This window comes from Meriones unguiculatus, chromosome 17 (genome assembly GCF_030254825.1).
Source record: "Meriones unguiculatus strain TT.TT164.6M chromosome 17, Bangor_MerUng_6.1, whole genome shotgun sequence".
Lineage (NCBI taxonomy): Eukaryota > Metazoa > Chordata > Mammalia > Rodentia > Muridae > Meriones > Meriones unguiculatus.
The window spans coordinates 19,892,793-20,020,056 of NC_083364.1; the positions used below are offsets into that span (position 1 = coordinate 19,892,793).

Below are 127,264 nucleotides of genomic sequence, written 5' to 3' on the forward strand. Positions count from 1 at the left end.
GGAAGACAGATGCAGGAAGATCTCTGTGAGTTCAAGGCCAGCCTGGTCTATATATCAAGTTCCAGGATAGCTGAGACCTTCCCTCATTTTTTTTTTTTTTTTTTTGTAACTAAAGAAGCATGAATCATTTGGTACCCTCCTCTGAGAAGAACCTTTGAAGTTAAAGGGTAAATTAGCTGTCAGGATCCTGAGGCACCAGAATTGTTGCCAATTTGAAACAAGTCTGGGCTAAAGTGTGACAATTCTGTCTCAAAAAGAGAAACACAACTAAAGACAAAGGAGAATGTGGCACTGGGACCTGGTTAAAGAGAAAAGCGAGTCCTGTTAGGCCCCGTCTACGGTCCCCACCCCCCGAAGAAGGAGGGGCCTCCAAGAAAGGGCCCCACCCTGGCCACGCCCCCAGCCTCTCACTGGCGGGTTCTAGGCGGGGCTCCACCCTGGCCACGCCCCCAGCTTTCTTCAGTTTTTGAAAACTCTGCAGGCAGGACCCCAAGCACAGAAATAGTAAGGAGTGAGGATGACTTGGGTACAGGATCGCTAGGGCCACTGCGGCCGCTGCTAGGTCTTCAGGGGAAATCACAGGGAGGTCCTGTCTGTGGCCTTTGGCCTTCTGCTGAGTCCCTCATGCGCTCAACAATCCCAGCTACTGTCTGTGCGAGTCCAGTTGGGTCTCTAGAAAACGGCACAGTATCGTGCAAATGCTTGGTGGAGTGGGCCGGCTGCAAGGGAGCCCTGTCGGATCCTCACGCCTTGTCCCTGCTGCTGCTGACTGTCGGGCCCCAGCGTGGGTGGACCCCTCCCTGGATGCCACAGGCCTCAGTGAGACCGGAGAACTTGCCAAGTCTCACCCGAAACTTCCTGCCCCGGCCAGGGCTTGCTGGCTGGGTGGGGCCTGATGTCGGCCAGGCCCTGGAGGGAGAGTGGGCAGCAGGTGACAGAGTGGAAGTCACAGGGGAGGGCGGTACAGGAGAGAATGAAGCCGGGTCACAGCAGGCACTGTTTTATTTTCAGTCTTTTTATTTGATACACATTCAAAATGGCCCTCCGTACCTACAGCCCAGGCTGCATGACCTTGGGGCTCCTGAGCTGAGCTCACAACGATGGAATGAGCCTCCCACCACCTGCCTTCATGACTCAGGCCTAAGACAGGAGCACCGTGCTGGCATGGCGGGGGCCCAGAGGAACTGGAGGCTATTATTATCATCAGGAAGGGCTGTGTAAAAATTGGGCACTCAAGGTAGGCTTTTGTAGAATAAATAGGAGCTTGTAAAAAAAAAAAAAAAAAAAAAAAAAGCAGCAGAGGGGGCCTGTGCCCAGGATTCAGGAAAAACTCCAGACACAAAGAACAGGATGAGCTTGTGGGCAGCCCACGCTCAGCAGCCCGGGGCCTCCTCATCTGTGCCCTGTGCTCTGCCGGCCACAGGCTCTGTCTGCCTTGGCCTCTGATGACCGTGGGAGAGGGGGCACATGCCTTCCACACTGTGGCTTTGGGACCTAAGGCCTCTGTGGGCCTTGGCTCTCTGATCTGGAAAACAGGACGCAAGCAGCCAATTGGGTTGTTTACATCCACTTCAGGGCTAGGAGGCCTCGGATCAAAGATGGGAAGGGAAGGAGGAAAAGGGAGGGAGGGAGGTGGGCAGGGGGAGGGGAAGGCCGCCAGGACGGGCACCAGGGGACAGGCCCTACATTATTATTTCTGAACACGCCATGGCTGTCGGGCTTAAGGGATGAGTAGTGATTTGCATGCTATTTGCATGCTATTTGCATAGTGTTTGTTAAATGTCAAAATGCTTTCTCTCATCCCCCCCATGCCAACCCTTCCCCCCACCAGCTCTCCCACAGGGACAGCAGCATGCCTCACGGCTGAGCAACAGCCTGGTGGACCTGGGGAGGCAGAGCAGGACTCACCCGAGGGCCTGGTGCAGCCGAGCATGCTCCGCAGCCCGCTCCCAAAGGCCAGGGTTCAGTCCCCGCCTGCCCCGCTCTAACCCTGCAACCTGAACAGCTCTTAATTAAAGCGTTGTTTCCTTCTGGGCTCACTGTGCAGGTCCCAGCACAGGGGGCATGGGGGACATAGGGGTGACTGGGGACGGGACGGGGGTACAGACAGCGCCCAGCACTGGGGCTGTGGGGCAGAACACACACAGCCGCCTCATGTGCTGAAATACTGAGAGCATTGTGCACGCCCATGGGCTCACCAGGGCCGCCCTGGGTCAGTCTCCCAGGTCAGGGTTCCGGCAGGTCCTCCTGGATCCAGGGCTCTTCATAGCTAGAGCCCCGTAGGTCCCCAAAGAAGGAACTGTGTCTGTTGACTGGAGGGCTTCCTGGAAGAGGCTGTGCCCTGGGCGTTGATAGAGGATCCCAGAGAGAGGGAGGGTCCCAAAGCCACAGAGAAACCAGAAGGCTCCTTACTGGAGGGCTGGACAGAGTCTGAAGTCACCATCAGGAACACAGCAAGAGTGGGCATCAGCAGGGCTGGGATGTCGCGTCTCCCTGGGGACCCAGCACCTGGATTAGCGAGGGACATGTGACCCCCAAGTGAGGTGAAGCAGCACCTCGAAGGCCAGTGCCTTTCTCCCCTTTCCCAATAGCCTGAATCTGGGAGAGGATGGGGGTCCCGTGGTCACCATGCCCCTGGGGCCCTTCTCCAGAAGACAGCCACAGTGCTTGGAGCCCCTGGCGGACACCAGAAATTGCAGGCAAAGGTGCCTCAGCGCATCCTGGTGGCTGTTTGAGGAATTGCAGGCCGAGCACTTGTAGACCCATGCCCACCAGGGGCAATCGGCCTAGGCTCACACCGCAGTAGGTTAGAAGGGAGCAGAACATGTCTCAAGGTCACACAGCAAATTGGGGGCACCGGTGCTGAGCCAACATTAGGAGATGGGAGGATGAGTCGAGCATGTCCACCCCTTGGACCCTCGGTTTCCCCACCAGCTCTAAGGCCCCTGCCTGAGTGGCTTACCTGGAGAGGGCTGGGCCCCCAGGAAGAGTGAGGTGTGGCGTCTCCTGGCCCAGTCTGCTCCTTCAGCCAGTACCTTGTGTTCCTAAAACCACGGCTCCATCTCCTCCAGCCTTGACTACCTGAGGGGGTGGACAGAAAGATCCAGATGAGGACAGAAGCGGTCCTTGCCTGGCTTCCGGGCCTTTGCAGCTAGCCCAGGCTCCGGCGGAAGTGTCTTCCTACCCGTGGAGAGGCGCACTAGACACCCCGGCCCACTAGAGACAGTCTGAACCCAGTGTGGTGTGACGGGCTTGAGGAGGGCAGTGCAGCAGTGGCCCCTGGGCGGCTCGTCCTGCCCACTTCTGAGGTGAGCAGACAGAAACTGACGGAGAGATGGAATCAGGCAGACAGAGACAAGGAGAAACGGGGAGGGGGAAGCGCTGCATGCAGAGAGAGACAGGACACAGAGACATGTGCAGAGACAGGCAGGGACAGGGAGAGGAGGGCCGAGAGAGAGAGAGAGAGAGAGAGAGAGAGAGAAAGAGAGAGAGGGCCCGGCCACAGGGGCCTCCTTACCCTGTCCCAGAGCCAGCAGCATCCCACCAGGCTATCCTTCATAAGCCAGAGCCCATGATCCCATCACGTCCCAGGCTGGGACGGGTCCCCAGCCCAGGTCCCCGGTCACCTGGGGTCACTGAGCAGCAGCAGCACGGAGCCGTCCTGCAGGCGGGCCTCGCGCACCGTCTGATGGTCGGGCAGCGGCCTAGCGTTGTAGTAGAAGGTTCTGCGCCACGAGCTCACGCCCTGGCCCACCAGCTGCGCACGCAGGTCGCTTAGGGTGTCGCGGGGCCGCACGGTCAGTGGCAGTAGCAACGCCTCGTCGGCCAGGTGTACCTTGATGTGGTAGCGCTTCCAGCGGGACAGCCCGCGACGCAGCCCCTCCATGGCCGCCGCCAGCCTGAGACTGGCAGGCCAGCACCGGCAGGACCGGCTGGGCCACCCGCCTCCGCCCCTTCCAGGCACGCCCTGCCACAGGAGCAGCTCTCAGGGGTGGTGACGTCGGCTGGCCCAGCCTCCGCGGCAAACCTTCTTCCCCGCGACGGCACTCGCAAAGGCCCTGGGGCAAGATGGATTCTGGGGCGCTGGAGGAGCCGAGCTGGTCCCTGTTTTAAAGCAGAGGAAATGAGGGGCAAAGAGGAGGGGCAGGGAAGGCAGTGTAACCCCCCACACCCAGGGAACACTCTAGAACGTTCTCCCTAATCTATATCTGGTTTTTTCTGTGTTGGTGGGCTCCAGGGAAACCTCAATCTAGTTGGGGACGGGGCCAGATTCTCCAGCCTACGCGGTCGTGGCCTGCTTACGGGAGACGAACTTCTTCTGGGTTTGGCCACTGGAGCTAGGGCCACATTGCTATTTGCCCACAGTCACCACCCGCATAGTTCAGCAAGAGCCTGGTGGGGTCATAGGGATGCCCTGGCCTCCTGATCCTTACAGCCTTTGCCCTGTGCCAGCAGCAGCTCCAGCACACTTACAAAAACAAGGGCTTTCCCTCCCTGCTCTTCTCACCGCCAGACAGGACTGAGCAGCTTGGCCTCTGACACACAGGCTCTGGACGTTTGTTGTCACCAGCAAGAATGGAGAGGCCACCTTGTGGCCTCTAACCCAGGCTCCACCCCCTAGAGCCCCCTACTCCCTGCCTCAATGTCCCTGTCTATCCACTGGGGCCTTGTAGGATGATGCTGGCGACACAGGGCTCCTGACTCACACTCACCCAGGAATGGCTCTGGTGAGGGAACATTCTAGGTGTTAAACTGGACTCCACAGAGAAAAACAAACGCGACATTCTAAAGATTCAGCACAAAATGACACTTTGGTGGCTCAGCCTTTAATCCCAGCATTCGAGAGGCAGAGGGAGATGGATCCCTGTGAGTTTAAGGGCAGCCTGGGCTACCCTGACCGCCACCCCCTGAAAAGATATCAGGAGAATAGATAGGAAAAACATACATCTCAGTGTGCTGTGTAGGGTGACATTAAATCCATGAGCCTTTCATTAAAAGATTAATAACTGACAACACACAAATATAAAACACCTACATACAAACACTTCACACAGGAAAACAGCAACAGCTCCAATGAAAGCTCTCAATAGGGCTAGAGAGATGGTTCAGCGATTAGGAGGGCTGCAGAGATCTTCCAGAGCTCCAGAGTTCAATTCTCAGCAACCACTCGGTGGCAATTACCTATACCCTCTACTGCCCTCTTCTGGCATTCAGGTACATATGCAGATAGAGCAATCTTGTACATAAAAAATAAATAAAATACTTAATAAAAAAAGAAAAAGAAAAGAAAACTCCCAATGGTCAGTCAGCTATTGGGACTGACTGTCAGTCTCAAAAGACCGGCTTCCACACTATGTAAAAAGCTTCTGGAAACTAAGAAGAATCAACAGTAAATTAGAAAATGGATAGAAGACGTAACATGTTTATGAAAGGGCACCTCCTTCATATAAAACTACAAAGTATGGGCACATGACAGGAAAAGCCCCCCCCCCGACCTCAGCCCCAGCCCCAGCCCCTTCACTGGGGGATTCTAGGCAGGACTCTACCAGTGAGCTTCTACCCCTAGACCCATGAAGTTGTTTGTATGTTCTGTTTTTTGAGGCAAGGTTTCTCTAAGTAATCTTGGCTGTTCTAGAAATCCCTCTGTAGACCAGGCTGGCCTTGAACTCAGAGATCCACCTGCCTCTGCCTCCTGAGTGCTGGAATTAAAGGCGTGAGCCACCACCACCCTGCATGAAGCCCTTATAAATGTAAGAAGGAAAAGCTTGTTCTTCTATAAGCTGGGGCTAGAATTCTGTAAATTGGTGGCCAAAAGGTCAGTTTTCATTCTTCTGTGGGGGTAGGGGTGGGCAGGACCAGCCTGCAGAGGTGCCACCCATCTTTGCTCCCAGCACTCAGGAGGCTGAAGCAGGAGAACTGCAAGATTCAGGGCAGCCTGGGCTACACAGGGAGGCTTTGTCTCCTCCCCCTTCAAAGCAAACCAACAAACCCACCCATGCTAGTCTCCTTTGCTGTTCATTTGAGAACAACAATCAATCTTGACAACTGGGCTGCAGAGCGTGGACCAGCCTTCTTGCTCAGAACAGCCCTGTGGTCCGCACTCCAGACAGACCAGGGTATATTCTATCTGCTAAGCCATTAAGGTTCAACCTGAAGCACAGGGGGGAAACTGAGTCCTAGCAGAGATAGTGGGTGTCTGACTTCACTCTCAGGACCAGGTCCCCGTGCCCCAACCCATCACTCACAGATCAAGCTCTCACCCATCACATTCGTGGGCACCAAATGGTCACTGCGGGAGCCAGGGCCTTGGTGGCCACTGAGCTTCCGTCAGTGTCATCTTCGGTTGCTCCTGACCTCCTCATTAAGCAGGGACGATGCCAGGTGGTTGTGGACCTCAGGCTTTCTGCCCTGGCCCGTTGGAGAGATCATGGCTTTCGTGTCTGACTCAGTGGCATGATTTAGGCAACTGTGGAAGACCTGATGGCAGCAAGTTTGCTCCAAAAAGCCGGAGGCTCAGGCCACAGCACTGAAATGCCCAGCACTGAGCTGAAATGCCCAGCTCCCATCGCGTAGGGATATCTGCATTTGCTTTTCAGAATGTTAAACAGTTCACACACACACACACCCCTTTTTATTGTACTGTTGGTTCTTACTGATTCACAGGCACTTTTTACATGTGAAGAAAAGCAGTCTAGCATGTCTCACTTAGCCTTGGCTGACATTGTCTGAGCCCTGAGAATGTTCACTGCTCCTCTAGAATGTTCCGGCAGCCCAGGGTGCTCCATTGTGAGGATACAGACACTGTGTGGTCTGGGCTAGCCTCACACCTATTGCTACTTTCTGTTGTCAGTCTGTCAAGCACTGACAGACACGGCCTCACTTTTCTGTCTTTCCCCACATATGCATATTTAGATCATGGTTATGTAACTCCGGCTGTCCTGGAACTCGCAGAGATCTTTCTTCCTCTGCCTCCTGAGTGCCGTGAGGCGTCCCACTGTGCCTGGCGTGTACATGTGTGTTTGCAGTTTGGCTGTCAAAGGTCCCCCCCCCCTTTAATTTTGGAGGTAAGGTTTCTCTGTGTAGCCCTGGCTGTCCTAGAACTCACTCTGTAAACCAGGCTGGTCTCAAACTCAAGAGATCCACCTGGCTCTGCCCCTGCTGGGACGAAAGGCGTGCGCCGCCACCGCCACCTGGAGGTAGCCTATTGCCTCCCCTCATTTATTGTTATCATCACTATTGTTATTATTGAGAGAGACAAGATTTCATGTAACCCAGGCTGGCCTCAAACTTAAGATGCAGCTAAAGATGGGCACCAACTCCTGATTCTAAGACCGGTGCAGCCTAAACGTAGCCTGGACCTAGGAGCCTCTGGAGACCCTGGGTGCCAGTGAAGATTCCATGGCAGCTGCCACTGGGGTCCCAGGGGCAGGCGCTGGCGGTGGAAGCCACTGGGGGTGAGGCAGAGCTGAATCTGACTGAAGGACCTGTGGGGACCATTTGGCAGGATGGCTCTTGGGTGCCACCTGGTGGTGATGTGCAGAATCGGCCGACCTGGAAACTCAAGGGCTGTCCCAGCAACTCTGACTTGGCGGTGGTCCCTTTTGTATTTGATGTTGGGGATGGTTTTGGTGCCACGGAGCCTCAGCTCCGTTCCAGACCTTTATGTTGTTTTTTAAAGACAGGGTTTCCTTCTGGAGCCCAGGTGTCATCAGAGACCCTGAGATCTGAGGCTGCCCATCGAAGGGCCTGTGAACTCACCTTCCCTCCTTGCTGTTGGGTCCCTGATGTTAGGGATTTGGATCCCATTGAAAACCCTCCATTATCTCCCCTCCAGGGCTGAAGCTGTGGGTCCATGGAGCCCTCAGGCCAGAGTCTGCGCTCCAGTCCTCACATCTCTGCTTGCCCTGTCCCTCCAGTCTCCAGTCCTCCCTCCTAGGGGATCCTCTATATGCTGTTCCCTCTCTGGGAAACACTGTTCCTGCTGGTCACCTCCAGAATGCCAAGCAGCTTCTGACATGTCCCCAGTGTGCAAGAAGCATCTGGAAGTGAATGGCAAAGTGGAACCAGAGTGGAGCACAAGAACCTGGGTTTCCCTTTCTCAAGGAACCCCAAACAGCAGGCGGAGTTCTCTGCCTGCTCACACTGGTGACCGCAGGAACAAGACCCTGGAGACAGTGTGAAAGCCACTCTACCGGTTTTATTCCAGAGGCCTCTATATGCTCAGTCATGCTTGGGGAATGACCAGTGCCTCCTAGGAGTCTGCCATGAAGCCCTGTCATTTTCCTGGCAACCAATGGCTTCTTAGTCCCCAGCAGGTGGGTGTGATGAGTCTAGAAGATAAGACACCTTTGGTGGCTTTAACTCTTAATTCCCCTGACAGGGAGCAGTGCCCCAGGGGCCGGAGACAAGGGCCTTGTTTTAAAGACTGCAAACATGACATTACCAACAACAGCAGGAGCCACTGTTTCTTGACAGGGTGGAGCTACACACAGTCCAAGACGACCTAGAACCCACAATCTTCCTGCCCCAACTTCTCAAATGATGGTGTCATAGGGAGAGTGGCTTTGTGCTGACCTAAGGCCTCACTCAGCAATTGGGGAAGCTTTCTCCCACAGTGGACAGGAACTAACAGAAACCCACAGCTGGACACTACAGAAAGCGAGGCTTCAAGGCGCCCAGTCATAAACGGGATGTCTCCATCACACTCCAGGGCTCAGGGTACTGTGAGAGAGGAGGCGGGAAAATCTCCAAGGAAACAGACACAGCAGGACCAACACACATGAACTCAGCCCAACTGTGGTGGCAAGCCCAACTGTGGTGGCACGCACATGTTCGAGCCAGGCAGGTCCCACTGCCGGCACAGGGAAGAGGGCTCCCACCGGAGCTGCCACCCCTACCCAAAACCCACCTCCAGTTCACCTAGAGGTGAAGGAAAAATCCGTTTTCTCTAGTGGAGTGTCCCGAGTTTACTAACCACACTTCAGGGCAGGCCCTACGCCTAGTAATTAATCAACACAAAATGAAACCGATGGTATTTTTGTAGACATTTCCCTTTGCTTGGGAGCTTTTTCTTATTGGTTGTTTACTTGTTTATTTTATAGTATGTGCAAGCAAGCTCAAGGGGCAGGTCCCTGAATGCTTATCCCAAAGCAGGTGACATTAGCATGTACCCAGGGGTTCCAACTGTCTGAAGAGAAGCAGGGACTGGGCCATCTGACTTGCTGCCTAGGCGGTGACCACCCTTTGAGAAGCAATGTTAAGTGAGTCTGTGTTCCTGAAGGCTGTGGTCACACCTGCCTAGGTACCAGGATAGCGTTTCCATGAGTCATCAGCCACCGTGACTGATGGCATGACTGACCTGACCGGCGCTATCAGGTTTCTTTCTCTTCTACTGGAACTTTCTATGTAGCCCAGGCTGCCTTGAACTGAGGCCTACTCCAGCACACCTGGTGATGAGATTTCTTAAAGTGGACTGTGCAAGGTCACACAGGTCAACTGTCCCCTCTGCATCGTAATCCCTGCACCTGAGAGGATGCAGGCCATAGGGACAGGAGGTGGACAGGGCTTGGAACCTGGATAGAGGAGGTAGTCATAGGTCAACTGGCACTTCCAGCTCTTAGGACTTGCACTTGATAAAGCACTTGCTGCATGCTAGGTACTATAGGCCTTTTCTGCAGTGTAACAAGCCCTCCAGCAAGCAGGACAGGGTTTTGAGTTTGAAACCAGCCAGCCTACATGGAGTGAGGTCCCCTTAAACCACCACCCCAAAGACAAAAGTTTACCACCTAAGCTTGAGGGCAAGGTCGGCCATGCCCACCATCCACCTCCTGAAGAGTCCATCTCAGCTCTATAAAGCTACATCCACTTTCCACAGTAACTACGTCCTCTCCCAACTTCCTGCAGCACAATGCCTCTTCCTTTCTGTGGCTGAGAACTGCAGGGATGTCCTGGCAGTGGGCCCTGTGGGGTGTGTCCTATGTCTGGCTCATGCCATGGGCACTGTGTCCTCGAGGCCCGAGGCCCTGCCTGGTTTTAAGGCACAGCACATGCTGTCCTTGGTGCTGGGATGATGCGTGAACCACTAACACTGCCTAGCAGACATGCTGGGCTGCTGACACACTCAGTGGCCCTCAGCACGTACAATCTGCCTCCTCACTCCTTAAACCGAGCCAAGGCCAGCCTTACCATTCTGACTGACCAAATACAGCCTCAGGGACAGGCCTGGTCAGGCCTAGGCCAGGGGTAGGGCTGCAGGTGTCCACGTGACCAGGCACGAGTGCTGGTGGCAAGGAGAGCTCCGGCAGGCTGAGGGATGTAGAGGCAAGCTTAGTGTCACCCAGCACTGGTGGACAGACGGAGGACAGATGCGATCCTGGCCTCACAGATGGCCCAAGGCAGAGTAGGCACCAAAGTTTTGGCTCAGAGGACCTAGTGACCTTACAGCCAGCTCATGGTGGGGTCAACTGCTAAAAAAAGAAATCCTGAGGGTCCTCAGTCACCATGCATGGACCACAGAGGTTTGGGCGCTCTCAGAACTGAGCCTGTGCTCAGGGAGGATGGGATGGAGACATATCCAGAGGTGGGTCAACCTGCAGCCAGAGCCTGGCTGACACTGCCCAGGAGTGCACCTGCCTGCCTCCACCAGCCTGTCGCCTTTCAAGGAGGCCTCTAGGGAAAGCCAGCTCAGGCTCTAGACCAGTCTCAAGGAAAAGGCTCTGCAGCAGCCCTCCAACGACACAGCCTCTTGAGTCTCCGGCTTGATTCCAGCTCTGCCATGTCTCAGCTGAAGGGCAGAAGACTTGGACCCTGAGCACAGGCAAGTGCAGGTCACAGCTGCAGACACAACAGCTGAGCAAGTGGATGAGCATGTGAGGGATGCGGAATGCCTGACAACACAGACCTTGTCTTACAAATGGCAGAACAGGACTGTGTTTATTAAAAACACCAGGAGAGTGAGTGAGTTCACATGACACTTGGCAGAACCTGCGACTGCTGGCGGTGCCACAGTGGGAGGTGGCTTGGGCTGCAGCCTCTGCCTACTTGGAGCAGCAGGGTTTGGTCCAGAGCAGGGCTCAATAGCGGCGGGTGAAGTGGGGGTGAGGGTGGGGGTGGGGGACTCGGCCACCCTGGTCCTGACTGGTCACGCCACCACCTTCCAGTCCACCACTGGGCACCACATGGCCCTGGGAATGTCCGCCGTGTGCAAAGCTCCCTTGCCTAGAACAGAGGCGGATGGTTTGTAAGGGCCATGGCTGGTGACCACAAGGTTCCAACTCACACAGGACAGGGCACTGTAGAGTCCATGCAGGCCAGCTCAGCCAGGGGAGCAGACATGTAGAGGGAGGGAGAAAGGAGGAGGCAGTGGCAGACACTGAAGCCTTCTTACCCAGCCATGCCACCCCGGCCTGCTGCCACATGCCCATGCCCGGGTCCTGCAATGCCCCGCTCAGCACCTGCAGAAGAGAGACGGCTCTGTGGGCTCTGCGTGTAAACCTGATGCTCACCCACTCCTTGCAGCCCTTGGTACCTACCTCGCCACCGTAAGTGCTCATGGCCTGTCATGGTTGTGTCCACGGCACCGTGCCAGGCAGGAACCTGCTGCTCCTCCAGCCGTGAGTTGTGCTGCTCTGCCCATTCTCGGTTTACCCTTTGCCAAACAGAAGGTGACACATGGCTGCCCCCCATGCTCTTCCCATCATACCAAGACGTGAGCCCAACTCCAGACATCTTCAAAGATAGGACTGCAGGCAATGTGGACACTAGGCACCAGCAGGGAAAGGACCTTGGCCACCCAGCAAGGCAGCCACACAGTAGGGCCACAAGAAGCCACAGTGGTCCACACTTGGGCCTACCCCTACATGGAAAGGTGCCGACCCAAATACGTGGACAGCATGTGCTGGCAACGTGACCCACAGCTGAAAGGGAGCACGAATATCCTGCTTGAGCCCAATGGGTAGAAATGGGAGTGTCCAAGGTACGAAATTTGGTGGTGGCCAGGAGCGCCACTCAGAAACATACCACCGCATGGAGGGATCTGAGACCAAGCACATGTATAAAAGGGGCATGAGTGTGTGTGTGCACGCAGAGCCACGGTGCTGGATTTGTGGGTGAGATCGGATGGATGAGGTGCAGGCTGCTGGTGGTATGGGCTTTCCAAGACGAAAGCACTCTAACACAGGCTCCAGTTAGGGACAGTCAACAGACAGTGTGTGGCAGGGAAGCAGGGAAGTGCGGGGGAGGATGAGGTAGCAGGACTGTGTGGAAGTTGGCCTGTGCTCACCACAAACCACCCAACCCGGAGTGTTCCTGCTGGAGTGGAGACGCCCACCCTGCTGCCACCCAAGGGGCAGGGACAAATGCACCCCTGCCATCATGATCCCTACCTATGGTGTATCCGGGGATAGCAGGTGGAGGAGGACATCCCAAGTGGGTCACTGCCAGGGAGGATCCTTTCACCTGCTCCCCCATGAATACCCCAGGAGCCCATCCCAAGCTCCTCTTGAATAGGACACTTACTTGGGTGGAGGGGGCAGCCCTTGGCCTTCATTCAACTTCTTGTCACAGCCATAGCCACGCCAGCCATCGCGCGAGTCCCAGCCGTGGTGCTCGAGGGGCCCTCCGTGGCCATGGTGGTCATCTAGGTAGTACTGCCAGGCACAGGGGAGAAGGGCTGTCTCTCCCAGGGCCGTGCACACAATGCCAGCTCTCACTTCCTATCACGCCTGTTTCCCACGAGCTATAGCCCGTGTCCCCTAGATGTGCTGCACGGCCAGCAGCAAGGTGTCTATGAGGGGCTCTCTACCACCAGGGCACTCTTGCTGATGAAGTACCAGCCTTCCTGAGAGGAAAGGGGGAAATGACAAAAAATATGCTCTGGGCGAGATAGGGGGCTACAGCAGGGATACAAGGAAAATAAATTGTAATAAATAAAACAATAAAATTTTAAAAAATCCTCGGGGGACACACACGGGACGAGCTGTTTCCAAAGCCCTATCCTGACCCAGGCCCATCCTGTAGAACCCCACCTCCACCCTGGAGACTCAGGGAACACAATGTATGTCATGACTCTAGCACTACAACACAACTAAATTGGAGGGGTCATAGCCTGGGCCCAACTCCCCATAGGGCTTCAAAGCTGCCATGGAAATGCAGATCTCCAGAGAAAAGACACCAAATTCCCAAAACAGTAATGACCGAGCTGACAGTTTCTACATGAGACTTAGAATGGAGCAAGTGGCCCTCCCCTCCCCCACAGCAGGAACCACAGGTGGCCATTCTCACTCACCTGCCTATCCCGCTCCTCCATTCCTGGTCTGGACACGTCCCTCCTGCAATGGAAACAGGGCATGGTATGGCAGCATGCCAGTGGGTGGGGTGGAAACAGACGTCTCCCCCGGGAACAAGCTCGCCCCCGCCAAGTGTAGCTATGTGCGCTAGGACCTAACATGAAGGGACGGCAGTGGTAGGTAGAAGGCTTTCCTGGGGAGATGCGAGCCAGGTCACCACAGGCAGCTGGGGTCTCCCTGGAGCCAGAAAGCGAGTGGCTGCCCAGGAGAGCTGCTGCAGACAGGCTGTGCCAGGCATCCCCATCAATGCACAGAGACACTTTAGAATATGGACAGTCTGGGCAGTCTGAGGAGCAGACTTGACAAGACCCCACGAGAAAAGGGGACTACAGTGTGGAAGGTGGGGGTGAGGTCCAGGAAGCCGAGGTAAGTGACCCCTCACCCCTTCCAACCTGCTTCCTCCTCTAGGTCAGGCAGCCCTGCCCAACCTGAGATCTGCCGGAAGGCTACGTGGTTAGACATTGGGTGCCTGGTGTGGGCTCACCCGGTGTTAGGCCTGGTGTTCCCCAGTGGCACCTGCAGCTGTCCTGAGGAGGTCTTCACAGGGCGCCCCGGGGCTCACCTGCCATGCACCTAGATGATATCTGGGGGGCTGTCTCAGGGGAGAGTGCTCACCTGTCTATGACGTGTTCCTGGTAATGGCTGCGCTCCCGGTGGTGGAAGCTGTGGTAGCGGTGATCTGGCCGTGGGAAGTCTCTGTACCTGTCCTCCATGGCTGCACGTTTCCCTTCAGGCCAGTAGCCGTCCTCTCTCCTGGTTTGCATTTTGTAAAACACACTTAATTCAAGGTGGCAGTTGCGGCAGCATCCCAGTCGCCAAGCGGGGAGGCAGGCTGCGGGGAGCTGACTGTCCCCAGGAACACTTGCATGACACAGTGCCGGGACACTGGACCCCCATGCCTGGAAGTACAGGCTTCCCGAGCAGGACCGGCCCGTCCGTCCACTGGGCTGAGAGCAGCACCTTGCTGTCTATGGCCTTCCCCAAGCACAGGATGCCGGGCAGCGTGGCTGGGCAACACAAAGGGCTGGCCAAGGAACAGCTCCACGCGCCTGTCCACAGGGGAGGCAGGACAGGGCAGGGCACTCACCGGGCGTCCAGGCTGTAGGGTCTGCGCAGCGCCCGCCGTTCCTGCTCAGCACGCAGCTGCTCTTGCTGCCGCCGCAGTTCTTCACGCTCCCGCATAATGCGCTGCTGCTCCTTGCGCCTTTCCCGTTCCACGCGCATGCGCTCGCGCTCCAGCCGCTCCCGCTCTAGTCTTTCGCGTTCTAGCCGCTGACGCTGGCACTGGAGCTGCAGCCGTTCCCGCTGCAGGCGGGCCTTCTCGCGACGCTCCTGGAAAGCATCCAGTCGCTGCTCCCGCTCTCGCTGCTCCCGCTCCCTGCACACAGGCGACTATCAGCTGACCCACCCCAGGCTGCAGCCTCAGTGTGTGGCCTCCCCCCCAGAGGTCCACACCCAGCTGGGGCCTTGGCTTACTCTGCCAAGGTCTGAGTGTCACTGTCCCTCACATCCACTTCCAAGCAGGCTCGGGAGCCAAGGCAGGTTTTGCCGGCACCCCTGCTTACCGACGCCGTTCAGTCTCCCGGATCTCTCGCTCCCGCTGCCTCTGGCGCTCTCGCTCCCGCTGCTCCTTGATCTTGTCGAAGGACAGGATCTCTCTCTTCTCCCTGCCCTCCGACTTACGGTCTTGACTTTTGGAGCTCTGTGACCAGAATGACTCAGTCAGAACTGAGTGGGCAGGACGTGGTGGCTGACAGGAGCCATAGCACAGTACAGAAAGCCAGGGTTTCGCTGTGAGCTTTTGAGCCAGCCTGGCACACACCATCCTGCCCAGCTCCTGAATACTACTCTTTTCGATTTTCACCACAAAGCAGGACATCTGAAGTCAGCCTATTCTCAACCTTACAGAGTTGCTTGGGGCCAGGCACCAGTAACATCAGCATGAGATGGATGGCAGAGGGATTCCAATTTCAAGGCCAGCCTAGCATACAGATTTAGCACAGCCCCTGCCAAAACCCCCAAACATCAGAGCAGAGCCAAGCCACACCTTCCAGGTAGAAGGGAGGTTGCACCTCATGCTTAGACTGAGACTCTTCTGTCTGTGTGCTGTGGCCCCGTGTAAGAGCTGGTTGTCCTCTAGGGTCTGGCTTTCATGGTAAAAGCGTTTGTGGAAGTCGGGGTTGGCCAAAGCCTCACAGACCAGGAAGGTGGCATTCGTAATTCGGGACAATCAGAAAACTCTAGACTCAAAGGACCCAGAAGGGTAGACAATTTTAAGTCCGGGGGATCCCACAAGCTGCTCCGCATGTGTGCACACGCATATAAACGAGAAGGAAAAAAGCAGAAGCAGGACCACAGGCTTTTGGCATGAGCTGAGCCATGCGTTGTGGGGGGGCACGTGCCATCATTCTACAGTGCGTTCTCTGCACAGCTACACTGATGCTTTCCCGCCGTGGTCCCACTCAGGCCAGACGGCCCTGGGCCCTGCAGGCACGGCCACTCTGAGCCAAACGCTCACGTTCTTCTCCTGCAGGGGCGGGAACAGGGCAAGCAAACGTGCGCGCCTGCGCTGCGCTCGTCACCAGCTGCCCTCCAGCCCTGGCCTGCGACTGGTAGAGCAGTTTGCAGCCTGGCTCTTTGGGGCAGAGGCTTCCAGAATGAAGAGCCACGGGCAGACCCACACAGCCCTGGTGCTGTCAAGACAAGGCCCTACTTTCCTTTGGGTTCATTTAGCACAAGGACAACAGCAGAAACAAGTATGCCCTCATCAGATTAGACCAAGCCAGACAGACCTGTCACTTGCCAAGGCTGTCCGTGCCTCAGTCCTCTACTACAGTGGGCAGAGCTGGACAAAAAGCACCAGCTAGGGCACTTCCTGGAGAAGGGAGGCTGGGAGTCAATGCTTACTCTGTCCTTTGACCTGCTTGTGGCCTTCACACTGATGACAGGTTCGCCCTTGGACTTGTCCATCACAACTGTCCGCTCCGTGCCTCTGCTTCCTGCAGGGAAAGCACAGGCAGCCATGAGCACGTGGGCACCCCACAGCTCAGCCTGCACTCACTGCCCTTTGCAATCTATGACAAGCACAGCCCTGAAGGGTGTATCACCCAGAAATGAGCATATTTCCTGTGCGTGTGTGTGTGTGTGTGTGTCAGGGATGTTCCATTTGTCCCAAAGGAGCTGGTGGGCAGTTTGGTTTTTTTTTTGAATTTTTTTATTTAATTTTATTTTATGTGCATTGGTGTGAGGGTGTCAGGCCACTTGGAACTGCTTATGGACAGTTGTGAGTGCCATGTGGCTGCTGGGAGTTGAACTCAGGTCCCTTAGAAGAGCAGGCGGTGCTCTTACCCACTGAGCCATCTCTCCAGCCCAGCTGGTGGGCAGTTTTGTTTTTTTTTTTTGAGATAGGGTTTCTCTGTGCAGCCCTGGCTGTCCTGGAACTCACTCTGTAGAACAGGCTGGCCTCAAACTCAGAGATCTGCTTGTCCTTGCTTCCAGAGTGCTAGGATTAAAGACACCCAGGAATTCTGGTTTCAATTTCTTAGCTTTTGTCATTGAAAGGAGTCTCCGCTGGCGAGGAGCCACAGAGCACACCTGTGCTCCAAGGCTATTACCACGCCCTGTCAGAAGAGGGGCCAAAGAAAATGGACTGCACACACAGCCCTGTGTTCAATGACTTCCAGCCCCAGGCTCAGGCCTGCCTTTGCTGTGGAGCAAGCTCCTTTCTTCCTCTTGTGTGGGCAGTGCCTACCCCAAGACTGCACACTCAGCTTGGTGCACACTGGCACTGTGATTTTTGGGGAAGGGTCTGCTAGGCCTGCTCTGCAGCTGTTGCTCATAGAGGACAAAAAGCAAAACTCAGTCAAGTGACATGTCTTGCCTATTTCCTGCCATGACAGCTGCCATCCCCACCACGCCTCCGTCCCTTTCACCAGCTTCCAAGATGCTGCTCACCTGATTTGGTGACTCGAGACCGACTGGCAGCTCCTGAAGTGAGCTCATCTTGATCCTTCTCCTTTTTAATGTCTTCTGGCCTTTTCTCCTCCTTTCTTTCCAGTTTCTCTTCCTTCTTGATCACAGTTCTGTTGAAAATAGTCAGCCATAGTCTCCCTGAGGTCCTCCCTGAAGCCACTGGCCCCACCCACCAGCGAAGGGGAGGATCTGAGGCCTACACCACTCCAGCTCCTCTTTAGCCTAAAAAGCTGGAAACAGCAGGACCAGAGTACTGCTGTGCCCCAGCTCCTTAGCTAACCCAGAGACTCATATAGCCCACACTGCCTCAAACTCCTGCTCCTCCTGTCTCCATCTCTTAGTGCGGGATGGCAGACATGTGCCATCACACCTGGTTCTCCATGGTGCTAGGGATGGAACTCAGGGCTTGCTAGTCAAGTGCTCTCCTACTGAGCGACTTTCCCAGCTATTTATTTTGCTTTTGTATGTGGTTGTACTGACAATGCAAACATAGGAGACACAGGACAGCTTGCAGGAACTGGAATCTACCATGCAAATTCTGTAATCAAATTCAGGCCATCACATTTGGTAGCAAGTGCCTTACCACTTGAGCCACCTTAAAAATACATTTACAGAAAACCAATTTTAATTCAGTGTAGTGGATAAGCCTATCTCTCTAGCTTTTAGGAGACTGAAGCAGGAGGACTGAGTTCTGTGCCAGTTTTACAAGGTGAGACACAATCTCAAAATATATCAGCACCAACTAACTGACCCCCATACTGACAAGAAGGGCAGAGTACCCATGATGCCAGCTCAGGGAGCAAGCTCAGCCTGGCCTGAACAGCTTCCCATAGTTTCTAGATCCTTACCCAGCAGGCACACAAAGTGCTTACTTAGCTATGGCCCTCTCTTCCTTCCTTTCTCCATTCTCCTTCCTCTTGACTCTGCCCTGGGTTCTCCCTCTAAACTCTACCTCTAGACACTACCTTCAGGCTCGCATTTGTATACTCTTAAATTTCATAGATTCAGAGCCCCATGTGGGGACCCTGATTTCCCAGACATTTTATATATATAATGGCTCTGCTGGGACTCCCCAAGATTTCTGGTAACACTTTTAATCCTTTCATGCGTAGAATAAAAACCACTGTTCTGTTACCATGCCCCAAGATGACACCACTGGAATAAACCTCTTTATGCTCTGCCCACCAGCAGAGCACAGGCTTGCCAACTGCCATGCTTGGCCACATAGCTACAGCCAGGAGCCCCTGTAGTGAGTCCTGGCATTAAGCTATGCTGCTAGGCGCTTCCCCAGAGCCTGCCTCATCCACACAGGGCTTCTGTGTGTGGGTGTACCCACGGTACATACGTGGAAGTCAGACAATTTGGCCTCATGGCATGATACATGATCCCAGTGACACCCACATTCTTAGGGCTATGGCTCTCAGAGGCTGGCCTAGTACCCACCGATGTGGACAGAGAGCCACTGTGCAGCTCAAAGCCCAGCCCCACCTGCACTGACACCAACAGCATAGAGCCCTCCTGCCAAGGTCTTCTCAACAGTGACATGGAAGCTGTTAGGTACTCGCCAGACTTCCAGATCTGTGGCTACTTCTGCTAAAACACAAGCCATATCCTTTGGCAGAAGCAAACCTGAGACTCTGGGTTGCAAGGAGCTAAGGCACCCCAGGGTGCCACAGAAATGCATGGCATTTACTTTTAATATTTTCACAAACATGGAAAAACCTGACATGTGAGAATAACACAGATGACCCGCTCAAGGTCAGTACTGTGGCAAGCAGGGCTGCAAGCTGGGGAAGCTGGTGCTCATCTGGGTGAGTCAGCCCAGACGACCTCTAGGCCAGGAGGTCAAGGCTGCGTGCTGAAGCTGGTATGCAGCCTGACGGGAGGCTGCCCAGCTGTCTGGCTCTGGCTCCCACTAGGGACTGCACTGCCCCATGGCTAGCAGCTAGGAAGAGGGGTGTGGTAGGAAGGGCACTGGGACCCCAAGGGACAGGGCCGCCACGTCACTGTACTTCTCCGTCTTGATCTCCACAGGGTGAGGCCTGTCCAGCCCTGGCACCTTCTCCTTCTGGTCACAAGCTCTCCTGTCTGCCAACTTCTTCCCATAGGGCTCGTTTTTGGCCTAGAAGGTAACGGGGCAGTGGTGACTTGGGGGGACACAGCCCTGCTATCGCTGGGGGGTGACTACAGCGGGGACCTCACCTTCTCCACGGAGATCATTCTCCCATGCAGTTCAGTTCTGTGTAGGTGGCTGATGCACTTGGTGGCCTCATCTGACGTGGACATAGTCACAAATCCGTAGCACCGGGCCCCAGGACTGCGAGCGTTGGTGACCACCTTGGCGCCGACGACCTCCGAGGAAAAGAGCACACTGGTGTAAGGACACACTTGACTTCTGTCACAAGACCACAGGGCTTGTTAAGGCCCAAGTAGCAGACACCTAACAACTGCTGCTGTCCTCAGCACTCAGCTCTGGCTAGTCGTCCTCTGTGCACCGTACTGAACCTGCGTTTATCAGAACACAGTAGCTCTCCTGGTGACAAACACAGTACACAGAGCCAATGAACATCACATGGACAGAGACAGAATCTAGTCAGACTGTGAAGTCAAAGGTGTCTGCTCAGTAGCTCCTGGCCCCCGCCAGGCCCTAGCTTCTGTGCCAGGCCCTGTGGTGAAGGCAGCAGGTACTGCAGCACAGAGAAGGGCTGATGCTCTGTACACCTGGGGTTCCTGGGGCATGGGCAGGGAAGGGAAACTGAAGCAAGTTAGAGGACAGCTAAAGAAATGCAGAGTCTCTGAGCCGGATGACAGTGCCCTGACCCTGGCATACCTGCCCACAGTCACAGAGGTGCATTGTCACCTGCCACAGGTGATGCAGGCAAACCTGGTGGATGGCAGAATCTGCTCAGGCAAGCAGCAGCCCAACATGTCAGCAAGATGTAGGGCTCCCCCAAGCCACCAGAACTCCAAAAGACACTGACTGTCCTCACATAATAGAGAGGATGGACAAAAGTTCAGGATAACCTACCAGAATGAAACAAAAACTTGGAAACCCAACCAGGCCTGGGAAAGTGGGGAAGGGCTGGAAGTTTGACACCAGCCCGGGGCCACAGAATTATAAACTGCCTCTACCCCAGAACACAATCATTGGCAGGGTTCCAGGAGGGTCCATAAACGACTTCCCAAAGATGGAAGCAGGGAAAGCAAAGCCCAGAAAACCCAATGTGTTCTCCTGAAGAGGATGCAAGTCAGGGAGGGAGAAAGATCTGAAAATGCTGGGAGAAAATGACAGTGGGTAGCTGAAGAAGGACAAAGACCAAGCAAAGCCCGCTGAACAAGTGTCTGTCCATGGCAGAGCAAGGCTGCCCTCCTCAGACATGAAGGCCATGCCAGTCGCCTGTGCTACTTCTACATCAAGCATGAGTGCTAAAGTGAAAAGGGCAAAGCAGCAGGGACTGGCATCACCCTGTGCTCTACGGGGCCCGGGCCTGCACTCCAGCACATAGGACATCACTTGCAGACACACACTCATGTGCTCAATAGCCTCCAGGGAGACAAATAGTCAGAGGGACAGGTGCATCAAAAGGCTTGGACTTCAGACAGACAGACAGACAGGATACTGGGGGCACCATCCCATGACCGAAGTCAGAGAAGAAGAGTGGCATGTTGTCCTCCCGAACCCCAGGCACCAAGTATCTAATGGGAAGAAGCATGCGCCCTGGCATGTGCCCAGCTTCTTATACTAGAGGTATAGCTGTATGTCTAGGTGCACACCTGGCTCACCGCGCCACTGGTCTAAGCCTTGGGAACACCTTTGACCACTGTGCGACACTTGACCTTCAGCCCCTGCTGTCCTCATGCTTCTGACCTTGAGACTTACACAGATACAGCACATTCCCTGGCTCTCAAGGCTCTGTCGTGTGCAATGGCCGGGACACACCCTAAGCCTCTGTACACTGCACAGTGCATGGAGGACAGCAGCACCAAACAACCAAAAACTGTGGCTTCAGGGCCTGACTTACGACACCACCTGCGGTGAGTATGACAACCACTGAAGGTGGAACAGGTGCCTAGGCCTGCACCAAGGATGACAAAGACTTCTGCATGGACCACACCCATGCCCAGGCACCTGCCCAGAGTGCTGTGCCCCGAGTTCACTCATCCACCACAGGATTAGTCTCCCCTCCTGTCCCCACGTGCCCGAGAAAAGCTCTGAAGCGCGTGGACTGCACTAGTGAGAAGATGGACCCAGTCTCCTGCTCAAGTTCGTAAAATGCTTCTGAGAAAGACAGAGGGCAACATCTTAATCACTGGCACACAACCGTTCTGGCTTTAGATTCCAAGGGACCTGTCCTCACAGGTGCTGAGAAGAGCAAAGGCAGGGTGAGTCAGCTCTGCTGGAGACGGGGTACTCTAAGAAGCCGTGGGTGTTCCCAACCTTGCGCAGTGCAGGCTGGCCTGTAACTCACTGCGCTACCCACTAGCACAACTTTCACAGCTGAGTGCTCTACCAACTCATCTCCGTCCAGCTCAAGGGGAGTGGCCCAGGCAGTCACCATAGCTGTTCCACATGTGTACACAGGAAGTCAGTTCCACTGTGAGAGTGCCATACTCGCAGCAGGGGGCTCGGAGTGGCGCTGCAAGTCTCAGGCCAGCCTGGTCTCCACAGTGAGTTTCAGGCCACCAAGGGCTACAAACAACAGCCTATCTCCAAGTTCAAACCAAGATGGTGGCTCTCGTCAGTGACAGAGCACTTCCCCAAGCACACAGGAAGCCCCAGTTTCCATCATCAGCGTGAACAAGAGAAAGTATCAGCATCTGAGGAAATGGACACTAAAAGCTATGAAGCCAGATGCTTTTACAAGACACCACCTTGCTGGCAGGCAGCTGTGCGGTGCCCTACCTTCCCATGCTTGCTGAAGAGGCTCTTGAGGTCAGTTGCGCGTGTGCTGGAGGACAGCCCGCTGACCCACAGGTTCCTTCCTGAGCCACAGCTGGCACGCCCTGGAGAGAGGAGGTCATCAGTGCCACTGAGGTAAAAGCTGCAAGACTCCCTGTGTCATGCCTATGCAAGAGCATGGAGGTCAGGGGTCTTCCTCAAATAACTGTCTGCCTTGTTTCCGGAGACAATCCAGTGACTCTGCAGCTCAGATTCCGCTCAACTGGGGAAGGGAGCAGGGAAAGCTCAGGGTTCCTCCCGCACCTGCCTACCAAGGACACTCCGATGTTTAGCTTTCTACATGCTGCCAGAGTCCTCGGACTCACACTGCAGAAACTTTAAATGAAGCCACCAGACTCTTCACTCCAGAAATAATCAGTGACACCCTGTGGCAAAGATGCCTTTGAAAGATGGCTCAGGGGGTCTCACAGGCACCTCCTTGTCACTCACAACAAAGGTGTTCCCATCTAGGTATGCTACCCATGATGCACAAGACAGAAGACCCCTCCCCCGCCCCCAAATCCTGACAGTGGTTCAGGAAAGCACCGTGCACAGGGGCAATTGGCCTTTAGCCCACCCCTCTCTGGGTCACCACATGGTAACACAACCAAGGGAGGCCTACCTTTCTCATCTTTAATGACTGGCTTTATATCCTGTTCTTCCTTAACAGAGCTGGAGACAAAAACGAATGTTACTGCTACACAGAAAAGCCGAAGCGAACGCATTTCAAAGTATGAATGCGCTAAAACTGAATACCTACCAGGGAATTAGTCTCACATTAAACTGACAGACACCTTTTGTGAGTTTATGTTGGAAAATCTGACCACGAAAATACAATGTCAGATCCCTACAGAGCAATTCAGCTTAGCTTTCCATTCCGGTTATCAATTTAAGAGCCCAACCACAGTAGATGGAGTAGGGGGAAAACCAATCACCCGTTAAATATACGAAGAGACATGGAGCTACTCGCAAGGAGCTAGCTGGGCAGCATGGCTGCCGTCTGCAGGCTCTAAACAGCTCATGTGTGTCGCTAGTAACAATGAAAGGAGATAGCGTCTGGTCTAGGACTGAGAAGCAACAAACCTCATTTTCTGATCAGCGCCCTCACTGGCTGAGGACTCTTTAGGAGCCGCAGAGACGTCATTACAAGCGTCAAAAGCAAACTTCTTCACGTCGTCTTTGCTATCTTGGGGTTCGGGGCTCGGGGCTGCCGTGGGCGCTTGCGCCAGCTCCTGGCTGGCGGCCTCCGAGAGCTGGGCAGCCGTGCTACTCTGCTCAACTGGCTCCTCTAGCCCTACAGGCTCGCGGTCCATCACGGCGCCTCCACCTGTGCCCAGGGCTTCCGCCTGTGCCCCCTGCTTCCGCCTTCGCTTGTGCTTTTGCCTCTGCTGGATACCTCCACCTCCTCCCGGCGCCTCCGCCGGCTCCCTTTTCACTACTGCTAACGGGGCGTCTGCCTCGCTCCACTGACACCGAGTGCTTGGAGACTCAGACTCGCTGCTTCGGGCCAAAGCTAAATCTCCCTCCTCCTCCTGCTCCTCTTCCTGCTCTTCTTCCTCCTCTTCCTCTTCCGGGTGGCCGCAGCTCTCAAATAGGTCCTCTTCCTCCGCCAGCTTCCTGTCTGGCCCCACGCTACTCATGGCCTGGGCAAAGGGCTGCTCCAGCTCCGAACCTTCTTCTTTTACTGGCTCAGATTTACAAGTTTCCCCCAAAATGTCGAGTATTTTCTCATTTTCTACGGATTTAACAGGAATAGAATGGCACAAGGTTTAATCACCAGGGAAATAAAGCAATCACAACTGCGGCTCGGGCGCGGCGGCCCCGCTCACACTGACAGAACTGCTGGCTACACAGAGATTGGAAAACCCGCTACACAGCGCCTGCACCCTACCTGCGCCCACGGCCATGGCGTCCCCAGCCTGTGCTAAGGGCAGAGGCAGGGACCCCCCATACTTCTACCCTACAACCACGGCGCAGCTTCCACAGCTTTCTTCAGGGTTCCATTACGCCTGTGTCTTCCAACTTGCAGTCCACGGTGCTGAAGCCATAGCAGTCACCGTTTAACAAAGAGCTTGCTGCTCCCAGCTTGATGGGTCGTGGGCAGCACCACAGTCCAAGGCTACTGGAGCTGCTCTTCGCCTTCAGAAACGTGGCAGTCGAGAGGCAGTGAGGAGGAACATCTTGGCAGAGACCCACTTGTCTTCTGGCAGCAGTGGCTTCTGGGTAAGTTCCCTATCACAGCCTCAGCCTGCCTCAACCCCATCTTTGGCTTGGTATAGTATCACAAGATCTGTCTCGTATGCGGACACAAAGCCTCACCTGGTGGCCACTTATAGCCATTCTGCATGGCCTGATGCAAGCTGTGCATCTGCCCCCAAGGCTGCCCTTGGGCTGCCACAGCACACGCACAGATCTGGTGATACAGTGGGTTTCCAATCTCTGACCCTGTGCGATTGGGATGGTCCACCACTGGGGTGATTTACGAAACTGTAACACAGCTTGAGGACAGGACTCGAGCGCGAGAGCAGGGCGCCAAGCCACAATGTTGCGCCTGTCTCAGCAGTACCTGGTTCCAAGGGGGCTCCTTCATCAGCCTGATGGAGAGAGAACAGAAGGACAGGCTTCACTCCAAATAGCACAGCCATGGGTCCCATGCACAGATCTGTGACAAGGCCTCATCCATTCAGATGCTTCCCAGAGCTACTTGTAGCTCCTACGCACCAGACTGAGACTGAACCCCATTCCACCAAATATCCACTGGCAAAGAAAGGCAAAGCCAGAGTCACCGCCCCCTTCCCTAGTGAGCTCAGGACTTAAGGAAGCCTGCCTGCTCATTCAGGACAGCGGCCACACCTGCACAGGCCTGGACCTTACAGTGTCCAGCACTGGCATCTCTGGGCCACTTACTGCTTAAGGGCCACAACCACACCAAATCTTTGACCTCAGTCACACCAACTCCAAGGCTAGATTTCCCTGAGAACCTTCCAGGCACTTACAGAGTCCAGCTGCCTGGCCCTTTGGTCCTGATCATAGCCTACCACACAATACCTCCACACCCCATGTGCTAGCCTCCAAATGCAGGCTCCGGTTAGCATCTGTACCACACTGTGATGTTGGAGGTCACTGGGTACAGGGCTCTGGCCCCATCAATGGTTTCTTCCTTTGGTGAATGTGAACAGGCAACAGGAAGGTACTGGCTGGGGAAGACGGCACCTGCACCATCTCTTCCTCTCTCTGCTCTCTGGCCTCCATGAGGGGTAGCAGCCTCCTTGGCACTGTCCCACTGCCATGGTATTCTGCCTCCTCTCAGACATACAGCAATAGTCACCTGATGTTAGACTAAAGCCCTTGGAACTGTAAGCCAACGTATATCTGCTGCCCAAGTGCCCTCAGCCAACTTGCACAGGATGAACAGCCAGCATCCATGCTTGCTCTCACTCTCTCTCATTCACAGTCCCTTCTGGAAAATCAATGTCTCCTATACTGCAGAGCCACAAGGAGACACCACTCACCAGAGTTACTTTAAGGTCTGACATGGAAGCTTCCAGAGTGTTCTTGAAGACATCTTCATTCACCTGGAACATGAATCAGAACATGAGTGCGTGGAGGCCAGAGCCATCAGCACTTCAGCCTGCACCTCACAGCTTCTCACACAACCTATGTCTACTCTACAACACCCATCGCTGTGTCTGCCCAGCTGAGGATGGTGACTTTCCCAGCCACTTCTCAGTACAGGAGCCTCACAGACCACCAGGTGCCACGTCAGCTCCACAGCTTCAATCCTACTCTTACTTCTTATTGCTGTGTGATGCTCAGGATGTGTGTGGGGCTCAGAGGACCACTTGGAGTTGCCTTTCCCTCTTTGCCTTGAGATCCAGGATAATTCCTGCACCCAGAGAGCCTGTCCTGAGGCCATGGACTCAAGACTGTGCTGAGTGAAGGTCCTCCAGTTTATGTAAAGCCCACTGGTATTAATAATCCCTGTGCTTGGCTGAGACTGAATCTCTGCAAGCCCCCAAGAAGAAAACCATAACGATACATGGAATCAACTAGCTGTGAGTGCCATGCAAAGCCATCCTGCACTGGATGGCAGGTGTCCATAGGACAGACTTGTGCTGGCTTCAGGCCTTCAGAGCTGACAGTAGCACCACCAGGTGACAGACGACAGACAAACCCTCATGACACAAGCAGCCTTCATGCCACCCACCCACCCATCTCCCCTGTGAGCCCACAGCACTCCCTGCACTATTCTGGAGCAGTGGCCACCGGCACCTGGCTGTGGAGGGATTAAACTCGGGGTCTGGTTCTACCAGGGCCTGGGTAGCCCTGATGCTGAGCCCCTGGGGCCGCTGGTACACCCGTGGCTGCAAGTTACCTACAGCATGCTCCAGGAGCTGAGCTGGAAGCTGTCCCAGCTGCGCGGCCACGTACTCTTTACTGTCACCGAAGGCATGAGGGATGTGGTCGTTGGTGTTGCCCTCCCCCAGGCAGGGCTCACTGAGGTCCTCAGCCTCTGTTCCATCTGGCACACCTGTGTTCATGCTGTCCCTGTCTTGTGAGCTCTGCAGCATCACAACCCCATCCTGTGACAAGAGGGAGGGTGTCAGCCACCAAGACCATGGAGCGTGGGAAGGTGTGCCGTCCCCAGGCCCAACACACCTGCCCATCTCTGGAATCTTCTTCCAGGCTGTTGTCCTCGCCGCCCTCCTCCTCCTCCATCTTGGGTCCTAATTATAGAACAGTGTCAGTTGGGTTAGAGTGCAGAGCCGGCCTCAGAATCAGCTGACAGGATTCAACACAATTCCATGTTGTTAGCCATTCATCCATGTTGCGAGGATCCTGTCTCAGTGGTTGTCTAAGACAAGACTTCAATCACCCTAGCCCACACTCAGACTCTGCATAAAACAGCCTTAAGCACGCTCACAATTGCCCCAGGCTAAACACCTCAAAAGACAGGAAAAGTTGGGCTGGTCTGGAACTTGCTATGTAGACCCAGAGAGCTGCCTGTTTGTGCCTCCCCATCACACCAGTCAGCAAGCACCTGAGCATGGGAACTTCACTGCTGGCTGGGGTAGGCAGGTGTGCAGGACACATGCAGCACTGTCTGGGAACACCCTGGACTGTTGCTGGGTCTATTTGCATTCTGCAACCTGCATCTCAGTACTGGTCTTTTCTGATACATACACAGATGCACGTGGTGTTCTGAGGTCAGCAATGGACATCTCCCTCAGTTGTTGGCCAAGTTATCTCCTAGTAAGGGTCTCAGGCCTGGAGCCCACTGACTCAGCCTGGCTGGTGGAGCATCAAGCCCCAGGAACTGTAGGATGTCCAGCTCCCCAGCACTATGGGTATGGATGCACAGTACACTTGGTGTCCTGTGGGTGCTAGGGATCTGAGCTCGGGCCCACCCTCACGATTCTGTGGCAAGAGCTCTGCTTATGGAGCCATCTTGGCTTCACGACTGCTTTTAGGGCAAAGGATGTCCTAACTGCACCGAGGAGAACAGAACGCTCCACTGTGGGCCACTCAAGGCTCAAGACCTGGGAGGGAGGAGCAACATCCTTGGCTTTGAGGTGCACCTCTCCCTACGGTGGGGGGTTCAGGCGCGTGCACCCAGCGACACCCAAAGCTCTTGCAGTTGTCATCACTGAGGGACAGAACTAGCATGCGATGCCCAGGCTACTTCACCCCTGGCAGCATAGGACTTCAATGCCGCCACAGTGGAACACAGTGGTGCTCATGATCCGGGGCCTTCGGTCATCCTTTTATTTTTTGGGTTCCATACGACAACACACTAGGTAACTGCCAAAACACTGAATACTGGGAAAGTCATGAAGCTATAAACAAAACCCAAGTATCGTACATTATAAGAACAGCTGTCTGGGAAGACTGCTGTGGTTAACAAGGACTCTGAACTCAGGCCCCAGCACCCATATGTAAAATGCTGGGTATGGGGAGGTCTGCACTGGCGTCCCAGGATTGGGTAGGTACAGACAGAAGTGCTAGGTGCTTTCTGGCCAGAGAGTTCAGCTCAATCAGCAGCTCCAGGCTGATAAAAATGCTTGCTGTGTGTGACCTGGATGACAAATGTTAGGTATCTGGATACTTTGTATGCGGTTCACTGTGCCATTTGGGGAGATTATGGGCCCTTGAGGATAGTGGTTCTCAACCTTCCTAAGTTCCTCATGTTGTGGTGACCCCAAGTATATAATTATTTTTGTTGCTACTTCATAATTACAATTTTGCCACTGTTATGAGTCCTAATGTAGATACCTGTATTTTCTGATGGTCTTAGATGACACCCAGGAAAGGGTCGTTTGATCCTACAGGGGCCATCCACAGATGGGAACTGCTGCTCCAGGAAGTGGATTCTTGGTAAAGGCTGTCTGTCACTGTGAGAAGGCTCTGAGAGCCTCACTCCCCTCTGTTCTCTCTGCTTCCTGTGTATGAATGAAAGTGTGAACCCAGCTTCATGACCCAGCTGCCTGCTGCCATGCCATCCGTCATTACCACCTCTACCTCTGGAATCAAATGGCCACGTTCCATCCTCAGAAATCGAGTGTATAAAGCTGTCCATACCACATGTGAGCCAACATTCTCACAGAAATGTTAAAACAAAAAACAAAAGAGACAACATTGTTCAGTGAGTAAGATAGTTGCTGCCAAGCCTGGTGACCTGAGTATGACTCCTGGATCACACATAGTGGACAGAACCAGCTCCCAGCAAGAGCTCTCTGATCTCTGCACTTGCACTGTGTTACAAGGGTGTAAACATCTTCATGGGTACATGTTTGCATGCTAGATAAAATGGAAAAAAAGCAGAACAATCAAGGTGGATGTTCTGAGGAATGCTGGGGAGGAGGAGGCAGGAGGTTCCCTAGAACTGATGGTCAACCAGCCAGGCTCAATCAGCAGGCTCCAGGCCAGTGACAACCTATCCCAGGAGATAACACGAATAACAAAGAATCAGCTCATTGTTGGCCTTGGACCTCCATATCTATGTGCCCACCAATCCACACAGACACAAAAAGAAACCTCAACTTTTAAGAGCCCTCAAGTCTTTTGACTAATAATCTAAACACAGGCCAAAACCATAGCTCAGTGGCTGGGCATTGCTTGGTTCAATTCTCAGTACCAAATAACCTCTATGGTATGCAGAGCAGTTCAGCTGGAGAGCAGGAGCTCTGAATACTCAGGCCCTCTGTGGGGGCATGTAGTACCTTCACGGGACATAACAAGACACACTGATGGTTGCTAAACACTGGCCCAAGGGAAATTCTCACTAGCCAATCCAACATGAATCGTGTGTGGGTCAGGGCCATTAAGCATGCAGTGATTTCCCCTGTATCTGAGGCTCTGGGACACATGCAGGGCTTCCTACATGCTGGGCAAACCCTTGTCCGCCCCAACCCCTTCTGTCGGAGCTACTCCCACTTGTGAGAGGCAGTGGCTATGACATCCCTGGAACTTCCCCCACTTTGCCAGAAAGTGGTGCTCAGAGAACAACTGGGTCAACCTCACTCCTGCCACCAAAGAGCCTGTGACTGGCATCAAAGCCACGGGCCAGCACATCACACCAAACACCACACTCCAGAGGTGGATAGGCACATCTCTGCCCAAGGAGGCACCCTCCTAACAGCGACAGACGGCTGCCCCTACCCCCAGGCTCAGCTGACAATTCTGCCCATTGATCTGATATGCCTGAATCAGGTCAGGCAAGTGTTTGCAACACAAGCAGCCAGGGTTGCAATAAGCCTCCAGGCTATGGCTTTAAAAAACAAAATTACCATATGATGGTCACTGTGAGCACAGGCATGTGTGCGCCTCGGTGTGCATATGGAGGTCAGATGTCAACTTTTGGGAGCCAGTTGTTTCTTTCCACCTTGTGGGTCTCAAGGATTGGACAGCTCCACAGAGAGCAGCAAGCACCTTCAGTAGTGGAGCCCTTTAATCAGCCCTCAGTTGCTTTTCAATAGGGCTCTCATGGGGCCAGGCCAACCTGGAACTGGCATCCTCTTGACTCAGCCTGGAGTGCTGAGGAAAAGCTGTCCTTCTAGAAACCACTGGTAAAACTTCAGGGCAAGGACAGACAGCTCAGCTTGCAAGAGCTTCAGGGCTGAGGTTCAATCCCAGCACCTCATGAGGAGCTGGACATAAGGGCACTTGTGATCCTAGTGCTGGGGCTGGAGATGGAGGACCTCAGGACTCACGGGTCAGTGCAGGCCAGACCACTAGGTAGCCTGCACACATGGTTCAACGGTTAAGAGCATCGGCTGCTGTTGTACAGGACAGGATTGAGCTCCCTGCACCCACATGTAGGCTCACAGCCAATCCTGACTCTAGTTCTAAGGGACCCAAGACCTGCTTCTGACCTCTGTGGGTACCGCACACATGTGCAATCACATGCAGACAAACACACACACACGCATATGCACACATACAGCCCAGTCATTGGTCCTGACACCCGTTCCCCAGGCCTAGCATTGGGCACAGGTGGGTACCTTTGGTGCATCTCTTTACAGCTCTCTTGCTTGTGGCTCCACAGCTGATGCTGACCTCCTCAGGTTCTTGTCCTTCCTCCTTAACTGCCTGATGGGAAACAGATTTTTCAACGTTATTAAGAGGGCCTAACAAGCTATTCTTTCCTACTAGCAACACTTAAGGAAGGTAAAGCAATCGTGGAGACAGCACTGTTCATGATCTAGCTTCAGGCCTCACCCAGCACAGACAGGTTCCCCTTTCCCGTGCAAGGCACAATACCTAGAGAAAGGGAGGCTGAAAGCCTGGACTGAAGAGTCAGAATCAGCAGGTTGTGGTCACACACTCCCTGGCAGCATATAGCCCTAGATATAATCCCCAGCACAGGTAAAAATAAATAAAATCCAAGGATTACCCTCAAATCAGGGTTGGTGATTGTGCGAGTTATGTTCCCACCGTCCCCCATCAAACCCAGGGGCAATACCAGGAAACCTGTCCTGGATTCAGGCAGGGCAAAGGGCTGAGCGGAGTTCAAAAGGCTATCATTAGCTTGCCACAAGAGTGCACACCTGTAATTCCAGCATTTGGGAGGTGAAAGGGGGACAGGAGAATAAGAGCTCAAGGCTAGCCTGTGCTACACAACAAGTCTGAAGCCAGCCTGGGCTACAGGAGATCTCCAAAATAAAGGTGGGTGGGGCTGTTGCTGACTTTTGATGCGAAAAATCAGAACGTAGGTTGGGAAGGACGTGAGCTTAGTAAACTTTCACTCCAAGTATTCTGGCGCCTTCCTCCTGCAGCCAATCAGAAGGCCCTAGTCCTCAAGGACCCTGTTCCACACAGGCAAGTTGGTGTCAAGCGCTAAAGTGCACTGGACAAGACAAGGCGGAGCAGAGAGGTGACATCTCACGCCGACTCAAGATGACAACCAGGCTCCAGGCCAGGAAAGCGCGAGGGGACCCAAGCTGGGAGTGGGCATGGACTGTGCAGAGGCCCTGGGCAAAGCCAATCGTGGGGCGACTGGCAAATTCTTCAGCCGAGTAAACTGAGGCGGCGGAGGGAAGAGAGCTGCAGATTGCAAGGTCACGGAGACGTGCCTAGGACCACCGTGCCATTCAACAAGGCCTCACTGCGTGCAAACCCTTGGGCAAATAGAAAGCAAGACCCTGAGAGGCGCAGCGGCTGGCCAAGGTCACCCAGCCTGGGAGGCTCCGGGTCCCGCCGTCAACCCGATCCCCTCACCTTCTTCAGCCGCTCCATCAACACACTCTTGTTGCCTCCCGTATCCAGGTTCCGCTTCTTCAGCTCCGCCCTCAGGTCGATCACCCGCAAGTCACTGAGCCGCCGCGTCCCTGCATCCGAGGCCACCGGACCACAGCCGGGCTCGCCTGACCCCGTCATAGGCTCAGCCATTCTCGCTTCCGCGACTTCCCCTCCCGCTCCGGAACCTCATACACTCGCCGCCCGCGGCTGTGGCGGCTCTGAGCACAAAATGGCGTCGCCTAAGAGGAAAACGCACTCACTTCCTCCCGCCTCCCTTTGCGGCTGCGCAGGCGCGCAGCTTTGACGCAATTCCAGGGTCGCACGGCTAAGCGTTCTCTAGCCTCGATTCCCTTGAAACACGTGAGCAACCCGCCTCAGGCTTTTTTTTTATGCGCATGCGCACCGCTTTGAACCGTCCCACACTCCAGTTTGCGCCTTGCTCCGCTTCTCGGCTGCGCACGCGCACCGCTCTGCAGCCGCTGCTCCGACGCCGACCTGTTTTCCCCCCCACTCCTTCGCCTCAACGCGCAGGCGCAGGACCCGCAGCACGCATGCGTCACGGTCTGTAGCCGAGGGCGACCCGGCGAGGCGCGCTCACAGCGCTTGTGCAGAGGCGTCTAAGAGCGTCGGTCTCGCGCCGGCAGCGCCTGCGCAGTGACGAGGTGCGCCTCGGGAGGCTGGAGCGGTTCCCTCTCAGGCGGCGCCATTTTGTGGTAAGAGAGCCGAGATTCAAAAAAATAATAATAATAAATCCAAAAAACACACACACGCAAACCCACCGACCCGGTTCTGTGTGAAGTGGGCGACGGAACCAGGGTCCCTGGAATGGCGGAGACTCTGTCGGGTTTAGGAGACGCGGGTGCGGCGGGCGCGGCGGCCGTGAGCTCCGCGGCGTCGGAGACCGGGACGCGGCGGCTCAGCGACCTGCGGGTGATCGACCTGCGGGCGGAGCTGCGGAAGCGGAACCTCGATTCGAGCGGCAACAAGAGCGTGCTGATGGAGCGGCTTAGGAAGGTGAGGTTCGCGGGGCGCCCCGCGGTCGCCATGGCGACGCCCACCGCCGGGGCCGGGCGGCCCGTGGCCTGCGCCCCGCGCGCTTCCTCTCGGCCTCCGCGGCCTCCGGTGACGAGAGCTCATATCCCTACGCCGCAGGCATGCGAGCCGAAGGAGCTACCACCGCTAACGGGTTTCGGGGATCGGTGACGTCGCGTTCCGTGTGTGGCTTAGTCCCCACCCCAAAGGGGGATGGATGGGGACTCGGCCAAGGTCACCCAGCAGGGTCAGCTTGTGGCGGGATTCGATCCCAGGTCCCTTTTCTGCCCCCGAGGCAGAACAAGTGGTTGGTTGGTTTTTAGTTTGTGAGAAGACACAGTGACCCGTGGGGAGCCGACCCCAGGCACCCCCAGAGTTCATAGGCAACCGGAGGAGGTAGCCCAGGCAGTGAGAAAAACAAAAACCGAGAAACTGTTTTTAACTCTTTGCCAGGACAAAGCTAGGGAAGGTATGTGATGGGAGGAAAGACTTTTTCTGTGATAAAGGTAAGTCAGAGACGTGAGTTAAGGCCAACCCGGGCTACAAATGGAGTTCAGGACCAACCTGAGTAGCAGAATTCAGGGCTAGCTGCCCCAAATACTCCCTAAGGCTGGGAGTGAACAGCAGGTTTAGAAGTTTGAGGCCATCTTGGGATGCATGAGACCCTGTCTGGCAAAACTGGGAATATAGGTCAGTAGTAACATGCCCAACACTGCAGAGGCCTTTGGAGCCGTCCGCACACCCTTGCTATAGCACACCCGCTGTTCTTTGCTCAGGTGGGAGTCCGAACCTTAGCCTGCACCAGGGCAGGTACTGGGGCTCTTCTCTGTTGTCCTCCTTGGTGGCCAGACCCTCTGTCTGGAAGACTTTTAATCTCTTCTGAGTCATTCTCTCAGGTCAGAGTGGTAGCTGTTCACCTTTAGGGTAGGGCAGGTGTCATGTGGACATGGGCTTGGCCTGCTGCCTGGTGCTGGTAAACAAACTCAGTCTCCCAGGGCCACCTTTTGTCATTTGAAGATGGGGACTGTTTGTGTGTGTGTGTGTGTGTGTATTTGTATGTCTTTTACACCTTGGGAAGGTGTCTTCTCTGCCTTTTGGACATTGCCACCTGCCCACTTGCCCCCTTCACACAGGAGCTGGAAATTTGCTCCACTCTCCTGTATCCACTTAAAATGCCAAATCATTTGCTGTTCAGAGAAGATGGGGGTGGGGGTGGGGGTGGGGGTGGCGACAAACTGGAATATGAGGGCCTGAGTTCTGTCCCCAGCACCCACAAAAAAGGCCAGATGGTGTGCCAGTCACAGTCTCAGGGCTCAGAGAGCCAGGATCCTGGAGGCTCACTGGGTGCCTAGTCAAGCCAAGTCCATAAGACAAGGTGGAGGGTGCCTTAAGGACAGATGAGGTTTGCCTTCTAGCCTCCACCCTGCCAACATGCACAGTGGTCATCTGGGCACATGAAAGGCAGTGCAGGGGGTAGAGGCCTGGGTGGGCACCCTACCTACTGAACCCCAGCCTGCTGCCTTTCCATTCTTTGTGGGCTTTGTGTCTTTAGTGGAATAGGCCAGAAGTTCTCACGCTGCTGTCACCTAAAGGCAGGGTGTGTGGGGGGGGTGGCCAAGGTGATGCCCAGCCTGCCGATAGAGCACCCAGAGGCCTTGTTAGCACCAAGCTCTTTTTCGAGACTAGAAGCTGAGGGTGGCCTTCTGGACACCGTCCTTATTGTCCTCTTTAGGAGTACAGAGCAGCCCTGGTCTGAGCTCCGCTCACATCCCTGTATGTTTGTCAGATCTAAGGGCAGGCCTGCAGTCTCTTTCTGCCCGCTGTCTCCCAGCTGGTGGCCATCTCCTGTTTTGTTTTGTTGTTTTTTTAACAGGGTAGGGGAAGGAGGTGGTAAAGGAGCAGCTGGTGGTAGGGGTTTTCTGAGGTGGCCTGGGAGGGGCAGCCCTGCAACACCCCTCCCCCCAGGGATGAAATGAGATACCTTCCTACAGCATGTCCCTCACCCTGGGGATGTTTGAAAGCTGACTATCCCCAGGGAGAGGACAGGGGCTGCTGGTGGCACTTGTCTCTGGTCCCCTGCCACCTTACTCTGTGCCCTTCTGCACCACAGGAAGCCCCTGGGGGTCTGGGAAGAGTTGCCTGAGCTTGGAGTTGTGAGGGCACTGCTGGTGCCTTCTGTCAGGGACAATCAACTTTCAAACATTCCCAGGATAAGAGGCGTGCTGCAGAAAGGTGTCTCCTTTCATTCCCCGGAGCAGTGCCGACAGGGCTTGGAAGAGAAAGGGGCCCCAGAGCCCAGAGGGTCATAATAGACACAGTTGGTAGTGATGTACATGAGATGCTTGTGGCCCTTGCTGAGCTGGGCCACTGCTCAGCAAATGACATCCTTGAGTGTGAAATGGGACTTCTAGGGAGTCCTACTACAAGTCTCAGGAAGGGACAGCAAGGTCTCATGAGCCCTACCACCTTCCCTCTCTGTCTCTGTCTGTCAGTCTCTTTCTCTCCCTGTCCCTCCCCCCCACATATCCCTATACACCATGCACGCACGCACAGAATAGGTTAGGTCAGTGTGCCTTGTGGGCAGGCATTGTCTGGGAGCCATTAGGGTTACACCAAGGAAGTTGGAGTGTCTTCCCTCGGGGACACATGAGGTTGAAGAGTCCGAAGCTCTAAGCAGTTGGCTTCATCACTCAAGGAGTCTCCGAGACAGTCTTGTAGCCATGCTGGCTGCTTTCATTAGGGGTCAAGTGCTTGCTGGGAATTTCAAGCACTTGGAACATAGGCATAAGGACCTGAGTTCAAATCCCTAGGACCCCTATAGAAAGCTGGGCTTAGCTACATGCACCTATGACCCTAGGAAGTTGCTGACTGCCAGCCTTGTCCCACATTCAGGGAGAGAGCTCGTTTTGAGGGACTAGGAAAAAGAAAAATGAGACAGTGAAACAGCTGCATTGCCTTGGAAAAGCCATCAGATGGCTGGGAGTGGTGGTGCATGCCTTTAATCCTAGCTCCCAGGAAGCAGAGGCAAGTGGACCTCTGAGTTCAAGGCCAGCCTGATCTACAAAGCAGAGTCCAGGACAGCCAGGGCTCTATTACACAGAAAACTCCTGTCTCGAAAAGCCATCAGGTGATGGTGCCAGGGCCCCCTTGCCACAACCCCCATGTGCAGCAGGACAGCTGTTTGTAGGGTGGGATGGCAGCAGCTGGTCTCCTACCTCCTGAGAACCAGCTTGGGCATGGGGTATTTTTTTTGTGGTTGGCTTGGAGCTGGGCCCTCCTGGGTTGAACAGGCTGCTCAAAGTCCACACTCAGGTGAGCCTCCTGTCTGCCTCAAGCTGTGGGGTCTGCCTCACTGCCTGCGGTTTTATTGGTCAGCCTTTCTCCTGCTGTCCCTTCAGGCCATTGAAGATGAAGGTGGGAATCCTGATGAAATTGAAGTCACCTCAGAAGGCAACAAGAAGATGCCTAAGAGGCCCAGCAAAGGTACGGAGCCTCTGGGCCACTGTGTCAATGCCATAGATGCCCTGTGGGTTCAGATCCTTCAGGAATCCCTGCCTGCTTGCCCGCTGTCCCTCTGTCACACAGGACCTACCTGAGCATGCAGTGGGGATGGATTGAGGTATGGTCTTTCAGCTTCACGTAGAACCTCTCATTGCCTCAACATCCAGAAAGTAAGACCCCTGTACTACTAGACCACCACAGACACGGTTCATTAAAAAATGCAGAGTGGCCCCCCACTTCTGCCCCACCTCTCTTCATGACTGCTTTCTCCAGCTTGTGGGCACTTCCCTACCAGTCACCTACCTTGTCTTGTGTTTGTCCTTGGCACTGAGGAACTTGACAGAATCAGGTGGGTTGAGGCTGCTGGGATGATGTTTTGGTCACTTTGAGGTCGAGTTGTTAGCTGGTAGGGTAGGGCTGGGCTGTCCCAGTAGTAGCCATGCTGCCCCTGTGGGCTGGTGCTGAAGATGCTCCACTCTGGCCCAAGATGCCTCTTTGGCCTGCCTATAAGAAATGACTTTAGATGGCACTGTCTGGGGTGCCCCCAGGGTCTCCTATTTTACTTGCTTTCTGCTGTTTGAATAAAAATGAAACTAGTTCTGATGTTTTGCCAGGTGCATGAGTTAAGTGCAAAGTTGACATTCCTTCCCAGTTGGTGCTGACACAGTGGGGTGTACCCGCCTTCCTGTATGTCAGGTCACCAGAAAATAGATAGATGTGCATGCACTTTCACACACATGCTTTCCTTAAAACCTGAAAATAGGGCTGGAGAGAGGACTCAGAGGTTAGGAGCACTGGCTGCTCTTCCAGAGGTCCTGAGTTCAATCCCCAGCAACTACATGGTGGCTCACCATCTGTAATGAGATCTGATGCCCCCTTCTGGGGTGCAGGCAGAGCACTGTATACAAAATAAATAAGTAAATCTTTAAAAAGAAAGAAACAAAACAAAACCTGAAAATAAAAAAAGACACTAGTACAGAGTGTGGTGGTGCAGAGGCAGGAGGATCTCCAAGTTCAAGGTCTGTCAGGTCTACACAGGAGGTTTCAGGCCCAGAAGAACTCCACAGTTGGGACCCTGTCTCAAAACAAAGAAAAAACTGGTGGTGGCCTGGGGCACCAGCACAGTGAGTGAGAGTGCTGCCATGTAAGTATGAGTCAGAGGCCTCAGTGCCGGCCCTCTTTAAGCCAGGTATGTAACCCTAGAGATTGGGAGTTGACACAGGATGATCCCAGGAGCTCACCTGCCGGCCGGCCCAGCTTCAGAGTAAGCGGCAGACACTCTTAGGAGGGAGTAGCTACAGAGTGATAGAGGAAGCTCCTCTGCTCAGCCTCTAAAGCGCGCACACCACACGCACTGCACACAAATTGGTCTTGCTCTGGGAAGTCCTTAATGTTTGTTACTTCCCTCAGCGTGGCAGGGTCATCTCTCCAGCTGGTTCTGTGGCATAGTGGACAGCACTTGCCTAGCATTCCCAAGGCTCTGGGTCTTGGCTTCAATACCATCCAAAATAAAGGTTCACTGAGGTAGAGACAGAGTGATTGCCACAATTTGTGGCCAGCTTGGATAACATTGTCTCAAAAAAAAAAAAACTCAAGGTGCTGCAGAACTGGCTCTGTTTATTTAAAGAGCTCTTGCAGAGGGCCTGACTTAGTGCCCAACACCCACATCAGGTGGCCCACAGCTGTCTGTCAGGGACCTGATGCTTATTCTGGCTCAGTGAACATCCGTGCACATGTGGCAGACACATAAGCAATAAGCAAAAATTAAAAGTTTACAAAACCATGAGTTGATGCTATGAATGAATTAACTTAGTCCTGTTTGTTTCGAGATAGGCTCTCACTACCTAACCCTGGATGTTTTAGAACTCAGACTGTGTAGACCAGGTTGGTCTGGAACTCAGAGATCTGCCTGCCTATGCATCCTGAGTGCTGGGATTAAAAGCGTGCATCACGGCTGTCCCGCTAAGATTGTATTTTTAAATTAGTGTGTATATGAGGGCAGTATGCCAGATCTCAGTGCCCACAGAGGGCCATAAGATGGCATCACATCCTTCCCCAGGATGTTGATGCCAGAAACTGCACTCAAGTCCCCTGCAGGAACACTATGTGCTCTGAACCACTGAGCCAGTTCTCCAGCCTCCCCTCCCCCGTTCTTTTTATGTACATACTTTTTTTTGTGCATGTGGAGGTCGAGAGATAGCTCTTGGGAGTGTGTTGTTTCCCTCTGTCATGTGGGTCACAGGGCTTGAACTTGGGTTGTCAGGGTTGTTAGCAGCCACCTTTACCCACTGTCTTAGTTATTTTATTGCTATGAAGAGACACTGTGACTACGGCAATTCTTATGAAGGAAAATTGTTTAATTTGGGACTGGCTTACAGTTTCAGAGGCTTAGTCCGTAATCATAGCGGGAAGAGACAGGCATGGCACTGAACAGTGAGCCTGCTCCCTCAGTGACACACCTCTTCCAACGTGGCCACACCCCTAATCATCCCCAGACAGTTCCACTAAGTGGGGACCGAGCTTTAAAAACATATGATCCAGTGGGGGCCATTCTCATTCAAACCACACCTGTGGCCTCATTCTGTTTGAGCAGGCTGACATTTGTCCTCTAGCTATCACTCTGTCACCGTGAGGTGGGGATGCACTTGAAAATTCACTGTTACCAGGATTCTGGCTGTGACTCCACTCTGTTCTTGAACCTCTGGGCTTGGGTGCTCTTTGTGCCTCAGCCTCCCAGCTAGCTAGGATGGTAGGTGCCTACCACCACATCTGGTATAGAATGTATATTTTTGTGAACTCACTAAAGGGAGACTTTGTCATTCCAGAGTAGGTGCTGACAGAGAACTTGCTATAGCCCAGGCTGGCCTCCACCTAGTGATATGGTTCAGGGTGACCCTGAAGTCCTGGTCCTCTGGCCTTTGATTCCTTGGTCTGTGAGATCTGGCCACCTGTGTAATGCATTCTTCCCCACCCTTGCCTACCTTCAGTGGTTGTCTCTGTTGAGTTGTGAGGGTGTAGGCATTCTTCAGATTGCCCGGGCTGCTGTGGCAGGGTCTGTGCGCTGTGTTGTGTGTGCTGCCTGTCTGCTATGGCTGTGGTGTCAGAGGGACTGCACTGTGATTGACAGGAGCTCACTTCTCTGAGCAAGGAAGTGGCCCAGCCTTGTGACCAGGCTATATGGATGGGCTGTTTGTACTCTTGATAGCTTAGTGTATATAGTTAATTCTGCATACTGTGTGAGGGTGTAAATGGGAAAAAAAAACCCACAGCATTTTAGAAAGATTGCTCCTCCGTGTCACAAGACTTTGGGGTGCCAACCACCCCCAGGTCTTGGCTCATTCTAGAACTTCATTAAAGTAGCACTGAAGCTGCGTACTCTTGCAGTCCCCACTTGCGTTGGAGGAGCTGACTTTATCTGGGGCTGTGCAGCACTTGATAGGGCTGCTTTCGACTTCGAGTGTATTTTACATGTGTGTGATTGTACCCCAGCAATCGTGTTGTGGCCACAGGACAGGGTCTGTTCTTTCTTTCCTGTCTCTTAGTTCCTTGCCGCACAGGCTGCTTTGTAAGTAGCACTGAGTTCTCAAGTACCTGTCATTGGGTTTTGATCAAGATTGGCTGAGAATTGGTACCTTGTTTCACACATGAACTCAGTAGTGTTTTGAAATTCTAGAAAGGTCTACCTCAGGTTATCTCAGTGTTCCTCCATGGTAGGGTTTGTAGAATCTTAAGAAGGCAGGTGAACCCCTCTGTAGAGGATAGCGTGGCTAGAGGTGGGTGTGATTGTGCCATCCCAGCACTAGGATCTCTGTGGGTCCTGCTCAAGAGCAGCCTGGTCCACATATGGAGTTCCAGGCCAGCCAGGCCTGTGTGGAGAGGCTCTATCCTCAGGTACCATTGGCGGGGGAACATGACTGGGGATACGGGCCAGGTGTCCTGAGCACAGCCTTGCACTGTGCTCTGCTTTGAGGGTTGTGTTTAGGCTTGGTTTCATGCTTAGGGAAAACATCTGAAGAAGTGTGGATTCTATGATGGTTTGAGTGGGAATGTCCCCACAGGCTCGGGCATTTGAGCACTTGGTACCTAGGTGCTCTACTTGTTTGGGGAGTTGAAGAGGGGTGGCCTTTCCGGAAGCAGTTTGTCACTGCAGAGAGCTTTGAGTCTGTGTGTCCATCTGTCTATGGTCATTACCAGCATCCACCCACCCACCTACCTAGCTTAGCTGCCTGCCCTGCCGCCATGCTTCCCTGCTGAGATGGACCCCTCTGTAGCCAAAGGCAACTCTTTCTTCATGTGCTTTCTCACGGTGCCTTATAGTGGAAAAAAACTAACAAGGATTTTCATGTTTTTAGTTTTATTTATGTGAGATGTTATATATAGTTTTGGCTGGCCTGGAACTCACTGTGTAGTCCAGCTGACCTGGATAGAGAGCAGGATACTCTGGCTTCTACACATACACACATTAATAAGGGAGTTAAATTCAGCATCCCCACAGAGTTTATTCTAGTGGAGGTAAGGCCAAGTAGCATAGCTAGGAACATTCCATACTACTCCAAGGTGAGAAGGAAAAAGTGGTTGCTTGTTCCTTGAAGGGACGAGCTACAATAACAAAATGCCACTTGCCCCAGCTGTCAGAGCTGGTGGTGAATGCATGGGACCAGCTGTCCACAGGGTGAAGTGAAAGAACAGAAGTACACAAGACCCCAGGGCTTGGTGTTCACAGGAAGTAAGCTGAGGTTCCAGCCGGGCTTCCTAACTTAGTCCCATGACTCAGGAGGAAGAGGCAGGAGGATCACTGCAAACTTAAGGTCAGGTAACTGGGCCGACATACATCCTCACCTTTGTGGGAAGACTGTTTCAGACACAACCCCCCAATCTGAGTTCAGGGGTGCAGCATGGCTCCATGGTAGAGCATCTCCAGCGCAGGGGGAGATTGGATACTGCTTGAAGACAGGCCATTGCTTTCCCTGTGGAGAAGAGAGGGGTGAAGGTGGCCTGCCCCTGTGCTGGCCTGCTTACATGTTTTACTGTACCTTGAGTTAATGTGGGTTTTAACATAGAATAATACGGTGGTTCAGAGTGTGTTTTGTGCCCACCCACCTCCAAGGGCAAACATGCTCAACACCACAGAACAAGAGACAGGTGTGGTGAACTCTTTAGTTGCCAGTCCTGGCGGTGTAATGTGATAGCTGGTAGGACTGGGCTAGGGGCAGAGCTCATAGTGTGTTCTGGTCGCTGCTGTTGGGCTGCCTGGCCTACGAGCTGTGTTCTGCCCACACCCTGCTATTCTTAGATACGTTCTTAGGGATCTGTGAGAGGGCTTAGTGGGTAAAGGTGCTTGCTGCCAAACTTGGTAGCCTGCGTTTAATTCCTCTGACACACTGGATGAAAGGAGAGAACCAACCCCCACAAGTGTTTTCACTCCTCTACACAATGTATGTGTGGTGTGGCAGGAGCACACGAGATCAGTGAAGGTAAAAATTCAAACTTTAAAAAGTCTTTTTCTAAACAGATAATTAAAAGGGAAACCCTGAAAGAACTTAGTGCTTGTGAGTGATGAGAATGGAGAAAAGGAATTCAGGGTGGGAACAGCTAGAGCCTTTCTCATGTTCTCTAGCCAGCTTAGGATGGGGGTAGGGAGGAAACCTTGTAGATTTGAGGTGGGATTTCCAACAAGGGCAAGGCTGGATGCTGCCACCTGAGGAGTGAGAGCATTTACATAAGCACTGGTCTGCATAGATGTGGTATGAGCCTGGCCGGATAGACTCAGATTGAATCAGGTATACCGGTGGAGAGGGCTGGGGAGCTGCTCAGCACAGAGCACTGGCTGCTCTTCCAGAAGACCCTGGTTCTCTTCCTAGCACCCACATGGTGGCTCACAGCCATTTCTGATGCCTTTTTCTCACCTCCACAAACAACACACACACACACGGTGCACAGATAATTCTTGTCAGCAAAACACTCATGCATGTAAAAATAAGTAGATCAGTAGATTTGTGGGTGGCAGTGTTTTAAGGCCAACTAGGCTGGCCAGAGGCTCACATGTTAATCCTGGTACTTAGGAGGCTGAACCTGGGGGTCTCTGAGTTCCAGGCTAACTTGATCTCTGTAATTAGAACCTGTCTCAAGGAAGTTGGAAGGTGAGAGATGACATGCCTTGTCCAGAACCTCCCCGCAGTGCTCGCTGTGGTTCGTTGCACCACTGAGGTGGATGGTAGCTGGCTGGTGATGTTGCCCAAGCAGTGCTGATTTGCTTTGTTGGTTTGGGCTTTGGAGACAGGCTCAGTATGTAGCCTAGGCAACCTCTAACTTATATCTTCCTACCTTAGCCTCTTCAACTCTGGGATGATAGAGCTGGGGAGGCAACCCAAGGCAGGGTCTGAACAGCCAAGATGGTATCTGATCTGAAACTGGAGTTGCAACAGTGGTTGTGCATCCTGTGAATTGAACGGCCAGTGCTCCAATCTCTGAGCCACCTCTCCAACCCCTATTATGTTTCCTTTTGTTGTTGATTTTTGGTTTTGCTTTGAATGCATGTGTGGTCAGAAGCACACTAAAGCCAGGTCTTTCCACTATATGAGTTCTAGGGATTGGATTCAGGTGGTCAGCCTTAGTGACATGTGCCTTTCCCTGCTGAGCCCTCTTGCTGGCCCAATCAGTATGAGCATCTTTTGTACCCCTGTGGCCCATCTCCCAGGTGATTCTCCATTCTGTCAAGTTGATGCTAAGTATCCCACACAATACACTGAGACCCACTAAGACCTGGCTAGAGTGAGAGGCCAGGCCTGTGCAGTGAGCTGCAGAGCTGGGCACCTGCAGAAGTTTAGGCGCTTGCTTTCAAGGCACAGACTATTGGCCTCATGCCTACATGCTGTCTCTTCAGGGAGGAAACCAGAAGACGAGGGTATGGAGGACAACGGGCTCGAGGAGAATTCTGGGGATGGGCAGGTATGCATCAACTTTTCAGTGGAGTGGATGAGGAGAGGGAACACTGGGATGGCAGTGTTCCGTGACAGTGCCCTCTGCACTGCAGGAGGACGTGGAGACCAGCCTGGAGAACCTGCAAGACATGGATATGATGGACATCAGTGTGCTGGACGAGGCTGACATTGATAATGGCAGTGTGGCAGACTGTGTGGAGGAAGAGGAGGAGGCCACACTCCCTGAGGTCCTGGCAGACAGCACTGAGCTGGTAGAAGGCGACTTGAAGGGGCTCCCGGAGCAGCTGCAGGAGCATGCTGTAAGCAGCTGGTGCGGGGTGGGGCACTGGGTGGCCTGGTGCGGAGTTCATGACAGCCGGCAGCAGGGACAGCTGCTGCTGATGACTGTCCTTTACAGGAGCCTGAGCTGTGGTGTGTGAGTACAGCCAAGCGGAGTGACCAGTGTCTGCTCAGAGCAGGCTGCTGCCCTCTAGGTCCTCAGTATTGATGTAGCCTCTCCATATAAGATACGTGTGAGACCCTAGCAAGGTTGTGATGGTGTAGGCAGCTTGTTGGACGCTGGGTGCTGTGTTGCATTCCCAGGCACAGACACTGTCATCCTGGTGCTAGAAGAAAGAGTCCTGGTAAAGCATTCAGGAACGCTCTGAGGTAACATGAGGCTTTGGTGAGTGAGAGTCCAGGCATTCGCTGCAAACAAAGTTCCCAGGCCTTGAGGCAGTCTGTGCTGTAGGATTTTAGGGGCACAAGTTTGATGTCTGCCTGGAGAGAGGAAAGTGGGAAGTGAGGACCCGGGAGCATCTGTTTCTTTGGCCCCTGATTGGGTCACTGGCCTCAGAACCTCAGATCTTCTGCAGTGAGCATTCTGTCCTCTGCTGGGAGAACTGACTGAGCCTGTCCCGCATGCAGCACACTGGCTTCGGTTGGAGGACTTGATCTTGCACTGCTTGAGTACAGACCAGGTCTCAGAATCTGTTTCTAAAAGGCACTGCCCAAGCAGTGGGCTCCTTGTCATGAAGTAACACAGGCGGCCAGGGCTTGGGAGCACGCTGACTGGCTGGTGAGGAGCCAGTTACAGTGTGAAGGGACTGGGGTGGCAGTAGAGCGCCAGTGTGCGGTGTACCAAGTGCCGTTGTATGTGACCTTTAGCGGGCCATTAATCCCTTCTAGGCTTTCTTTGGTCACCAAAACTCCAAGTTTGGCAAGTAAATGGTTGGTGTTATGCCTTTGACATGTGCCTGTGTCCGTGGTTGAAGTGTATAAAGAAACTGAACCTGTCACTGTCCCTTACTGTTGCCAGACCAGAGGTCAGTGTCACAGCCAAGCAAGCTTGCCAACCCCTGACCCAGATGGTAGCCATGCCTGTCATAGCAGCTACCACTGAATAGACACACAGCAGACCCAACATACTAGCAATGAATACAGCATCGTGGCAGGGGGTGGCAGAGGCAGGCCGATGTACATGCAGTTGGCATGCTCTTTGCTATATGTGGCTCTCATGATAGAAGACATTTGCATTTTCAGTGTATGTGTTATATACCATCGGACTGTCCTGACTGGGTAAAGAGCCCCATCTTTGGGGGTGGGAGGTCCCTCACCTTTATGGCTGGGCTACTAATCCATCCCCTGTTACTGCAGTAGGAGGTTGGGTAGCTGGTACCCAGGTCTAGCATTCCTGGCTGCATAGTACCCAGACCTAGACCTGTGGAGGGCAGCAGGATCCACTCTGCAGCCCAGCTCTAGAAGAAATTCTGGAAGAGTGGCCACTGGCTTACTGTTTTGATCACCTGGAGAGTCTTGGCAAGAGCTTCCATCTCACCACACTGGGGTGGCACTGTTCCGTCACTTATGACTTTATAAACTGTGTTCTCCCTTTCCACAGATAGACGACAAAGAAGCCATTAACAATGTAGATACATCCTCATCTGACTTTACCATCCTGCAGGTAAATTGTCACATCTCAATTGTGCACTCAGTGTAGCCCCAGGTTTTCAGATATCACCTTTTTGCTTAGCAGCTGCACCAGCTAAAGTCACCTCCCCAGACAGCGAGTGTTGGAGGCTGTGGAGGACACACCTGCAGCCTCAGTTGTCTCCTAGTCTGAGCTTAGCAGAGCTGGAAGCACACACTGCGCTCTGGCTGTGAGCAGAATGGGTCTTGCCTGAGGACCTGCTTAGAAGTAGTTTGAAGCCCAGTGCTGCCCCGTGGCTGCCAAGTGAGAGTGAGGCCTGTGGCCCATCCCAGCATTACAGGATGCACACTGGTTTAGATGTAAGCCTTTTCCCTTTTGATTTTCCTCCAGAGTTTTGGGATATTAGCATTGACATGAGATGGAGGCCAGGGAGGGGTATAGAGCCAGTGTTGGGGATTTCCTAAACAGCAGCCACCTGGCAGCCTGAAGGCCTACTTGGTTTTTGGAAGCGGTGGCCAGCACCTGCCTCCTCTCTTAGCTGGAGATGTATATACTTGTGGGGCAAAGCTTTGTGTGTTTTGTGGGGGGCACCTAGTCTGTAAATTCATTGTTAGAGAAGGACAATGGAATAGGGTCTCCCTGGGACGGAGTACAAGGAAGGGTGGGGCAGCTCCATAGACACCGCCCGAGTTTCCCAGGTGACTGTGATAGTTGGTGTCTGGTGGCATCAGTGCAAATACTAAACCTCAGAACCAGACAGGTGTGGTGGCACACTCCTTCAATCTCAGCACTCAGTCAGCAGATGCAGCAGATCTCTTTGAGCTCAAAGCCACCCTGGTCTATATAGTGTGTTCCGGGCCAGCCAGGGCTACATGGTAAGACCCTGACTCAAAACAGGAGAGCAAACAAGGTGAGGACTAGGGGGTGAGGTGAGTCCGTATGGGTCTTGGGCCTCCTGGGAAATGCGGTGAGGAAGAATGCATTGATGTGTCATTTTCTGGCTGCCACCACTTGAGCAGAGGTGGCATCTAGGCAAGCTGTTGTCTTTGTTTCACAGAGGTGCCCACCACTTGGGGCCTGTGCATCGGAAAGGAACACCTTGTCTGTCTTAGCATCTTTTTGACCACAGGCTCATGTGTTAAAATGAGACACACTGCAGGACATCTCCTCAAGTGTCGCTCTGCCTTGCTGCTGCTTTGTTGAGTTCTAGAGCTCACTTTGCGATGCAGGCAGGTCATGCCGGCGATCCAGCCACACCCTCAGCCTCCCAAGGTGTTCAGTTTGGGCACGCAGTCTCCAGTCAGGGCCAGGAGACCAGGGAATAGAGCTAAAGGAATGACTCTTCCAGCTCTTGAAGGAAGGCAGCCTCCCTACTGAGAGTACACAGGGTAGCAGCTTGGGGTACAGACCCACTCGCAGGCCTTACCTCATACACTTGGCTTTCCTCTGTCACTCTGGCCTGTCTAACTGCGATGCCTGTGCTCATGCCTGGAGTACAGGGGCTCACATCCTTAACTGGCATTCAGAGTGGAATGTCTCCTTGTACCTTGAAGGTATGACCCTTAGAAGCAACAGGCAGAACCTAAGTCCAAGTAGTGGCCACATGCAGCCCGAGGGGCATGGGAAGTCGGCTGTGCAGCGTGGAGCCGGAGAATGTGGCACACACTTGGCCTGAAAAAGACAACAATGGACAAGGCAGAGCACAGCTGGGAAGATGGGGTTCCTCGGTCAAGTTGTGTCATTGCTGAGGGAGACTAGGAGTGCCTGGGTTGGAGAACTGTCATGGCCCATTTCCATTTGGCCCTAAATTTTCAAAAAGTCAGCTGGAGGCTCCCTCAGGTGAAGAGAGTATCAAGGGGTTTGTGCCAGGCGGTTAGACATATGTGGAGATAGATGTAGAGTCATGCCCCTGATCTCAAGTTCGGTCCGGAGAAAGCCACAATGGAAAGACAGGAGAGCTGCTGGGTGCCCTGCAACAGGGTCAGCAGGGGGTCTGGGGGCCAAGTAAGGCTGAGGCCATTGGGGCAGCTTGCCTTGTACAAGCAGGGCCTCCTTTCTGGGTCCAAGATGTCCTCTGAAGTCCCAGGTGACCATCCTCCCTTAGTTCCCATGAAAGTTGGTGGTGAAGTGGGGCTGGGCCTCTGGGCAGCATCTTACTTGTGCTTTTTGTTGCAGGAGATGGAAGAGGCAGCCCTGGAACCAGGTACTGTCCAATGCAGGGCTCAGCAGTGGGTCCGCCCACAGTGGGGAGGCTCTTGCTAACCAGTGGCCACTCTAGTGTGCATTGCTCTAGTGCTGTACAGTCCAGAGCACACCAGGACCATAGAGATTGGAAACCCAGCCGTATCACAAGATCTGTGCACGTGGCCAACAGCCTGTGTGGCGTTGTGCCCACATGGTGAAGACTTCGGTCTTCTGCCTTTAAACAGAAGGGGCAGTGTGAAAATGCCCGCAAAGTGCCTGTGGTTCCAGCGATCAGAGCTCTGTGCCGCCAGCAGATCTTGTGATACCGGCAGCATGTCACCATGTGGTGTTGGTACAGGCAGTACAGATAGCATAGGGAATGCCACATGAACATGACATGACTGGATCCCCCGAAGAGGAGTGCACTTCTGAGAGAATCGCAAACAAACACTGTCCCTCTGGGCTGCCAAACTCCACATGCCAGAAGACCCGGCGCTCCGCACGTTACCTGCTCTGTAAGGAAGGCAAAGCACCAGGCAATTAGTGATGCATGAAGGCCAGGCACTCAGTAACGCACTTGGACTCAAGCTGAATTGAGAAGAGTCGATTCGTACCTTGTCACAGTGCACAGAACGAAGACTCAAGACTCAGAAGGTTGTGGGGTGAAGTCTCCGGGATGCTTGCCTCTGCCCTTAGCACAGGCTGGGGGCGCCATGGCCGTGGGCGCAGGTAGGGTGCAGGCGCTGTGTAGCGGGTTTTCCAATCTCTGTGTAGCCAGCAGTTCTGTCAGTGTGAGCGGGGCCGCCGCGCCCGAGCCGCAGTTGTGATTGCTTTATTTCCCTGGTGATTAAACCTTGTGCCATTCTATTCCTGTTAAATCCGTAGAAAATGAGAAAATACTCGACATTTTGGGGGAAACTTGTAAATCTGAGCCAGTAAAAGAAGAAGGTTCGGAGCTGGAGCAGCCCTTTGCCCAGGCCATGAGTAGCGTGGGGCCAGACAGGAAGCTGGCGGAGGAAGAGGACCTATTTGAGAGCTGCGGCCACCCGGAAGAGGAAGAGGAGGAAGAAGAGCAGGAAGAGGAGCAGGAGGAGGAGGGAGATTTAGCTTTGGCCCGAAGCAGCGAGTCTGAGTCTCCAAGCACTCGGTGTCAGTGGAGCGAGGCAGACGCCCCGTTAGCAGTAGTGAAAAGGGAGCCGGCGGAGGCGCCGGGAGGAGGCGCCGTGATGGACCGCGAGCCTGTAGGGCTAGAGGAGCCAGTTGAGCAGAGTAGCACGGCTGCCCAGCTCTCGGAGGCCGCCAGCCAGGAGCTGGCGCAAGCGCCCACGGCAGCCCCGAGCCCCGAACCCCAAGATAGCAAAGACGACGTGAAGAAGTTTGCTTTTGACGCTTGTAATGACGTCTCTGCGGCTCCTAAAGAGTCCTCAGCCAGTGAGGGCGCTGATCAGAAAATGAGGTTTGTTGCTTCTCAGTCCTAGACCAGACGCTATCTCCTTTCATTGTTACTAGCGACACACATGAGCTGTTTAGAGCCTGCAGACGGCAGCCATGCTGCCCAGCTAGCTCCTTCAGGCAGTTTCATTTCTTGTTTATTTTACACTGGTTCTATGATCTTTTTTTTCCCCCCTCAACCTGCCACGGTTCTTTGCTTTTTAATTCTTCTTAATTATTTTTAGCCCGGCAGAGACTTAATTAACTCCTGTGGGTATGAAATCTTAATGTTAGGTCAGATTTCCAAAACATGTTTGTCGGGGTGTCCTTTTTGAGAGTTAAGTGCCGGGTAGGTATGCAGCTTTGGCGGGTCCTTAGGGCTCTGGGTTTGTTCCCTGCTACAGCCCCTTGAGTAACACTGTCTCTTGTCTCTAGTTCTGTCGAAGATGACTCGGAAACAAAAAGGCTTTCCCGAGAGGAGAAGGGTAGGTCCTTGAGGTGACACCAGCTTCCTGGAGTATGGTGGGTCTCAATTTCATCACGGCTGCTGTTTCCCCTACCTACGCACACAGGCACAACCCTAACCATCTTTAACTGCGGGCCCTGAGTATGTTCACGGTCTTTGGTCCTGAGCTCACACGTTCTCTGAGTCTGATTGAGTTGTCAGGTCCTGCAGCAAGTCCCTTGCTGAGCAGGCTCTGGTAACCCAGCCTTGGAGACAGAGGCAGGAGGAGGGTAGCAAGTTCTAGGCCAGCCTGAGCTACCTAGCAAGGCTCTGTCTCAAAAAAACAAACAAACCAAGTTTGCAGACTGGAAAATGACAGACCCAGGCCCACAGTTCTGACATATAGGGTCTGTGGAGGGAGGCAGAACATGGGCCTGGAGAAAGGTGGCAGCAAAGACATCAGTACCTTGCCCTGGCTCCTCCATGGGCAGAAGCCATCCTGGCCTGGAGTGGGCCAGCTGTTGATAACTCGTGACTGCTGCGAGGTCCTGAGATCCATTTTCAGTGTCATATGTGCATGCCACTGCCCCCTGTGGCTAGGCCAACACTGATGACGGAAGGGTTTCCTGGGCCTTGATGTGTCATTGGGTCCTAGGCACTTGTCACCAAAGTGCTGGGGATGGCTGAGCACTGGCTGTTGAGCTTCTGACCGGAATTTTCCTTTGCACAGGTCGCAGCAGCTGTGGTAGGAATTTCTGGGTTAGTGGTCTTTCATCTACGACCAGAGCCACGGATCTCAAGAACCTTTTCAGCAGATATGGGAAGGTAAGCCGCCGCTGCCCAAGAGAGAGCATCGCAGCACAAATCTGGGGCACCCTGTCAGAGCCAGGGTTCCACATGAGCAGTGAATGTGGTGCTGGCAGAGGACTCGCACTGCCTCTCACGTCATTAATTTGTGTTACTGTATCTGCGTTTGCCTGTTTGTCTAGCTGTGTGACTGTGCCATTATTCAGTCCTCTGCTGTGACTTGCTCCACTATGCTGTTTAAACCTTGTTAGAGGAGCACAGGCAGAGCCTTGCATAGCACCTGCCCAGTCCCCTTGAGAACCTCAAGCAAGGTAGCCCTTCCATTCGATGGCTGCACTGCTTTCCAGTGCCAGCTGCTGAGGGGAGTCAGAAGCCCCTGCCCTGCACTGTGGCTTTTGGGTCTGTGCCTGCAGCTCCGTCTTCACTAAAGTGGTCTGTTTTCTTCCAGGTGGTGGGTGCTAAGGTTGTGACAAATGCCCGGAGTCCCGGAGCTCGCTGTTACGGCTTCGTTACTATGTCCACAGCTGAAGAGGCAACAAAGTGCATTAGCCATTTGCACAAGACTGAGCTGCATGGCAAGATGATCTCAGTGGAAAAGGTAAGTGCTCTTGTGCTGCAGTTGGTGGTGCTTGGCAGTGCCGCCACACCAGTGCATGATGGCACTAGCTTTTTACTCTCTTGCAGGCCAAAAGTGAGCCCACTGGCAAAAGAGTGCCTGACAGGAGAGATGGGGACAGTAAGAAGGAGAAGACCAGCGCCAGTGACAGGTATTCCTGTAGATCAGCAGAGCTGTCATCACCGGCCACCAACGTACATAAATGCCCTTCCCCTCAGCGGACCTCCTCCATCCCCTTGACCTGGGTAGCTGTTGCCTGCCGAGGCTTGCTCTGAAGCTTGTGGTCACTTGGTCCTAGGTCAGCCAACCTTAAGAGGGAGGAGAAAGCTGACAGAAAAGATGATGCCAAAAAGGGAGATGGTGGAAACTCAGAGAAGAGCAAGGATGCAGATGAGCAGAAGCCCGGGCCTTCAGAGCGCTCAAGGACCACCAAGTCAGGTAGGTGGTGACAGCGAAGTCCCGTCAGGTGCTGGCTCAAGGGACTGTCGGAATTCATCCCTTCTTCCGTCTGCTTACAGGAAGCCGTGGCACTGAGCGCACTGTGGTGATGGACAAGTCCAAAGGTGTGCCTGTTATCAGTGTGAAGACGTCGGGGTCCAAAGAGAGAGTGAGTGTCGGTACCTGCTGCAGGCTTGATGCCCAGGGATCCCTGGACAGCTGCCTTTGAGGGGTGCTTACTGCCTTTTAGAATGTAGAGAGATGGCATGGCTTCTAGAGCAGCCTACCTGCTGCTGCTCTGATGGCTTCTCTGTGCCACCTCCAGTCCCTGCCTCTTGGGACAGCTGCAGACTGTGCCACTGTTGGGACAGCTGCAGACTGTGGTAGATCCTGAACTCTCAGAGCCTGAGCACCGTAGTAGATGGGTCTGGCATCCCCAGGGCCTCCCCACTTGGGCCAAGCCTTGTGAGGACCACAGGCTGCACACAGCACCAGGGTCCTTGGAGCCACAGGAGGCTGCGGAAGGCAGCAGGCTAGGGTTGGCATGTGTTTTTAGCAACCAAGGACTTGGGATCTGGCAGCCCAGCATGGCTCACTGCTGAGTGACAAAAGCAGACTATAGACAGGCTGTCATCCAAGATTTCTGGCCAGGTCTCAGCAGAGGCCATCACACCTGTGCACAGAGAGGATCAAACGGACCATGGAGTAAAGGGCAGGTGGGATTAACACAGGCCAGCTAGGGCTAAGCGAGACACACAGCCGGAAAGTTTCAGTGTAGATGAAAAGGGCTCTGACTCAGCCCACCCGGAGCTTGTGCGTGTTGGCGTAGCATTCAGGAGGCTGAGCCAGAAGGACCGCGTGGTCCATCCAGGGTTAACCACTGAGACCCTGCCTCAAGGGGATGGGAAGAAAGACCGATTTTAGTCCATTTCATTTGTGTTGGGTTGGGTTCTTGTGAGTATCTTCTCCAGGCAGTGGCTGTCCCTGTGTGTGCATTTTGCCTCTATCCCTCCTGCTTTAACTCTTTTTTTTCTGTTTGCTGAACCAGGCCTCCAAAAGTCAGGACCGAAAGTCGGCCAGCCGGGAGAAGCGATCTGTTGTGTCCTTTGACAAGGTTAAAGAGTCTCGAAAGTCTAGAGACTCCGAGTCGCGGAGGTGAGTGCGTGAGTGTTGCTGAGTGGGCGGGGCTTCAAGGGCCTTGGCTGAGATGGCCACCTCTAGTATTTTCACCCTTCTCAGACCATAGAAAGTTACAGCAGAGGCACAGGACAGTGAGGATATTCAGAGAGCACTTCAAGGACCTCACTCACCCACAAAGGATCAGGGAAAAATTACTTTGGGTAGCTGGACACAGCACTGGTGCCGTGAGGCTGTCAAGAGGCTTTTTGGTTTTATGTTTTTATTTTGGTTTTTTACAAGACAGGGTTTCTCTCTGTAACAGTCCTGGCTGTCCTGGAACTAGCTTTTGTAGACCAGGCTGGCCTTGAACTCACAGAGATCCACCAGCCTCTGCCTCCCAAGTGCTGGTATTAATAAAAATAAAGGTGTGTGCCACTACTGCCTGGCTGAAAGACAGTTTCTAACGTGACTTTTGCTCTGGGGAGCGTGTGTTGAAAGTGGGCGCCACGGCAGACAGTCTCCAAACCTCACTCTGGGTTCAGCATGCTGGGGAAGGGGTGCTGGCCGCTGTGAGCTTGGCCGTCAGTTAGGCCAAGCTCTCAGGGCTGTCATGCCATTCCTGCTTTGGAAAAGGATGGAAGGAGGGGCACACAGGAGGTGTCCGCTTTAGCCCTGAGGACCCACCCTCCATGAAGTGTTGTCTTTGTTTTTAACCTGTTCCGGCTTTTGACCTTGCTGTCCCCAGCTTGCCCCCAACCCCTTGCAGCAAGGCTTCTGCCTCTTTGGTTCTCCTCACCTGGGCCTGTTCTCCCAGGGAGCGGGAACGCAGTGAGCGGGAGCAGCGCCTGCAGGCCCAGTGGGAGCGGGAGGAGCGAGAGCGGCTAGAGATTGCCCGAGAGCGCTTGGCTTTCCACCGCCATCGGCTGGAGCGGGAACGCATGGAGCGGGAGCGGCTGGAGCGGGAGCGCATGCACGTGGAGCAGGAGCGGAGGCGTGAGCAGGAGCGCATCCACCGAGAGCGAGAGGAGCTTCGGCGTCAGCAGGAACTGCGCTACGAGCAGGAGCGCCGGCCTGCTGTGCGCAGGCCCTACGATGTAGATGGCCGGTGAGCAGTTAGAGATATAGGCTCCAGACTACATAGATCTGTGCTCAGGGATGGCAGGGCTCTGGTTGCAGGCCGTGTGTGTCTGTCTCTCTCACTGACCTAAGTCAGGGCCTCCTGCATCCAGCAGTGTGTGAGAAGATGCTGTGTCAGCCCAGAGTGGAAGGCCTGTCAAAGACAGGGACACTAAGCACCACAGTGGGCTGAGGCATAGGTGGGAGTGTTTGTCCCAACGGTTTATGACACCTTCCACAAGGGGAGCTCTTGTCAGGGACGCGGTTGGGACTTGGAGCCACGTAGGCTTTGTTCCCAGCTGTTGGTGCCTCCTGGGTGCTGATACCATGTCTCTGTCTTACCCCCTCACAGGCGCGATGATGCCTACTGGCCAGAAGCTAAGCGGGCGGCCCTGGATGACCGCTACCACTCAGACTTTGGCCGCCAGGATCGCTTCCACGACTTTGACCACAGAGACCGAGGTCGCTACCCAAACCACTCCGTGGATAGGTGAGCCCCTTTGTGGGCCCTTGGCCATGTTGGGGAGGGCTGTGTGCATGTGAGCCCCTCCCCATCTGGGTCTCACTGAAGCCACCTTTTTTAGGAGAGAAGGTTCACGGTCAATGATGGGAGACAGAGAAGGACAGGTGAGCACAGGGCGCTACTTCAGCTGTGGGGTGGCCAGGGCTGACGGGAGGGAAGGGCGGTTCCCCTTAGTGCTCCCAGCAGCACGCAGCTGCTCTTACACCTTTGGACTGTGGGCCATGGTGCTTGGCCACCTCTCACCCACACTCCACCCAGGAGGAAGGTGCCTGCTGTGGCACGCTCAGGGGCCTCATTAGGCCCGCAAGGTTGTAGCATTATGTGCACTCCCTGGTGAGGACTGACCTGAGAGGCCCCTCACAATTGCTTTCCCACTGCATCAAGTTTTCATTGCACAGACCCTCACTACCATCTCGTTTACTACTCTATGCCCTTGGTTTCCAGTCACCAGGTTGCCATTAGGGTTGTCTGTGGTCCTTGGGCACTCTTTCCTCAGTCGCCACCTTCCACACAGATACTTGTGTGACAGTTTGCACGTGCAGTTGTTCCTCTGCAAAGGAGGGCAGGTGGCACTGTCTGACGTGAGGGTTAGGAAGGCAGAGCTAGAGCTGGCCCAGAGTTCAGGATTCCCACAAGACACTGGGGGATCTGGGCTTTACTCTGCATCCCAGATCTTTCCCACCTTGGCCTTGATAAGCCAGGACTCGAGCTGCATCCTGGAAGACCTGGGCTGTGGAGTAAGGCTTCGCACCACGGCAGTTGCTGTGTATGTGGAAGAGGGGAGTGTCAGTGTGTTCACTCTTCTGCCGTTGCTCTCACTCTTGAAGCGAGGATGCCGTGCACAGGCCGAGGCTCTTGGGGAGCCTCATCAGCCTGACCCTTAATGAAGGAGGGACGACACTGAGTGGCCACCTCGCTCCGTACTCGGAGCAGAACCAGGTGACCTCGCCCCTTTCTCATCCAGCATTACCCTGAACGCCACGGAGGACCTGAACGCCATGGCCGGGACTCTCGAGACGGCTGGGGCTATGGCTCAAACAAAAGAATGAGTGAAGGCAGGGGCCTGCCCCCTCCTCCCAGGTTTGTGTTCCCACTAAAGCTTGTTCGGGGTGATTGTCAGCCTTGCCTGTTGGAGCCTGAGCCCCCCAGCTACACTCTCTGCTGAGGGCCTGGTGTGGCAGCAGAGGTCAGAGGTGTCTCTTTCCAAGGGGCAGACGTGACTGGGGGGAGCACGGTCGGAGACTTGAAGATGACCGGGCATGGCAGGGCGCCCCTGACGGAGGCATGATGGAGCGTGAGCACAAGAGGTGGCAAGGTGAGGCCTGGGCAGGGTTGGGGCGTGTGGTGCGTGGGGCTTGCCGAAGCCAGTGGTGCCTGTGTACGACGTGCCTGCCAAACTGCCCGCTGAGGCACGTGTTTTCCATCCTGCAGGTGGGGAGAGGAACATGTCTGGACACTCGGGACCTGGTCACATGATGAACCGAGGTGGCATGTCAGGGTGAGTGCCACCCTGCCGAGCAGGGGCAGGGTTCCTCTGCAGTGCTGAATAGAGGACAACATTCCCTGCTTCTCCCTAGGCGCGGCAGCTTTGCTCCCGGTGGAGCCTCACGTGGCCACGTGATCCCACGTGGAGGGATGCAGGGAGGCTTCGGAGGACAGAGCAGGGGCAGCAGACCCAGTGATGCCCGCTTCACCCGCCGCTACTGAGCACCTATGCCACCCAGCTGTGACGTCTGTGTCCTATAAGGACTTCCCTCCCGCCATTGTACAAAGGATTTTTTTTTTTTTTTTAAATCTGCTGCCATATTGTAGCTTGTTATGATGTGAATTTGTTTTCAATTTGGTTTTTGTTGCTGTTTTTTGTTTGTTCGTTTTTTGTTTTTTTGTAATAAAGTTGTTTCTGTTCATGTGCCCTTTACTTCAGACCTTCAAATTTGGTTTCTCATTCCCATCAGGAAAGAGAAGTGTTACTCCGCAAGTAACCAGAGGCGGGGCCAGCCTAGTCCATTCTGCGCCTTAGCACCTGGGGCCTTGGCTAACTTGGTCTCACACTGAGCCTACACTCGGGGTGATAACCATGCTGTGTCTGACTAGGACACCTGTGGTTCTGTTGTTGATGAACATGACACCAGAGAGGGCTACAGACGAGGGTAGGACAGAGGAGGGTGCTCAGGCTTCGGAAGCACAGGAGAAAATGACATCCAGAGTGGGTCCCAGGCAGGGACAGCCCCTGGTTCTAAGGTTCACCAGTGTGACCCGGTAATAAACCCAATGCCAGGTGCCTTCTGCAGCCCAGGAGAGGACCTAGGACAAGATTGTATAGAGCCTGCCAGCCTGTGAATGTGGCATAAGTAATTGAGGCCCTTCCCTACGTGGCTTGCGTCCTGTTGGGTGCAGAAACCTGACAAGCTGCAGAGCTTCGTGTGGCAAAAGTCCTCCTGCCTTGGCCCGGCTTTTCTAGGCCTGGCTGCCAATCCCAGCCTTCTGAGTTCCTAATAGTGGGAAAGGGAACTCTTCAGGCCTCAGACAGCTGGTGCAGCAGGAGACAGGAATGCGGGGGCAGGGTTCTTGGGAAAAGGGACCTTCAGGGGACAAGGTTGGGGGTCCCACATGGTTATACAGTTTCGACCAGTCTGAGCAGTGGTATTGTCAAAAGAAACTGGTCCACTGGCAATTGAAGCCCCTATTCGGGGCCTCCCAAATCCAGGTTCCCTCCAACAGTACCTTCATGAGCCTTTCTGTGGGGTGGAAGGATGGTTCAATGGAATATGGGTTAGATCCCAGCACCCAACACTGGCAGCTTATATCTGGACCGTGCAAGCACTGTGCTGGTTGCTTTTGTGTTGGTTTTGTCAACGTGATAGAAGCTAGAGTCATCTGGGAAGAGGGACACTGAATTGCTTCATCATGTTGCCAACAGTTCTCCTCACTGATGACTGATGTGGGAGGCACAGTACCACTCTGGGTAGTTGGTCCTGGGTGCTATGAGAAAGCGGGCTGAGCAAATCATGGGAACAAGCCTACCGTGACCTTCAGAGCCTCTGCTTCAGTCCTGCCTCCAGGTCCCTGCCCTGACCTCCCCTCCCTCAGTGAAGGAGACCTGAGAGTTCCCTTTCCTGTCCAGGCTGCTTTCGGTCATGCTGTTCTATCACAGCAACATAAAACCTAAGACACACTACAGTTTTTTAAAGTTAAAAAATTTCCAGGTTCCAAGCATTACATCTGAACATAGGGGTCCCTGCTAGCCAGGCCACCCCCACAAAGCAAAGGCTGCCAGGAGTGGGGAATACCCACCGCCAAAGCCCAGACTAATGCGGGTTCCTCAAAAGCGCTCTACATGCTCCCACCAGAACACTGGTCAGGGACCATTCCCAAGTCCTTTATTGGGCCAGCAATGCTGGAAGCTGCCCTCAGAGTGGAGTTCCCACTGTAGTCAGGTCTGCGGTATCCTGGTCTTGACCGTCCCCGTAACACCAGGGAAGGTCGCATCCGTTACTTGCTGTGTTCTTTCACGTACTCCCAGCCCTCCTTGGAGTATTCTCGGGCCTTGGAGGGGGCCACAGACAGAGCTTCCATGACTGAGATGATGCCTGCAGGGACAGTGCATGGGTTCCGACGAGGCCCACCCTGCCCGAGCCGCTCAGCCAAGCCCCCTGGGAGCGGGAGAGTGCTAACTGGAGCAGGAGTGGGCCCAGGTCTTCCTCGTGGACACGCTCCAGGGTGGGTCTAAACTCCCCCCCACACACCCTCTGCCCTGTTTTCAGGTTTTTAAAAGCAGTTCTCACCACACTATATAGCCCAGGGCAACCCCGAACTCTCAGTCCCCTCTGCCTCAGCTCTTCCCAGTGCTAAGATTGCAGACTCGTGCGGTAGAGGACTTTACCGCCGAGCTACAACTACAATCCTTTGATTTCTTTCTTGCTGTTCTTTTCCTGTTTTTGAGACAGGGTTTCTCTGTGTAGTCCTGGCTATAGGACAGCTGGCCTCGATGTCACTGTCTTCCTGCCTCAGCCTCCCGAGTGCTGAAGTCACGGGCATGGGCTGACACCCAGTCCCTTCTACTTAGCTACGTGGGTGACATACAGGCACACAGGGAGGAGTGGAAAGGAACGGTGAGGTTAAAAAGGGCTTTAGAGAGGCTGGGGTGTCCAGGCATCCCCCAAGGAGGGGCACAGGGGCCTACCTGAGTTCCAGGAGTCACGCAAGTTCATAAAGTTAATCTTTGGAGGGGCTGGGAGCTGGGAAGAAAGAGGAGCACAGGGGCTGGTACGTGGGAATAGGTCCCAGCCTTGTCCCCGAACCCAGAGACACAGAACTCCACCAAGCAGGGGTGGAGAGGGCGCCAACGACACTCAGAACCAACCCTCATTCCCAGCCATGGTACCTGTGGCATCTCCAGACCCGTCTGCTGGCATACATACTGGCTGAACTGATACATCGCTGGTGGCACCACCTCCTCCGCCTTCCTTAAGGCAGCCTCGCTCTTGTCACTAGGCCCCAGTAGCTCCTGGTCATAAACAAGATAGACTGCTCCTCCCGCCACACTCCCCTTGATGAGGAATCTGCAGGGAGACAGGAAGGGACAGAAGCTGTGGGGGCAGGGTCTCCAGGGACCTGGCAGTTTACCAGGTGACACGCAGGAAGCCCGGGGAACAAGGATCACTGCCTTTGTAGCACGACTTTTAGTGGTAAACCCAGTCTTAAAGGACGAGACGGTGGGTCATTCGAAATCCTGCCGAGAACAGAGAAACAGCGGACTCTTGGGATCCCAGACACAAAACCTTCCCGGGACTCCCGAGGAGCTCCCCGCGTGTTACTCAATCTTAGGAGAGAGGCGAAAGGCAAGATTTCCTACGCATCCCAATTGCACAGAAGAGTCAACTGAAGCTGTAGGTGGTAAGGGCTGGCCGGGAGAGAACTCGGAGAGAGGCGATCCAGTTAGCTTTGGCAGTAAGCCTCCATAGACCGCGGGGAGAGAGCCAAATACAACCGGAAGTGCGCAAAGGTAGAATACCAAGCCCCAAGGAATAGATGCCTGCAGTTGGGAACTTTTGTCAAAGGCTCAGGGCCTACCCGATTCTCCACACACCTCATTAACGACCACACTCGAGCCACCATGGTCGTCTCTCGCTTCACTCCTGTGCAAGGACAAGCAATTCGCCCGCCGCTTCCGTTTAATGTCGCTGATGGGCCTCCTGGGAAATGTAGTCGCTATCAGCCGCAAAGGACTTCGGGAGCAGCAATAGCGTAAGACTCAGTACATCAAGGGCCGTGGCTGCCGTAATTCTTTCTGGAAAATGTAGTAGGCAGTAGACCAGAGAAGGACTAGGCCGTGAAGACTTCTGGGAAATGTAGTCTGGAGGAAAGACGGAAGGAGCCCTCCGACGACGCTGATATGATCCCCGCGCCCGCGCGAAGGATTGAGCGGCCCCGCGGTGAAGCAAGCCGTGGACGCGGTTACCACGGCAACGTAAAGGCGGGATTGTTTCGAAAAGGGAAGGGGTCTTCCGTTCACGTGAGCGTTGAGGGGTGTGGCTTTAACATAGGAGGCGTGGCAAAGGCCACAGCTGGCGGTAGGAACCTAGCTAAGGTTGTTGCCTAGCAATGCCAGGGCGTCCTCTCCCAGCACACTAGGTAGGCTCCGAGTCATGTGATACGGGGTTGACAATGAGCGGTCCAGGGTCAGGTGCAAAAGAGCAACAGCTGAGTGAGAGAAGGAGCGGAAGCACGTAGCGGCCAACTCTGCAAAGAAGTGGGCAACAAGGTATTAACCGCATAGATCCCTCTTCTGTAAGGTTCGGCTTGGACGGGTAAGTGCTTGGTGGAGGCCTCTTTGTCCAGCGTGGAACTGCAGACTCCCAAGATCATGGCACAGTTCTCAGAGGATTTGAATGCTACATTCCTGCGTTCATAGCGCTGCTGCAGGCTCAGGTCCACCCACCGTTTATCTGCCCGCCACCCATACACCCATCCATCCATCTATACATTCACCCACCTACCCATCCATCCAAACAGTCATCTACCAACTCTATCATTCACCTATCCATTCACCTACCTAACCGCCTACCCATTCACCTATCCACCCATCCATCCATTCATTCATTCATCCATCCACCCATCCATCCATCCACCCACCCACCCACCCACATACACACACACATACCCTCCCATCCATCCATCCATCCATCCATCCATCCATCCACTTATGCACCTATCAACCCATCCTCCACTGTCGGCCTTTCTGCTCTGGTGGAAGGGTTTCCTGGCACTTGGGAGCCCAGGAAGCACACAGCTTTGAGAGGAAGGCTGCTCAGCAGAGGCGCTGCAGCTCCCAGAAGAGGATATCCCCAGCTGAGCTCAGGAGCCTCAGCCCAGCTCCACTCCTTTGCTTCATCTCTTCTTCCCTTCACTGGTTCTAGGCTTCTTCTGGTGAGAGAGTCATACCAGGCAGCAAATCTCATAAAAGAGAGTTACTGGGAGGACCCAGGGTGTGGAGAGACAGATCCCAAGTTGTCTGCTTCTGCTCCCAGAAGGTAGCAGGGAATTGAACAGACACAGGCTTTATATAGGATTCCTTAGGGGGCGGAACTTTTCAGGGCAGGGATTTCCAGAGTGAGGATTGGTGAGGTTTCAAATACTGAGCTTAGGGGGCTCAGGGATTGGTAGGTATTCCTGCTTAGGGACTGGTGGCTTTTTTCGCCCCCTTTTCCCTGCATAGGGCCCATGTGTCAGGATGGGAAGACCTCATCTACAGATGGCTTTGGCCCAAGGCACCATTGCTGCAGAGCTACTCGGGGAGGCTGGACCACGGTGGACAACTTTTTCAGTGGTACCCCATGGTGGCAACAGACTGAGGAGGTGCCTGTGTTTTCACAGATGCAGTTATTTTGACAGTTCCTGTGGCAGTACACTCAGGGACTACACCATCCACCCATCCACCCATCCATCCATCCATTTATCCATCTATCCATCCACCCATCCCTCCATCCACCCATCCCTCCCTCCATCCATCCATCCATCCACTCATCCATCCATCCACCCATCCATCCATCCACTCATCCATCCATCCACCCATCCATCCACCCACCCATCCATCTCTCCATCCATCCATCCATCCACCCATCCATCCATCCACCCGCCCATTCATCCATCCACTCATCCATCCATCCATCCACCCATCCATCCCTCCCTCCATCCATCCATCCACCCATCCATCCACCCGCCCATCCATCTCTCCATCCACCCATCCATCCATCCATCCACTCATCCATCCATCCATCCACCCGCCCATCCTTCTCTCCATCCACCCATCTATTTATCCATCCATGCACCACTTGCTCACTCACCCACCTGTGGAGATCAGGAACTGGGGGCAAAGGGTGAGTGGCGATATAGCCCACACAGAATCCCAGGAATCCAACTCCAGAGACCAGACTCAAAGGTGCAAATCTAACTTTATTATCTAGCATTACAGCCTTTACATGATTGACAGGCCTCAAGCACCAGTAAGCATTGATCAAGTCGGTGCAAGTATAAGGAGCTGGGAGATGGGGGCAAGGTCACCTTAGAAGGAGACCTCCATCAAGAAGGGGCTCCATCTTGAGACTGCACACGTGTGCTAGGAGTCCCTAGTAGGGCAGCACTGTGTGTGATGATCAGGGTTTTTTGAGGAGTCGTAGAAGCCGCTGGCACTTCGCTCGCCAGGTCCTGCAGGCCTCCAAAAGGCTCGCCTTGACATTCTCCACCCCCGCCCATTCACCCTTTCATCCTCCCACCGTCCACTTCCCTATTTGTAAAATGGCTAGCTTTTACAGAACAATAACCCGTCCCCTTAACTCCCTGCCAGCCCTCCTCCCAGCTTCCAGTCCAGCCCTTCAAACACTTCTCCCAACCTCAGCTCCCCAGCAGCCCCTTCAGCAAACAGCTCCTTCTCCTAGTTCCTAGCTCTGGCAGCTCCAAACACTAACAGCCGTCCCAGCCCTCCTGCTCAGCTCAGCTCCTCCTGGCTCTGCTGTCCCCCAACAATATCTTCTGCACACCCGCCTTCTCCTCTCACTCTGCTAGCCCCATGCCTGTAGCCCCAGCTTTTTTGTTGTTTATTCAGTTGGTTTTCCTTGTTGTTTGTTTGTTTGTTTGTTTCGAGACAGAGACAGGGTTTCTCTCTTGGCCTCCAACTCACAGAGACTCACCTGCCACTGCCTCCCGAGTACTGGGATCAAAGGCGTTCGCCACCCTACCTGGCCTACCTAAGAATTCTTTGTTTTGTTTCATTTGAGACAGGGTTTCTCTGTGTAGCCCTGGCTGTCCTGGACTTGCTTTGTTGACCAGGCTGGCCTGGAACTCACAGAGATCCCGCTGCCTCTGCCGCACCACCACTCCTGGCTTGCTAAGAATCCTTAAAGAGTCCGTTGACTAGCAACTGGGGGTTCTTTAAAGGGCCAGGGACACAGATAAATCCCACCACCTCCAGCCAGTCATTCACCCCGTGTACCCCAGTGTTTTTTCTCCTCACCTTCTAGATTTAGCGTAGAAATTCTAAGGTACGAAAGAGCTGTTGTCATTTTCTGCCGAGATCTTTTGTCCTAGTTACTTTTCAACTCTCCTAGCAAAGTACCATGGCTGAGGCAACTTACAGAAGGAAGTGCCTTCAGGTCCAGAGGGTGCGCGTCCTTGACGACCATGGTGGGGAGCATGGCAGTTGGCAGATGGGCCTAGCGCCAGAACAGCGGCAAAAGGCCAAAGGGGACTTAGACCAGCTGGGGACTAAGCATTGAAATATGGAGACTGTGGTTCCCTTCTGTTTCAACCACATCCAAGACTTCCCACCCCGTTTGTTTGTTTGTTTGTTTAGTTTTTTGTTTTGTATTTTGTTTCCTTTTCAGTCCTCCATTCTTTGTTTTTGTAAGGAGAGGGTTGTCTGGGTCCAGCCATTTCAAGGACAACTTCTCCATCTTGCTGGCAGGGTTAAACTAAGTTCATGTTCCTGAGCCCAGACACCAACTTCTATCCTGACTGATGGAAAATGTAACAATAACTTGGCACAGATGTTTATTATTTAAATACTTTGTGACATTCTGGCTCGAGCTGCAGCTCAGCAGTCTGTTCTGCAGCCCGGATGGATCAGTAGTGGCATGGTTACAATACATCTTTGTCATCTGCATTGACCTGGGGTTTGAGTTATGTGGGATTTAAGCAGACTCCTAACAGTTTTGAGACAGGCTCTCCGTGCAGCCCTGGCTGTCCTGGAACTCACTCTGTAGACCAAGCCGACCTCACAGAGATCTGCCTGTCCCTGCCTCTCCAGTTCTGGGATTAAAGGCTTGTACCACCACGCCTGGGTTTTGCGGTTGTTTTTAAGACGGGGTCTTATTCTGTGTACTTGGTTGACCTGGAACTCATTACCTAGACCAAGCTGGCCCCAAACTCACAGAGATCCACGTCCCTGTGGGCCTCCTGGATTGCAGGTGTGCCCAGAATTTCTCCCTGACTTAAAAACACCTTCTCTTTCCCCCCAGAACTAAAATAAACCTGTCCCCATGACTAAGAAAAGAATGGGGTAGGAGGAGTCTGAGAATGTCAGGGTAGCACGTGGGTTGGCAGGAGTGCTTAGAAAGTTCGACTTTGGACCTAAGATTTGGCAGAATTAAGCTATATGAGGGAAATGCATTCCGAGCAGAGAACAGAGCCAGTGTAGAGGTCCTGGGACAGAGGGCACACAGGTCAGACTGAGCGGGAGGGGCCCAGGGCTTCGTTCTTCTCCTACAACCAGGATGACCGGGGTGAGCGGTCCAAGGAGGAAGGTAGGACGCTGGCAGCTTAGCAGCTGCCTGAGAGCAGCCAGGCATCCACCATCAGGCCCCACTGGGCCCCACCTGAGGTTCCTGCTGCCGCCAAGACTGTCCCACAGGGGGCAGGCCTCCTGGTGCGCAGTTCAACTCAGTGGGATGGGGGTGGGGTGCAGAGAGACAACTTAAGGGCACGAGAAGGTCTGGGCTCTGGCTCCAACTTCCCTGAGACCCTGTCCCGCCCGCGCCTGTTTCTTCCCTCGCTAGGTGTCGACAGGCATGTACTTGCAGGGTATTATGGTTTGGTGCTTGCTAACAGACACCCGCAGACAGTCAGGAACAGCAGGATACCGGCAGATAGGCACCCTGAATTCTACAGACCCTCAAAGGACCCCGCTCCTGCTACCTTGGACAGGCCTCGGGCCTAATGCTCAGCTCCGCCACCCCAGGGTACCAGGTCTGGCCAAGGCTCCAGATGAAGGCCATTCCTGCTGCCTTGTCTCCATCCGGAGGAGGTGCTGCACACCGGCCCCGCCCCTCCGCGAAGGCCCCTCCCACTCTGTCCGGTGCTGACCAGCTTTGCCCTCCGCAGCCTGCTACAAAGCAGGGCTTCTGGGTGGTTGAGGTTAATCCGGGTCATTGTACGGGAGAGTTTGCCCACCGCCACCTCCCAGCCGTGGCTACTGGTACTGTGACACCTGCCAAGAGCCACTCAGCCGTCTGCTCTGGACCAGCAGGGTGGACCCAGGCCCTGGTTAGCGATGAAGGTTGGACTCCCTGTGTCCAACTACTGTCCTCAGGCTGGCAGAGCATGGAGTTTGGGAGGCTGAGGCAAGGGGGGGCGCTGGGGTGCAGCTCAGCTGCTGGAGCCCCAGACCCGCATGAAATGGGTGTGGTGCGCGCCTGTCATTAGCGGGAAGGGCAGGCGTTTGAGGCAGCCCGGGCTTCAGGAGACCATACCTTAAAGAAACAAAAGGGAGCGAGGAAGGAGGAGGAGAGAGGTGCCCGCAGAGCCTTTGAGTCTAGACAATTCAGTATCCCTGCTTACCCCACTGTTGCAAGCCAGAGCCACCAGGGGGCGCGAAACTCCTGCAGCGAAACCCAAATCTCACTTCCGGAGGATTTATCAATTCAACAAGTTCTGTTGAATTTAGGTTCGATTCCGGAACCCAGGAGGACCAAGGCGAGCAGAGTCCCATGAGCTGACCTCTGACCTCCGCAAGCATGCGGCGGCTCGCGCTTCTCTCAGCCCCTAAATGTTTTTAAAAATGACAGCAGTCAGACGAAACACCTACGCACGAAAAAAGCGTTTTTAATATTTAAAATTAGGTTTGTTTTCTGTTACTCCTTCATGTCTGCCTGTGCCCCACCAGCACGCAGGTTGTCCACGGAGGTCGGAACGGCGTGGGGTGCCCTGGGACGAGTTACAGATGTTTTAGAACCGTCGTCGTGACTGCTTAGAACTGAGCTGAGGAAGTAAACCGGAGCCGTTAAACTGCCGTGCTACCTCTCCAGCCTAATAACACGCCCGCCCCCACGCCCGAGACAGCGGGCTCTGTGTGGCCCTGGCTGTCCTGGAACTCGCTCTGTACACCAGGCTGGCCTCGAACTCCGAATTTGCCCCCGCCTTCCGAGTGCTGCGATTAAAGGCGTGAGCCACAACCGCGCAGCTACAAAAACGAAAACAAACGAAACCACCACTTTAAAAAAGCAGTTTTCTTGTCAATTCAACAGCCAATAACGACGGGAGGCCGGGAAGAGGGCCCAGGCCACAGCCCCGCCCACCGCCTTGCGGCTCTCCCGCGGCCAAAAAGCGCTCCGTGCCGCAGAGCCTCCGGCCGCCAGGGGGCGCCCGCCGCGCGCCTGCCTCTCTGGCCCAAGCGGCGAGCGAGCGGAAGATATCCCAGGGTTCCGCGCGGCGCCGTTCTTCCTGTCTCGGCCGCCATCGGAGAGCAGCAGGTAAGTGGGTCTCGTCGGGACCTCATCTGCCGGCATCGGGGCTCGCGCAGCCGCGGGGCGCCCCGGAGGGCGGGCGGGCGGCTCACAGGCCGAGGTGCGGGGTCTCAGCCTCAGTCTCGTCCCCGCTGCCCACAGCCATGGCCCTGCGCTACCCCATGGCCGTCGGCCTCAACAAGGGCCACAAGGTGACGAAGAACGTCAGCAAGCCGAGGCACAGCCGGCGCCGCGGGGTGAGTGTCGGGGTGGGGCCGCCTCGGCGGGGCCTGAGGCTTTGGGGTTCTCCGGAGGGGAATGGCGAGGGGCTTGCTGGCCTTCCTCGGTCTTGGGCGCCGTCGCTGATGGGGCGTGCGCGGGAGGAAGTCAGCACGCACGGCGGTGCGGCCCGCCCCCTCTGTAAGGCTCGCTTTGGGGTTCGTGACCCTTTGGGGCTGTGCTCTCCCTGCAGCGCCTCACCAAGCACACCAAGTTCGTGCGAGACATGATCAGGGAGGTGTGCGGCTTCGCCCCGTACGAGCGGCGCGCCATGGAGCTGCTCAAGGTGTCTAAGGACAAGCGCGCGCTCAAGTTCATCAAGAAGAGGGTAGGCGGCGCGGGCGTGGGCGGTAGTGTGGCCAGTGGCCACGGCCAGGGGTGACAAGGCTCCCACTTCTCACAGGTGGGCACGCACATCCGCGCCAAGAGGAAGCGGGAGGAGCTGAGCAACGTGCTGGCAGCTATGAGGAAGGCGGCGGCCAAGAAGGACTGATGCCCCCTCCCCCAATAAACGTTGTGCCGCACAGTTGTGTGTCAGTGTGTGTGCGCGCGCCGCTGCAGGGATCAGGCGTGGGTTCTGGCAAGGATCTTTTTACTCATGATTCTAAAGCGGTGCTTGTGGCCGCTCCCCAACATGATTATCGAGTCAGTGGCCCAGCCCCAGTGTCACCGCTCCACAGCCATGGCCTTGCAATGCTCGCTCACAGGGAAGGCAATGCGGAAGATGTCACGGTAGTGCTCCACAAAGTGGACTTCCAGGCCTTCCGTGATGAAGGGCGCCAGGTCGGAGAAGTCCTTCCTGTTCTCAGCAGGCAGAATGATGCAGGTCACACCAGCACGCTTGGCCTGCGGGGACAGATGTGTCAGCTCTGCTTACCCCGAGGTGTCTTGAGGACTAAAGGTGCAGCTAGTGGGCACTCACCGCAATGGTCTTCTCCTTGATGCCGCCCACAGGCAGAATTTTGCCGGTGAGGGAGACCTCCCCTGTCATGGCCAGGTTCTGCAGCACGGGCTGCCCCATAGCCAGGGAAAGCAGCGCTGTGACTATGGTGCAGCCTGCGCTGGGTCCATCCTTAGGGGTGGCGCCCTGCAGAGAGGAAGGTTGTGAGTTGCTGGGCTGGTGGGGGCTGTGGGTGGGTGATGGGCAGGGCCTACCTCAGGCACATGCAGGTGGATGTGCGAGATGACAAGGAAGTCGTTTTCCGGGTCGTGCTCCATTAGGAAGGCACGGGCAAAGGTGTGGGCAATCCGGGCGCTCTCCTTCATGACATCCCCCATCTGGCCCGTCAACTCTAGGGTGCCTTCCTTGTCCTTTCCTCTGACCAGGGGCCTCCTCAGCGATGTCTCCAGGAACAGCACGGAGCCCCCTGGGGGAGGAGATCCTAACTCAGGAGCACACCCACACTTCTGTTCCTCCCAATCCTGCACTTCCTCTCCTGGCACTGTCAGTCCACCCAGTCTCTACACCTGTAGCAGTCAGCTGGCCAGTCAAACTGTGGCACGGGGTGGGGCACGGCACTCACCCATGGCAGTCCAGGCCAAACCCATGACCACGCCAACAGGCGTGACTTCGTACATGCGCTCCACAGTGAACCTCGGCTTCCCCACGAAGTCCTGCAAGTTCTCCGGCGTCACCTGCACCGACTGTGTCTCCCCACTCACTATCTTGTAGGCCGCCTTGCGCAGCACCTGCAGAGCGACCAGGTGTGGATGGGCTTTGCCGGGCGGGGCGTGTCCTGTGGGGGTGGGCCTGTGAGCGGGCTTACCTTCTCCACCTGCTTCTGCAGGTTGCGCACTCCGCTCTCCCGGCAGTATTGTTTGATGAGCAGGGTGAGCACTGCTGCCGACAGCTGGGCCTTGCTCTCGTCCAGGCCACACAGGGCGCGGGCCTGTGGCACCAGGTACCGCTGTGGGGAGCAGCAGTCAGCAGTGCCCTGTTCCCGACTACTGCACAGGGTGCCCAAGCTGCTCACCCCTAGCCTCAGACACCACTTCAGCCTTCCCTCGCAGAAGCAGGGAGGTGCAGGCCCACTCCTGTGTCACCCAGGACCTCTGCCCAGGCAGCAGAGGTCCTGTGGGGGCCTGACCTTGTGACCCCTCTATCCCATGGGACTCCACCCACCTCGGCGATGGCCAGCTTCTCCTGTGCTACATAGCCTGACACGTTGATCATCTCCATGCGGTCCCTCAGCGGCTCCGGGATGGTGTTGGTGACATTGGCCGTGCAGATGAACAGCACCTGGGTGCAAGGCGGCGGGGGTGTTGGTTGCACCCTCTCCCACAGCCCCTGCACCTGCACACACCGGTCAACACTCACCTTGGACAGGTCTACTGGCACATCCAGGTAGTGGTCCAGGAAGTTGATGTTCTGCTCAGGGTCCAGCAATTCCAGCAGTGCTGATGATGGGTCCCCTTGGTAGCCTCGGCCAATCTTGTCCACCTGGGTAGGGGAAGGCAAGTACATGGGACTGTGCCCGGCTCCCACGCCACAGGCTGGGCTGTGGGTGGCCTGACCCTCCTGTCCTCGGAGCCTCCCCCACCTCATCAATCAGCACCAGCGGGTTCTCGGTCTTGGTCTTCTTCAGACACTGGATAATCTTCCCGGGCATGGCCCCCACGTAGGTCCGCCTGTGGGGAGGCAATGCTCAGTGTGGGTCGGTGTGCTCAGTAGAGGCCCACGGTGAACTACCACCACTCGGCCCATCGGGAAGCAGCCTTGGCTTGGTCTCACACAGGTCAACCCAATGCTCTCCTGTAGACAGCTCCTGACAGCAGTCTGTAGCCATGCCTCGCCCATTTCAGTTATGTGGTAAGATGTGGGTGCTGGTCTGGATGATTTCACAGGGCCAGCAGGCACAGCGGGACCCTGACACCATTTACAGTCACGCACAGGGCTGTCAGCTCAGCATGAGACCCATTCTCTGGCCCAAGGCTCAGCAAGGCAGTAAGGAACAAGGAATGAACAAGGACCTCACCAGAGCTGGGGAACAGGGGTACCTAGAGTACCACCGTAGGGCATAGAGATGACAGAAGAGGGACCAAATGCATACAGCTGGAGTACAGGGACAGAGCTCAGCGAGTTGGAGGAGCAGGAAGGGGCAGAGAGAAAGGGGGACTGGGTGGGGTCCTGAGAGGCAGGGGCCATGGAGGGCTTTCCTGTTGTAAGATTGTATTTATTTTAGGTATATGAGTCCTCCAATTGCATGTACACTTGCATGCCAGAAGAGAGCATTAGATCCCAGTACAGATGGTTGTGAGCCACCATGTTGCTGGGGATTGAACTCAGGACTGCTGGAAGGACAGTGCTCCTAACCACTGAGCCATCTTTCCAGCCCACTCCCGGTTTGGTGTTTTTTTTTTTTTTTTCGAGACAGGGTCTCTCTGTGTAGCTCTGGCTGTCCTGGAACACACTCTGTAGAGCAGGTTGGCAATGAACTCAGAGATCCACCTGTCTCTGCCTCCCGAGTGCTGGGATCAAAGGCATGCGCCACCCCTGCCTATGGCTTTCCTGTTTTCTAAGACAGTGTCTCACAGCCCAGACAGGCTTAGCGCTCTAGAGCACACCATGCAGTGGAGAATGACTCAGTTCCCGAGCCTCCTGCCTCACCGGGACAGAAAACGAGGCAGCGTGAGGGCTCTTGCCACCTGCCTGCCCAGGCTATCTCTGTAGCTTAGGAGCCAGGCAGAGCTTAGCATAGCCTGCCTGTCTGCAGAGACTGCTTCCCCTCGGCCTCTCTCAAGCGCCCTGGGCTCTGCCTGTGTCAGCGACCGGGAACAACCACAGGTCTGGGAGGGCCCACCTGACTGCTGGCAGCCACGCTGTCAGCTTGGTCTTAGGCTCAACTCAAAGCCTTCCAGACGCCCATGCCTACCTACTCCTGCAGCCACTGCCCCTCACACCCGGGCTCCCTCGCTGGCTGCAGGTTTAGGGAATGCCCTTTAAAAAAGGTTCAGGCATGGCAGGACACGCCTTTAATCCCAGACTCAGGAGAAAGATCTTTCAACTCAAGGCCAACCCAGTCACTTAGTGAGTTCCAGCACAGCTAAGGCTACATAACAAGACTCAAAAACCAAAACAAATTCCACGCTATCCAACTGTTCGTCCTACTTCACCCTCACGTGGGGGTTGGGGAGTGGGGCGGGGCAGGCGTGAACCTCCGTTCACCCAAACTGCCTCGCACACAGCCTGGGTCACGCTGTGCTTGCCCAGTCTGGTGGATGCTGAGGCCCAACCTACCTACCTGTGCCCCTTGATTTCTGCCACATCTGTCATGCCGCCAACACTGAAACGGAAGTACTCGCGGCCGAGGGCACGGGCGATAGAACGTGCAATGCTGGTCTTGCCTACACCTGGTGGGCCATGGAAGCAGAGGATCTTGCCCTGCGTGGAGCCTCGGAGCTGGCTGACTGCAATGAACTCCTGCAGAAGCCAAGCTGGCTCAGTGCACAGACCTCCAGAGTGAACGCCCCAAGGGGCTATCGCCCAGCAAGTTCCTGGGCTGACTGGAGCTGTGACTGCAGGGCCCTGGTGGCAGTCTGACAGGCTGAAGCCTGTTTTCTACAGCCCACCTTGTCACAGCAGCCCCCATCCCCTGCACACACAGTACAGTACACCAGACTTCCGCCACCCATTCGCTACGGACATTAAGAGCCCTAGTGGGTAGCTGACTGGTTCTCCACGGGGAGGAGATAAGGACAAAATGAGGCAGCCTGCCCTTGGCAGTATGGCAGCGCATGTGCTGTGGGCCTCACCAGGATGCGCTTCTTCACGTCCTCCATACCATAGTGGTCCTCCTCCAGCACGGCTTGGGCCCGAGCCAGGTCAAGGTTCTCATCACTCTGCCGACCCCACGGGATGGATGTCAGCCAGTCCAGGTAGTTGCGGGTGACACTGCAGGGACAAAGCTGTGTGCACAGATGCCCTCACAAGGCTGAGCGCCACCACTGCACAGCCGCCCTGCTGGGACCACAGCAGACAACCTAGATATCATGCCCCAGAACAAGTACCACATCAGGGGTGAGTATGGCTCAGAGGAGAAACTAAGGTCAGGGCTACTGCAGGCTGAGGCTGCCCTGGCAGGTCCCTGAGCCAGGCACCCTGGAGAGCAGCAGCTCTCGACGAGGGGCCTTTGAGAAGAGTACACCGAGGAGGCCAGGTGACACAGCATGGCCTGTTCAGTGACACCAATGGAGGGCCACAATTCCAGGTCAGGATTTCAGCTCAGCCTGACGGGAGTCCGTGGAGTTGCTGAATGGATTTAACTAAGGAATCTGACATAGTCTGCCTGGATCATCCTGACCAGTGTCACCTCAGGATCCCTGAGCAGGAGAAAAGCAATGCCCAGAACTGGGCAGAAAAGGAAGTAGAGTGTAGATTCGGAGGCCAGGGGCCATGCTGGCAGCGGCAGGCAGACATGAGGGTGCTGCGCCTGTGTTCTCTGACCGCACGATCCACCACCACATGCTTGCTTCCTGAGCCACTGCAAACAGGGCCAGGGCCAGAGCCAGGGCCGCCGGAGCCCCACTCCACCCCAGGCCTGGCCCCCAGACCCCCGGCAGCCTGCAGGGGACTCACTTGAACTCTGAGGAGTGGTTGTCCAGCAGGGCCAGCTTGCTCAGCTCCTCGTCCACCACGTCCATCACATGCTTGGGGACCACAAGATCCCGAAGCCGCTCCCGGAACTTCTCCTCAATGGCATCCTTGTCATCCTTCTCCAGCCCCAGCTCCTTCTTGATGATCTTCAGCTGCTCCTGCAGCAGGTACTTCCTGTGTGTCTGCTTGATCTTCTCCTCCACCTGTGGCAGGTAGTGCTCAGGCAGGGCAGGGTGGTGAGGGTACGACACGGTCCCTCCCTCCATAGAACCCCTGGCCCAGGTCTACAGCAAATTTCCCTTGCTTCTCTCATGGTGCTAGGAACAGAAGGGCCTCACTCTCACTACCTGAGCAGAGCCACTGACCCAGGCTTCCACACTGGAGTCTCCCACAGGACACTGACATGGATTTGTTGTTTGTTTGGACTACTGTTGTAATAACCAAACAGAATTAGACAACTACATGTGAGTGTTAAACCTGTGTTCTGTTTTTGTTTGTTTGAGCGAGGTCATGGAGCCCAGGCTGGCCTCAAAACTCACTATATAGCTGAGGATGGCCCTGAACCCTTGACCCTTCTGCCTCCATCTTGCATGACTTATGCTATGTTCACTGAGCGGCAGCCCAGATCCCAGGAAGGGAGGTTTTGCCATGACGAGACAAAAGAGAGCACATGCTTACAGTCCCCACACACTGTAGGCTGAGGCAGGAGGACTACAAAGGAGTATAAAGTTCTGGATTGGCCTCTTTCAAAGAGAGAACCCCAAACCAAAGAGTTAGAGCCAGGATGCACCCCGTTCACCTCTCGGCCCAGGCGCTGCTGAAGCTTGCTCAACTCAAACTCCTTCTTCAAGAGTGACAGGGCCTTGTAGAGCCGCTTAAGGATCTGCAAACAACAGGGGATGGACAGTGTCTGGGAACAGGGACCACCAGAGCCAGAGTGCTGCTCACACCAGAACAAGCAGTCCACACGGAGCCCAGCCTGAGAGCGAGGCTGCTGTTGCTGGCCTGGTGAACAGCACGCCTGTCCTGACGTGGAGGTCACTAGCCATGCTGGTCCCGGGAGGGCGCACTCACATTGGTCTCCTCCAGCACATCCTGCAGCTCATGGGACTCGGCTCCTGTGAGCGCCGCACCCATGTCGCTCAGGTAGATGGGGTTGTCCACCACACGCTGGCCTGCCTGCATCATCTGCAGCACTGACTCTCTGCAGGGAAGAAGGTGGAGTCAGAGAACTGCCTGCGACCCCCACCCCCACCCCACTCTGGCTTTCGTGACAGCCAGCTCTGCCTATGTGGTTCACGGGGGTCACAGAACTGGCACCGAGTGGCAGTCCCTGCCCAGCCTAGCTCTGCAGACACTGACCTGTACAGAGGATTCAGAGCAATGATATCCCGAATGGTCTTCACAATCTCTGCAGTCAGGGCCTGGCAAGTGGGGACCATGGCAGTCATGAGATCGAAGAGAGCCTCCCATCCCAGCCAACTACCACCCAGCAGAGCCAGTGAGAGGGCTCAGAGGATGAAGGCGCTTGCTGCCAGGCCTCATGACCTGAGTTCCATTGGCGAGCTCCACACGGTAGAAGGAAGAACCAACTCTTAGCCTCCCAAAGGTCAACCTCTGACCTCCATGTGCACACTGGGGCACATAGGGTGTTACACCAGCAATCCTCCTGCCTCAGCTTCAAGGTCCTGGGGCAACACCATAGCCAGGCAGAACAACACCCTGCCTAGTGTCTACTTCCCAAATGAGTTCACCAGAATGGTGGTGGTGGCAGCCTCGCCTGTAACCCCAGCGCTCGGGAGGTAGAGGCAGGCCTGGTCTACAGAGAGAGTTCCAGGACAGCCAGGGCTACAGAGAAACCCTGTGTTCAACAATCCTCCCCCAAAAGAACGAAACCAGGGCAAAGGGAGCATCCACCCCACACAGGTCAGTGCAAAGCCTAATAGGAACATTACTCTAATTGAAGCATGTTCTAGTAAACAGAATGATCCCTCTACAAAATGATTTCACAATTCCAGCCTCAGCCCTGAGGCTGCTGCTCTCCACACAGCCCCAGCCCAGAGCTGAAGTCACCAAGCGATTCCAGCGCTTCTTCCACAGAACTCAGCCCAGAGGCATCTTCCGCTAGCTCCAGTCAAGCACAAGCAACAAGGAGCAGTACCCATAAGAGCCTGTTCCCTTCCGATACGGCCAGCAACACTGGGCACATTCCAGGCTCAGGCTAGCTTGGCTAACTGTCCTGCTGTGGGGACCTTGAGGAAGGCAGGACAAGCCTCCATTTGGGGGTCAACAGCCAAGGCTTACTTCTTCCATGCTTCATGGAGTTGTGAGAGAGGCAAGGGGTAGGCGCTCCACAGAATGCTAAAGCCTGTACATGGTGGCCATGAGATGAGATGGGATGGAATGGGTTCAAATCCTGCCTTCTCAGTGAAGAGGAAAGGGCCCAACCTGGCCCTGCCCACCTGCCCAACATCTGGGCAGGTCATCCCAGGTGACTGCTGCTTACTTTCACTTCCTCTGTGACCTGGAATTCTTCATGGTCCACGTTCTCAACCTCCACCATGAGCACTTCTTTGGGTGTGTCTTCGGTGGCCTCGGTCACCACCTCCACTTGGGGCCTGGAGCCCTGCTCCTCCTCCACATCTTTCTTGCCCCGCTTTAGCTTCCTCCTGGACTTTTGTTTGTTCTCTGCCTCTGCCTCTGCCTCTGCCTCCGGTCCCTCAGGCTCCATCTCCAGCTGTCGGCTGATTCGAATTCTGCAGGCAGACAGACAGATGGGCACAGAGGGAGCCAGGACTGCAGAGCTGTGTGTTAAAAGTCCCTGTGGCCTCAGGGTCTTAAAAAACAAAACAAAACAAAAAACCCAAGAAAACAAAGCAAACTGGAAAGTGTCACCAACATTGAGGCTCAGTAACAAGATGCTGTACCCCAAGACCTAAAGCTGTCAGGTCAGGTCAGGGCAGAGGCCCCTTTTGTGTGCTGACAGCATGTCTCATATCCCGCACTGCGGCCTATACCTTCTGTGGCCTGTGACAATCATGCGCAGCTTGTCCCCAAGGTCTTGCATCTCATGGATCTGAGCGAATGTTCCTGTGTGGTAGATCTCATCCAGGCTCTCCACCACTTCGGACTCATTGCTGAGGGAGACACAAAGGCACATTGGCAGGACCGCTGCAGTGTGCAGCAGGTGGCTCAGGCTGAGGGTCGGAGGAAGACAGAAGCACCTCTACAGGTCACTACCAGAGACCTGAAGCAGCCGCCTGGGTTCACTTCCCCACACAGACAACACAGAGGTCTCTTTTTCACAGTATTGGAAAGTGCTCCCCACTAAGCCACGCCCCAGTGTGCTAGGCTCTTGGCCTCCCCCTTGGCTCCTTTTAGCTCAGTGTGAACAGTTCAGACTACAGTCTGGTGGAGGGAGGGTGAAGACTCACTTGTCGTCTCTCTTTAGGAAGACGCCCACATAGGGCTGAGTCAAGCGGACTTTCCGTCTCAGGAGCTCCACCAGCTTTTTATTTTTAACCTGCGGGAGAGTGACAAGTGAGGCCCCAGGGACGCTACACACCCAGCACCAGGAACGGACTTAATGTCCAGCCACACAGTCAGTGCTGCTGGCAATGTCACAGCTTCATTACTGTCACAGACCTGGAGTGATGCTGTCCACTCAGGATTCCTGGCACCAGGGGTGGCACAGGCAGGAGGCATTAGAGTTTAAGGTAAGCACGGGCCACACAGTGAGACTCAGGCCAAAACAAGACCACAGGGACCTCCTGCCATTCACAGCACCACACCCCGCAGCCAGGCAGCTTCCTCCCAGCCTTCACGAGCACCATTTCCTAGCCATTCTGTTCAGGTACTCAGTAATGACCTCTTCTACTGCCGTTAGCAGGTATCAATTAAAACTGAGCATGGGCCAGGCATGGTGGGCACACCTTTACCCCAATATTCGGGAAGTAGAAGTGGGTGGGTCTCTGTGAGTTCCAGGCCAGCCTGTTTTTAAAAAAATAACAAAAACAAAAGCCACGTGCAGTAGAACACACCTATAATCCCAGAACTCAGGGAGGCAGCCACAGGCGGATCTCTGAAAATTCAAGGCCAGCCTGGTCTACAAAGGAAGTCCAGGACAGCCTAGGCTACACAGAGAAACCCTGTCTTGAAAAACCCAATCAAGCTCTTCCAGCTTGATAGCGCTTAGAGGCACTCAGTATTTGCCGTGCCATCACCGGCTCTCCTACAATACAGCCTCTAACAAAACCAGGCTGTCCCGAAGCCCTGGCAACAGGATTGTTTACCTGTACACAGAAGGTTGGGAAAGCACCTAAATCTGCATGTGGTGTTTGCCCGGTAGACTTTGAGGGGTTCGAGCTGTGAGACCTAAAGTCCTTATGAGACTGTGTAAGACAAAGAATCATGAGAACAGGGCCTAGGTGGTTCCATGTGTACCAAGCATGTGTGTGACAGGAACAAGCGGGCTTTCCTTATTGACGAGCAGAAAGTCATTGTCCAAGTCTTGATAGCACCAGCAGAGTCAGAAAGCAAAATAAATATGCAGCCTTTTAAGTAATAAAAGTCAAGACTTGGTAAAAAAAAAAAAAAAAAAAAAAAAAGGAAAGAAAGAAAAGGAAAAACAAAACAAAACAAACAAAACACCAAATCAAAAACCAAAGCAGTGGGCTGACTAGGTGGCCCAGAGGTTGTTGTTCATGTAGACCTGGGTTCAATTCTAGAACTCACACAGTGGCTCACAACCCCAACTCAAGCTGCAATGGATCCAACAGCCCCTTCTGCATTTCATGGCATCAAGCATACACGCGGCGTATGTGTAGGAAACTACTCATACACATAATATACCTACATACACACACTTGAGGACAGATGAGACTTGTGGCCTTTCTCTCCCCAGTCACTCGGTTTAGGCTCTCCTGGGATGCACGGCACAGTTGACACTAACTTGGAACTCCAGGTGATCCTCCTGCCTCAGGTTCACAAGTGTAGTACTTACGGGGATGTCACCACACCCAGCTCATCTGTGTAGCTCTGATATAGCACGGCTGAGGGCAGGCCCGACACCCTTCATCTCAGTGTTTGGGCTTCTTTTGTCTGAGACAGGTGTCACACTGGAGTCCAAGCTAGCCTGAACTCTTGACAACCCTAATCCATCCTCCCATGTGCTAGGATTATGAATGGTTAGTCAGTACTACTCCCAGATACGTGGGAATTTGTTGTTTGAGATAGGCCTGTGGTATTAAATGAGAATGGTTCCCACAGGCCCATGTTTTTGAATGTTCAGTCCCCAGTTATAGGAACCAAACCATTGGGCAGGTTTGAGAGATGTGGCCTTGTTGGAGGTACACTATTGGGGGTGGGCTTTGGGGTTTCTCTCTACCTGCAACTCGTGGACCAGATGCAGCTCTCAGCTACTGTCCCAGTACCTGTCTACTGCCACACTCCCTGTGTTCTTAAACTGGAAGCAAGGCCCCAATTAGATACTTTATTTTAAAAGTTGCTGTGGTCATAGTGTCTCCTCACAGCAATAAAACAGTATCTCATGTAGCCCATGCTGGCCTCCAACTCACCTTGTAACTAAGGATAACCTTGAATTCCCAATCATCTTCCCATCTCCTAAGGATGACAGTATTTGACTGTACATGCAGTTTATGTGATGTTGGGGACATTACCCAGAGCCTCATGCATGCTAACTGAACACTCTACACAGAACCCTAGCCAGTCCCCAGAGCCACCCCTGTACACTTAAGAGGCCAAGGACAGCCTGTGAGTCTGGACTTTCTAAAAGCTAAGCTGTGCTAAAAATAAATAAAACAATAAAACACAACCTATTCACTGGTTCTCGGGAATCAGCTGTAGTTCTCTGCTGGACTTTGACAACTGGGTGTTGGCATCTTCATCTTCCTGACTTTGGTCATTTATAAGGTGAAACCAAGAGAAAACCACACACCAGTGTCTCACGGCACACCCTTGATGGCTAGCTTGTAGCTGCAGACAGGGCTGTGCTTGAAGATCTGTGTCTGTGCTCTGGCACCAGGGCACACCTATTTCCACTGCAAGGTTAAGGGACCAGGTCTGGGCAGCCCTGGCCCCGGAAGCCTAGAGAGTGAAGGGGAATCTGGAATGGGCCTCCAGGGCAGTTCTGCAGTATCAGGACCTTCCAGGCATGGCAACTCCTGTAAGCAAGACAAGGTCAGGAACCCCCTCCAAGCAAACAAAGAGCAGAGGCTCACAACTCAGTCACTCAGGGCCAGGGGTGGGGCACCCGTGGCCCAGAGCTGGGGAGGTGGAGGACAGGCTTAAGATCAGGAACTGAAGGTCAAGTTCAACTACATAGTGAGCGGGAGGCCAGCCTGGGCTACATCAGATCCTGCCTCAACCAAACCAAAAGCCTTTACACACAGGCCTACGTGTGACTTCCATAAGCGCCCCCTGACTCTGTGACAGGAACATCTATTCTGTGTATTTCTCAGATGAGGAAAACCAGTCAGGGGATGGTGCCATGGGACCCTACAGAAGGTGGCTGGCTGGTGTGTGTTCTTCCACCAAATGGACAACATGAATGAAGGGCCCTGAAGCATGGGTGAGAAGGTAGATGGAGGAGCTCTCTCTGACCCTCCCATCTGTGCTGTCACCTGTCCCTTTAAGACTTGGTAGAGCCAGGAGAAGGGAGAAGAGGCTGCAGAGTGGACGTGGCAGTGACTCACTGTATGACCTTGCTGCTAAGTTAACTGATAACCACTGGCCTCCATAGACTCTGCTTTCCAAAGTTTAAAAGGAGAAAAAACACAAAACATAGCGGGTGGCTGATTGGTAAATTCCCTACTTTGAGAAGTCTCTGGTTTCTGTTGATTTCATCATCCTGTTCCTTCCCCCTCCTGCCTCATGGCTCCTTAATCTGGAACCATCAGGATCAACTTCCTGCACTGGAATTTTCCTCCCTCAAGTAAAAGACTTTTAACTTACTTTCTTCACAGAAGTAAATATCAGCAAATGTCAGGGACACTGTTGAAAAAAAAAAATCCTATCCTCTTCCTTTGGTAAGCCACTCAGACCTCAGTCATTCTGGCCTTTCTCCTACTCCTAGAATGTAGTATCCAAAGCCTGTAACTTTGTATCCCCACTCCCAACTGTGCCTGATACCTAAAGGGATAAGGGTGTGAACAGTTCAACAGGTGCTAGCCTGGGTTACATAAAACCCTGTCTCAAGACAAAAGATACACAAGACTGTCTCGATAAATAAACATGATTGAACATGGAAGGCTCAGGTGTTAGAAAAGTTTCAAGATGGGAGGGAAATGACTGTATTCTGCTGCTAGTCGGACTGCGATTTCTATCACCAGAGGGTCCTATGATCATGAATTTTAAACCAATTCCGGCGGAAGGACCCAAAAAAAGGAGAAATTAGTGTCAAATTAGCCACCAAGGACTTCGGCATCCTCCTGCCTCAGACTCCCGAGTGGTGAATTGACAGGCGGGAGGCGAGCTTCCAAAAGTTTCTTAGACACGAGGGCGTTGAGACCTCTCGGTCCCTCCAGCAGAGCTGGGAACCGCAAGGCCAGGAGGTTGGGGCGCTCTCGTTACCTCCACGATCTTGATAAAGCGCGGGAACACCGGGTTGCGGGTGATGGCGATGAGCGGCAGATACGGAAACACATCCGGGACGGTCATGGGCGTGAGGGCCGTGACGACCGGGCTTTCCCCGCTGCCCGCCGAGGACCCGTCCTCCGAACCGCCCTCGGAGGTCTCGTCGCTGCCACCGCGGCCGCCCGCGTCCCACAGCCCTCGCCACTGGCTCACGCCCGCAGGAACGCGGCCGCCAAGAGCCCAGGGAGTCGACGGGCCACAGACCCGCCGGCCTCGACACAGCCACGACCCAGACGCGCTCGGGACGCGGCCTCTGGTGCCAGAGAGCAGCGGTCGCCATAGCGCCCAGCTCCGCGCAGCGGCCCACAGCCGCACGTAGCCCGTACTCGCCGCCATGGAACTGCCATACTAGCGGCGCGCCGCGCTCACGTCATCTCTGCTCGCCCTTCGGCAACGCACGTGACGACACGCGCGTGCTTCAGGCTGGAGGGGCGGAGCTTGGAGGAGGCGGGCGAGTGGGCGTGGCTAGAGGGGGACCAGGGCTGAGGCTGAATGCCCCAGGTAGCAGAACAAGGAAAAAGCGGTGGGGGCGTGGTCCGGGGGCGTGGCTCGGAGCTGGCCGGGTGGGGGCGTGGCTCGAGGGAGGCCAGTCCAGAGACAAGCTTGGAGGAGGTGGACAGAAAGCGAGACCTGGTGTACTCTGGAGGGAGCGTGACTAGGAGACAGAACCGGCCCCTCCCCGTGCCCGTCCCGGCCGAGCATGCCTTAGAACGGCGCTCTGTGCTCTGTGATCAGGGGTAGCTTCTCTGTACAGCAGGCACAAAAAGGGCAGTGCAGTACACCCTGCTTTGTAACTTTAGTCTTCGCGGCGTGCACTGCAGATACACAACAGGGTTCGCTACAGCTCCGCGGTTCCATCTTCCTCGTTCCACACTGTAGGAGGCGCCCCTGGAGGGCTTTTGCCTCTCTCCAGTCGGCACGATGTGCGCCTGCGCGCCTGCTCAGCGTTACCTGTGTGGACAGGCGCCCATGAGGCCCACAGCAAAACGCTAAAGCTCTGAGGACACGACCTAAGAGACCCTGCGTCCTTACCCAGGCTCCACAAAGCAAGGGCTGGACTTTCTGCATGCCCAAAGCCCTGCTTCCACCCCACGTGTGCTCACGCCCGGAATGTGACTTCCTTATTTGCGCATGCTCACGATGTAGACTTCTGGAGATGGGAGACTGGGTGCTAACTTTCGGGTTGGAAAAGTGCGTTATCTGCTTCCATGTTCCGTCTGCTCGCTCCTTCCACTTACTTCTGAGTAGACCTGTTGGGCTTTTAGGGGGATTCTGTTCCAGAAGCTCAAAAGGTCCTGCTAGAGTCCATGCCCGCGTGCACACGCCCAGACTGGAGTGGGGCAGTTGTGAAGAGGGCTAACCTCAGGTTCTATGCGCATGCTCACTCTTCCTCAAGCTCCTTGGCCGTTTAGGGGGGGTGTTATGTGTGGAGAGCCGGGCAAGATGCTGATGCTGTTGCTAGCCGCCATGGCCGCCATGGTCCGGGCTCAGCCGCTGTGCCGGTGCGATTGCCTCACGGGGATGGGATGCTTCTAGAGCGGGACAGGGCTGGTCATGTTGGAGTCGTGGCCTGCTCTCGATTGTAGGAATGAAACGTGGCACACCGCTAAAACCCCATGCTGGGTGTGGGACCAAGGCCGTGGGCACTCCTAAAACCCAAGTTCCTCGTGGGCAGTCTGCAACCTATCCCACCTTCCATCCTAACCTGGCTCAGAAGCTCTTGAGGCTGGCCACGTGCAAGCTGGGCAGTGTGCTATGCATGGTGTCACAGTTAGTGGTGTCCCTGACTGCTGCCATGCGATTATGTCTCAAGTGTGTTGCTGCGTCCTCTGGGGACCTCGGGTATTAGGCCCTGAGTTCTGGATCATCTCTAGAGTCCGGCAAGGTAGTTTTACGGCCAGCCTGGGCTACATCGCTAGTTGTGTCTCTGAATAAAAAAATATCATCCCGCCAGGCGCTGTGTCACAGAGCACGCTTGTAATCACAGCAATCAGGGTGGAAGAGGCAGGTGGATTTCTGTAAATGTGAGGCCAGCCTGGTCTACAAAGTGAGTCCAGGATAGCCAACCCTGTCTCTAGAAAACCACACACACACACTCCCTCAGCCTTCCAATTAGCGAGAGGACAGGTGACAATACCACCCTCTGTGTGCCCCAGTTCATTTGACGATTTCAGTAACTGTTACTTAACATTCAAGCATATCTTCTGCAAAGAGCCACAGGGAACCTGGGAAGTGGAGCTGCACCAGACAGGTGACTGGCCCCACCCAAGAGGAAGCTGTTTGCTGCAGAACAGCAAACGCACAAAGTAGGGAAACTCAAGAAGCGCTTGCGGAAGACAGCTGCTGGTGTGGCTTGCTCTGGAGCTCAGTGGGCTGAGGCTGAGCTCAGTGGCCTGGGCCTGGGCCACCGCCAGCGCCTCAGAAATCTGGCGGGCAGCACAGGCCTGTCGTCACTGCAGCAAGGATGCAGAGGTGGGAGGGCTGGGAGTTAGAGGCCAGCCTGTGCTCCTTGCTCAGCCTGTCTCTGAACAAACAGTGAGAGGAACCTGAGGAGCCCCCATAGCATCCAGGCTCTGCATTGGCACTGTGCATGGGCTAAGATCAAAGAGAGCCCGAGCAGGGCAGGGGAAGCCTCCTTCAGCTGGATCTGGGGACAAGCTGGGAATGTTAGGGCCGCTTAAAGGTGTTTTTGAGCCTCTCTTCTGAGACAGGTTTTCTCTGTGTGGCCTTGGCTGTCCTGAAGCTCACTCTGTAGACCAGGTAGACCAGGCTGGCCTCAAACTCACAGAGATGCACCTGCCTCTCTCTGCTGGGAGTAAAGATGTGTTACCACTCCTGGCTAATTTTTAAAGTTGTGTGGTGTGTGTCTGCATGTGTGTGCGCACACGTACCCGTGCAGAGGAGTGTGAGAAGTCGGAAGGCAGTTTTCAGGAGTCAGTTCTCTGTACCGGAACCAGATTCAGGTAGCAGGCTTCTCAGCGAGCCCTTTTATGGAGCGAGGCCACAGGTCCGATGTTTGTGGAGGTCTGGGGACAACCCTGGACATACTTCTTTCCTGTCACCTTGCTTAAACTGGGGTTTCTTTGTTCTGCTTGCTGCTAAATACGGCAGGCCCTTACCCTTGAGCCTCTGTGGAATCTCCTGTTTTTGCTTCCTGCCTCTGTGGTGCTGAGCTGACAGCACCCTGCCTGTCTCTTACATAGTTCTGGGGACTGGGGCAGGAGCTACCTCCCACCAACCTCCAAGGCTGTAGGACTCCCAGAACCCCTGAAGCACCAAGCCTGCCTGCTGTGTCGTGTGTCCAGAGGCATCACAGCACCAGAGATCATGATGAATGTCAAATGGACTTGAGGGGCTGAGAGATGGCTCAGCGGTTGGGTGGAGCACTGGCTGCTCCTGCAGAGGACCCAGGTTCGGTTCCCAGCCCCCACCCAGAGGCTCTCACTCACCTTTGACCCCGACGCCCTCTGCTGGCCACCTCAGGCACAGCATGCCTGCGGTGTGCAGAGAGACTGCAGCCGAAACATCCATTCACATGAAGTAAAAATTAAAAGGGCAGTAGGAAAACATTTAAAAACAGGCTAAATCAGAAGGCAATACCTGACTGTCGGCTGTGTGTTTGAATCCCTCCAGGCCGCGCACAGTGAGGACAGGGAAGATGTTTGCTTCCGTGCCGCAAGCCGAAGGGGTACGTGGTTCCTCGCACAAGCCAATATGACCACATAGCGAGCACCTTGCTTTTTCTTTCTTTTTTTAACTTTTTATCGATTCTTTGTGAGTTTCACATTGTGCACTGCGGTCCCACCATCTCCATCTCCACACTCTGGCCCTGCGACCCCCCTCCACCAAAACTAAAACTAAAAAAATAAAATTTACCAAGGAAGCCGAGGTGTGTCACAGTGTGTCCCACAGCACACCCTTTTGCGCTCGCAGCTTTCCTTGCGAACATTCACTGCAGTGAGTCACTGGCCTGGCCCGAGGCCTCTGGCTCCTGCTGCTCTGTCAGTGCTGGAGCCTCACTGGGACTCCTAGGACATCCTGCTGTTGCCCTGTCACGGCGATCGTGCAGCTTTGGCTCTGCAGGACCTGCCTTCACAAAGGCAGCCCACGGATGGGGTAGATGTTGGGCTGGGCTAGCTCTCCTAAGCTGCCCAGGTGACGTGCCATCTCACCGGCTCAGACACTGAGCTCTGACCCTCCTGAGTACGGAGGGGCGGGCCTGCTCCTCCTGGCTGACGCTGTGCTCTCTGCAGGACATGCTGTTCTACGCCTTACCCACCACACTCGTGATCAAGAACTTGTGTTCCAGTAACCTTGTCCTGTACCTAGGGTGAGCAGTGCCCTCCCTGACCCTCCCCCACCCTCCCCTTTGTCCTCCCCTCCCCCAGTTTTCCCCCCTGCCTTCCCTTCTGTCCCAGCCTCTCTTTCCTTATCGGTCAACCATCTCTGGCCCGCAGGGTATACAGCTGGGCTGGGCGGGAACGTGCAGAGGAAGGCCTGGGCACTAGCAGAGCCCCTCTGGGGATAGGCGCCAAGCCCTCAGCTTCTGCCCATCACAGATTGACAAAAAATATATAGATTTTTACACCTGGCTTAAATTGTTTTAAAACTGCACTTACTTCTTTGTGTGTATGCCTGAGTATGCCATAGCACCTGTGTGGAGGTCAGAGGCCAGATTACAGGGGTCACTTCCCTCCTTCCGTCCTGTTCAGTCGGGCTTGGTGGCATGGGTTTTAACGCGCATGGGACTCTTATCGTCCCTATTCAGCTCTGAAGTGCCAGGACAGCAGGCCTGTGCCACCCCCTTGCCTGGGCTATTTCATCTGTGGTCTTTTTTTTTTTCTTCTATGACTCTGTCATTAAAAAAAAATAATAATAAAAGAGCAAACAGGTAGGCACACTGTACATTATACTGTATGTGGGTGAGCCTGGCCATGGGGAGCTGGGAAGAGAGCTGCCCACAGCCTGAGGAGCCTCCTGATTCCACCTTTCCTCTTGGTCGCAGGCAGCAGGTTTTCATGTCGAAGGACAACTTTGAGACCAGCCTCCCACCACTCGTCATTCCCAAGTCAATGAAGGTAGATACCTCCTCAACCTGTGACTCCCAAGTGCGTCCCACTGAGAGGAGACTAGGGGCAGCCGGGAGCTCTTCTACTGCGTGCTCTTAGAGATGCTGAGCCTCAGGGATGAAAGACCCAGTTCATCCCAGTTCTGATAGTGCCCCGCCCCTCCACCCCACCTCCGGTAGAGCCCCGCCCCTCCGGCCTCTGCATTCATCCCTGTAATAATTCTTCCTTTTTCCTTTTCTTGTTCCCTTCCCTTCGAATATTTATTTGATGATTTGTTATTTGTGTGTATCGTGTTTTGTCTACATTCTTGTCCCTGAGCCGCTTGTATGCCTGGTGCCCAGGGAGACCAGGGGAGGGTGCTGGATTCCCTGGAACTGGGCTAACTGCGGAGAGCCTCTGTGGGTGCTGGGCACCAATCCTAGGTCCTCTGAAACAGCCGCCAGTGCTCTTAGCCAGCGAGCCATCGCTCCGGTCTCTGTTTTGCTGAGAAGGAAGAGGATGCACGTAGCTCAGCAGAGACCAGCTTTGCCTTCCTGACTTAGCACCTAGGCAGATGACGGCAGACCCAGATCCAAGTGTGGAAGGAAGAAGCAAGTGAGTTAGTGGCCAAGGAGACGGCTCGGTGAAAGTGTCAAGATGCACAGAGAAGCGTGGTGTACAGAGAGGGAAGAAGGAGGAGCCTGGGGCTCACTAGATACCAGCCCAGCCCAACAGAGAACTCCAACTTCAGAGAGACCTGATGGCAGAATATGAAACCAGAGAAGCTCAGTGGTTAGAGCCCTGGGTTCCTCCCCAGCACCCACATGGCAGCTCACAACCACCTCTTACTCCTGCCCCAGGGTATCTGATTCCCTCTTCCTGCCTCTTAAGTACCCCAAGGCATGTGCCAGACACACATACCCATAAAAAAAGGATCCTTTTAAAGAGATGTTTGTGTGTCTGAGTAACTCATGCCTGCGGTGCCTTCGGACACCAGAAGAGGGTAGGGTCCCCCTGGAGCTGGGGTTACAGGTCTGTGAGTGAGTTTCAGGTGGGAAGAGCCACCTTAACTTTAGCAGGGGCCACCACCCCATGGGCTGGGGTCCTAGACTGAATCACAGAGAGCAAGGCGGGCAGCCACCCCGGCCTGTGCTTCCTGACCGCAGCTGTGGCATGACCGGACCAGCTGCCTGGTGGCCGACGTCATGTGCCCCCGCCCCATGGACCTCGGGGCGTCCTCTCTGTGAGCCTGAAGGAACCCTCCACCCTTCAGGTGCTCGGTTCGGATGTTTTGTCACAGTGCGTGTCATTATTCTTAGGTGGGAGTGGCATCAGTCACAAGCGCTCAGTTTACTGTCAATGAAGGAGTGATCTTCGTGGTGAACAGAAAAATCTACACTTACAGTTACTTCGACAACGTCTGGAGTCAGCCGCCAGGTGACTCCCAGCCTTCTGTTGCCTGTCCACGCACGTAGTCTCGTTTTGCCTCATGTAACCCGGCAGGCCTTGAGCTAGCTATGTAAGCAGAATGACCGTGACCTCACACCCCCATGCTGGTTTGGCAGGCATGTGCCACCGAGCCTGGTTTGTTTGGTGCCGGGGTGGAACCCGGGGCCTGTGCATGCTAAGCGAGACAGAGCTCTGCCCATTGAGCCACAGCTCCACTCCTCAGTTCCGTGGGCTTTGTCTGTCCTTTTATTGTATGTGCTTTGATGTTTGCCTACATGTCTGTCTGCGCATTGCTTGTTTGCAGCGCCCATGCAGGCCAGTAGAGGGCATCGGATCCCCTGGAGCTGGAGTCCCACAGGCTGTAAGCAGCCATGTCGGTGCTGGGAACTGAACCCAGGGCCTGGGACAGCTCAGCCAGTGCTCCTCAGCCCTGAGCCAGCGCTCCAGCCCCCAGCTTTATTTGTTGTTGTTGGCTCTGCTTTGAGGAAGGGCATCACTGTGCAGGGCAGATTGGCCTCGGACTCAGTCCTCCTGCCTCAGCCTTCCATCTGGGTAGCAGGCATGTGCTGCCATGCCTGACCTAATGGTTAACTTTGGAGAACTAGAAGCATGCAGCCGGGTGTGTTAGCACCCTTTGGATGCAGAGGCTGGAAGAGCTTCACAAGTTGGATGTTGACCGGGGTTACATACCAGTTGTAGGCCAATAAGTTCCTGTCTCAAAAGCAAAAACGAGGGCACTGGAGACTCATAGCTGCCTATAGCTCCATGTCGAGAAACCCAGCACCCTCTTCTGGCCACTTCAGGCACCTGTGCTATGTACACACACACACACACACACACACACATATAAGTTCCTGTATAAAATTCATATATACTTATAATGCATACATTTTAACATATATCTTCCCTTCAGGTGTATCGGGACCTGTCTCACACGTTAGTGGCGACACTTGTTGTTTTCAAAACTCCTTTTGCCTGGTGAGTTGGAACCTTACATAGTAAAGGCACGCTACTCTAAATTCAAGTACTTGGGAATGACCTAGGAACAGAGGCTGTGGAATGGTAGCCATTGGCGGCATCCCTTCCCCCAGACTCACAGGAAGGCTGGCCCGGGAGGTGGGGAGAGCTGCAGATCTCTCGCGGGGCCGACCAGGCAACAGGATCTAAAAGTCTGCCTTTTTTCATTATTATTATTGTGTGTGTAATGTTTTCTTGGTTTTTGAGGCAGGGTCTCACATAGCCCAGGCAAAATATGACCCAGAACTCTCAGTCCTCCTGTCTCCACCTCCCAGGAGCTAGGGTGACAGGTGGGACCCCCACATCCAGCTCACACTGCTTTATACTCCCTCCCTCCCTCCCTCCCTTCCTTCCTCCCTTCCTTCCTTCCTTCCCTCCTTCCTCCTTCCCTCCTTCCCCCTCCCTCCCTCCCTTTCTCCTTCCCTTCCTCCCTCCCTCCCTTCCTTCCTTTCTTCCTCCTTCCCTCCTTCCCCCTCCCTCCCTCCCTCCCTCCCTCCCTCCCTTCCTTCCTTCCTTCCTTCCTTCCTTCCTTCCTTTTAAATATACAGGTTCAGGAGGTAAAGTTCCAGGCCAGGTGAGTTCTAGGATAGCCAGGGCTACCTAGAATCTGTCTCAAGAAGAGAGAAGGAGAGAGAGGGAGGGAGAGAGAGAAAGAGAGAGGAAGGGAGGGAGGGAGGAAGAGAAAGGGAGGGAGGGAGGGAGAATGGTTGACCCTCTCAGGGTGCAGCTGGTGGCCCACATCTGGGCAGGAACAGCGGGACAGACAGAGCCCCACCCAGGACTGAGTGTTGACAAACGTTGGTTGTTGGTGATAGCAGTGGCTGCTGTCCATCGGGAAGGTGGTCTTTTCTAGGCCCCTTCACCTTTCCTAACGGCTTTTAGATTCCTTCTGCCCCACTCTGTGCCCCGAGGGTGTGGTGTCCTTATGTGCCCTGTCGCTCATTCTCAGCGCCTGGTGCCACAGTGAGCCCACGTCCTCTGCTGCTCATTGACAAGAAGCCTCCCATGGCCGGGGCTAAGAGCAATGTCTGGCTTTGGCATAAATGGGTGTCAGGAGATAGTCCGGCCTTGCCAGTTGAGCTAAAGGGTGGTCTTGGGTTCCACAAGCCTGTGACCCCAGAGTTCCGAGCAAGGGTCAAACTCAGGCTTGGGCTTCCCTCCTCCTGTGGAGCAGGCCCCAGATCCAGGAGGAGCTGTCACTCGCCCTAGGACAGCTGTGACCCAAAGGTCACAAGTGGCGCTGTTGGGTGATCCCACCACCGCTTTTCTTCCGCCTGCGACCCACACAGCACCTGCTGGCTGTGAAAGCCAGCCGGCAGGTGCAGGACGTGCTAGGGCTGGTCAGTGTGGCATGCAGTAGGAAACCGGAGGCCTTTTATGTGTCATGCTAAGATCTCCAGATACTCGGAGGAGGGCAGGCAAATCGGTTGATTTTTTGAACCTTGAAAAGTCTGGCATCCATCCTAGAGGAGGAACAAACGCGGCCATCAGTGTGGTGTGGGATGAGGTCTGGGGGTTCTAACAGCTTTTCTCCTCCGAAAGTTCCACTAGGTGGGTTTTCCAGAGAGGGGTCTTCCCAGCACCCCATCCCACTGGGCCAGTGCAGAAACCCTTCTGGGAGGAGCCTGAAACAGACCTCACACTGTAGCTTATAGCTGACTTGTGGGTTTTACATTTAGTACTTTTGAACTTTGGTTTACTTGGGAGGGGTCATTGACCCCGCCCAAAGTGAAGCCATAGGTAAGGGGTATAAGCAAGGCGAGGTGAAACCACCAAGCTAGACCCTGCCAGGGGCAGAGAAGCGGTTTACTGGGGAGCACTCCGCCGAGCTACCTCCCTGGAGTGCAGAGCAGCAGCCTGGCGGGTACGCGCACGGGTTTTACCTGAGCAGGAGGGTGGGTCGCTGAGCTCACCCAGGCTGTTTGTGTTAATCGAGAAGCAGGTGCGCTCTGTACAAGCTGACAGTTAGAGACAAGGAAGGAAAGTGACACTCTCCTGACAGAGGAGCGTGCGTCATAGGATTTCTGAGGAATGCTGAGCTTCTGCTTACCTGGTAAAAATATGCTCTGGATTGGGCCTAGACTACCATCTTAGGCCATTGTCCACAGTGATGCCATTTTGGGGTCCTACTATGTGACCTAACAAGGGGAAGCTACTGTCCAGAAATGTCCATTTCCACAGAACTGTCCTTCATTCAGCTCTCTGATAGTCACCCCAGAGATGGGAGACCACCCACTTCTGTAACGTCCTTGTTTTAAAATATGTCCTACTTACTGTCCTGTTGCTGTCCTTAGACAGCATGGCCAAGGCAAGCTCTAGAAGAAGGAGCTTGTTACATTTTCAGAGGGTCAGTTCATGGCCGTCACGGTGGGAAGATGATAGCAGCAGAGAGCTCACATCCTTATTTGCAAGCAGGAGACAGGGAGAGAGCTGACCGGACCCCACCAGGGATGTGCCTCCCCCACAAAGGCCACACCTCCTGATCTTTCCCAAACAGTTCCACCAACTGGGGACCAAGGCCCATGAGCCTCCAGGGGCCATCGCCATTCAGACAGCACAGCATTTGAATGGAGGCGCACAGAGGGTGGTAGCCTTGGGGCTTTCATCTGCCTCACAACTTCTGTTTGTGTGCTCACCCTTCTACCCTTTGCAGTGCTGAGTCATTTGGCTGTTTCTCCTTTCTCGATTGTTAAAGGCAAAGCTGCTGTGCCAAGCGCAGTGGCCCTCCTCTGTTGTCCCAGCTGCTTGGGCAGGGTGTTCATTTGGGATCAGGGATTTGGAGTTAGTACAGTCTGCGTCAGTCAGATGCTCCTATTAGCTGTGGTGTCCTAAGCCGAGAGCCTGTATTTTTGGGGAACGGGGAGGGAAGAATTCTCCCGTGAGCACTTAATTGTATATAGGTGTAGCTGACCTATACTTTGTAGGTTCTTCTTTTTCTTTATCCTTTATCATCCCCCGTTTCACCTCCTATCACTAGATAGGAGAGAAAGAAGGATAGAAGGGAGAGAGGAATTAGAAAAATCCTGAACCTAATTTATTTCCTTCTGTTTCTTCCTTGACCACAGCAACTAACAACGTGACCAACCTCCCTACATGAGCCACAACCACCAAACCTCGCCTCTCGGGGCCTTCAAATTTATGTACCCTCTGAAAAGTTCTCAGAATTCCAAATGCCACAGTCGCAGAACTGACCTGCCGCTGGCAAAACCATGCTTCCGCTAGAGCACGAAGCAAATCAGTCAGCTGCTGCAGGCGGTCTGAGCAGCGCCACATCTCCACACCCTGGGAAAAAATGATCACACATTCTTATGATAGTTCTGTGTTTTTTAAAGAAACCGAAGCTCCCAAATTGTCACCTCATATAGGTTTCCATGGAAACACAGAGTTGTCCCCCTTGTGAACTGGACGCCCAAGAATAGGTCAGTGGAACGAATCCTCAGGTTTAGCCAAAGTGGAGCTTGAATTCCTGACCGTCCTCTTCCCAGGCTCCAGGAGGTGGCCCTGTGCTGGCAGCTGAGTTTCTGTGGTACCTGGGACAGAACCCAGGGCATCGTGCATGCTCGGACAATCCACCACCGAGCATTCCTGTGACGTCTTCACCCTGTTCTTCCCAGGATATGACGAATAAGATGTTTGCATATCTCCAGGGCGGCCCCCTGCCTGGTACCAACGTGTACACCTCTGACAATGGAGGATTCTCCTTCCAGCCCCTGGAGGCTCCAAAACTGGTATGTGGCTGGGGAAGGAGAGTCAGAAGCCGAGTGGAGGTGGCTCTGGGGAGGTCCCGGCCTCGGCCTCCTCCGTTGAGCAGGCAGTGAACACTGCGGGTGAGGAGAGACGGATGTTCGCATCAGTGCTACAGCCACGGCCGGTGGCTCCGGAAGCAGCCTGAGCCCCACTCCTGCAGACCACCCTGGTGGAACACATTGGCTCAGTGTTCTGGCTACTGTTACGTCAGCCGGACAATCTGGAGTCATGTGTGAAGCTGCGTTTGTGGAATGCCTCCATCAGGTTGGCCTGTGAGGTGTTTTCTTGACTAATGATTGATGGTGGGTAGAGGAGGACCCTCCCACAGTGCCACCACAGGCAGGTGGTGCTGGGTGTGTAGGGAAGTAGGCTGAGCGAGCTGGGGTGGGGAGCAGCCACCAGGCGGCGGTCCCCCATGGCCCGTGCTTCAGCTCCTGCCCTGAGCTCATCTGGTGAGGGACTGTGCTGTGGAGCAGTGAAATGAGCCCCCTCCTCCCCTGTTTGCTTTTGGTCATAGCGTTCATCAGCCATAGAAACCCTCCCTGACTCAGGCAGTCATCAGAACCACTTGGGAGGAAGGTGATTGGCAGGAGTGGGAGGGGACATGAGAGGATGAGGGAGGATATGATCAAAGAACGAAACGGACATGGAGGGGAAATGCTACCTGCAATTAATACATGTCAGTAAAAACTGGCAGGCGCCGTGAGGTGGTGGCGCACATCTCTGATGACAGTTCAAGGCAGAGGCAGGCGGATCTCTGTGAGTTCGAGGCCACTGTGTTCTATAGAGAGGGTCCAGGACTGCCAGGTCTACACCAAGAGACCCTATCGCTAAAAACCAAAACCAAAACTGACAGAGGTGGCCATGAGGCATCTGTAGTCATAGCCACTGAGACCCAGCAGGAGGGTTACCTGGCTGCATGAACCCGGGACCAGGCGAGCAAGACTCCAAGTGAGATTTCAAAGACAGACAGACAGACAGACACACACACACACACACACACACCGGCGGCTCTTCCAGAAGACCCAGGTTTTATTTCTGGCACCTGCCAGTGGCTTGCCGCCACCTCTAACTCTCGTCCCAGGCGATCACCCTCTTCTGACCTCCACCAGCACCAGGCATTTGGTGCACAGGCACACATGCAGGCCAACCACGAATACAGAATAGGAAAAAACCGAAACCGTGTCCATTCAGCACTCCAAAAGGAGCCTGTGTTAGGCTTTCTCTGGTGCTCTAACAAAATACCCAGGACTGGGCGAGAGATGAGAAACAGAGAGTCCAGCTTGGGTATGAAGGCACTTGAGAGGCTGTGACAGGAGGATAGCAAATTCAAGTCCAGCCTGGGCTACAGAGTAAGATCCTGTCTCAACAACAACAAAACACAACACAACAGAAACTCATTTCTCATGTTTCTGGAGGCTGGGAAGTCTCACTTCAAGGTACCTGCTGATCCTGCTGTCAAGATGGCCGTCTCTAATTTTAAGAACACTGACTTAAAGATGGCTGCCCTCTAACTCCAAGAGTTTCCTTCTAATGCCAAGATGGCGTCTCAAAGATGTGTCATGAAACTGGGCTGTGGTGGCGCCCGCCTTTAATCCCAGGGCTTAGAAGGCAGAGGCAGGTGGAACTCTCTGAGTTCGAGGCCAGCCTGGTCTACAGGACCAGGACAGCTAGGGCTACACAGAGAAACCCTGACAAAAGGAAAAGAAAAAAAAAAAAGTCTAGCAAAAAGATGTGTTATGAAAAGAAGCTAATGGGAAATGAGGGGAGGGCACATGACAGAAAAGCAGAAGAGAAAGACCGCCAGCCTTTCTGTGAGAGGAAGGCCGTGATGTATGAACTGCTCCTTGTATGGCGAAGGTTTGGACTCCGGTGTGCTATTTAGACACGGGACTCTTGGAGGGTGATGAGATTATTCTGAGTGCTTCGGTTTCATTATTGGATTTGTGTAGTGTGGTTTTATCTTGTGCTCTTAACTCTTTGAAGGACTCCCAATTGCTAGCCAACTGGCCCTTTAAGAATTCTTAGCTGAGCCGGTGTGGTGGCGCACGCACTGCCTGTGATCCCAGCACGTGGGGAGGCAGAGGCAGGGGAATCTCTGAGTTGGAGGCCAGCCTGGTCTACGAAGCGAATCTAGGACAGCCAGGGCTCTGTTACACAGAGAAACCCTGTCTAGAAAAACAAAAGCAAAAAAAAAAAAATTCTTAGCTGTCGGAGCTGCCTGACCCTATGACCTTCAGTGTTGGTTGCCTCTTGGATTTCTGGGAATAGGCTAGGATATTAAAAAAGCCAGCTGAGGCTGCGGGCATGGGGCTAGCAGAGTGGGAGGAGAAGGCGGGTGTGCAGAAGATATTGTTGGGGGACAGCAGAGCCAGGAGGAGCTGAGCTGAGCAGGAGGGCTGGGACGGCTGTTAGTGTTTGGAGCTGCCAGAGCTGGGAACTGGGAGAAGGAGCTGTTTGCTGAAGGGGCTGCTGGGGAGCTGAGGTTGGGAGAAGTGTTTGAAGGGCTGGACTGGAGACTGGAAGGAATGGTTGGGAAAGAAATTGGGTTCGGGTTTCTCTCTCTCTTTGTCTCTCTCTCACTCCCTCCTCTCCTCTCTTCCTTCCTCTCCTACCTAGTGTTTGGGGTGAAAACTAGGGGGATAAAGGTTAAAGAAGAACCCACAGAGCAGCAACTACCAGCTCCAGATTTGGGCTCCCAACTTGATGGTACTCCTGGCAGGCAGAGGAGGCTGAGAGATGGGGAGAAAGAGGCTGACCTGAAAGGGGGTGAGCTCAAAAGATGTAGATCACAGCCCAACCCGTTAGTGCCGCTCTCCTCTGCCTTTCTGTCTCAGGGTCGCTCTCAGGGTTACAAACACTGTGACAGTAAAGCAGCGTCAGCAGGAAGGAGCTGTCCTCCTGAAGCTCTCAGGTCTACTGCCTTAGTGAGGGAGGGAGTCCTGAGCCGGGAGCTCATGTTGCTCACTAGCTTGCTCCCTGTGGCCTGCTCAACCTGTGTGGCTCTCTCTGCTGGGACGGGGGAGGAGTGGCAAATGTCATTTGCTAGGCGCTTAAGGTACTGAGATGCCTCATTAGCAGGGGAGGCATTTCAGAAATCCCAAGAGCTTGCTGGGCAGGTTCTGCCAGGAGAAAGGGAGTCCGGACCTGTAATTTCCCAAAGGTCTACATGATGAGGATGTGGGATTTGGGTTCCCCAGACACTGAGCTCAGTGTGAAATAGCAAACATGACTTTGGCAGAAGGGTTTCCCAACAAGCCTGCTGTCCTATAGCACACAAGGCCATCTGGCTAGGAGTGCCATTGCCCACAGTGGCCTGGGCCCTCCCACATCAATCATTAATGAAGAAAATAAGCCATTTGTTGTGCCTCACACCAGTAGGCTATGCTGAAGAGGGCGAGGCATAGTCCTAGTTGGGGGGCAAGCCTGGGGTACATATTTGCTCTACTGTGGTGGGGCACACCTTTAATCACCAGAAGAGGGCACCAAATCTCATCATAGATGGTTGTGAGCCACCATGTGGCTGCTGGGATTGAACTCAGGACCTTTGGAAGAACAGCCAGTGCTCTTAACCTCTGAGCCATCTCTCCAGCCCCCGGTAAGGGACTCTACAGAAATCTCTTAATGTGGTTTACAAGGAGGAAGTCACTTTAACTGACCCCAAGTGACTCTTTACCAAATGAGCATTCTCAAGCACTGTGCCTCAGAGCAAGCAGAAGCTTGCCCTAGGTGGCCACCATTTTGGACTCTAAGGCATAGCAGTGTTGGTTGCTACATTGTTCTCTAAAAGACAGGCTGAATAGACAGGCCATGCACACAGTAGCATAGCAGTCTTTAGTCTTTTTGTTGTTCTTGACGTTTTGAGACAGGATCTCTCTACATAGCCCAAGCTGTCCTGTAACTGTGTAGCCTAGACTGGCCTTGAACTCACAAAGATCTACCTGCCTCTGTCGCAGAAGTGCTTGATTAAAAGCATGCATCCCCACACCAGTCCAGCAGCCTTAAGTCTTTTTGTTTGTTTGTTTGTTTGTTTGTTTGTTTGTTTGTTTTATGAGACAGAGTTTGTTTCTCTGTGTAGCTCTGGCTCTCCTGGACGTGCTTTGTAGATCAGGCTATCCCTGAGTGCTGAGAACACTCAACAGGCAGGTGCCATGGTTACCAGCTAAGACTATAAACTCTTGACCTTCCTGTTCCACCGCCCAGGTGTTGGGATGACAGAGCAGCTCCTGCACACGCCTGGCTTACGGGATGCTGGCCATGGAACCCAGGGTTTTGTGCTCTACCAACTGAGCCCCAGCCTCAACCACTGGATACTTTCTATCCAGTCAAGACCCCAGAAGGGAGACTGGAGAGATGGCTCAAAGGTTAGAGCAGTGGCTTTTCTTTCAGAGGACCAGAGTTCGGCTCCTGCCATTGCCATCAGACAGCTCACAAACCATCTGTAGCCAGATCCAGCCCCAGGGATCTGGTGCCCTCTTCTGACCCCTGGTGGCAGCTGCACCCGCTAAAGCAGACATACACACTTTAGTAAGAAAGAAGGGGAATCTTTTTTAAGACCTCTACATCAGAGCTGGGCAGTGGTGGTGCACGGCTTTAATCCCTTTAATGCCTCTGCTTAGGGGCAGAAGTGGGCGGATCTGTGAGTTTGATGCCAGCCTGGTCTACAGAGGGAGTTCCACATCAGCCAGGGCTACACAGAGAGACCCTGTCTCAACAAAACAAAACAAACAAAGACTTGGCTGCTCTTCCAGAGGTCCTGGATTTAATTCCCAGCAATCACTCGGTGGCTCTCAACCATCTATAACAGGATCTGGTGCCCTTTTCTGGCGTGCAGGTGGACATACAGACAGGGCATTATAACCATAAAATGCATAAACACATCTTTAAAGAATCTATTTTGTCTTGTGAAAATGTGGGGCTGAAGAAGCAGGGAAATCTGGAAAACAGAGCTGGGTTGTCAGTCAGTGTGATTAGTCACGGGTGTCACCCCTTGTCCTCGACCCCCGTTCGCTCTGGCTGCTGTATTCTGGAGGCAGGAGATTTGCCTTCCTGGGCATGGAAAGTGTAGATTATACTCAGGGCTTAACTACAAGGCACGGTGTTGTCTCCGCTGTTACTGTGTTATGTTACTGTGGTCGACTCTCACCCGCTATCTCCTGTTTTCCCCCACAGGACGCATTTGACGGGACCCTAGGAGGCATCTTCTACTTTCACTCCATGTCTCAGGTGGGGATACTCGTGATCAAACAAGGCTCGGTGAGCACTGCACGGGGCGTGAAGAGCGACCTCAGAGACCCGGGGCCTTGCTGGGGGCTGGAGGGGGCCGGCGGCGGCACTCGGCTCTTTCGGTGGTTTAGTTGATTGCTCTTAGTTACTTTGAGATACAATCTCATATAGATGGCTCTCGGATTTTGCATCCTGCCGCCTCTACTTCCCAAACGATGGCATGGCGCGGCGTGCTAGACCTGGAGGCTGCTTGCTGTATCTCACATGCGCTCTTTTTCCATTCATCTTCCCAGCAGGTACCACCTACCCAGCAAGCCATTTTGGCTAGCCAGCCAGGCAGCCATCCACCCATCTACCCACCGGTTCATCTACCTATCCACCCATCAACTGAGTCATCCACCCGCCCACTCTCCATCCATCCATCCATCCATCCATCCATCCATCCACCATCTACCCTTCATCCATACATCAGCCCACCCATTAACACGCCTACCCATTCACTTATCCATTCACCTGCCCTACAAAACATCCATCCATGTACCCCATCCGTCTACCGATCTACCTCACTGTCCACCTACCTGTTTACTCACCCACACATCCATCCACCCACCCATCCACCTGTCCATCCATCCATCCATCCGCCCACCCCTCCCTCCCTGAGGGCTCTGTGCAGAGCTTCACTGATGATCCAAACCCAAGACAAAGCAGAAAGTGAAGGTGATGATCTGCCCCAACTGGCACTTTTGTTTCCTCACATCCTGGCCTGTGTGTCTGTAGAACTGCAGACAGTCTTTCTTTAGGGGCCTTCCCCACAGGCTGGTCATGGCAGGCAACACTCTCGATCCCTTACCGGGGCAGCTCCAGGAGGAAAGCTGAGCGGTGGTGGGAGTGCATGTAATCGAGGGAGTGCTTTGGGCTTGCTGGCCAAAGGCTCAGCTTTTGACCGGCAGCTCATGCTTGCAGTCAGCTCAGCATGATGACGGTGACCAGGACTACAGGGTCCCACACATCGTCCCTGCAGGCCTGTGTGCAGGGCCTGGAGGAGGAGGGTGCCCGTGCCGGGACAGGGACGCACAGTCATCTCATGCTTTCTGATTGCCGCCATCCCGAGCACCGGGCTTCTGCATCCCGGATGCCATCTCTCTAGAGAGCAAACTTGCAGGGAGCCGGTGCAGGCTTGCTGGGCACAGAGCTCCTCGCTCCTCCCCATGGTATCTTCTCAAGGAATGGGGTACCACATTGAGAATCACAGGTCAGCAGCGTAAGGGCGTTCGCTCGATGCTTTGTGAATTATTGTTAGGCTACTTCCTGTTGATTAGGGGTGTCGGGCTTCTTGGTGCAAACAACTGACCAAAAACCCAAGCAACAAACCACCACACCTCTGGGACGCTAGATTTATGTACCTTCTGAAAAGGCCTCAGAATTCCAAATGTCACACTCTCGCAGAAACTTATCTGCAGCTGGCAAAACCACACCTCAGCTACAACAGGGGGTAAATCCGTGGGGCCAACTCCCCACAGCTGGGATTAAAACAAAAACATATTCTTATGATATTTTCTTTGTCTTTCAAAGAAACTGAGCCCCCAAGATTCTCACTACGTTTCTCACCTTCTCTTTGAAGCCACTAACTGTGCGAGGTGTCATGGGAAATTATAAACAGACAATTTCAATGAACTATGTGCTTTTTGGGTCAGTAGCCAAGGTTTTTCAGAGACCTCTCATGCTCAGTTCTAATCTTTGTAAGTTTTGATGAAGCCAGGTGCAGTGGTGCATGCCTGCAATCCCAGCACTCAGGGAAGCAGAGGCAGGCAGATCTCTGTGAGTTTAAAGCCAGCCTGGTCTGCGAAGCAAGTCTAGGACAGCCAAGGCTACGCAGAGAAACCCTGTATTGAAAAAACAAAAACCAAAATAATAATAATGATAATGTTTTGATGGTATCTACAACTTTTCATTTTCTATGGAAATATAAACAAATATGCATCCCCAATGTAAAACTTTTGCAGGCTTCCATTTTGATGTTAACACATCCTTATAGAATATAGGTTGATTTAATTCCGCAGTTTTTTCTATAACCTGGTGACTCTCAGCTGCTTTTATCTGAAACAGCTTGTACTTTTTGCTGCAGGGACTCGAGTTAGGCACCCAAGGATGTTTCCCAATGGCAAGAAATTGCTCTAGATAGCTCTCTTGGACCTACATTCGTCCAATGGCAGCCCTTACCACATCACCTGGACACCCCAGGAAGCCTGGGCCTTCTTTCTGGTTTATATTTAGAAAACCCATTGCCCTTAGAGATGCCTTATTTACCGTTTTGTTGCAAATGTCCAACTTTTCCACAATTAAAGCACCAAACCTTTTGAGATCTGAGACCTTTAGTGGCGTGTCACAATCTCTTTTCAAATTGACCATACTTCCCACAATTGAAGCAATGGACATTTTGATACGGGAGACCTCAACAGCTTATAGCTTATAAGCAATAGCTTATAGCTCAATAGCTATAGCTTGACCTATTATATTAGCATGGTACACATTAGAATCAATATCCCTTATCCAGTTTTCCATAGGTGCTGCTCCCTCCTTTAATGGTCTAATAAACTTTTTTACATTCAGTATTTGCATTTTCATACACCCAGGTCTCTATCAGCCTGTCCTACATTGGGTTCTGATATGGATTGTTCACAGCTGAGACTAATATTTGTTAAAAAAAAAAATCAGTGAAGGCTTCTCAAGAGCCTTGTGTAATCTTTGTTAACAAGGTGGACCTTTCCCTGGATTGCACAACTTTACCCAAGCTCTTAAAGCTGCTAAGAGACATTGTTCTATAGTAGCATCATCAAATTGGATCTGTGCTTGTAGATCAAAGTACCTCCCTTCAACCAGCAACTGACCTTTTACTATTCATTCTCCTCACTCTATTTTTGCTGTGCAATATTCGTAGCATCTTCTCTCCACCATGTTAACCATTGCAACTGTGGACTGGCCTCTAGTACAGCTGTCACCAACCCTTTCCAGTCTTGGGGAATAATTCTATTTTGAGTACCCCCTTATTTAGAATTTATTTTACATAAGGTGAGTGCATCCCATGTGAAATCATGTCCTCTTTAAAACGATCTATCATTTCTACAGGACACTGTCCTATCATGTCACAGCCTTGCTCCCCACCATTAGCAGGCACATGCTGTATGACTATTGGGAAAGCTGATGGGGATTTATTTCGTAGCCCTGGGCTGCCCCTCCTCCCACTCTGGTGGCATGGTTTGTTTAAGATTGACCCTTTCCCTGAAAATGGGCTGTTTCATCAGACTGTTCTCCAGCCTTTTCAGCTCTTCTCTCACCTGACCACCCTCTGGCAAGGTTTCCTTCCCTTTTTCCTCCTGTGAGAAAGGCCCGCTCTCTTGCCCAGTCACTGGGACTGAGCCTTCTTGTTCTCCCTTTTCCAGTGCCCCTCACCTCCCTTGTGCTTCCACCTCCACCTGCAGTTTTTCCAGTTGCCCTGCCAATTCTGTGACACTTTCGGAAAAGAGAAAGTAGAGAGACCCCTTTCGTTTTCCCATCTCAGCCATTTTTTTGTTTTGTTTTTTGTTTTGTTTTTTTGTTTCTCAGGTCCCTCCATTTCCACCCACAAGTTTTCCAACTGCTCAGCCACTCTTCCACCCTTTTTCTGAAACAGAATATAGGAAGGAAAAACAGAAAATCCCCCTTGTGGGGGGGGAGATACCCCAGAAGTAACAGCCCCAGTAAATTTTTTTGCTGGTGTCTTGAAACGAAATATCCATTCTGGCATTTGAAATCACATTTCCCATTCTGCTTAGCCCCAAGTTGGGCGCCATTTGTAACTGACATTTGCTATTTTGTGGGTTCTTCTTTCTTCTACCCTTCTCCACACTTTTTCCACCCTTTCAACTTCCTAACACTAGATAGAAGAGAAGAAAGGTTAGAGAGGAAAGAAAAGAGATCCCCGAATAAAGTCAAGGATTGGGACAAGGGCGACATCATTTAGACTACTTCCTGCTACTTCCCGGCATTGAGCTCCTTGGAGCATGCTTGATCTTCACCATCAGGATATCTAATTTCTTCTCCTCTTCCTCATTTCTTCTTTTAACAAACCGCAACCATCAGAAACCAACAACAACAGCAACACTCTCATCTCTCAGAGCTCTAGCATTTGTGTACCTGCTGAAAAGTTCCCAGAATGCCAAACATCACACACTTGCAGAAACTATCTGAATCTGGCAAAACCACGCCTCTACCAGAGTACGAGGCCAATCATAGTCAGCTGCTGCAAAGCAGCCCCACGTCTCACCTCTGAGACTAAAACGAAAACATTCTTAACAATATTTCTGTGGGGTTTTTTTTGTTTGTTTGTTTATTTTATTTTGTTTTGTTTCTTCTGATACAGGGTTTCTCTGTGCGGCTCTGGCTGTCCTGGACTCGCTTTGTAGACCATGCTGGCTTCAAACTCACAGAGGTCTGCCTGCCTCAGCCTCCTCAAGTGCTGGCATTAAAAGCATGTGACACCATGCTCAGCTATTTCTGTGTTTTTAAAAGAAACCAAAACTCCAAAATTCTCACTACACAGTAGTGTTTTTAAACTGTATCTTTGGGCTCAGTCAGCAAAATGCTTGACATGCAAGTCTGAGGACCTGAGTTCCACCCGCCAGAACCCAGATAAAAACGTGTGGCAGAGTGGAAATGCCAGAGCTTTGGGTGTGGAGGCAGCAGGATACCCAGGGCCCTCTGGGCCATCATCCTGGTCTAGTTGATGACTTCCATGCCAGTGAGAGACTCTGCCTAAAAAAGAAAACGGCAGAAAACCAGACACACAGGTGGTGCATCCTTTTAAATCCAGTGCTCCGGAGTCAGAGACAGACAGATCTGTGAGTTCAAGGCCAGCTGGATCTACATCGTAAGACCCTATCTCAAAAAACAAAACAAAACAGCCAAAGCAAAGAAGCAGATGGCAGTGGCAGCGGCTGGGGCGCTAGCCCAGCAGCTCTTCTGGCCTACAGAGAGCTGGGGTTCCCGTTCCAGCATCCGCAGCCAGCGATCCCCAACCATCTGTAGCTCCAGCTCGGTGGGATCCAGGGCCGCCTCCCAGGCTCCTTAGACGTGCACACACGACAGCTCTTCACACCTAAAGGGGTACGTGTAGGTTATATCATCCCTGCAGCGTGACCTCATCCAGCGCCTCTGCAGCTAAGCATCCTTCCGGTCCCCCGTAGGGGGTAGGGGCACTCCTGTGAAACAAGGTGGAAGCTTCCAGGGGCAGGGGTTTCTGCGCTCACTCACCAAACCTCTGCATTCCAGGGAGGCATGGAGCTAAGGAGTTTGTGTATTTTGTGTGTGGGGGGTGTTGTTCCAGAGTGTGTGTCTGCACTGAACGTCAGCAGTGCTCAGTGCAGTAGAGGCCAGAAAAGACATCAGAGCCCCTGGATCTGGAATTACACCAGGTCCAATTGAGGATCGAACGGGGGTCCTCTACGAAAGCAGCTAGTACTCTTAACAGATGAGCTGTCATTCCAGTCCCTTCTTACCTGGTTTTCCGAAGCAAGGTCTCCCTCTGTAGAGCAGGCTGGCCGGACCGTGCAGGGACCCTGCTGCCCCTGAGTCCCGGGATGGAAGGTGTGGGACACCCCCAGCCTGCCCTCTGGCTCGTGCAGCATTTCTGCAGGCAGGGGGTCTCAGGAGGTGCAGCTGGCCTGCTCTGCATGGCCCTCGTGACCCATGCTGGCCTGCAGGCACTGTGCTCTTGGGAGAGGGGCATAATCACAGCGAACCAACCTGCTCCCTGTGAGAGGCCACGTCAGCCTTTGTCCAGGACGGGAGCGTGTGCATGCTGAACGGCACCCAGAACGTACCGTGTGGCCGATGTGTTCCCAAAACAGGCCTGCTTCCCGGTGGCCTAGCCTCTTTCTTGGGTGCCTCAGGCTTCTGTGCTGCCACTGCACGCCAGCTAACTACAAATGTCTCCTGACAGTGCTGTCACTGACCCCAGGAAACTCTTTTCTCCCCCATGCCACTCTGGTAACCTGCCCCACTTCTGCCCCAGGTTGCTGAAAAAGAAGTTTTATTTGCCTGGCTCTGTTGTTGTCAGGGAGGCTTACTGCCTCTGTCCTCTAACCTAGGCCTAGTCCTGGAAGCTTCTAGTCTCCATTTGATCTAATCTAGGCCTAGCATGTTTCCCGCCTCTGAGACTTACTGCTGAGTAAGCTCAGCCTTTCCTGTTCTTTCTGAGCTCATAGCTGGCTGATTCAGCTGTCAGAGCTGACTTATTCTACCTGGCTTTTCTCTCAGCCTCTGAATTACTCTGCTCGGCCTTAAACTGACTCCGGTAATCTGGCTCCCTCTCATTCTCTGGCTCATTTGGTCTTCACCTGAATTCTCTCTGCAACCTGTCTCTCTAGTACTGTCCCGGTAAACCTGCCTCCTCTCCTCTCTGCACTGCCCCTTAAGTACCTTCCCTTTCCTCACTCTTCTCAAGAGAGTTGGGCATAGCTTATTCTGTCAAGTCTTTCTCTGATCCCTCACTGTTTCTGCCACCCAATTAGACATCACTTTCAAATATGGCTGCTTCCTTCTACAAACTAAACCTTCATTGTTTGGGATTCAAGGCGCCTACTGTCGCACCTAAACCTAAGCTTTTCTTTACCCCAAACTTGCTCTATACCAGGCTGGCCTTGAACTCAGATCTGCTTGCCTCTGTCTCCTGGATTAAAGGTGTGTTGATATTCCAGCCTGATCACACAGACCTGGAAGGTCTTTGCATGTGATCTCTTGCCAGAACAGCCATGTTCTGAATTAACATTCCTCTACAAGATGCTGCCTATATTGAAAGCACAAGCTATGGGCCCGGCAGGAGGTTGGTTCCTGTACAGTTTCCTTCTATTGCTGTGGTAAACACTTTAACCAAAAGCCACTTTGGGGATGAAAGGCTTTACCTGCCTCATGCTCCCAGGTCACAGGAATGCAGTTTGCTGGCCCATCCTCAGCTCTGTTCTATGCCTGGGACCCTTGCACGGGGAGTGTGCTGCCTGCATGGCTGGACCTTCCCACCTCAGTTAACCTAATCAACTCTCACCCCATATACACACCCAGATCCGCCAGGGCTGCCTGGAGGCTTGTCTCCCAGGTGACTTGAGGTTCAGTCACAACGAACGCTGGCCATGAGTGGTCCGCATTGAGCCCCAGCCTTAAAGAGGTCCTGACTTCAGTTCCTAGCATCTAGACTGGGTGACTCACAACCTCTCAGAATCCAGATGCAGGGCCTCTGGAGCATCTGGCCTCTGTGGGCCCCTGTACTCACAGGCACACACCCGCACACAGATCAGCAATCCTTCCAAAGTCTCCATTGCTTCCCCCTTGGTCAGACCCAGGAGGGTCGCCCTGCAGGACACGCACTGTGGAGTGCCCTGGGAGGACCTGGGGCTGGGCAGAGTCCCTGGAGCTCCCCCAGGCCCGGTGGCCACCTCCCTGACTCGAGGGGCACCTACTTCCACAGCGCGTCAGGATGCTGGGAATACTGGACAGGACTGTGACTCCGCCACCTCTCTCATCTCAGGCGAAGTTTTTCTACACGGAGTACCCCCTGAACCAGAGTGCGGGGATATCCTTTGAGTACAACCAGTTCCTTGACGTCATCATCAAACCACGTCAGAGGGGGTTTCTGATCCTCTGGAGCCAGACAAGCCTGTTGGTGTCGCCCAATGCAGGTGAGCCACGTCCTGTCGGCCTCCTCCAGCGGGGTCAGTGTGGGCTGAGGGACCTCGGGTCTCTGTACATGTTCACGCCCATGGAATCCGCCAGAGGGGGTCGATAGCTCAATTGTTTTATTTTTCCACATTTATGTGATACATGTATATATCTATTTATAAAATTTCACTTAACCCCTGGGACTTGCTGGTTGGTGAGCAAGACCCAGGGACCCTCCTGGTTGTGCCTTCTTATTGGTAGGATTACAAGCTGGGCTAGACCTTTATAGAGGCGCTGAAGGTCTGAAGTCAGGGAAGTACTGGTGGGTTCTAAATGGAGGCTCCACCCTGTCCACGCCCCCAGCCCCTCACTGGTGGGTTCAAAATGGCGGCTCCACCCTGGCCACGCCCCCAGCCCCTCACTGGGGCATTCTAGGCGGGGCTCCACTCCTGACCACACTGAAATTCTCTTCTTGGTCTTTTGAATAGCAAACCAACGGAACCCAATGAATGCAGAGGAGAGGCCGTGGGGGAGGGGAGGGGGGTTAGTGCGGGGGGGCCTTGGCCTTGCAGTGTGGATGAATTTCTGTGAGATGCTGTCTTTACCGGTCATCACAGTCTGCCTGTCCCTCCCTAGGCCAGATCGTGGACACCGTGCGCCTGAAGAAAGGGAAGACCACCGTGACTACAGATATCGTCAAAGCCAACATCACCATCCACAGCGTTGCCTGGAGTACGCTGCCAGCCTGTCTCAGCTCGCTCTCTTTTATCCCGCCTCTCTGCCCCCTTTCAGCCGTCCTGCCTGCCCCCTCTCTCCCTGCCTGAGATTGGCTGAGGCTCGGATTTGGCTATTGCGGCTCATCAACCTGTGTAATTGGTTGAAGCGGTGACAAACGTGTCACAGGCGAGGCGTTCGGTGACAGGCTGAGCTGCGGCTGTGTCTGGTTTACTTGGATGGATGTGGTTGGGTGTAATTGGTTAGGATTTGGCGCTGTGATTGCCCGTGTGTATGTGTGTGACGGGCTGGGGCGCCACAGCTCCTCAGCTAAGGCTGTCGTTACCCTGTGACCCCCTGAGCTTTCTCTCTGATCCCGGTGGGTGTCGCCAGTGAGTGACGTCTGATCTTTGCCTTTTGTTTGTTTCTTCCGTCTGCTTGCTTCTTTCAGGTGTGTGGGTGTGAGGATGTTCGCGTGTGTGCCTGGGTGAGCGTGTGGAGGTCAAAGGACAGCTTACACAAGTTGGGTCCCAGGAATAGAAGTTGGGTCTTTCGGCTTGGCAGCAAGCACTTCCCCCTGCTGAGCCAGCCCACTGGCCCCTGCACCTCACACCGCCTCTCTTTTTGCCCTCTCTTTCCCAGATAATTACGAGATGGCTTTGCTGACCCGGGAAGACCTCATGTTTTACGGGAGTCAGAATTACCTGGGAACCGAACTGATCCAAGTGTGTCCGAGGGCTTGGCCGACAGCTGTGAAGTTCACCTTCCCTCTAAGCCTGGGAATCATGCTAGTGAAATGTCCTTTTGTTTTGAGGCAAGGCCTAAACTCCATAGGTAGCCAGGGACGCCCATGAAGTCCTGATCCTCCAGGGTAGGCACCCCCGTGCCCAGTTTTGGGGTACTGCAGGTGAATGCAGGGCTTTATGGATGCTAGGCGACCACTCTGGCCAGGAAGACCCACCCTACACAGGTATCCTTACAGAATCAGGACCCAGGTTCAAACCCAAAGCAGAACAAAGCAATCTACGTCTGAAGTGGGCGTTGCCACTCCTGAGAGCGCGTTCGGTGTGGCCAAGCTGCACCCCCCACACACACAGCAGGCAGGCACGACTGGCAGGCTCGGAGATCACAACTCCCTCGACCACCAAGCCTGCCCATCTGACTTTGACCCTTGTGGCCTACAGGGTGGACTGTTGCAGTATATAATAATATCAAATGGGTGTTGAGCTATGAAATGATAATTATTGGCCCTAAGATTACCGTGGTGGTATTATTTAACCCACTATCACAATAATAAGACACAGGCACCTGTTGGATTTATAATTGCCTTATTCACCTTGGGCCGGGCAGATATTTCACTTACCCTGTCTCAGTATCCTCACCATCCGTCTCCCCGCCCCCATCCTATCTTCTATCCATAATCTCATAAGTACTTGCTTTTATTCATCTGGTCCGTTTCACACCGTTATTGGATCCTTCCTCCCTGCCTCGTGTGTTTTTCTTCACCCACCATGGGTTACACAGTGACCTCCTCTTTCTTCTCTTCCCATGATTCCCACTTGAATTCTCCAGAGCCGGGAACCTTAGCCACGCCTACCCCATTCTCCCCTGCCCAGGGACGGGCTGTCTACTCAGCCAATCAGGTATAATGACTTATTCAGGTTTACACCAGGCCAGTAATTATCGTCAAACCAACCTCCAACAGTGGACGGAGTGAACTGGCTTCCGCCAAGTTGTCCTCTAACCTCCACCGTTCACGCACCCACACCATAATTAAATGTAACTGTGTCGCCTTGGCTGTTCTGGAGACTCGCTTTGTAGACCAGGCTGGCCTCGAACTCACAGAGATGCATCTGCCTCTGCCTCCTTGAGTGCTGGAATTATAGGCGTGCACTACCATGCCGGGCCTGGATTGCTGTGTTTTTTGAGGCCAGCCTGGGTTACAGAGTAAGGCCCTGTCGAAATAAACAAAACAACAAGAAAAGATGCAATGCGAGGATTTGATCTCAGAATTTGCTTTCTCCCACAGCTGTTGAAGCAGCCTCTCTGGTCTGAGACCACGGGCCTCTTTTTTAAGGACGGCGGCACGCTGGAGGTCCTCACCCCGGTCCCTGACCCATCGTCCCCAGCGTTTGACTTTCTCAAATGTACTGTGAATGTGCAAGCCATTCTCAGTGACCCTACCCTGGAGATTGAACCATGCAATGTAGGTGATTCCCACAATCCACGGCAATGCTCCATGACCTTTGTGGTTATTTGTTTTGGGTAGCTGGTGGCACTGGGAATGCTCCCTAGGTGGAGGAGAATCACCTTTTAGTAAGCCACTCCCTGAGCTCGGCTCTGCTTTTTAGAATGGGGGAAACTGAGGGAGAAAAATTAGAGTGAGAGATGGTGGCAGAGGACCGTCATTCTAGCTCCTTGGGAGACTGTGGTAAAGGATTTCAAATTCTGCTCAAGCCTGTGCAACTCAACAAGATCTTATGTTTAAAGAAAAAAAATTGAGGGGCTGGAGAGATGGCTTAGAAGTTAAGAGCACTGGCTACTCTTCTAAAAGTCCTGAGTTCAATTCCCAGCAACCACATGGGGGCTCACAACCATCTTTAAAGAGACCTGATGTCCTCTTTTGGCGCGCAGGTGTACATGCAGGCAGAACACTGTATACATAATAAATAAATCTAAAGAAAAAGGCAACAGTAAAAATGAATTTGTGGGTGTGGCTCCGGTGAGGACCCTCGGAGAATTCCTAGTGAGGGGCTGGGGGCGTGGCAAGGGGTGGAGCCCCACCTAGACTCCCTAGTGAGGGGCTGGGGGCGTGGCAAGGGGTGGAACCCCACCTAGACTCCCCAGTGAGGGGCTGGGGGCGTGGCAAGGGGTGGAGAACCTGTACAGCAAATGCTACTGCGCAGGTTCAGTCCCCATTTTGCAAGAAACAAACCAAAAGCATTGTGGAAGAAGGAAAAGCCATGAGGGGGCCCTGAGGGGACACCACGAGGGGACACAGGGTGTAGTGTGGGCCCCCGCGTGGGGATAAGATGCCCTGCCCGTCATGCGGCAGCACCCTCAGCTGTTGCTTGCGCCCTGGGGAACAGGCTCTCCCTTCAGCCCGCCATCTTCCCCAGGTGGAGGTTCTGGAAAGCAACATGATAGATCAGATGTTCACCATAGACATGAACAGCAAACTGGAGCTCTCTGCCCTCTTTGTGCCGCGGCCTGGCAAGTCCCCCATCCCACTGGTGAGTAGGACCCAGCCTGTGCGCTGCAGCCTGTCCCCAGATCTCCCTGTCCCAGTGCTGGCCTACAACCCCAGAGCTTCCTGTTTGTCCAAACTTCCTCTCTTCTCCCATTGCCCGCCTCTCCCACATTTCTCCTGTCCCTCTCCTCTTCCTCCTTTTTTCCTTCCTTATCCCCTTCCTCCGTGTTCTCCTCCATCCCTTCCTTCATGTCTTCTTCCCCATCTCCTCGTCCTCCATCTTGTTTTCCTTTGTACCTTCCTCCTCGCAGTCAGGCTTCTTCCCGCAGACCCCCACTCTCCCTCTTGTCCCCGCCATCCTGCTGTGTCTCGCAGCTCCCGGCCTCTGAGGCTGTGAGGCTGTAGCCGACAGGCAGACATTCAGGTGAGTGTGGCACCCAGGCCTTGTGTGCAGAACCCCCCTGTGTTTGCTGAGGCTGGCAGGCCGGATTTCTGTCAACCTGGAGCACAGCTGTCCATGCGTTGTGTCGCAGGTGATGGTCAGCAACCCGCACTCCCTGGGGTTCGAGGCAAGCATCTCAGAGTTTGGCAACACATTCGACGGCAGCTATAAGTACAAACTGGTGAGTGGCTGCGGCTGTGGTGGGGCCTTGACCCAAACCCAACAACATCCAACATCCCGGGCTCTGGCCTTTTCCGTTTGGTGTTAGTGAGACACGGCGACCCTCCATAGGCCAGGGCAGCCGTGAACTATGTCATCCTGCCTTGGCCTCTCAAGGGCTGAATGAGCCACACACTCAGCCCTCCTTGCCAGCACTTCGGTGTGCAGTGAAAGGACCAGCCTTCCTTCTCCTTCCTACACAGGCCCTCTGCCCCGAGCAGGACAGGCAGCCACCGCCCACATAGGCTCTGTCCCATAGGAAAGGCAGGGGTGCCCCGGACATAGTGAGACTGAGCGCTGAGGTAGTTGGGTAAAGCCTAGGTAGGGGGCTAGGTCCCAGCAGGGGACCAGGTGGGGCTGTTGTCCCCTTGCACCCATCATGACAAGAGCTTGGACTTGTGGTACCTATGATTAGTCATGTGACCCCACCTGAGCAGTCAGGGAGAGACAATACAGCTCACTAGGGCCACCCAGGGCTGGTTTCACTTATGGTGTAGAATGAGGACATAGTGGGGCTGGGCAGCTGATGGACAAGTCTACTGGTCACCCCTTCCTTACCAGCCTGACCTATTTGGGGTTGACATCTGGGCGGAACCCTGCTGCAACCGGCTGTCTCTGTGTGTGTGTCTGTCTCCCCGCCTCTGTCTGTCCCTGCCTCTGCCCCTGCTGCCGTTTCACAGGAGATTGAGCTCCAGCAGCAGCACCGCCGGGGCACCGCGGACCACACCTTCACCGCCAGGTAGCTAACGCGCTCTCAGGGCCCAAGGCCGGCGGGGTTACCTCTTATCAGTGTGCGTGGCAGTTTCTCACCTCGCCCTGCTGGCACCCAAATAATTAAGACTGGACTATGTTATCTGTGTAACACGCTTTAAGGCACAATACTGAGCGGTCCTTACTCTATCCTAACCTTCTGAGCTAGTTTGACTTCCTCTTTGCCAAAATCCCCAAGATTCTTGCATTTTATGGCCTTCTCACCTCCAGCTGCTCTCTAATTGTGCCTCCTGAACCTCTGGCTGAATTCCTGCTTCCCCTCTTTCTCTCTCTCTTCTCTCCTGGCTGGCAGGAAGTCCAGCCCTGTTCTCTCCCCTGCTCAGTGACTGGCTGTTAAGCTGAGTTACTGACAGTTGGGAGACAATTGGGGAGCAAAGTTTAGACTGGAGGGTCTCAGATGTGGGGGCACAGAAGTGAGCGCAGTGGACAATGACACCATGCTTCCATGAGGCTGCTCCCCCTGCCGTCTGCAGGGGTTCCCAGAGGAGAGGCAGAGCCGAGCAGCAGCCCCAGTTCTGGAACATTCTAATAAGCTTAGAGCTGTCGCCAAGGTCTGGGACTGGAGCTCACTGGTGGAGCAGCTACCCAGTATGCATGGTGCTCTGGGCTCCAGGCCCGGCAGGCACCTCAGGTCCCGAGGACAGCAGCGCATGACCGGCACCTCAGCACTGAGGAAGTAGGGTCAGGCCAATCTGATCGGGACAGATCCTCTTCCTGGCTGTGTCAGGTTGACAACCAAGGGTAACCATGACAGATCTGTTGGCGGGCGGGTGGACGGAGGACGGACGATGGACAGTTGGATGGTTGATGGCGTGTGTGGCTGGCTGGTTGGCAGAATGAGTTAAAGGTTCAGTGAGTGCACTGATGACCACGATGGCACAGACTCTCTGCCCCGTTGCACCACAGCATCAAGCGCAACGCCATCTCCTCCGTGACGGTGGACATTGCTGACAAGACAACCGCGTGTGTGGACCTGAAGCCCCTGGTACGTGTGTCCCTTCGCCACCTGGTGTTCAGTCACGGGCTGAGTCATGCCAGCAGGCTCCACGCTGGGCAGGCCCTGGTTTGGAAACAAAATGACAGTGTTGTCACCTGGTGTCTGGGGTCACCGTTGCCCACAGCTGTCCCTCAGCAGCCTACAGGTCATCTCTAGAACCAGCTCTGGCCAACTTGAGGAAATAGTACTTCTGGAGCAGCGGCGCTCAGCCTTCCTAGTGCCGGGACCTTTCTGTACAGTCACTCATGCTGTGGTGACCCGAAACCATAAGATTACTTTAATTGCCAGGCGGTGGTGGCGCATGCCTTCGATCCCAGCACTCAGGAGGCAGGCGCAGGCAGATCTCTGGGGTCGAGGCCAGCCTGGTCTACAGAATGAGTTCCAGGCTAGCCAGGGCTACATAGAGAAACCCTGTCTTGAAAAACAACAGATTTTATTCATACTCCGTAGATTGTATTTGTTGCTGTTATAAATTGTAATGTAAACATTTTTGGAGCTAGAAGTCTGCCAGAAGTTGGTGGATCGTGACCCACAGGTTGAGAACCAGCATTCTAGACACTTCCAGAGACTTGAAAAAACCACACAGGCATCATTCACAGCCGTGTGGACAACAGGGGGGTGGGAGGGGTGGAATAAGGAGCATGTGGCCCTCGCATCTGACAGAGCGCTAGCCAGGAAAAGGAATACCGTTCTTACACACAGTTGAACTGTATAGGACTCTTGAGGAGAGGGGATGAAGAGTTAGGTATTTCCTGGGGCTGGAGCTTAGGTCTGGGAAGGCCAGCCGGGAGAGCCACTGTGTCAGGGTCAGGTGCGTAGCAGCCCGTGTTGCACAGGGGCGGGGCTGGCAGGGGGCGGGGCTGACCGGGGCTCTCTGTGGAGTGCCCGACGCCTCTGCTTCCGTCCCTTGCAGTCCACTCTCATCTCAGTTGGCTGTGACCTGACCAAGAAGATCATCGTGCAGAAGTGAGTGCGCCAGCCCCTGGGCCGAAGGGGAGGGGTGGGCCGGCCCCGTCGCTGGCCATCTACTTTTATGTACGGTTTAGCAGTTCTGTAGTAAATCCCTGAATCCCTGGAGGCGGCCAGCCGCGACCAGGAGTGAGGCAGCCGAGCGGAGGTGGGGCGCTCGGGCCGTGGATCGTGTCAGGCGGTTAGTAAGGCCGTGCCTTGACCTTCCCAAGATGACTTGCCCTTTCTGCTATGTAAGTGTATGTCAGCATGTGTGTGTATCCGTGAGTGTAGGTGTGACCGTAAGCGTGTATGTGACAGTGTATGTGAGCGTGGGTGAGCATGTGAGTGTGTGCGAGAGTGTACACGCACGTGTGGGTGAGGGTGTGACCGTGATCACGTGCTGACGGGATGTGAGTGTAAGTGACTGTGTGAGTGTGGGTGACCGTGAGGGTGCGTGTGGCTGAGTGTGTGTGAGCGTGAAATGGAAGAGCTTTCTGAGTGCCCCACCACAGAGCTGGCGTTACTCCCTGGAGCTGGCATTACTCGCCGTCGTGCGCCCCCTTCCCCCCCCCCCCCGTGTGAGCATTCTCTGCAGCCACAACAAGGATCTGGAGGCTCCTCGTGCCATCACGGGCACCCCGCAGGGCACCCGGCCCCTCCCAGCCTCTCCGCCGCAGGGTGAAGGGCACTCCACCCCTTCCCGGTCCACCTCCTAGTCAGGCCCGCCCACCTCTCCATTACAGCAAAATCTCCGCCTGCTCCATGGGGATCCTCGACCCAGTGCAGCTGCAGAGGAACTACACCTACACCATCGAGAAGTAAGTGCGGCCCGCCTCCCAGCCCTCCTTACACTGGGTCAGACCAGGGGCAAGGCTAAGTGGTTGAAATCTACCGTCTGGCCCCGGGGACCGGTGGGACACATGGGCGTGCAGGAGGCTCAAAGCCCAAGCGGTCTTGGTTAGCTTTTTGTTACTGTGATGAGACTAAAAAGCAGCCTCGGAGGAAGAGCTCAAGGCAGGAGCCTGGAGGCAGGGGCTGATGCAGCAAGCGTGGAGGGCGCAGCTTCCTGGCTTGCTCCCCGTGGCTTGCTTGCTTGCTCAGCCTGTTTTCTTAAGTAACGGAAGACCAGCTGCCCAAGAGCGGCCCTATATACAGCGAACTAGCTGGGCCTCACACCTCAATCATTAATCCAGAAAATGCACCACAGGCATCTTCTCAACTGGGGTTTCCCTCTTCACAGATGACCCTGGCTTATCATATTAAACAAAACCAAAAACAACCAGCCACAACAGGGGCAGGGGGGTCAAGTTGGCCCCTTGCCGACTTGACGCACGGCACACTGGTACCTGTGACCTTCCCTTCCCTGTTTGCCCCCAGCGTTAATACTAACACTCTTACATTAATACCAACGTTATATTTAAGAACACAGTCCAACTTCTAAATGTCCAGGCTTGAAAAATTCGAACACAACATTTTTTTTTTTCAGTTTCCTGAAATACATCCAGCATCTCTTTAAAAGTCTAACGTCCCTTGCCTGTGAACTCTGTTAAGGTTATTGGTTTTTGTTTTTTTTTTTAATTATTTATTTATTATGTATACAATGTTGTGCCTGCATGTACACCTGCATGCCAGAAGAGGGCACCAGATCTCATTATAGATGGTTGTAAGCCACCATGTGGTTGCTGGGAATTGAACTCAGGACCTCTGGAGGAGCAGTCAGTGCTCTTAACCTCTGAGCCATCTCTCCAGCCCTGTTAAGGTTATTTTTATAAAACTGTATTTGTTTCTCTGTTTCTCTCTTAACCCAGCTATAACCCAAATAATTGAGACTCTATTATGTTATTTGTTTATCAAGCTTTGCAGTACAATACTGAGCAATTAACCCTCTAAACTAGTCTGGCTTCCTCCCGGCACAAATCCCAGAGATACTGGCACTTTATGGCTTTCTCTGTTCAGCTGTTTTCTCCTCCTGTCTCCTGGACATCTGCTTGTGACTAAATCCCCTACTTCCTCCTCTAAAGCCTCCTCCAGGAAACCCAGCCTTATCCTCTCATCTGCTCAGTGACTGGCTGTAAGCTGCTTTATTGGCATATGAGGGGACAATTGGGGAGCAGTGTTTACACAACATTCAGACAGGAGATTCTCAGAACAGGGATCGCAACCAGATGGGGCGGGGGTCACAGAAATCAGCGTTTGAATTACACAATAACCTTCTGCCTGCATCAGTTAAATACTTTCTTACTCAAGAGGGAAGAACCAGGGCAGTGTTCACAGTCACAGGAAAACCAAGATCCAGATTGAAAATCAGGTCCTGTGGCTCAGTGTCTCACGTCTGGAACTCACAGTTGTCTGGGCTCCAGAAGCCTTCAGCTCCACTTCTCCAGCTGCACCCTCTGCAGCGCACACGGCTTGTGTTCCGGGCTCAGGCTGGCTCCACCCCACACCTGTTGCTGTCCTGGGCAGTTACTCACAATCTCGGAGTCTCCAACATGCCTGGCTCTTCCATGAAGCTGAGGCTGATCTTTCACCGAGCGCCCCTCCTGGGCTTTCTCGTGGAGCCTGCACCTCACCCTCTCTGCATGATCCTTCAGTCCTCCAACTGCCGCTGAGGCTGCACCTTCACCAGCGCCCTCTCCTGGCCTCTCCCAGTGACAAGCTCCAGCTGCTTTCCACAACCCCTTCCTGCCTCCAAAGCCAGGACCAGCTTGGGGATTCTCACACATTACCAAGTCCAGCCGCCAGCATGCGGTACCACCTCTGCACAGGGCTTCTGTGTGCTGACTCAGGAAACACTTCTCAGATTTCCCCTCAGGAATGCTCTCTCTCATAAACACAGCCTCTTCCTCAGACCCGGCTAAGCACAACCACAGACTCTTACTTCAGATATCAAACATCCCCGATTGTCTTCTTGTTTTGGTTTGTCTGTTTGAGACAGGGCTTCTTTGTGTAGCCCCGGCTGTCCTGGAATTCACTCCTTAGACCAGGTTAGCCTTGAACTCAGAGATCTGACTGTCTCTGCTTCCCAAGTGCTGGGCGTAAATCACAGATTCTCAGTGCAGAATGTCAAAGGGCTCGGACAGAGTCTTTGAGGGCCTCTCTAAAACCCACAAGCCAGGCCTCCACCATCTGCCCTTCTGTCGACATTTCTATCTTGCAGTGTCTCACCACAGCTCACCGAGTCCTGATGACCCAATGACTTTTCCAGCCCAAAGTGCCAAACTCCTTCCATACTCCTCCCCAAAATAACGTGGCTGAGTCTGTCACAGCAACACACAAGTCCTGGCACTAACTTGTGTCTTAAGTAAGATTCTGTTGCTGTAATAAAACCCCATGGCTGAGCAGGGAGGCTGGGAGGAGGGCGGTTTATTTCCGCTTACAGCTTGTGGTTCATTATCTAGGGAGTCAGGACAGGAGCCTGGAGGCGGGAGCCGATGCAGAGGCCATGGAGGGGGCCGCTCGCTGGCTTGCTCCCACGGCTTGCTCATCCTGCTTTCTTATAGAACCCAGGACCACCAGCCCAGGGGTGGCAGTGCCCACCGTGGGGCGGACCCTCCCCACGAGAGGGTCTGTCCAAGAATTCCTTACCACCCACGGGCTGGGGGGAGGAAGGTGGGCAGTTCACCTTGGACTCTGTGTGGCTGTCAACTGGCTGTGTGGCCCCACTCACGCTCAGGAGACTCTCAAGCTGGGCTTAAAAATGCCTGATTAAACACAGGGACGCCCAGGGTGTTCAGAAATCCGTGAATAAAGGGCTTGTAACTGCCAGTTCTGGGCCGGCCGGGGTCAGCAGCGACTGGTCAGCAGCTGTCAGGACCTGAGGTGTAAAAGCAAGCAGACCCGGGCTGGCTGCTGAGCACAGGGTTCCGTGTCTCCTCAAAGGGAAGCCTACAACCCCGTGAACCATGAGGCCGAAGCCCAGGACGACCTGCTGGTGTTTTACCCGTACAAGGACCTGGGCTGCCCCCGCCTTGTCTACTACGACAAACCTTGGAGGCCCGTGGTGGAACTGTAAGCCCCCAGCCGCGCCCCCCTCCCGAGATGCTGCCCCCCCCCCCGTCCCATCTCTCCCCACCCTGCCTGCCCTGAGTCACCCACAGCCGGCTCAGCTGGGAGCCGACGGCCAGGGAGGCCCAGGGAGAGGTATGAGCAAGGCTTCCTTCCCGCGATGCTTCTGCCTGACTTGCAGATCTAAGCAGTGGGCCTTTTGACGTTTTTTGTTCTAGCCTCTGACCCACCATGCAGCTCAGGCTGCCCTTGAACGCTCCACACTCCTGCCTCATCCTTCCAAGCGCTGGGATCTCTTGTGCCACTGTACCTGGATTATGTCATTTCTTCTGATGCCATCTCTGCAGCCTGTCATCTTCTTCTCTCCCAACTCTCTCCCCACCTGGCACAATGTCTGTGTTTTCATGAGCGCTTGTGGGGTTTTGAAGGATGAGTAGGAGTTTATCAGGCAGCGATGATCATGAAGGCACAGCCACATACTGGCTCCAGACACTCAGAGGCGGGTGCAGTTGCTCACACCTGTGATCCTAGAACTCGGGAAGCTGAGGCAGAGTGCGAGTTTTAGGCTAGCCTGACCTACACAGCAAGACTGTGTCTTAAAAATAAAATCTTAGGGAAAATAGTATTGAGCTGAGCATGCGGAGATCTTTTCCTAAACATGCAGGGATTGGGGCTGTGCATGTGAGTGCATGGTAAAGGTTTCTGGAGGTAGACATGCAGGAGGTAGACATTCTGGAGGTTTCTGGGAGAAGCCGTCCGGGAAAGTCTGTTCACCCTCTGAGGAGCTGGGGTTTTTCTTCCTTGTTTGTTCGCTTTGTTTTCAAGACAGGGTTTCTCTGTGTAGCCTTGGCTGTCCTGGACTTGCTTTGTAGACCAGGCTGGCCTTGAACTCACAGACATCCTCCTGCCTCTGCCTCCCTGAGTTTACATGGATTACATGGGTGAAGCTCTATCTGCACGTGTGCCTGCCCACCAGAAGAGGGCGCCAGATCTCATTATAGATAGTTGTGAGCCACCATGTGGGTGCTGGGAATTGAACTCAGGACCTCTGGAAGAGCAGCTCTTAAGCTCAGCCATCTCTCCAGCCTATCTGGAAGCTTTGGGGCCCGCCGTCGCTAAGGCTCTCTTCAGAACACAGTTCTGCCTTCGTCAGTTGACGGTTTTAGGGCGGCATCTCCTGCAGCCAGGCCACAGATTCTCCCCACAGGCAAGGTTAACTCTGAGCGCCTGTGCGCACACCTCCCCGACTGCTGTGTCTCCACAGCCTGAAAGTCCTGTTCAGGCCACTAGAAACGTGTGCACACACTCTTTCCACTGCATCCCTCAGGGAGCAAGGACAAGCAGCCGCTACACGCCTCAGGCCTGTGTAACCTTTCCCCACACAGCAAGGCTGGTGCGGTCTCTGCGCCCAGGTTGTCCCGATCCTCAGCCAGCGCAGGAAACTCAATCCTGAAATGGGAAGTTGGGTTCAGTATTCAGATGCCAAGGTTGGCTCGGCCCTTGGTAGTCAGGGTTGGTTCAGTGCTTGGGTGCAGACCCTACAGATATGGGGAGGTGCCCACGGGCATCATGCAGAGTCTACCAGGACAGAATGATGGGGTTCTGTTTGCTGGGCCGCAGTGGCAGAGTGCTCAGCTTCCTGAAGCCCCAGATCCTGTTGTCAGCAGCCCATAGAACAGGCACCACGGTTCACATCTGTCATTTCAGCAGCACAGAGATGGAGACGGGAAGGTTGGGAGTTCAAGGCCAGCCTGGGCTGCAAAACAAAATACAAACACAAACAAAAATCAAACAAACAAACAATAAAACCCAAATATATAAATATATACCATGCGAAGCTTCTCTGTACTCTGGCTCCCGGGCTCCCTTTGTAGGGAGGGCTGTTGATAGTGGTTCCCTTCCCTCCCTCCTCACCCCTTCCTCCCCTCCCCAAGCTTTCCACACCTTCCAGCGCTGTCTGTGACTGTCCTCCTGTCGGGATGGCTGTCCTCCTGTCAGGATGACTGTCCTGTCTGTATGACCCCAGACTGTCCTGTCCGGATGACCCTGCACTGTCTTCCTGTGGGGATGACCCTGGCGGCGTCCTGACATCACGCCCCGCTGCCTCACTTGGGTCTCAGGTGGAAGAATGGGATCCTAGAAGAAATCATGAACGCCGAGTACGTGCTGACGGAGGTCAATGGGATAGTCACCTACTCGTACTCCCTGACGGCCGCCACTGCCAATTGCCGGTCACAGCCTCAGAACTGGAGCACCTTTAACCTCTTCATGGATGCCGATTCCATCATGTCCATTTGGAACAGAGAGGTAGGGTCCCGCCCAGGCCGCTCACCCACAGCCCTGCACGTGAGCACCGTCAGAGCCGTGCGCCGGTGTCTGCCTGCCCTCCCAGAGGCTGGAGGATTCCCTAAAAAGCAAGTTCGTGGCCAGCCTAGGCTCTCTGGGACTCTGTCAGATACAGTAACTGGCCCCCAAACACTGTTTCTGAATCGGGTCGTGCAGCTCACACCCGTCTGGCTTTAAAGCGATTGAGTCTCTTGCCGGGAAGGGCAGAAGGAGAGGGAGGAGGCAGGAGGGAGGCCCAGCCCACAAGGGTTTGCTTAGGGGTGGAGCGGTGGGGAAGGCATGCTCTGTGAGGCCAGGGGCGGAGGGCCAGGCTTCTCGGGACCAGCGTGCCGCTGTCCTTGTCCCCAGAACTACATCAGCTGCCACGAGGACAATAAGGACAACCCCTTGCTATGGCCTAATGTCGAGTACCAGATCTTAGGTGGCCGCACAGACAACAGGGTTATTTTTGGCCAGAGAAATGGAATCTATACCTTCCTTCTGTCTGTGGTGGACCCGTACTACAGGTGAGTGGAGGGGGTACTGTGTCATCCTGAGAAGAGACTCACAGATTGGTGACCTCGAGGTCCCAGTGTGGTGCTCCATGCCTGCCACCCCAGCAATGGGGAGCTGGGCAGACACAGTAGGATCAAGAGTTAAAGGCCAGCCTGGCAGTGGTGGGACACACCTTTAATTCTAGCACTGGGCGGGGGGGGGGGGGGGGGAGGGGGCGGGTAGAGGCAGGCGGATAGCTGTGAGTTCCAGGCCAGCCTGGTCTGTAAAGCGAGTCCAGGACAGCCAAGGCTACACAGAGAAACCTTGTCTCAGAAAACCAGAGTTCAAGGCCATCCTTGGCTACATAACTAGTTTGAGGCTGGCCTGGACTACATGAGACCTGTGTCAAAACTCACACACAGCTGCAGCTTGTGGGCTGCAGCCCCAGACAGTGGAGTTTCTGCCCGCTCGCCCCTCTCCCTTCCTGTCCCTTTTCAGAGTGTCCCCCCCACCCCCCGACACTCTGGGCTCCCCTCACTGAGGCCATCTGCCCTCCGGGTGACTGCCCGCACCGGCTTCAGCACTGTAGCTTTGTCCTTCTCCCGCCATTCTCTTCAGGAGCCGCTGAAGGCCTGCTCGTTTTTCCCTCAAGCTCCGATGAAATTGTCTTTAGTTTCCCCACCCAAACCCCCAAACCAAAGAAAGAAAGAAACAAACAAACAAAAAAGCACACCTTACCGCCCCCACACAAGAAGTCAGCTGTGTGGACACAGTGGGGCCGGCCACCCGGGCCCCGGCTCCGCACCCTGACAGCCTGTGCCCGCTGCCCCCCCCCAGCTACTGCAACCTGGACACCACGTTCAGCGTGTACGTGTACGGGGCCCTGCCCGTGGCCATGTTCCCACCCGTGCTCAGCATCTTCCTGCTGGTCGTCACCACGCTGCTGACCGTGTGGCTGGCCTACATCGTCCCCATAAAGCTGCAGACGGAGCAGGGCCAGCGCTTTAAGGCCGTCTTCTCCCGGGTGTGCAACCGCTTCCTGTGCATGTGCACCTGCGGCTGGGCGCACCTCAGGCTGCAACGGTGGCTGCGTCGCAAAATACAGCAGTGGCTGCATCGCAGAGTTCAGTGGTGGGTGCAGTGCAGGCTGCAAGGGTGGCTGCACTCCAGGAGGGTCAGAGACCAGGCCGAGAAAACCCTGCAGCCACAGACATGCAAGACAGAAAGAGGGTGGGAAAACTAGGGACACGGGACACAAATGAGCCCCAGTGAGGTGCTCTCGACCCCCCCCCCCCCCCCGAGTGTGTTTACCTTAGCTCCTGTCCCAATAAATGGTTAACAATGAGGAGGGGTCAGGCTGTGTCTGGGTCACCTTCCCCGCCCCTCACTGGGACACTCAGCAGGGCTTCCTTCCTGAGCCACCCCAGCCACGCCCTCCTGGCCCTGCCTCCCTGTTCTCTTCCCCGGGGTTCCCCTGCGGCTGTGAGGCTGTTGAGAGGCGCCTCATGGGAAGGCAGGGTGGAGGAAGCTGGCTCCTCAGAGCCAGCAGCGGCGCTGTGAGCACAGGGCGGGGTGGGGGGTGGGGTGTGAGTGCTGGAGTGGCAGCCTGAGGCAGGCACTGCCCCTATGGCTCAGGGTGGGTGGGTGGGTGTGGTAACCAAGACGTCTAGCAGGAAGTGCTGCCATCCACGCCGGGGGACCTGCGCAGCCTGACTGGAACCCCCCAAGGTTGTCCCCACAGTCTGCACCCCTCTCTCAGACGGCAGCACTCCACACGCTTCCTGAAGTCCCCTGAAAATGCAGAACGACTCTTGACACACATTGAGTTTGGCAAGAGGAAGAGGGCCAGGGGTCTGTGGGATGTCCTTGGAAGCAGTGTACCACATGATCTTGCTAGTTATGTATTTTTATTAGCCATGCATTTATTTATTTGAGACAGGCTTTCTCTGTGTAGCCTTGGCTGTCCTGGACTCACTTTGTAGACCAGGCTGGCCTCGAACTCACAGAGACCCTCCTGTCTCTGCCTCCTGAGGGCTTGGGTCAAAGGCGTGCATCTGTCTGCGTCTTTTGTGGGCTCGTGAGATTACAGGGTGGTTCTCCAGTGCCTTGGCTAAGATCAGGTAAGAAACCAGCCGGGGACGCCCGCAAGGTTTGCACGTGGGTTAATAGGGTCTCAGTCACTGTTGTATTGCTGTGAAGAGACACTGTGACCATGGCAACTTTTATGAAAGGGAGCATTTCACTGGGGGCTGGCTAACGGTTTCAGAGGCGTCCATCATAGTCACGGCAGGAATCACGGCAGAGCGTGGGCGGACGTGCGCTGGAGAAGGAGCTGAGGGTTCTACCTCTGGATGCACAGGCAGCAGGGACAGACTGGCACGCTGGCCAGACCTGAGCTTCTGAGACCTCAAAGCCCACCTCCACAGTGACACCTTCCAGCCAGGCCACACCCCCTAACAGAACCGCTCGCTGGGGACCAAGCATTCTCACATGAGTCTAGGGGACCATTCCTATCAAACTGCCAGAGCTGTTCGGGGGCCAAACATCCTGGACGATACAGCTCTGGACCTGCAACCTTCCAATTCTCCACTAAAAGATTTTTTTAGCCATCAGCCTTTTTTTGTTTTGGTTTTTTGTTTGTTTTGTTGTTGAGACAGGGTTTCTGAGACTCGTGTCCTGGACTCGCTCTGTAGACCAGTCTGGCCTCGGACTCACAGAGATCCACCTGCCTCTGCCTCCCTAAGTGCTGGGATGACAGTCGTGGGCCACCGCGCCTGGCTAACCATCGGCCTGATAGATTCTTCCCACAGCGGTGGATTTCCCCCCTTTTTTGCGGATCTCAGCTCCCAGGCTCCGTTCCCTTAGCCTGCACCTGTAGCTCATCCTGGGGAACAGGTCTACTTTAATGAATCTCTCCCCCAGGAGAGACCCTGTGGGGGGGTGCGTGCCCAGAGGCCCTGGCCACACCCCACCATTCATTCCTTCGATTTCCAGTCCCAAGCCTCTGAACTGATCCTGGGCCCCATCTTTCTTGAACAGAGGACCCTTGTCCCGGGGGATTCTCGGGTCTGGGAAGTTCCCCAACAACTCAGGTGCTGGTGACCATTATGCCAGGAGACTTCGCCTGGACGGCCCTCAAGTCCTAGGCAGGGCCTCTGCTCTGAATGCAGGCATAAGGACGAGAGTTCAGGCCCCCAGAAGCCTGGTGCAGCCCCGTGTCTGTCTGTGGCTTCAGGACTGGGAGGCCCTGCTGAGAGGGCGTGGGGGAGGGGGAGGGGCCGCGTGCTCCAAGTCGAGGCTGGGTCGACACAAAAGCTTAACGGGGCACCGGGGGGGAGGGGAGTGCGGGTTCACTTGGGAGACACCTGATGCCAACCTTTGACCCCTACATTGACACTCTCGCACTCGTGCACGTGCAAGCACAGGCTCTGCCATTCTCACAGTCCTCTGCTTCCCTCTAGCGGTCACCATGTGCAAACCTCTTCTTCCCCTGACTTGTGCAAGCTTGGAGCTGGGGTGGACTCTGCATCCCCAGTACAGGAGAAGGCGAGGCAGGGGTACCTCCCACAAGTTTGTGCCAGCCTGGGCTAAAAAGTGAAATCCTGGGTCAAAACCCCAGACAGCTAGTGCATGGCATCGATAGCCAGGCGTGCAGCCCACACGGCGGTCTCAGGAGCTGGGGTGGTAGGGCCCCTCTTCTGCTAAGGAGGGAGTACAAGGCCAGCGCAGCCACATGCATTGCTGGCTCAAATGAACAGTAGTAATAGTAATAGTAATAGCACAACTTTTCCCTGGAATGGAGAAAAGCTGTCTCCCTGTCTTCAGTGGGAACCAGCCTCACACCCTGCACACTGCCCCTGAAGATGAGCTGTGTTGACGGACATGTATTATACTCGGCATAAATGGACCCTTATTTCTGGATGAGAACAGGACTAAAGAACTTGGACCATTTCCTTTCCTCCTCCTCCTCCTCCTCTTCCTCCTTCTCCTCCTCTCTTTTAGATTCGGCCTCAAGTAGGCCAGCCTGGCCTCAAACTCACGGTGTACCCGAGGATGGCTTTGAATTCCTGATCCTCCTGCCTCCACATCCCCAGTGCTAGGATGACAGGCACGTACCAGCATGCCTGGTTTGTGAGGCGCTTGGGGTGGAAGGCAGGCCTTGTTCACACAATGTGAGGGCTGTGCCCTCTCAACCACAGTCCAGATTTCACCCCCCACACGCACCCAAGTTGTCGTTCACCAAGAATTTTCTTCTGGAACACTGGCTGAGTTGAACGGAGGCCTGAGGGGCAGGAGGCCACTGGCCGCCCTCAGCAGACTCAGCTCACAGCGTCCACCCAGCTTTCTGGGCCCATAACTCCTGAGTCCCACTGTCCATCGGAAAGCTAACACTGGGTTCTAGGCAGTAGGCCACAAGGTGCTGCAGAACATGGCCTGTGACACGGCTTCAGACTGCCCGGAACCACAGGGATGACAGGAAGGTTGTTAATTTTCCATTCTCGTTTACCCCTTGGAATTTTTTCCTTGAGAAAGAAGGTGTCCTCATACACCAGCCATGCCTGTCTGCCTGTGTCTTTGTGGACCGGAGTAGCAAGCTAGGAGTATTTAAAGATCTATATTTATTTACTTATTGATTTTTCAAGACAGGGTTTCTCTCTATAGCCTTGGCTGTCCTGGACTCTCTCTGTAGACCAGGCTGGCCTACGAACTTACAGAGATCCTCCTTCCTCTGCTTCCCAAATGCTGTGCCGCATGAGGGAGTCCCATCCCTGGGAGCTGGAGCTACAGGTGCTGTGAGCTGCCTGAGGTGGGCACTGGGATACGACTCAGGTCCTCTGCAAGGGCAGCCAGTGTTTCACGAAGATCTTCCTGTTATGGTTTGGGGCAGTGGTTCTCAAGCTGTGGGTTGTGACCCTTTTGGGGATCGAGTCAGACACCCTGCATATCAGATATTTATGTTATGATTCATAACAGTGCAAAATCACAGCTAGGAAGTGGCGACAAAAACAATTTTTATGGCTGGGGGGGTCACCGCAACATGAGGAACCGTGTTAAGGGTCGCAGCATCAGGAAGATTTGCTGGCTTAGAGGCTTATTTTAGTCATTTTATTTTTTGTTTGAAACAGGGTCTTACGTAGACCAGGTTGGACTCAGATCTTACAGAAACCCACTGCCTCTGCCTCCTGGGTGCTGAGATGAAGTTGTGTGTCTGCCACCTGTTTTAAGTGACAACAGAAAGACCCCCAGTCACCTCGCATGGCCTATACAAAAGCCAGGAAAGCAGCAGATCCATGAACGCTCACAAGGTCAGAGACAGGCCAGGAGGCGAGAGAACCCACCCAGGGCTGCTTGGACAGGCCAGATTTAGAGACCAGGATGCCAGGGCCAAGCGCACAGCACTTGCCTGACCCTTGTGTGGTCCAGGGTCCAAGACCCAGGAACACAGAGGAAAGGGAGAGGGAGGGAGCTGGAGAAATGGTTCATCCGGCGAAGCATTCGGACCTGAATTCAAACCCCCAGCACTCGTGTAAAAAGGCAGCATGGCCTGTGGGTACCTGTGACCCAGTTGAGGCTTGCTGGCTGCCAGGGTAGCTCCAGGTTCAGCAATGGAGGGTGCCTGAACTGAAAATGGCAGACACAGAGCGATACCCCAACATCCTCTGCTCCTGCACGCACACTTGCCATGCATACACATCCACACTCGCATGTGTGCAAATGCCACACACACACCAGGGAGACGGGGATTTGCTGCATGTACATGTCCACGTTCCTAGGAGCTGGGAGCCGAGGCAGGAAGATTACTGCAAACTCTAGGCCAGCCTGAACCATGTAGTGACACAGTCTTTCAAAAACAAACAAACAAACAAAACAAAACCCAAAATGATGCTGGGTGTGGTGGTGACTTTTGTTAGCCTAGCTCTCTGGAGGTCGAAGCAGGAGGATGGGAAGTCCGGGGTCGAGAGAGAGAGAGAGAGAGAGAGAGAGAGAGAGAGAGAGAGAGAGAGAGAGAGAGAGAGAGAGATTTCTATAACAGAAGTTCAGGAAGCCAGTCACTGGTGTGTGCCTGTGATCCCAACATTTGGGAGGATGAAGCATGAAGATTTTTGTTTGCTTGTTTTTTGAGACAAGGTTTCTCTGTGCAGCCTTGGATATCCTGGACTCACTCTGTGGAGCAGGCTGGCTTCAGACTCATAGAGATCCTCCTGCCTGTGCTTCTCTGAGTGCTGGGATTACAGACATGTGCAACCTTACCAGCCTGATTTTGTTTTTAAAGATGTATTTATTTATTATATATAGTGTTCTGTCTGCATGTACACCTGCAGGCCAGAAGAGGGCACCAGATCTCACTATAGATGGTTGGGAGCCACCCTGTGGTTGCTGGGAATTGAACTCAGGACCTTTGGAAGAGGAGCCAGTGCTCTTAACCTCTGAGCCATCTCTCCAGGCAGAAGCAGGAAGATTTTGGGTTCAAGACAAGACTGGAACTTTAGGAGCATACCCAAAGGTCTAAAATTTGCCATAAGCTGCTCTTAGGTGTCTTGTCAATATGCAAAGGTGAGTTTAAGCCCGGTTTTCCACCCTCTGTTCCTCCTTTCTTTTTTCTTTTTAAGAATGTTAATATTTATTTGTGTTTGTGCAAGACTGTATGCAGGCTTATGTGCCTGTGGAGGTCAGAGGACATCTTGTAGGGGCCGGTTTTCTCCTTCATTATCTAGATCCCAGGACTGAACTCAGGCCCCCAGGCCTGGCGGCAAGCCCCTTTACCTGCTGAGCCCTCTCACAAGCCCCTTCCTCGTCTTGTTCCATAGTGCTGGGGATTCAGTGTGGCGGACAGGCACGCCACACCAGCCCTCCTGTGGCTCCTTGCTTTGATGCCAGGTCTCTCTCTGTAACTTGACATCCTCCTGCCTCAGCCTCCCGCACCTCCTCCGCAGCCTTGACCTGGGATCCACGTCTGATTCTCCGTGATGCTGATATCCTCTGAGGACCACCCCTAGACGGGGGCAGGTGTGCAGGAGAGACCCCCGCCACTGTGGACACACATCACCAAGGTGGCAGGTGCTCGTGTGACTTTTACTGAGTAAGCAAGCACACACGTGTGTGCAAGCGTCTCTCTATGTGCACTTGTCTCTGTGTGCCTGTGCGTCTCTGTGTGTATGTGTGTGTGCATAAGTATCTGCTGCGCGTCTGTGTGTGCATGTGGGTGGAGGACTAGTCACCCACATAGGAGACACACACACTCACATGTACACACGCACCAAAAAGCTCTTAGAGTTAAACGTGACAGTGAGAGTGTTCCCGTGTCAGTGGCTGGCCTGGAGGTCAGCGGTGGCCGGGAATCGCTCCAGCCTCGCGTCTGGCAGGAGGCTGAGGACACACTTGCTCGGGTGCGTGGCTTTGACTTGGGCTCTGCGGTGGTGTGGCACTCACACCTGCACGGCCCTCACACCCGCACGGCCCCCGCGGCCCTCAAGTTTACATTTCACACACGGTGCCCGGCTCCGTAAACGCGGGTTTCGGTTTCTTTGTAAACTCAGTTATGTCATGCAAATATGCTTTTTAATCCCCGGGGCGGGGTTTCAGTTTGGGTTTTCCTCAGTCCACGGCTGAGGACCGCCTCCGGCGGGCGTGGTCTTTGCCGCCGGGTGCCGCACAGAGAGGGGCGGGGCCTAGGCTCCAAACAGGAGAGCCGGCGGGGAGCGGCGGGCGCGAGGGAGCCGAGCGCAGAGGCCTGGAGCGGAGCATTTCAGCACGGCGGCCGCCATCGACCGTAAACAGCTGGAGAAGCGAAGGGTGTGCACCTCTCCTCCCCACTAACCTTCTCTCCTACCCAGGGTTGGGCGGCTGGCAGGGAGCTTTAAGGAATCTTAAATAAAATAGAGTTTAAAAACGAGCACAACATCCCTCCGCACGGTTAAAGCGTAAAAACCGTCCTGAGCCTAAACCAGGCTCAGCTCACAGGTCCCAAGGTCGTGGCCTCATCCGGATCTTACTGAAGAAGCAAAAGGAGCCGAGGGTCCGTGGAAGTTTGAGTAAGAACAGCCCCCATAGGCTCAAATATTTGAAAGCTTAGCAGGGAGACTATTTGAGGATGAAGAGGTGTGGCCTCTCTCTCTCTCTCTTTCTCTCCCCCCCCCCCCGCCTGGCAATCAGGATGTAGGTCTCAACTACTTCTCCAGGGCCATGCCTGCCGACTCTGAACCTGTGAGCAAGCCCCAAATGAAACGTCTTCTTTTATAAGAGCTGTCTTGCTCAGGGTGTGTCTTTTCAGGTCTGTCTGACTAAGACAGACCCCAAAGACAGGATCAGCAAGCGCAAAAGTCCTGAGGCTCAAATTAGTTTGCTGAGCTCTAGAGGCCTGGGACCTAGAGACCTGTGTGGCCTGTCGGGATTCTGTGGATGATGGCATGAAACCCGTGTCGGTGAAGAGCAAGGGGGAGGGGGTGACAAGGCGGGTCCAGGAACCATCTCCAGTTCAGCCACAAGGCATTTATATTTCATGTTCTTAGTTTAGATTTCCAAAAGCTCCCTGAGCCTGCTACCGTGCACGGGACAGAGCCTGGAGTTGAGCCAGAGCCTGGAGAGCCCCAAAGAATCAAATGAAGGAGGGCAAAGAAATGGGGGCAGTTTGGAAAGATAGTGAGAAGGGCCTTGATTTCCACTGTAGTTTGGAGATCAACAGGCCCAGAGAGATGACAAGTGACTTCAAAACCAAACCTCATTAACATGATCATGAGCTCAAGGTGCCGTTTGCAGAGTTGGGAGAGCAACTCAGCATCAGAGCAACGGCCACCTCCCCAGAATCCCCGGGTGAGAGGCTGGGGGCGTGGTCAGGAGGTGGAGCCCCGCCTAGAATTTCCCAGTGAGCAGCTGGGGCTTGGTCATGGGTGGAGCCGCGTTCAGAGTCCACATCTGCGGGACTGGGGTACCTTACAAGCGTGCTGGAAAACTTGAGTTCCGTCATCAGCACTCAGCAAAACACAAAACCAAGACTTAGTAGTACGAGCACTTGCTACTCTTTCAGAGGACTGGATTCGGTTCTCAGCACTCAAATAGTTGGCTTACAACGGTCACCCACAGACCAGTTCCAGGACACCCAGCATCCTTTTTTTGGGCTCTGTAGGTACTGCACGCACATAGAGTCTATTCAGTAAGGCATGGCACTCATACACATAAAAATAAATCTTGTTTCATTTTATTTTCGATTTTTTTTCTCTGTGTAACAGTCATGGCTGTCCTGGAACCACACCTGGCAATAAATTTTTTTTTTTTAAAGGCGCACAGAAACAATGAATTTGTAGTGTTGATACAAATGCCCCACATTGCCCACGGGGAAACTTGAGCCTATATACAGATGAAGAACGGGAGGCCAGTAATTCCTTCATTTTCTCTCTCTCTTCCCTTTGAGACAGGGTTTCTCTGTGTAGCCCTGGCTGTACTGGAAATCCCTCTGTAGACCAGGCTGGCCTCAAATTTACAGAGATCTTCCTGCCTCTGCCTCCCGAATGCTGGGATGAAAGGCGAGTACCACCACACCCAGCCCATCCCCACCTTGTCACACAGGTCCCGGGGAAGAGGATGAGCCCACTCTGGCTGGCCTGGATCCCACTCTGTGGTTCCCGAGTGCTGGAATTAAAGGCATTTGCCACCATGCCCAGCGCCCAGGGAAGTTGAGAGCC

The 127,264-nt window shown here is 54.1% G+C and overlaps 7 protein-coding genes across 14 annotated transcripts; 3 read left to right on the top strand and 4 right to left on the bottom strand.

Moving 5' to 3' along the window:
• Nucleotides 1-1,018: 1,018 nt before the first annotated feature.
• Nucleotides 1,019-4,501, bottom strand: Tincr (TINCR ubiquitin domain containing). 3 transcript variants are annotated; one of them, XR_009587194.1, is made up of 3 exons: nt 3,627-4,501; nt 2,963-3,081; nt 1,019-2,508 (listed from the first exon to the last, which is right to left on the bottom strand). XR_009587194.1 is itself a non-coding variant. In XM_060371294.1 (1 exon), exon 1 carries the CDS (start codon nt 3,884-3,886, stop codon nt 3,623-3,625), a length of 264 nt encoding a protein of 87 aa, XP_060227277.1. In that variant the 5' UTR covers nt 3,887-4,501. The 3 variants fall into 3 exon arrangements, 1 of the variants encoding a protein (XP_060227277.1); XR_009587195.1 differs by lacking the exon at nt 3,627-4,501 and having other exon boundaries at nt 1,019-2,493; XM_060371294.1 differs by lacking the exons at nt 1,019-2,508; nt 2,963-3,081 and having other exon boundaries at nt 3,623-4,501.
• Nucleotides 4,502-10,901: 6,400 nt separating this feature from the next.
• On the bottom strand, nt 10,902-32,371 carry Safb2 (scaffold attachment factor B2). Of its 4 annotated transcripts, XM_060371304.1 has the most exons (22): nt 31,975-32,371; nt 30,759-30,846; nt 26,917-26,984; nt 26,637-26,840; nt 25,770-25,832; nt 24,824-24,851; nt 23,660-23,992; nt 23,341-23,578; nt 22,880-22,929; nt 22,222-22,322; nt 19,521-19,670; nt 19,331-19,440; nt 17,301-17,428; nt 16,254-16,345; nt 14,912-15,048; nt 14,434-14,724; nt 13,962-14,099; nt 13,286-13,328; nt 12,517-12,647; nt 11,532-11,647; nt 11,387-11,453; nt 10,902-11,217 (listed from the first exon to the last, which is right to left on the bottom strand). In XM_060371304.1, exons 1-22 carry the CDS (start codon nt 32,143-32,145, stop codon nt 11,073-11,075), a joined length of 2,892 nt encoding a protein of 963 aa, XP_060227287.1. In that variant the 5' UTR covers nt 32,146-32,371; the 3' UTR covers nt 10,902-11,072. The 4 variants fall into 4 exon arrangements, with proteins under 4 accessions (XP_060227287.1, XP_060227285.1, XP_060227288.1 ...); XM_060371302.1 differs by having other exon boundaries at nt 23,341-23,992; XM_060371305.1 differs by lacking the exons at nt 26,917-26,984; nt 31,975-32,371 and having other exon boundaries at nt 23,341-23,992.
• A 204-nt stretch (nt 32,372-32,575) lies between these two features.
• On the top strand, nt 32,576-55,975 carry Safb (scaffold attachment factor B). 3 transcript variants are annotated; one of them, XM_060371309.1, is made up of 22 exons: nt 32,576-32,708; nt 32,846-33,009; nt 36,426-36,510; nt 43,412-43,476; nt 43,562-43,768; nt 45,349-45,411; nt 47,554-47,581; nt 48,448-49,018; nt 49,429-49,478; nt 50,169-50,263; nt 50,694-50,843; nt 50,930-51,012; nt 51,160-51,299; nt 51,380-51,468; nt 52,348-52,454; nt 53,233-53,523; nt 53,887-54,024; nt 54,119-54,161; nt 55,022-55,137; nt 55,266-55,372; nt 55,489-55,555; nt 55,635-55,975. In XM_060371309.1, exons 2-22 carry the CDS (start codon nt 32,992-32,994, stop codon nt 55,762-55,764), a joined length of 2,643 nt encoding a protein of 880 aa, XP_060227292.1. In that variant the 5' UTR covers nt 32,576-32,708; nt 32,846-32,991; the 3' UTR covers nt 55,765-55,975. The 3 variants fall into 3 exon arrangements, with proteins under 3 accessions (XP_060227292.1, XP_060227290.1, XP_060227291.1); XM_060371307.1 differs by having other exon boundaries at nt 32,648-33,009; XM_060371308.1 differs by having other exon boundaries at nt 32,648-33,009; nt 55,272-55,372.
• A 1,440-nt stretch (nt 55,976-57,415) lies between these two features.
• Nucleotides 57,416-59,487, bottom strand: Micos13 (mitochondrial contact site and cristae organizing system subunit 13). Its single transcript, XM_021633010.2, has 4 exons — nt 59,147-59,487; nt 58,442-58,619; nt 58,241-58,295; nt 57,416-57,647 (listed from the first exon to the last, which is right to left on the bottom strand). Exons 1-4 carry the CDS (start codon nt 59,173-59,175, stop codon nt 57,550-57,552), a joined length of 360 nt encoding a protein of 119 aa, XP_021488685.1. The 5' UTR covers nt 59,176-59,487; the 3' UTR covers nt 57,416-57,549.
• A 4,297-nt stretch (nt 59,488-63,784) lies between these two features.
• On the top strand, nt 63,785-66,579 carry Rpl36 (ribosomal protein L36). The gene is made up of 5 exons (XM_021632975.2): nt 63,785-63,857; nt 65,216-65,801; nt 65,937-66,031; nt 66,247-66,381; nt 66,457-66,579. Exons 3-5 carry the CDS (start codon nt 65,939-65,941, stop codon nt 66,544-66,546), a joined length of 318 nt encoding a protein of 105 aa, XP_021488650.1. The 5' UTR covers nt 63,785-63,857; nt 65,216-65,801; nt 65,937-65,938; the 3' UTR covers nt 66,547-66,579.
• A 49-nt stretch (nt 66,580-66,628) lies between these two features.
• On the bottom strand, nt 66,629-79,674 carry Lonp1 (lon peptidase 1, mitochondrial). The gene is made up of 18 exons (XM_021632965.2): nt 79,237-79,674; nt 75,081-75,169; nt 74,664-74,783; nt 74,153-74,402; nt 73,009-73,070; nt 72,721-72,850; nt 72,446-72,529; nt 71,629-71,849; nt 70,806-70,944; nt 70,295-70,473; nt 68,594-68,681; nt 68,371-68,493; nt 68,176-68,292; nt 67,820-67,960; nt 67,577-67,742; nt 67,209-67,420; nt 66,976-67,140; nt 66,629-66,899 (listed from the first exon to the last, which is right to left on the bottom strand). The coding sequence occupies exons 1-18, from the start codon at nt 79,633-79,635 to the stop codon at nt 66,720-66,722; spliced, it is 2,865 nt and encodes a 954-aa protein (XP_021488640.1). The 5' UTR covers nt 79,636-79,674; the 3' UTR covers nt 66,629-66,719.
• A 1,068-nt stretch (nt 79,675-80,742) lies between these two features.
• On the top strand, nt 80,743-118,870 carry Catsperd (cation channel sperm associated auxiliary subunit delta). Its single transcript, XM_021632969.2, has 22 exons — nt 80,743-80,801; nt 82,933-82,987; nt 83,553-83,629; nt 84,305-84,377; nt 85,667-85,784; nt 86,710-86,774; nt 90,428-90,541; nt 95,733-95,816; nt 103,345-103,495; nt 104,112-104,207; nt 104,832-104,914; nt 106,219-106,395; nt 107,309-107,422; nt 107,913-108,002; nt 108,721-108,779; nt 109,718-109,796; nt 110,722-110,774; nt 111,503-111,577; nt 114,639-114,767; nt 116,885-117,071; nt 117,459-117,616; nt 118,422-118,870. The coding sequence occupies exons 1-22, from the start codon at nt 80,743-80,745 to the stop codon at nt 118,825-118,827; spliced, it is 2,502 nt and encodes an 833-aa protein (XP_021488644.2). The 3' UTR covers nt 118,828-118,870.
• Nucleotides 118,871-127,264: the final 8,394 nt, after the last annotated feature.

Bases quoted from the DNA above. Each gene is read 5' to 3' on its own strand.
- Tincr (XM_060371294.1), bottom strand. From the start codon at position 3,886: ATGGAGGGGCTGCGTCGCGGGCTGTCCCGCTGGAAGCGCTACCACATC.
- Safb2 (XM_060371302.1), bottom strand. From the start codon at position 32,145: ATGGCTGAGCCTATGACGGGGTCAGGCGAGCCCGGCTGTGGTCCGGTG. The intron at 26,985-30,758 runs GTACCCACCTGT...TTCTATAATTAG, and splicing joins TGTAAAGAGATGCACCAAAG to GACCCAAGATGGAGGAGGAG. The intron at 11,648-12,516 runs GTAAGTGTCCTA...TGTTTGGCAAAG, and splicing joins GGGCTGCCCCCTCCACCCAA to GGTAAACCGAGAATGGGCAG.
- Safb (XM_060371307.1), top strand. From the start codon at position 32,821: ATGGCGGAGACTCTGTCGGGTTTAGGAGACGCGGGTGCGGCGGGCGCG. The intron at 49,479-50,168 runs GTAGGTCCTTGA...TCCTTTGCACAG, and splicing joins GCTTTCCCGAGAGGAGAAGG to GTCGCAGCAGCTGTGGTAGG. The intron at 53,524-53,886 runs GTGAGCAGTTAG...ACCCCCTCACAG, and splicing joins CCCTACGATGTAGATGGCCG to GCGCGATGATGCCTACTGGC.
- Micos13 (XM_021633010.2), bottom strand. From the start codon at position 59,175: ATGGTGGCTCGAGTGTGGTCGTTAATGAG. The intron at 58,296-58,441 runs GTACCATGGCTG...CTTTCTTCCCAG, and splicing joins CGGGTCTGGAGATGCCACAG to CTCCCAGCCCCTCCAAAGAT. The intron at 57,648-58,240 runs GTAGGCCCCTGT...CTGTCCCTGCAG, and splicing joins GCGTGACTCCTGGAACTCAG to GCATCATCTCAGTCATGGAA.
- Rpl36 (XM_021632975.2), top strand. From the start codon at position 65,939: ATGGCCCTGCGCTACCCCATGGCCGTCGGCCTCAACAAGGGCCACAAG. The intron at 66,032-66,246 runs GTGAGTGTCGGG...CTCTCCCTGCAG, and splicing joins GGCACAGCCGGCGCCGCGGG to CGCCTCACCAAGCACACCAA. The intron at 66,382-66,456 runs GTAGGCGGCGCG...CACTTCTCACAG, and splicing joins TCAAGTTCATCAAGAAGAGG to GTGGGCACGCACATCCGCGC.
- Lonp1 (XM_021632965.2), bottom strand. From the start codon at position 79,635: ATGGCGGCGAGTACGGGCTACGTGCGGCTGTGGGCCGCTGCGCGGAGC. The intron at 68,293-68,370 runs GTGAGTGTTGAC...CCTTGCACCCAG, and splicing joins TGCCAGTAGACCTGTCCAAG to GTGCTGTTCATCTGCACGGC. The intron at 67,743-67,819 runs GTAAGCCCGCTC...GTCGCTCTGCAG, and splicing joins TGCAGAAGCAGGTGGAGAAG to GTGCTGCGCAAGGCGGCCTA.
- Catsperd (XM_021632969.2), top strand. From the start codon at position 80,743: ATGCTGATGCTGTTGCTAGCCGCCATGGCCGCCATGGTCCGGGCTCAG. The intron at 80,802-82,932 runs GTGCGATTGCCT...GAATCCCTCCAG, and splicing joins CGGGCTCAGCCGCTGTGCCG to GCCGCGCACAGTGAGGACAG. The intron at 104,915-106,218 runs GTGTGTCCGAGG...TTTCTCCCACAG, and splicing joins TGGGAACCGAACTGATCCAA to CTGTTGAAGCAGCCTCTCTG.